Genomic DNA, 144,179 nt, shown 5'->3' on the forward strand with positions numbered 1-144,179 from the left:
AGTGGCAGCCTCTGTATGCTACACAGATGTCAGGTTATTCTGCATTTGTGTGAGGAAATGGTTTGTAACACACACATGTGCACACATATTGAGAATGTCAACAATGTGGGTGGAATTACAGTTCGTATTGTACATGTTGATATATGCACATATTATCCTGTACCAATGCTACTTTTGTGTCTGCTGACAGTACCTCTCCCCACAATTCCATAGTTACCTCTATTGTAGCCAGAGTCCATTATCCTGTAGCCAGTGAGTGTGGAACTGTATTGTCATGGCTTATCTATACCGTAGGCATGTTAAGGGCTGCCAGTTTGCAGTGGACACAACTGTTAAGCTTAGCCATATTGCAATATGTGTATGTCCAGTTGTGGATGGGTTCACTGCAATTCTTTACATTGTTAATCACAGTAGCATATTTGCAGCAGGTGTAACATATTTGTAAATAGTTTTATGAAGGTCTAGACAGTCTGCTATACAGGGGGGGCATTAGTATGGTGGAAAAGTGTGCACTGTGTTAAAGGTGAAGGTCCATCATATACACTGACATGTCACATATCTCACAGGTGTATAGTACTAGCAACATTAACCAGATGTAGCTGCACTGCATTTGTTAAGGGACTGTCTTTTCTGTGTCTGTTGTGGTCTGCTTGTGAGTTGTGCATGGGATCAGTAATAAGGTGTAGTATGTATAATGCAGTTGTGGCACCTCACCTGTATGTGTATGTGTGTGTAGAGCAGCAGACATAATAGTGCAGGGAGTAATGTAGTCTTGTTGTCTTCCTCCTCACAGGTGACCATGGGAGTTGGAGTGTCTCATTGGACTCTGGTAATAATGTTGGCCATAGTGAGGCACAAGTAGTGTTGTTAGGGGCTGAATCTGTCCCATGTGTTGACATCCCACTTCCTCTCCCAATGTCCTCACACACAGTCAGTATGCCCACAAATAACCAGTCCCCTGCACCCACAGATATTGGACAGTCTGAGGGCAGTGGCATCAAACAGGAGAGTGTGGTGACTATGGCATCTGTGACTGTGTACAGTACCCACTGCCAGGGTGCTGGTAGGGTCTCACAAAGACAGATTTACAGGAGTGCTCGAAGGAGGACTGCTGGCCATCCACCATCTGTCAGAGGTGTCACAGCACACATCAACTGACACATGTTTTGGTCCATCCTGGAGGCACGGGCACATTCTGAATGCAGCACCAGATGAATGCTCTGTATCATGGCAGCATCGCTGCCTAGCATCCATGATACCACCCATGGCATTGGTGATGCCCTACATCATTTCACCAATGTAGTGGATAGACAGTGGGGTGAGACATTGTCACTCCTAAACCATGCAATATCCATGCTGGAAATGCAGTGGGAGTAGTGCTTTGGACACATGAACATAGGTCAGCAGCAATATCAGTTGAGAGCCAACGTGGCCATGCACAGACTCGCTCATGTAGTGGCATTACCACCAGCACTACAGAAGGGGGGTGCTGTACACACCACAACGTGGCAGGCCATGGGCATGTGGTCCTTGGTGGTCCTGTGAGGAACGCTGACCCAGCAGATACCAGTCACCATCAGCAAGTAGTACTGCATCTGACCATGGGCATGGTGGTGCCAGTGCCACTCCTGGTGGGACCACTTCCCATGTTCATAGCTGGAGATGGTGAACTGTAGATTCTGCCATGTACGGGCCACAGCTGTCCAACATACCCTTGTATAGGGCTAGCACATGCCTTGACTGTATACATGCACACAGTCACATATCACTGTCACATGCAGGTCACCACCAAACACACACAGCTCCTCGCCATGACCCAGCTGACTAGCACACCTCCAGACACACACACACACACACACACACACACACACACACACACACACACACACACACACACACACATGATGTCTCTGGCAACCCCACTCCACACCCAGTGCATGTGATGATACCTGTACCACATCCCTGTCATCCATACTATTGATGCAGGGACATGCTAATATGTGTCTGATGCACAAGGTGACTATAGTACATATACTGACAGTTAGTAATGCAGTAGTGTTATGCCCTATAAGGTGGTGTCTGCTGGCATGTGTCATGAGTACACATCACAGTGTATGTACCTTTGTTCCATGATGGTGCTTTAGTGTTAGTATTGCTGACTGAGCGTTGTCTCCCAGACCTTTTCTCTTTCTGTTCCTGGTGTCTGTGACTCTACACTGTGGGGACCTGCTGCCAATACAGTGGCTCAGGATGGTATGGTGGCAATGCAGGAATGTGACATCACCAAGGTATGGCTGTACATGTACATGGTTAACTAGGATCATAAGTGTAGGACAGTGTGTCAGGGGCAATGGGGGCAGACAGCATAATCATGCATGCATACCCCTTGACACAGCATGCTACTCTTGATACATGTCACCTGGGAGTTCAGTAGGATCATAGGTTCATAGGATCATAGAAGGTAACTACAGTAATGGCCCTCGGTCCTTAACAAGCCTAGCCATTAGTTTATTTCCAACAGAATCACCTATCAGTAACTGTTGCCCTGTCATTGAAGGACACTTGTGGGACCCCTGTGACAGATTTGTGTTATCCCATCCACTCATCATGGTTGCACCTGATGAGGGTCTGCATGGTACTCTGACATGCATAGGAAGTGCATTTCTCAGACAGGGCAGCCTCTAGGAGACAAATCTGTCTGTCCAGCAGGTTTTGTTGATGTTGCATATCAGATTCAGGCCTGTTGTGCTGGTAATGCGTGAGGAAGTAGACTCAACATATATGGGGCAGCTGTTGAAGGGCAGGGTCCAACATTGGCTTGTAGACATGCCAGTACCCACCTCTGGGTAACCTGTCTGATACTGAGTGAGGCGCTACTGATTAGAGGCTGTCTGCATTGGACAGGTTTTGGAGGCCATGGATTACATTTGTGGGTATTACCACAGCCTTTTCAGTTGGTGCAGATGTCTGGATAGGTATATATCAAATGGGCCATTGTACTAAATTATTGTTCTACTGGCTGGGGACTATACAGATGTACTGTCCACCCTTTTTTCTGGATGCACTCTCTTTGCCTATGAGGTGCACCATGTACAAGGCCTTTCTGACCACTGCCACTACTTGATGGTTGAATGTGACATTGTTATCAAACTGAGTACCCAGGTCTCTCAACATAGGTTTTCTGTTTAAGGGGGTTGCCAATGATGTGGCAAACAGTGGGGCCATGTCCTTGCCATATGATATGATGGCGCTATTTTCTGCAATTAGCTTGAGGCCAGGACCTTAACACCAGTCTGTACCCGATGTAAGACCCTGTTGCATTGTATTAACATTATGTGATGGGTCAATGACAGACAGCACACAACTTACAATTGCCACAGCCTTAGTCAGTACCTATATATGTGGGTGGTGGCAGTTAGCAGTCATGCCTAGATACATGTGGGTTATTTAGGGACAACAGCTACCCACAGGGCCTCAACATGTATACATATTTCACATACATAGGCAACCTTAACGAATGTCCAATGAGGAACACTTCTTATAGTATCTTGAGAGTTGGCAGTACAAACAAAACCCATGGCTAGTGCAAAGTTTAGGACTACTCTTGGTCTGCTAATATGACATCTTATTTTTGTAGCATTTCCCTAGCTTATGCCATGTCTTAGAACATTCTGGTGTTTCTAATGTAAAATGACTGGTTTATGCAACTATAACACACATGTGGGAAATGTTTGTTGTTCTACACTCTTGGGACCTATGTACTGTTTTCACCGGACACAGCTAGCCAAACATGGAGTGCAACCTGCATGGTAGGATAGGTTTTGGCCCTAACACACACACACACACACACACACACACACACACACACACACACACACACACACACACACACACACACACACACACACACACATGAACTGCCCTTGTTGAGAGTAGAACTACTACCATTTTAGTTGTACATATTTTAGTGCTACATACATATTGCATGTGTCACAGAGCTCATATGTTTTTTCAGTGTTGGACACTACTATTCAGGTGGATGACATCCGCAGGTGCTGTAAAGGTTGCTACTGGGGCGGGGGAGGGGGTTAGCAGGTTTGTACATGCCCTTAAAATGGTATAACTATTGTGCACAAACTCAGGAATTACAGCCACACTGCTGCAAGGAGATATGCATACACACACACACACACACACACACACACACACACACACACACACACACACACACACACACACAGTTACCAGCTTTGAGATGAGAACTCCTACCTCTCTAGTTTTATGCACTACTGTGCTACATATGTATTGCATACGCCAGAGAGCTTATGTGTTTGGAGTGTGTCTAACTATGCATCTAAGGTGGATGACACTAGCAGGCCTTGTAAAGTAATCCAATGGGGGGATTAACAGGGTGGAACAGGCCCACAAAATGGTATAACTATCACAACACACACACACACACACACACACACACACACACACACACACACACACACACACACACACACAGTGGCTGGTGTGAGATGAGAATGCCTGCCTACCTACTATTACACACTAGAGCTCACTATACTATTTGCATGCACCATGGGTTACAATTGGTGTACAAGTGGCTGCAGCACTACATTACTCAATGCCTTTCTGGGTCTCTCTATCTCTCTCTCTCTCTCTCTCTCCCTGTCTTTCTGTCTCTCTCCCTCTGTCTCCCTCTGTATATATGATATATACACACACACACACACACACACACATATATATATATATATATATATATATATATATATATATATATGTAAAATCTCACTCCCTCTCTCTCTCTCTCTATATATATATATATATATATATATATATATATATATATATATATATATATATATATATATGTGTGTGTGTGTGTATGTTACCTATACATATGTATCTATATTAAACTCAACAGACCCAGATATATCGTATCTGTGCCATATAGGGATAGATAAGGGTAATCATGTCTGATTGGTATAGGGAGAGACAGTTACGATATACATAGCTGACTGTATGCACAGAGATATACGGGCTTCACAGTTCTATAGTCAGATGTGAGTTCAGACATGGGTTGAAATTAGCTAAGTGTAGGAGCATGCCTAGTATGATGTTCCAGGCCAGACCTACCTGTACTCCAGTCTAGGATTTTGTATGCTACAACCAATTGTCTGCTGAACCTGATTAAACAGTCCAACACCTCTCTGATATAATGTCTGAGGGATTTCCTGGCTGTGTGCTGTCCATAATATCTGACCCATATCTAGGGTGTGTACAGAGTATATACTAGGCTGAACAGAGTTTTGCATAATATGTCTGGTATATTTTACATAACACAGTGATGTCTTGGTACATCAGTGGCAGATCGTTATTGATTGATGTGAGGAACTGCTGACTGACATTTGGGTTACTGACTACATGCACTGCAGATAACTCATGCTACTGCACAAACTGTTCTATTCTGCACTTTCTACATTTGTCTGGCCAGTAGTTCCTCCTTCCCCTTATATGTGGGCCTTTTTCTGCCTTGCTCCAATTCCTGGCTTTGTCCACAGTTGCTGCTATAGGTAGTTGTAGGTATACTGTGACTGGGGTAAGAGACATAACACCACACACAGGGTTATGGACTTCACCCCTCTGACTGTCCTTGTTTGCAGGTTATCCAGCATTGTGTCCCATCCGCCTGCTCTGGTCCTCAGACAGTTTGTGTTGTACTGTTATTATAAGGCTACATGTTGCCCATACCTCTCAAACTCTTACAGCCAAAAATCTGGACAGGGCCATATGTAATGCTGGGACACAGGCCCAAACATGGGGACAAGATTTTAATATTGCTTTTACAAACATAGACAGTTGGTAGAATGGTTTTGTATTAGCATGCATTTTCTGATGGGTATGTAGTCTGCATCTGAACTGTCAGTCATTATTTTCTCACTGCAACCTTTATTGGTTTGCCAGTAGTTTGCCAGAAAACTGCAATGTTATGACAAACAGAACAGATAACTGAGGCATAAATGTGGATATTCTGTGAAACTCTGTACATTTGTGAGGTATGCATGGTGCCCACTGACTTGTTGTAAGCACTGCTACAGTTACATGACAGACTTTATATTCTGATTCTACACTGACTTGTTACAGCATGCTGTTCTACTAGCCACCATCTAGGTTACTCAGAGCTGTGTTCTATCCATATCTGTGGCCCACTGTCCCTCCATTTTCTCTGTCATTGACCAGCTTTCTTGCAATAACAAATACTGACATATGGACAATCTGTAGAACTCCTAACATAGGTGTAGCTCACATGCAAAACAGTAGGCACTTTCAGTCTCAAACCATGTACCCCATTAACCAGGGTAATGTACCAAACCTAAAGCATTAGCCACTCCCTCAAGTTGCCATACAGGTATGCAGCTCTGCCAGTGGGACTGTCCTCCATGTTGAGACTCCTGGTAGTGGAAATACTCAAGGTAGGGCAGTCTAAGAATCAGAAAGACTTATTACATGTAGGATAATGGCCATATTAAGGCATTCCACACATAGTAAGATTTTCTGAATCCTAGAGATTGTTCTCATAATCAAGTATTTATTATGCAGTATATTGGATAATTATCATGTTAAGAAAAAAACTCTGTTCCTACATATTGAACATTTTAAGTAAATAACATAAGCAAAAGAAACATATGTATGACAATAAGATGAAATTGGTAACTGTAGCCACATATTGTTGTGGACAGACGTGGATATAAATGCGAAATACATTATCTCTATAATTTTTTAGTTTAAGATATCAATAAAAATATAGAATAGTACTGAACAGTTATCTAAAAATATTTGGGTAATTGGACATATTGGGAACATACTTCCCAGGAAAGGGAGAGATAAGTAAGCAGAAAAGGGAATTGCTAAGCAGGATAACAAATGGAGAAAGGAAAAGGAAGATAGATGATTAGAGGGGCATGAGTATATTTTTGTAGGTCACATATATGCAGTCAGGACACCTACATCCAACCGAAGATATAAGTGTCAGATATACAGTACATGTCCAGGACAAGAGTGTTGCTATATCACTGTGACACAGCCTGGATAAGCCAACCAAATGTAGGACAACAGCATAGCAGTCAAATGTGCATGAGCAGTAATTGAGACAGGTAGTATGCAATGACATGCAATATCATGCATACACAGATTATACACACATGCTGAAGGACTACTGCAAATATCACAGTGAATACTTACAAAGGGCATGCAACAAAATATAAGGTATGGTGATGAACATCCTGATCTCATGGGTAGGTGAGTATGACACACCCATGTACCATGCAAAAATGTTACATACGTGTATGACAAGGAGTATACATGTGCCACCTTTTACTACATGATCCACACAACAATGTGAATTTCTAAATGATGACACACTGTAATCAGGGCATGCTGCACATGTCTAAGAAGCAGCCAATGCTAAACACTATGTTATCAAGGCATTCTGCACAAGTGTCTAAAACGGAGACATTGCAAAACACTACAGACATTGTGGGCACACATACATAGTCAGAGCTCTAAATGCAAATGAATCCAGAACTCACCAGTGAGGAGGACAGCAGTTAGAAAGTGAAGGGAATATATAACAGAATAATACAGTTGCACTGTCTGCACTGGAACAGTGAGTGAACCACAGCCATGAACACCACCTACATCAATGTGTATGCAAGTGTGACAATATAGATATGTCCATTTTGCTGCAAATGTCATGGGAGGCATAGACTAGCAAATGTAACACACATACATAAATGCTGGCGCTCTATGCCACATGAAAAAGATTGCACACAGTTGTTAAAAATTCAGATAAAATGCGTAACATGGCATAGACTTTAAAAGCAGTGACATACAACAGCACTTGTGCACCTATGAGTGTAGTAATGTCAAAGAAACATATGTGGTAGTATGGTATGTTCCTGAAAGAACATTACACAGGTAATGGTATGGATGAGGACAGCTACTCTGACAGGCATTACATGCACCCAAGAAAATGTGACCATAACTACCTGAGTCTACAGAGGTACAAATTGTCAGGGGAGTTTGGATGGCATATGTTCAGCCAAACAGCATAGCATAAGTATACACAAGTGTCTTATAAAGACAACAAAGGATAACCACATCATGTTGTGAATACCAGGTCAAATACACCAGTCAGGTGGCACACAATTGTGCATATTGAATGAGGTTGGTACAGTGAGCCATGTGTGCAAATCTTGGTACATATAGGGATGTAGAACACAGCATTCATGGAAGAGTGTCACATATTACAACTCTGCTACTTTATTGCATTAATACAAGCAGGCCAGAAGCATCTGCACAGCTGTACTACTGCACAGTGATGTAAGTCACTATTAGTACCTATGTCCAACATTACACAGGAATAGCAAAGCTTCTAAATTGGACAACACCTATATAAGAAAAACTAAAGAACTCTATAATGTCATGTCACTATACAGATATTATAGATCAACGGAGAGTACACACTCATACAAATGAAATGGTGGAATAGCTGTGTAATTAGACAGCTAAGGTTCATAGCTGCACAGGGTTGACAAGGGAATCAGTACAGCCAATGCAGTAAAATGAACCACTGAGAACATGTCCGTGTGATCTACAAATGCAATTACATCAGCATGACCACAAAACAACCAATTTGTATTAAAAGAGTTGTACTAGGCATGCAGACATATTCAGGGAGGGGGATATTGTCAACTCATTGAAAGCACTTTAATTGAGTGTTGTCCAATTAATGGAGAAAAGGCCAAAATTAGTTTTTGCCAGCAGTGGAGTGTTATTTTTTCTATTATTGTGTGACCTCAGGGTAGGTGTATTGATGTTTGGGAGGGTGTGCAGGGCGTCGCCCCACATGAGGTGTTGCAAGGAGGCTTGCCATACATCCGAAATTTGGTGTAACTCATTTTTCTCTTTTTCTGTTGATCAGACAGCACTCAGTTAAAGTGAGGGTGAGTACATAACAGGGGAATGCATAACATGATGCATCACTGTCACTTGCATTATGTATTCTACATAGGCAGCAGTATGCATACTCTTCTCATGTACAGGGCCAGTGATGATGATGTGCATACCTCTCAACTGTATAGATTTTTGCAGAATGTCCAGATTTTTGCCTCATATTTCTGGTCTGATTTTCATAAAATTCTGGTTTTCTGCCAAATTAGTGGCAAGTCATTAATGACTGAAGTAAGAAAATAATAACAGACATTTAAGTTTCATACTTCATACCCTTTAGAAAATTCTTGCAAATGCAAAACCTGTTATCCTGACAGCAGTCTAAGTTGTCTAAATAATATTTAAAAATGCTCTGTATTTTGGGCCTTTGTGCCAGTTTTATTTATTGCTTTGTCCAGATTTATTGCTGTAAAATGTTGAGAGGTGTGGTCATGTGAAATTTGACTGCAAGTGATTTTCCATTAGATACATAACCTAACTCCCTCCTCACTTGTAATATTTCTACTTTGACCCTCTGTTCCCACCTGCTGCGGCCCTCATGCATTTATGAGTAAATTAATTTACATTTGTTTTCTATTCTGTTAATAATACTTACATATTGTTTCAATTGTCTGTGGGATTTTTCTGTGATTTAACTGTATTTAAGAATTTGTTCTGTTTTGTTTTTCTGTGAATTTCTTCAGCCCAAGCTGTGCCTGCAAATGGTCTATTATAAGTGTACTAACCCAATAAACAAGCTAAATAGATAAAGGGTGGTGGAGATATGTAAATGTTCACACAGAACTGCATGAATATGATAACAGGAGTGTTATAATACATTCACTACATACATAATACACAATGACAAAACAACCCCTACCACATCTATTTCACCTTGAAGGAAATGTATACAACCATTACCTATTTTTGTTGTGGCAACAACCATCTGAGGGTAGAAAAAAACAGCCTAGCACCAAAAAATATACAGGACTACTGCTGCATAAATGTGTATCATAATTGTAATGACTAGTCCTTTAAGGACGTGCTAATTATTTACATGAAGACACGGCATTATGGGTAATCTATATACACAATAATAATAATAAATACAGAGTAGCAATAGGGTCATCTGATAACATTTAGGAATTTAGCATATTACATAGAAGCATCATACAGCTGTCAGTACCAGCTATAGATATATAGATATAGATAAACATAAACACACACAAACATATATATATATATATATATATATATATATATATATATATATATATATATATCAAGACCATGTGCCCTGTCGTTTGATATATATATATATATATATATATATATATATATATATATATACATATATATATATATAAAATATGTGTGTGTGTGTGTGTGTGCGTATATGTGTGATTACCTCTCTAAATATCAAACACTTAAATATATCCCAAAGATCAAAAACAATATCAATGAAAAAAAAAACCCAAAAAAGCAAAAACAAAAACAATAAATTAGGAGATAGTAACCCCCATGCTCTCCCATATTCCCATACTAATACAGAAAAATGAGATTGAGCAATATTGAAGAAAGGGCAAAGTGACATTACACACAGAGAACCCAGCAGTACCCAAAGCTAAGAGACTTAAAAGTAATGTTTGACATTTCAAACATTTGTCCAAATGAACCACAATCACATACACACAGGCGCGCACGCGCGTGTGTGTGCACGTGTGTGCATGTGTGTGTGTGTGTGTGTGTGTGTGTGTGTGTGTGTGTGTGTGTGTGTGTGTGTGTGTGTGTGTGTGTGTGTGTGTGTGTAGATGTTAGGTAATAGTGCAAAAGCCTGGAAAAATGAATAGCAGAACATAAAATAAACAAGCAAGCTGCAGTGTAAAATACTTAACAAAACTCCGAAGACCATATGGCCGAGATCATATCTCCAAAGTTTTGAAACTCCGAACACTTAGTATTGGGATCACTATATAGCATGGAACCCAGAATTTGCCATTTTCCTCACTGTACACATTCTTGACATAGTTAAATGCACACATCAACACATCATCTACGCAGACTATGTTGCTGTAGAATGGTATTTTCAACATGCATCCCTGTGAGATGGGTGGGGACAGCACCCAATGCATGCATGTATAGACACATCCTGACTCTCCTTATCTGTGAGGTAGACCAACATGTCATCATGTACCTTTTGTAAATGGACACTAGTGATATCCTGGCTGTGTGCAACAGACCTGTATGAGTTGTCAATGCTGCAGCATGTCTGTTACATCTGTTAGATATCCTCAAAGAGGTCATCGAGGGCATGCATGATGACACCAGTATCAGCCTTTTTAACTTGACAAGCCTAAGACACTTGACAGAAATCCAAGCTAAGTTTCATTCATCACTGTTGGTTGTGGCCATATACAACTATATCACCAAGTTGGTAGACCAGCGTGTCACATACCTGGAATCTAAATATGATGACATGTGTGAAGTGAACTATATCTCTGATCTAGTGATCAGGTCTGTACATCAGGACTGTTTCCTAGGCCCTTTACTGTCCATTATTTAAGTGATGGACATCACAGATGACATACATCCTGTGTCCAAACAGCTGCCTGAAGGACTACAGATTGTGGGCAATCATTGACTCCAACTGTGATATTAGTATAATACAGACAGTATCAACACACACCAAAGATTGCTACCACAGCCGTGAGAACACCTGCAATGACAAGAAAACATGGGTGGATTTGTTACGTCAGGAAAAAGAACATACAACCAAGTATAGTGTAGACATCACACCCTATAATCAGACCAGTAGGTATGTGATCTGTGTCCTGGCGCAGATAGTAAGTGGCATGTGGTCACAGTGCCGACTACGCCATTGTATGTAACACAGCTACTGAGTATGTGAAGGACATCTACATGAAGTTGTTATACCAGATGCATGTTTGCTACCTGTTCTGGTGATGCACATAATGCATACTTAAGTGCTTGAGAACAGTAACGGCATGGATAACTTTCATGACAGTGTGGATTGTGCCACATATATATATATATATATATATATATATATATATATATATATATATATATTCCATGCACACCAGTCAACCAACCTGTATTGATCACAAAGTCACATACAGGTATAGCAGTGTCCATCCTAACACCTCCAGCAGATGTTATACTGCCAGAGCAGTGAGAACGATTACCTTCATGGAGTGTGGATGTATCATAATAGTTATACAAGTGTGTTTGTGCAGAATCATCTCTGATCACTCTAAATCACATACATTATGTTCGAGGCATGGGATTACTGATGGGATTATTCTGATATTGGCCATAATTGTGCTTGCTTCTTTTAATGTTGTCCATGAGCCTTTACCTTTGTCCCACTTGCTGGAGACCTTTGCTGAGATTACACTCATATTCAGGCAAATCAGTTTGCACAGCTTCACAATATGCACCATACCCCTAATTGTACGTAACATCCCTGATAAATGTCCTCTGCATTGTTCATGTGAGGATGCTTATCTCACACAGACATCCTCCCCATTGTTATGTCACCTTGTGTGACACTCCCACAATGCACATTTTCAATGTGCAGTCCGTAATGTACCAGACTGATATGTGACTGGTGTTGCTGCTACAATCATCTTCCATTTTCATGCCCTTATTTGCTGTACATTAGGCTGTTTCACCTGTCCTCTTTCCTGATTTCATTCCTACAATTCATCTGTGTGTCAATATTCAATACACACACTTCTCCTGAGTGTTGATTTTACATGGCAGTCCATGTACCCTTATTACATAGCTTCAGTATAGAATGCCAGGAATGGGATTTCACAATAATCTGCACGGTAGATACACTGTTCTGTACTGTGTATGGACCAAATACTTAACAATCATACTTCTCAATTGCCCATATTTTCACAGAATGTCCAGATTTTTGCCTTTATATGTTTTGGTGTGTTCCTTATCAAATTTGTGGTTTTCTGCCATATCATTGGGATGACTTCAAGACTGATGTGACTCAATAATTGCATACATTTGAGTTTCAGACTTCAAACTCTTCAGAACATGTATCTTAACACAACCCCCTAGTTATTCTAGTACATTTCTATAAAGCAAATATGTCAAATATGTCCCTATGTCTGGGTCATTGTCCCCCCATTATGTTGGCCTTTGTCCAGATGTCTTGCACTAACAGTTTGAGAGCCATCCTGGTGATCATTGTGGCATTCTGTGCAAAATGGTGGACCATCAGTGCTCTGATTTAAACAGGATTGCTATCCATGTTCGCTTACACAGTTTCCTGGCTGGCAAAACTGCTGAAGTATACTGAAAGGCATAATAATGTGGGAAGACTGTTGCATTGGGGACTGTGAAAACATTATAATATTGGAGTAGCTAAAAAACATTGGAAACATGAGCCACAAAGCATTATAGAAACATTGGAAACATAAGCCACAAAGAATTATAGAAAATGATGGTTTATTTTACATGGGATCACCCATTACCAACAGTTCAAAAAATAGATGCAAGAAAACCAGATATAGTAGTCCATAAAAAGAAGACAAAAGTAACATTGATCATTGAAACTGATACACCCATTGATTATAATGTTTTATGTACAGTGAGACATAAAGTCATAACATATTTCGATTTGGAGGTAGAAATAAGGGCAAGAAAAGTGGAAGAAAATAAATGACTAGCCCAATATAAATTAAATAAAAAATATTTAATTTATATTGAGTCATTCATTTATTTTAAGTTTTGATTTTAGGGTTATTTTATATGGAATGGTCACTACTTTTATAAGGACACTGTTTTTTCTGTCCCACACTGGCCAGCACTAAGTCAATGTACTTTTCCTGGTTTAATTTGCTCATTAAATGTGTATATAAGGTTATATTCTTGTTTTAATTTTGATTTACTGTTTTTTTGCTATACATATTGGTAAGTTTTAGTAAGATTTTTTGTAGCTATATATTTGTAGGGTTCTTCTACACAGACCCGAAGAAGTCTAGAGGGACAAAAGCGATCTTTGTTTAACAATAATTTTATGGAAATAGATCATCCCCAGGATTCAATAAAATCTATGTAGGGTCCATGTAGAGCCTACACGAAATGTACCAGTGTACATGACAACGATTCACCCTATGCAGTCTCCCATGCATATTAATCATGGAGCATTGCCAAGCAAGATCACAGTAACATGGATATTGAATCCATGTAAGCAGTAATGTAGAGGTTATCTCATAGTTGTGCATTGTCCAGGAAATTTCTGGACAGATGTTATGCACAGGATAAGAATCCTTGTAATGTACCCTGCTAGTGTAGAAATAAGTGTGACTTTTAATTATTTTTTAATGCCCATTTGCACAGTGCAGCACATAGCACAGCAGTGCCGAGCTGTGCTTACACTTGCACAGCTGACACCTGCCAGACATCTAAAATAGAAAATGGATATAATTAATTATTTTTGTCTACTTTTTTTTAATTTAATTTAATTTTTTTTTGAATGGCAGTTTGCGAGGTGCAGCGAGGTGCTTAGCAATGCTAACAGGTAGCTTAGTAGTATACATGAAGGTATACTGGTTTTCTCACTATCCAAGTAGTTAAATAGGTAGAGTCACAGCCTAAAATGTAGTAGGTTTGAGTCTTCAGCAGCCATACCTTTTTACATTTATTGCTGTGAAAATGTGTGCGGTGACCTAAAGGGTGGTTTAATTTAAAAACAAAATTGTTCCATTTGGAAAGGTGCATGATGCTAAGCACTGCTTAAACATGGTCAATGGCTATTCTGGTTTGCATGTTGCTAAGTTAAGCTAAAAGACCGTTGTGCAAGTTTACACGATGCTCAGCTCCACTAAGATGGTTTGAGCGATGCTAAGCAATGCAGCGCTTTTTTTAATGTTATACTATGACATGTAAGGGTGGGAAAGCAGCTTATATTAAGGCCAATAGTTGGTAATTCACAGCATTCATTGGAGTCCATAGTAAACTGTCGATATTCCAGACAGTGTTCATGAGGGAGCAAGCTTTCAGGTGGAGAGGTAGGGTGTGCAGGAGTCCAGCATGTTTGTTGGACTCCTGATCTATAACTATAAAACCCAGCTGTTGCAGGGTGATTACCAGGGCTCAGAATGTAAAGCTGAACCCTGGGATCGGTTGGTGAAGGATCTTATCAGAGCTACTGGTATCCCCCACACTGGTGAGCAGTGTCATTACTATGATGACCTGAAGTGAAGAAAGATGGGTACCTTGGTCACCTGGGTCCAACAGGCTAGGGCTGGGCATGCTCCACAGATATGTAAGTATGTTTGCTACTACTTTACTAACATACAAGCTGAATCCATGAAAACTATTATGCATAATGGTGTGCTTCTCTTCCAACAGCTGCAGCTGAACAGACTCACAATGTCCAGTCTCATGCTGGTGCCTGGCCAGGATGCACCATGAGTGTGGTAAGTACGAATAATTTCTGATAACTGTAGTGCAATAAACAATAAACAATACCAATACCAATAAATAATAAGGTTTAAAGCAGGATTATGCTTTGATAACTATGCAAATAACTGCAGTAGGGCTGTATTAATTGTATATGTGTTCTAATGTGACTCCAGTCAACTGTACAAATGTAATTAATAAAGAATGCAGAAGTAATTGCCTGATAAATGTATTGCACAAACCACAGTATGGTTTAGGGCTGTCTTCAGGCCACTTTAAGTCAAATAATGTTTTGTATTCCTCCCACTCCAGGAACAAGGTATATGGGTAATGCAGCCAATGTTCTGGGCAGATATCATATATATAATTCACAGATTCTAAGGAGCAATAATAATAAAGTGTAAAGCAGGATTGTGCTTTGATCATTAATGTGTTCAAATAACTACAGTAGGGCTGTATTCATTGCATGTATGTTCTAATCTGACTGCAGTCAATTGTTACATTAAGTGCAGGTCCCCTAGAGCCACAGCTTTTGGGTTCTACTCCCATGCCAGCCAAATAAGACATGAGTGTCTGCCTAGTCTACTTAATATAAATGAACATACTTCTCAACTTTCTCGATTTTTTGTAATGTAATGACAACTGCCCAATCTGTCTGGTCCTTGATTAGCAAATAAATGACTTCCTAAATGCAATGCATTTGCAAATCTGTTTACACAATACCTTGGTAGTAATGTACAAGCACAGTATGTGAAACAGTTCCATGCAGTTGTGTACCTGCATGTGTTAGTGCTTGGCTGATACTGTTCCATGATAACAGCTTGAAAGGTATGTACATGCAACATCGTCTATAAAATAATTGGAGCCACTGTACTCAAAATTGACACTGCACACCTGTAAACATAAGTATTAGTAGTTTGTGTGGTAATAACATCTGCAAGTTCACTAATGGTATGTTTTTCTCTCTTTTTCCACTCTTTATCATCTTTAGTTGATTAATGTTATTTATTATTATGATTTAATATTAATATATTCTGTTAAACTAACTATTATGTTGGCCTTATGGGTTATTTCATACTGGTTTGCTGTTAACATACTTACTGTTATGCTATTTATTGTTGTCTTCTACATAATATACCTTAATATGTATTTGGATTGATCATTATTATGTTCCATGATGTTAATACTAACATTGGTTTGGTTATTACTAATCTTAACTTATGCTTATGTTTAATTTACTACAGCTCGACTAGGTAGGCTGGTTCCAGGTGATCCACCTACCTTGGCTCCTCTGGCCATGGCACTGAGGCCCAGCATGTCTGGGCCACAGCCTGGTGGTTCCCCTCTGCTGCCTCTGCACTACCTCCAGCATCAGGTAGTTCCAACCTATGGGCTGGGCCTGGCGTCCTTCTGGGAGTGGCAGTGGAGGGGATGATTTGTCACCCGTGGTGAAGTGCCAGGTATGATCCACAGGTTGCTCTTTCGAACTTTCAGATGTCACCTTCACCGGTTGGAGGGCATGCTTACCACCCTGGTGGGGCAGCCTAGTCCCTGACATCATCCTTCACCACTGCCACCACAGGGGCAGTGAAGGAGCAGTGACAACTGTCCCATGATTGGGGACTTGAGTCACACTGCTACTTGTGGATGCACCTGAGACTGAGATTCTACAACACTCTACCCATCCAAGGTGTTCACCCCCCTCTTGTGTCATGCACCAATCCTGTAAGCTGTCTTGTCTGTCTGCAAAAGCTTCCTCACCTTCCCAACTTACCTCCCCCACACATACATATGCACCTTCCTCAACATTCTACTCTCACCTTAAAAAAATTGGCACCTGTCCCTCAAAAAAAATATTGCCTCATACATACAGTGGATATAAAAAGTGTATGCACCCCTGTTAAAATGCCATGTTTTTATGATATAAAAAAATGAGACCACAATGAATCATTTCAAAAGTTTTCCCACCTTTAATTTGACCTATAACCTGTACAATTCAATTGAAAAACAAACAAATCTATTAGGGGAAAAATATAAAAAATAAAAAACATACAATATGCTGGTTGCATAAGTGTGCACACCCTTAAACTAATAGTTTGTAGTGTGTGCGCACCCTTAAACTAATATTTTGTTGAAGCACCTTTTTATTTAATTACAGCATTCAGTCTTCTTGGGTACCCACCTGCCATCAAGTAAAGAGACTCTGATTAACCCCAAATAAAGTTCAGCTGTCCTAGTAGGATTTTCCAGACATTTACTCAGTTGCCTGCTACAGCAAAAGCCATGGTTCACAGAGAGCTTACAAAGCATCAAATGGATCTCATTGTTGAAAGGTATCAGTCAGGAGAAGGGTACAAAAACATTTCCACAGTACTGGATATACCATGGAACACAGTGAAGACAGTCAGCAAAAAGTGGAGAAAATATGGGACAAAAGTGATGCTGCAAAGAACTGGACGTCCCTTCAAAATTGATGAAAAGACAAGCTGAAAACTGGTCACAGGCTGCCAAGAGACCTACAGCAACACTGAAAGAGCTGCAGGAATTTCTAGCAAGTACTGGTTTTGTACTACATGTGACAACAATCTCTTGTATTCTCCATATGTCGAGACTATGGGGTAGAGTTGCAAGACAGTAGCCTTTTCTTACACAGAAAAACATCCAGGCCTGGCTAAAATTTGCGAAACAATACATCAAGTCTCCCAAAAGCATGTGGGAAAATGTTTTTTGGCCACAATTCCAAAAGGTACATTTGGCGCAAAAACAACACATGGCATTACCAAGAGAACATCATCCCCACAGTGAAACTCATTGCAAACTGGGAGCAATAACTGACTCTCCAGCTGACATGGATATTCTCCAAAAGGGCCTTACTGAGATGAACACCTGGTGTCAAAGTCATGGTCTCAAGCTAAATGCCAAAAAATGCATAGTCATCCCGTTTGGGAAAAACAAAACACCCATGAATTACCACATAGGTAGCAGCCCCCTTAATACAGAAGAGGTAATAAGAGATCTGGGGACCCAGGTAGATAGTAATATCTCCTTTGACAATCATATTGCCAAAGTAGTTAAGAAATACTTCTATGCAGCCCATCTAATTACTAAAGGGTTCGCATCTAGAAATAAAGAGGTTATAGTGCCCCTATTCTCGTCACTCATCAGACCCATCATAGAGTACAATGCCCCATTTGGGATGTACCTCACAAGACACTTCCAACAGCTGAAAAGACCACAAAAGTACCTCACCAAGAGGATTACTGGCCTCAAACATATGTCCTATGCAGCCCGACTGAAAAAACTCCAGCTGTACTCAGTGGCATATCGCTTACTCAGAGGTGATCTCTGCCTGAGCCATGTCCAACACAGAATTGATGGACATGCTCCACCTAAAGAAATCCAAGCTGCGAGCCACTCAATCTAGTGAGCTAAACCTCGCCACAACAATAAATAGAACATGCTGGAGGGATAGATTCCTGTCAGAGAGACTCCCCATGCTTTGGAGCAAAATTCCTGACTACATTAGGCGGAGCCGCTCACTAACACTCTTCAATAGAAACCTTGACGAGTGGATGGGTAACAGAAAATACCCCCCTAGGATCACTTCATTGGGTCTTCTTGACAGAGGCTCAGTTAATTAATTAATGGGGCGGTGAAAGCTGACACACTCTGGCTAGGCTTATAAATACCCTTTGACAGATAGCCTAGTACCTACCTATGAACCTATGAAACATGGTGGTGGCAGTATCATGCTTTGGGGTTGCTTTTCTTCAGCTGAAACTGGGGCTTTAGCCAAGATGGAGGGAATTATGAACAGTTCCAAATATCAGTCACTTTTGGCCCAAAACCTTCAGGCATCTGCTAGAAAGCTGAAGAGGAATTTCACCTTTCCACATGACAGTGACTCATGCATACATCCAAATAAACAAAAGAATGGCTTCATCAGAAGAAAATTAATGTTTTGGAATGGCCCAGCCAGAACCCAGACCTAAATCCAATAGAAAATATGTAGAGTGACCTAAAGAGGGCTGTGCACAAGAGATGCCCTCACAATCTGACAGATTTGTAGTACTTCTGCAAGGAAGAGTGGGCAAATATTGCCAAGTCAAGATGTGTCATGCTGATAGACTCCTACCTAAGAAGACTGAATGCTGTAATTAAATTGAAAGGTGCTTCAACAAAGTATTAGTTTAAGGGTGGACACACACAACAAAGTATTAGTTTAAGGGTGTGCACAAACAACAAAGTAATAGTTTAAGGGTGTATATAGTTATGCAACCAGTGTATTGTACGTTTTTTATTTTTTATATTTTTTCCCCTAACAGATTTGTTTTTTAATTAAATTGTACGGGTTATAGGTCACATTAAAGGTGGGACAAGTTTTGAAATGATTTATTGTGGTCTCATTTTTTTTTTATATCACAAAAACCTGGCATTTTAACAGGGGTGTGCACACTTTTTATATCCACTGTAGCTCTCAATATCACACAGGTGTCCACTGGACACATATAATTTGGTCCAAATGGTTTGACAGTGGAGTTATGCTCTCCTTACACCGCTCTCTGGTATTGACAGTCCAAATTCGTTTACAAATTCTGTCAAAGTACACATTAGTTTCTGCTCAAGAAATGGATAGCTATGGTTCTTTCCTACACCCTTCCTTCACATACCTACCAGCCTTTCACTATGTGTTTCTGTCCTGTCTCCCCATTTTTCTTTTCTTTAAAGATTTTTTGCATAATGCTATGTGACGTGGCACATTGCACAGCATCACTGAGCTCAGCTAAATGGAGCCATAGTGAAATATGTGTTTGAAATGCTAATAAACATGTGCAAAATGTACACATGTGCCCTATATCGAACCCAAGACCATCATACCTGCAGTCTATGCATTAACCTGCCACACCACACAGCTGTTAATTAAAACAGGTGTATAAGCAAAACATAGTAATTGTAAGTTGCCATCATTAAGCATGTTTAAGCAGAGCTACTCATCTCATTGCATCATGCAAACTTGTTGAAAGAGTAATGGAATAGCTGGGAGTGTACCTTGGAGTCTGATACAGGACTATGCCACTAGAAAGCCAGACACAGAGTAGTGGATGTAAGTGAAGTCTCTAATAGCAGGTAAATGAGCACTTTTATCAGCAACATTTATAAATACACCTGCTAAAACATTAAAATACATGTTCATCTGGGACTCTGGTGGAGAAATACATCCATATAAAGCCATGCACATAATAAAGGATGAACTTGGGGTATGTCACAGACTATATGTGTGCACTTATATCTTGATAAATACACCTGCTTTCACACTGACTTAGTAGCTCAGTCTGTTAAATGCCGAAAGACACAACAACAACAAAAAATACATAAATAATAAATGATAAATGCTTTATTTATCAATGAATAACTGAGTCATCTACTATTTATCCACCCAATGCATTTCAAATGCAATATCTGGTGTTCAAATATGTCAGTCAAAGGTCTTCAGATAGGAACGCAGTTGACATATCCCTATAGCAATACTTTAAAGTGCATAGAGTGTCAGTTCATGCATTGATATGCATTCACAGATGATTTTAATGTAGGCAATGCAAAGCAGGCCCACTAATATCAGAGTGCAGCACAGAATCATTTCATGATATTACACATTACTACAGCTGCACAACTAACATACATATATGGAGGTCTTGCTACCAGCAAGGACTGCCATCACACGCATTACAAATGACTGTCGTAATGCAACACATGGCATGGCAGTTGCCCAAATGGTTGACATAATGCTATATTAACCCCTATGTTGTTCAAGGATACAACAAACTCGTTGCATTACTCTTTTAATGATAACTTTGGCTAACATACTTATCTTAAACACATACCTCAATATCCTGTGGGAGGGATTCCCCCATTAAGGGTCTGGCTGTACACCAGAGCTGCCAGTGGCCACACCTTTTCTCATAACTGCTGTTGTCCTACACATTCTGCAACCCTCCCTCACTTTGCTTATTGCCTGCAGCAGTAGCATCAGCTGCAGCCTGTAGCCCACACATAAAAGTACATCTTCCCTGTGCTGCCATAGCATTTCTACTCAGCATTTCTGCCCCATCTTATGAAAAAGGGTATGGAGTCTGCATTTTTGCCTTATATTCCCTTCAGTAGGCAGGGGATTGCCTGATTACAATGCAAATCAGCTGTGTATGCTTCATTTAGCATTACTCAACCCCAGATTGGTTCAGAGGCAATCACCTGCTAATGAGGTACACCTTAAAAAGGAAAACCCTAGCTTAGCAAGTGCAGGCACTGCGTATGAGAGTTACTTTGTATGAACTCATTGGTACAAGACACACACACACACACACACACACACACATATATATATATATATATATATATATATATATATATATATATATATATATATATATATATATATATATATATATATATATATATATATATATGTATATATATATATATATATATATATATATATATATATATATATATATATATATATATATATATATATATATATCAGCTTATTTCTAAAGAGGTGTATTTTACTCCAGCAGGTATGTAATCATTTTATCACCAACATGATGCATATGGTGAAATATAGTTATGGGGAATGGGATTACGTCAGTAACCTGTCATAGACCTTTACTGATAACATGTCATTGATCTCCATATGTGTTACAGTACATCTGCAGAGGAACTACAGTACAGCAAGTATAGAATGCTATGTGTTAAATAGGAACACAGGTCCCTGGATAACACCACTATTAGTTTGGCACTGTTGATTGTATAGAATTTAGGGGTGGGAGGGTTTACTGCTATGGAGCACACTACATTGATCTCCTGTCTTGGCTGTCTTATCATACATCTGTATCTGTCATGCCACAAACAGGGATATTTGACTATTGTGACTCCATCGCTTGTACTCACAATGTTGTATGTTGTGGACATACCTCTGAACTGTACACATGTTAGCAGATTGTCCATAATTTTGCCATATATATATTTGGTCCATGCTTCATAAAATTCTGTTTTTTTGGCAAAGTAGTTACAAATCATTAAAGACTACAGTCAGACAATAATTAAGGACATCTGATTTGCAGACTTCATACCCTGCAGATGCTTCATGGTCATGCACAACCTGTAATTCCATCAACCATGTAAGTTTGTAACACCAGTACATAGAAATTGTCCCTATTTTCTGGTGTTTGTCCCACTTTTATTTATGGAATTGTCCAGATGTCTTGCTTGAACTATGAACTAAGAGGTTGAGACATATGGCGGGGCACACATTTGAATTTTAATCCAAAAGAAAACACGAATGCAAAGCGAATCACACACTTTTATTGTAAAAATAAATAAGTGCTTTCGTCCCGATAATCATTTAACAGGAACTTCATCAGATACATCTAACTTCCTATGTTCACTATTTAAACATATTAAAATCATGACATCACTTCCTTTTCTTTTATTGATAGAAAGCGTACAGAAACACAGATATCTGATATAACTATATTTTAATGAAGCTTAAGAATTTAAGATAGTTATTGTTTATGGTGTTTTTTAAAACTGAAATGGCTTTATAGCTAAAGGTTGTAGGGTGTATTGACTTTGAATGGTGCAATTTGCTATGACTTATTTGCATAGACCTTTTGTGATCAACGTTTTAATATGGTCCTTTTAGAAAAGAAAAAGAAGTGATGTCATGATTTTAATATGTTTAAATAGTGAACATAGGAAGTTAGATGTATCTGATGAAGTTCCTGTTAAATGATTATCGGGCAGAAAGCGCTTATTTATTTTTACAATAAATTACATAGTTCTCAACCAATCAGGGACAAATCAGAACAGAGTCAGGGACAAATCCAGAAATAATCAGGGACAATCAGGGACACTGAAAATATTATCGCTTTTTTAACTTGAAACATTGACAGAATAAGAGAATGTGAATTAATATAAATTTTCTGAACTAAAAGAAGTCTATAACTGTAATTACTATCATTATTTGTTTAAGTTAAGTTCTCCACCTTTTCTCCAACAGTCATCAGTTTTAAAAGGCATTAAGAGGGTCAGACCTAAAACTTGAGTCAAAATCAGGGACATTTGAGAGGTATGCAATACAAGTGCGTGATTCGCTTTGCATTTTCTTTTAGATTGGAGTTTGTAGTTTGGTTTTGTTCTCATTTACATTTGGATTTTAGATGTGTAATCAAACAGTGAATACTGATAGCTGTCTTATATGGCTCTATCTCTACCATCTGCACTCCCATGTATCTAATCCTGACATGTTCTGTTTTTGTTGTAGAACAGCAATAATGTATAGGCATAGAAGAGCCCCTTTCACTTAGATTGAGAATTACGTAATTGTGGAGGCCCTGCGGCAGCATTATGAGATCCTACTGTCCAGGGAGAGGTCCAACAGACAGGAGTGGGCTGTATTGTGGGATAAACTGGTCCAGAATGTAAATGCAGTTGGTTATCAGATCAGGACATATGAGCAGGTGCGACATCATGTCACCAATATATTCCACTCCACACAGAGAAGAGTTGCAGACATGGCCAGGGATCGTGGTGTCACTGGTGGAGAACCTGCAGCACAATAACCATTGTCAGTCACTGAGAAATTCTTGGCAAACCTTGGTACAAAAAACAGCTCCCAGGTATCCATCACACAGTATTTCATGGATGTGGGTGCCACCATTTTAACAGCAGAGGAGTGTCCAGGTATGTTTAGTAGGATCATCATTGGACTACTGTAGCATTCAGTGTGTCAGCATATGTACATAGTTTTAAATGGGTGTCAGGTTTTATTTTGGGAGGAAAACAGGTTAGTTGCAGTTTGAGTCTCAGGCCGGATTGTGACCAACATACCAGTTTACATAGTAGCTACTGTAATTGTCAGATATTTTGACATATACCCTGTAATAATGTAACATGCGGAGCAGTTTCCATTTTCCTCTCCTTCAAATCTTTTCAGTACCATCAGGAACTGGATGAGGCTGTGGTCCTGCTCCTGGTAAGCACAACACTGTTTTTTTACACATCTATATTTAGTGAAATGTATATGCTAAACTGTGTTTCCAGCCCTGATGGCTGGATTAATGTACCCTCTGCCTGATTTCCAACTGTAGAGATAGATTTTGACTGTACACAGTTTGCACTCACACGCATACCCTGTAGTTTTACCCACAGACATAGATTTGGAAGTATTGTCAGGACAGTACAGATTGCCAGATGTGTCAGCTGTGCAAGGGTTTTTCAAAATGTCCATGTTGGACATCATTTAGGTATTACTCATGAGATTATTCTGTAAAAAGTTTTTTATATGCTGGTAAATACAGATTTTAGGTTAGACTATAATGTCTTCATGTCCTACTATTAGAGCTTGGAGGTTAAACAAGTCTGTGATACTGACAACAGTGTATACAGCATAGCATATATTGCAACGCAGTAAAGCATAGCATAGTAGTTAGAGAATTAATGTAATGATGTTCTGTTTTTTTTCCACAGGTGACCATGAGGGCTGGTTTCTGCCCCCTTCACAACCTGATATCGGATTCACTTCAGACTCTGATAATGGCAGCCAAAGTGAGGCGCAGCTGGTGGTTGCAGTGGCTGAATCTGACATAGAGTTTGACAGCCCTCATCTGCCATAATTGTTACTGTACACAGCCAGTATGCCTACACGAATGCATACCCAGTCCCCTGTGGCCACAGCTATTGGACAGTCAGTGGGTGGGAACATTGAACAGGACAGTATGGCTACTGAGGCTGTAGGGAGTGTTGACACTGGCCATAGTCAAACAGTTGGGGAGGTTACACCAAGCTGTATTGACAGAGGTGTTCATAGGAGGCCTGTTGTCCCTTCACTACCTGTTACAAGTTTCTCATCATGTGTCATTCGGCAAATGTTTAGGGCCATCATGGAGACACAGCCACATTCTGAAAGGTACTCCCACAGAATGCTCAGGGTTATGGATTCAGCACAGTCTGACATCTGTGGCTGCCTCTACCATACTACTGATACCCTGGAATAGTTGACTGACTCAGTGGAAAGACATTGGTCCCAGACAGATTACACAGAACCCGTCATGGAATGCATGATGTCTGTGATGGAATGTCTTGGAGTCTAGCACTGGTCTTGTGGATGTAGGTCAGCAACTACATCTGCTGAGAGTCAACATGGCTGTGCACAATCATGCTGCCATAGTGGCACTATATCCAGAGCTCCAGAGGGGAGTGCGCTGTCCAAACCAAGGTGTGGCAAACCATGGGCTTGTGGTCCTGGGTGTTCCCATGGAGGACACATTCTCAGCAGACAGCAGTCACCCTCAGGTAGTAGCACAGCATGTGATCTTAGGCATGGAGGTACCAGTGCAACTCCTGGCAGAGCCATTTCACATGTTTGGGGGCAGAAATGATGAGCTGTCAGCCCTACCATGCACAGCTTACAGCTGTCTAGCATATAGACACATAGGGCTAGCACTGAGCATGGTTGTGTTCACACATACACACTCACACTTGACTGTCAAAATCAGGTCACCTACAGTCACATACACCACATCTCCATTTCCATCTTGCCTACTTCCGTTCCTGACTCACACACAAGCATGTCAACCTATTAGGTTAGGCTAAGCCTCTTGCATCCCCACACAACACCTTGTGCAAGTGATGATACCTGTGCCACATCCTTGTCATCTTTCTCATGGATGCAATGAAATAAAGATATGTGTCTGATGCACAGGGTGATTATCTACATCACTATGACCTATCATCCATTGTGTCTTTTTGCATGCTGCTTGTACTGCTCAATTACATATATTGCACAATGCCATTTATAATGAGCTTAGATTCATATAATGTGATCACATTACCACTGATGCTGTGGAAATGGCTTTGTGGTCTGAAAATTAAAGGTGTCTCATACAAATGTCTATGATTCTCTTTCAGGATTCTGTAGGATACAGCTATGCCTACACATGAACAATCAAACCATCAATATCAGAGCACAGGATTGAATGTCAGCACAGAAGAAAATGTCAGCAAAAAGGTACGTAACTATAGGGCAATTGGAACATGGGTTTGTATAAGTTTAATACGCGAATGAATGCAAGGGTTTTTTGAAGCCTGGCCATGCATCCCTAAACTGTGACAAGAGTTGATACCTTGGAAGAGTGTTAGCAGGGTTTTAGGTGCTGAAACATGCACAGGCCAGGGTGTGGAAGATGAACAATCTCCACTTTATCTGTGTCCATTCCAGACATTGGTACTAAGCCATGTGTGATTGTCCTGTTCCCCATCCAAATGTGTAACTTGCACTTGATTTGCATTAGGACAGAACTCTACTTCATATGGATGGGGTGCCTATAGAGTGTAGTCTCTGGGTTATATACCTGTCTCTCCAGCAAGTCCCATTTATACCACAGGCAATGTGCAGGTCTACAAAACAGGTAATTCTGATGCTAGTTGTTTTGTGGCTATGCAGGAGGTCCACGGTGAGGTCTGAAACTGCCCTGTGTGGCAGCCATACACCTCCCCTCAGAAGTATGTTGGAGACAGAATACACAGATAGGGCCTTAATGCAGTTTCCATATGACATGTTGCGTACACCATGTAGTAGTTTACTGGGAACCTCTGTTGCTGTTACAGTTGATGGATATGCCTGGTTGGTTACATGGCAAAGGTGGCACTGAACTCAATGATAGGTCTGATGAATACTGAATACAGTGGATCAATGACTATCTTGGATTTATCTTTCCTACCTTGATTTACAGGTTACACTACATGGTATGCTTTATCCAATATTACTGACACATTTCAGTCAAAGGCTAGATTACTATCAATCTGTTCATAAGTCCCTGATTACAGGGTCAACTGTAGGTGGTGTGCTGTCAATACAATAGTTACAATGGCTAGATCACTCCCCAAAGGATAGTATTGTGCAATTATTGGCATTTACTGTTGGTCCATAGCTCTAACAGCAACTGTATGTCTGTGTCAACCCCTCCTGAATAGCATTTGTGTCCGTATGGGATGCAATGATAGCTCCTCATTTGCAATCATCAGTATATTTAGTCAACCAAAGACCACTGACAGTGGTCACACCTGCATAGACATTATTGCCTAAAAGGAGCAGTGTGAGGAACGGTTTGTGATGGAGACCACTGGTGACTGGCCTCATTGTAGTGGGGGACTCGTCATTGCTAATGTCATGGATCCCATCAGTCAGTCACTTGGCTATCCCCTGGCTGACATACTAGTTTATACCTAACCACGTGGGTTTGTCAACAATGAAATGCCTTGTCAGGCCATGGTAGGTGGTGTGACTCATATTTCCCTCATCCATTGATTTGGTAAGCTTACCAAATAGGTCCACCAAGAAGGGTATCCAGGATATTCCCATGATTAAACCAAACTGTGTCTAGCCCAGTGTTTGTGGGTGTACTACATCTTTAGTGATCATCTACCAGTATGGGTGTACTACATCTCTAGTGATCATCTACCAGTGTGGGTGTACTACATCTCTAGTGATCATCTACCAGCGTGGGTGTACTACATCTCTAGTGATCATCTACCAGTGAGCACATGGGCTGTTTTTGTGCAGAGGAATGACTGTTTCTGTTCTCCATTCCCAAAGCACAATGCCTGTTTGGTGGCTACGGTGAAATACTAAATCCAGAGGTCCTGAAAGGTCATGTATGCAACTCCTTATGGGAGTTATTTCCATCATGGTTTCCAAGATAAATGTAATCCAAGGTGTCTGAGTTTGTACAGAGCACTGCCAAACACTGTAGGGGAAATTAATATGTACACCTTGTAAACCTAAGGAAGGAGTATTTAGGCAGGTATTCTGAAGTTAGACACTAATCAAGCAGTGCCTATTGAAAACAAAGAATTACCTTGTGATAGCTGCTGAAAAGAGGGCACTAGCTTGAATTTCTGCTGCCTGACTACTGATACTGCTGGTCTCACCATGGCATTACCTTGTTGGGATACAAAGCTCCTATTATCTGTCTCTCACCAGAAGCAAAACATTACCACCAAGCTCAAAATATGAAGCAAGCCACAGCCTGTTTGTTGATCCACACACATGTCCCAGATTATGCAAGCATCTGTAGGCTTGTTTTAGTCTTTTCTGGGTAGATGCCTTGATTAGCAACCAGACCAGTCATTTGAGTTTTTGTTGTATTATGACTCAGGTTGTGAGCCCTGTAAGATTTGACTGGGTACTGACCTGATGTTGATTAAGAGCACAGCTGTAGCATCACAATATAGTGTTTTATGTCAGATGACATAGATGTCCAAGGTTGATGTGGCAAACTCTACAGCCGCAGTTGTCCATGTTAGGTGGTGGTATCACAGCAAGTCATGCAGCCTTCCCTTCAACATCATCATGGTGGTGATCTGCATGACATAGCTGTGAGGACTACTGCAGAGGAGTGGCCACCTTTGGGCAATGTAGCTGTTCCTACCACATGTCCTACTTATGTGATACTGTAAATTTATGTTCCCAGAACACAACACTGTGTCCACATCTTTGGACAACTCATCCCTTTGCTGTATGGTTGTTTGACAGGCATTGTAGATGTGCAAGCCAAAGTAATGACTGAAATGATGAACAAGTGTCCTGTGCAAGCAAGGACAGCCACATCTTCACTGCAAACATATAATACATACGACAATGAGTAAGTTGCCAACATGAATACCTCACCTCCAGTTCCACACAAACCCATATCACACAAACCTACATATGCAAAGCTCCATAACAGAAACAGACATGCACACTAGACACCTCACAAACACAGACACAAGCATGCTACATATAATACTACCTCAGCAGAACAGTGCACATAATAGTTCATGCACCACTGTATCACCATACAAACCCTTAAGGCAAGATAGTAAATCAAACATATTACTCATAAGCGATTACATAATTTATTTATTTATTTATTTATTTTAATTTGTTGACCGGGAGTGTCCGACTGGACTTAGGTCCATTTTCAGCGGAGGCCCGAGGAGAAAACCTCCACAGTTAAAATTAACAGACAGTAGTTACATTGGATTACATAGTGATTAACAATTTAACATAGCAATTACTTACAACACATTTACAGATGAAGAACATAGTACATCAGTAGACAACTAGAATTTTTATCTGTGAAGTACATAACAGACATTAACAAATGTTAAAATGAGAAGTTCCTGCTGTATAATAAGTACTAGGCTTATGAGCATCTGAGCTTGCTATAATCAAGGTAGTTAGTGGAGTGGAAAGAAAGGTAGTGGTTGGATGGGGTGGATGATATTAGAGTGGGAGTTGCAAGGGCATACCCAGCATGTTTTTAGGGCACTTTTAGTAAAGTTTTGAAGTGGGTGCATGATGGTACAGAGGTAATTGTGGGTGGGAGTGAGTTCCATAATTTGGCTATGGCCCAAGAGAATAGTGCTTCACCAGCAGAGTTATTGGCTTTAGTGATCTGCAAGTGATTTTTGTTGCTGGATCTTAGTGGTCTGGTGATGCGATAGGGTTGGAGTATATTCTGGAGGGATGGGACATTTAGTGGATGGTTTACTAGTTTGTAGGCGAGTGAGAGTTGATACCACTGAAGGTGGTGAGGGAGTTCACGCCAGCCCAGTTCAGCAAGTGAGAGACAGTGGTGACTACGGTAGGATGCCCCTGTGGCAAATTTGGCAATTTTGTTGTAGCTGGTCTCTAGCTTGTTTAGATCGCATTGCCTTAGGTTGGTATATATTGGAGAGGCATAAAATAGGGTGGAGATAAAGTGGGAATTTGCTATTGAAATCTTTGCTGCTTTGGTGAGAAATTGTTTATTTCTATATAACGCTCCTAGTTTCTTGTGGACTTTTTTTATGGTCATGGATATGTGAATGTCATATAGTGAGACACTTTGATGTCATCATGAGACACTTTGATGTCCCACTCACCAGGCTACATAAGGGGAAGGTCATGGCCAGCTGTATATGAGGTGCCCTGTTATGCCATATCACACATGCACTCCAGTATGTCAACAGCAGGTACTATTATGACTATGTCATAGTTCCTGTTTGTGTGTATGATTTGAGATGTACCTCTCAGGAGTCTATGAAGAGAAAAATGACTGAGTTGTTGGACTGCGTGTCTCAGGCCGGTATGCCCTTGGACATCAGCTTCATTTTAACCTCACCTGGGATATGCCTACATGCAAAAAGAACATGATTGACATCAATAATTGGCTTAGCGTCTGCTGTCATTTGAAGGGGATCCATTATCTGTCACCCTGGTATGACATGATCAACAGACCTTGATGCTTTGTCAGAGATGGTCTTTATCTGTTACCTGTGCAATTTTGGCTACTGGCCAAGGCTCTCACCACCCCCATAATGCCCTTTTTAGGTGGTGTCCCAGGAACAAAATTCTAGTGTAAAAAGTCCATCTACAAACAACCTCAAGGTTATGCTGCTACATGCTAGAAGTGTGAACATGAGACCCCACTCACTGGAAGCAGACATCATCTTGGTAGACACACACATTTGTGCAGTCACAGACACCTGGGTCAGGGCTGTGGAGAGCAACACAGCAATAGCAATCTACAACTCCTTCCACACATGCAGACCTCAAGTTCATGGCATACAAAGTAATGGTGTCAGTGTATCAATATTCATTATGGATGCATACACATCCAGACTGGTTACACAGTATGATTCCCTGGAGAAATCTCAGGTGGTATGACCTTTTGTAGGCACCAATTCAAGTAATTGCCAAATGCAGGAGCCCCTCCCTGAATCAGGACACCCACTCTGCTTATTTGCACCTACTTGTGTCTACCAAGATACATCCAGGCACAATTATTTTGGGAGATGTTAAGTACCCCAGACTGGGTATATTAGTCATAACTCAGACTCAGTTGCACAAATATTCCTGAAATCATTAACCACAATGTCCTGGACCAGCTGGTTGACACCCCTAGTCCCCCACAAGGGGAGCCTACATACTGGATGGTGTGCTTACTGATATGGGGGACCACTGTAGCACCCCCACAGTGTGCCCCTTCCTGGTGAGATATGACAAATAATTGGTCTCATTCAAAGTACATATCACATCTGACATCCCCACCCCTTGTGGAAGATAGAGTAATTCATTTCAATAAAGCAGATTATAACCTTTTACAGGATGGTATCAATAGCTTTAATGCACCCCCCAAAAGGAACTAGCGACTATGCTGAGCTGTACACCAATGCTTTATACAAACACCTCTATAACTGCATTGAATTGGCTGTACCTGATAAGTGCAACACAGAGCCATCATGGAAAACAAACCTGCCTGGTGGACGACTGCCATTAACAGGTTTTACAATAAGAGGGAGGCATTGCTTTTAAGAGTAGGAGAGAGGGAGCTCCCTGAAATGGAAACACTACCTCATCTGCATGAACAAGCAAATACGAGTTATTGTGAATTCCAACAATGCAAAGTATTAATCCAAATTACTCTCCCCTCAGAGTACAACCACAAAGCATTCTATTCTTACATATGTAACCTAAAAGGAAAGGCCAAGTTTAGTGCCAGACTTGTACTTCATGATACCACATATACTGGTGCTGTAGACATATCTCATCTTGTGGCTGACTGGGTCTGCAAAATAATCACTCTCCTGTTCACACCACACTTACACCATGACATACCTACCACCCATCCACTACCTTGTATCTATGAAGGGCATGTCATAATTGGCCTCTGTAAGGACAGAAACAGAGCATGTATGGGACCTGATAACATCCCAGGCTGTGCCCTACATGGGCTCTAACATGGAATTGTAACACCCTTGGGCACTCTTCTCACTCGTTGTGTAACCAACGGCTTTATCACAGCTGAATGGAAGGCAGGCATGGTTATTCCATTGCACAGATGTGGTGCATCCACTGACCCTGTAAAGTAGGGTCTATATTAGAAGCACAAAACTGCTTTTGAGCAAACATGTAAAGAGTGACACATATTCATCGAACCGCATTTAAGCGATTTGATGAATATGTCACAGGGCAAGGAGGTAGCTGGCCAATTACATGGACTTGCCCTTTCCTTCGCTATAGTACAATCTCAGACTTGGTATATTTAGTTAGGGGGGTGTAGGGGGCACAGCCCATCATGCTGGGTGATGTTGGGGGGTGAAGCCCCCCACGTGATAATGGGTTTTAATTTTTATTATTTCTGAACAGTCACATGCATTTTTTCACTAGGAAAAAATTTGATTATGTGGCCATTCGCTGTTTACTGGTTTTGCGTATTGTGTCGACTTTTATGTAGTTACAATATGAGCTTTCATTGTTCTGATATAGACCCATAAACTGTATGCCTATCAGCCTCATTATCCATATCTGCAAAGCCATGGGGCAGATCATCATGGACATTATCAACTAAAATATAGGTAACGTTCAATTACTTGCCCCTACTCAGTTTGGATTTGTCAAAGTGACATCATGCCTGCTTATCCTGGTGAATTATTTAAAACAGTCACCAAGGACCTGACTGATGGGAAATCTGTGCCTACCTGCACTAAGAGAAGGCATTTGACACTATCCCCATGCAGGCATCATTGAAAAGCACACCCAGCTAGGCTTGAACCCTTATATCATTATAGGGGTTGTTAACTGCCTCACTGATACAAGTCATATAGTCCAATAAGGGAAGACACCTGCAATAGCTGTGCTGTAACCAGTGGTGTTCCAGAGGCTTCTGTCCTGGGTCACCTACTATTTGGAATCCATTTCACTGAAGTACAAGCATAATGTAAATGACTATGGCTGACAATGTATGATGATGCCTGCTAACTGTGAGTGGTCATGCAACATACATAATATGGCAACATCCTACATTACAGTGTTACATAGACAGATGATTGTTGCCAAACACATGGCCTTCAACTCAATGCAAATATATGTATTATCATTCATTTTGGTTGCAGCGATGTTCCTACTAAGTACCAGATAAATAGCTACACCTTAAGACATACACAGCGGTGAGAGACCTGGTGAGATGTGTTGATAGCTACCATAATTTAGATCATCATGTCTACACGGTGGTGAGTAGGTCATTATATCTTGCTCATGTCATACATGAGGGCATTATCTCCAGTACAAGTAGTTAGCACCTGCATGTACCCTTCCCTCATCAGGACAATATTTGACTGCAATGGCCTTTTGGTATGTTACTCACCAAACAGCTGTGGTGATTGGAGGAACCCACAAAGGTTCTTCACAAGAGATGTAATTCTTCAGCATCTGTCCTATGGGAATTGTCTGAAATCACCCTAGTGTGTGTCAAACAGAGAACTCAGAGGTGATCTCTGCTTTCATACTAGTCAATCTGTGACCCTGCTTTATTGGACATGCTGCACATTAGTAAGTGACATAGATAACCAGTTTACTCCCAGAAGATCTTAACTAGGTATGTAACTTTTATAAAACCTGCTGGAGGGCAAGAATTGTCTACTAGAGGTTAACACATCTTTGGAAAATGCTTCCACTTCATGTCAACATGAGCCCTTTACAGATGCAATCTGTACAATTGGATGGGTAACTATAATTACACCCCATTTGTTCCACCTGTGTACATCCTGTACAGAGGCAGGAGGTGTTGAACATGTTATTAAGGGTAAAAAGTGGCTAGGTGTGTGAGGACTTTAGGACCATTAGCCTACTACATTCCAATGATGCTATGATACCATAGGCTGATGTAAAACACTGACTAACATCCACACACACCAAAATTGATGCAGTTAGACCATTACCATTACATATTTATGTATACAGAACACTGAACAGCACACAAGCACAGCAAGTGGGCTTGAATTAGACCCCCCATAACTATCTAGTCTTACACACTACAGATCACAGTAGTGATTGCAAGTGCCACAGCTTATGTCTCACTTTGATATGGCTTTATGTACTCTTATGGCATCACTGGGCCTTGTGGTGGAGAAGAGTTCAAAGGCCTGCACCACCTTCTAGGTATAAAACAGTGTAAAATCCTGCTTCTGTTTAAGGCATTGTGGAATACACACACTTGTTCTGCGTGGAGCTGCACATACACGCAGCAAGTGATCTTTAGTGAGATTAAAACACCTACCTGTCTAGTCTTACACACTACACTCTACAATTCACATTACTTGCCACACATGCCATGGCTTACATCTGTTTTTAACATGGCTGTAAGTACTCTTATCATAGATGACATCAGCAGGCCTTGTGGATGGAGAAGATGTTGGGGGTCTGCATCAAGTGCAAAGGCCAAAAAAGTGCAGACCCATTGCAGTTTTAAATTTAGATTTTTTTGGAAGGGAGATGCACATACACACAACAAGTGGGCTGGCATGAGATTAGAGTCCCTACCTATCTAGTCTTAGACACTACAGATTGCATTACTACACGCTCCATGGCTTAAGCATGTTACAAATGACTGCAGGTGTTGTTATCATAGAGAACATTAAGAAGCCCTGTGTTTAATGGGTTTGTAGGCCTGCATAATTACACAGCTTCCTACTGTCAATTGCAGCCAGTAGCCTAACAGTGAGCCAACTGTTTTGTAGCCTAGCTAGGTGTCAACAGCCTGTGTTGGGCATATGAGTCTGCATGTGGATGGACAGGCCTGTGGCAAAAGAAAATTTACCCAGGCAGTGAGTGGCACACATAATACATTACAGCAGCTGCACAGTTAATGATGTGTATTTGTTGAAATGAAGCAGACACAGAGGGTTGCAGTGAATGTGAATGTTCTTGCTGGTGTAGCTATATATCTATTACTTCACAATATATGTATGGGTTCCTATGCCATGCCATATATTTCAAGGGTTACATATGGTCTATTAGGGAGACAAGGTATGACTCACCACCATTCAGCTATTTGCAAGTACACAGGTGTGACTCGTGGTTATATGTGTTTCAAAATACATTGTCTTCTACTGTCACTTGTGGTATCATTTACACATGATTGATGAAGATGGTTAGAACTGTGGATTTCAGATATCCAAACAGTCCGAAGATTGCAACACATGTTCTATGGAGTTGCACATGTCTGAAAGTTCATTATGTAATGCTGAGCCTTTCCTTGTGTCCCTTCCACCAATGTTTTACATGTCATAGTGCAGCTTTGTTCTGCATGATCTGTGTATGCAAGGCAGTAGAGACATACATACATACTTACATATCTACATAGATATACATGTTTATAAATATAGAGCTCTCTCTCTCTCTCTATCTATCTATCTATATATATATATATATATATATTTTTTTTTTTTTTTTTACTAAACAAAATAATGCATGGACCAACAGATTTGCACTCAGCTTAACTAAGTGTGTAAACATGCTCAGTTGGAATTTGGCTCATTTGCACATTGCTTAGCAACTCACAAATGGGAGGCTCACTGTTGACACCTGAGAATTCCTGTTGCATAAACTAACTCCATCCCACACCTGGGTGTACTCCAGGCCAAGAGTCTGAAATGAATTGGAAAACTCCAATCTGGATCTATCTACATACCCAGTTCCTTGCTTAATCCACAGTTTCAATCACTGTGTGCTGCATTTACTTGCCACCTTTCTCTTTCTGTCTTCCAAATGTCATATGCTTACTTTTTGATGTATTTAACAGCATCTGATGGTCCTGTGGTCCAGTTCTTGTGCAGACATGCCCTATCTTTAACACATTTAAACAGTATACCCAATTTCAAGCCATCTGTATACAGACTGTAGAACAACTGTGATGTGAAGATAGGTCTTCAGATAACTGAAATGAAAGTTGGGCCTAGTATAGAGCCCTGTGCAACACCCTGACTGTAGCCATAAATACAACTTGTGCAATTGCTGTATGATACTTGCCATGTCTTATATGTAGGCCATGCAGCTCTCCATCTTCTCTAGAGTGCATCAGTAACTAATTGTTCTGATATAGTGAGCAGTGTGTTGTGTATGGGTCTGTCAATTCCACATGAATCACATCACAGCCAAATCCTTCATTCACAACTGTTATTATACTGTTAGACTACATCATGTTACAGGAGGTACTGGACATGTTTTCTACATATGCATGCTGATATATGTTTTTATATCTCAGCCTTTACAATTCTGTTACTAAGTTATCCGTTAATAATGATGTACTTCTTACATTGGTATTATAACTATGGCACAAATGCACATGTATAATTACTGTGTGAAATAGAATAATAGTAATATACCAAACACCAAGACAGTCTGTAAAACGATATAAGTATCGCTACTTCATATGTAGAATAATCAGATACATCAGGATAAGAACCCTGGACATCATCACACACCTTACCTGCTTTATTCCTTTGAGCCACAGAGGCTGATAGATGAGCAAGGAATAATTCATCACATCATCATCTCATAAGTATGTACTGTTCTATTCTCAATTAAGTTACACATGAAATGTACATTCAGGTTGTGCATTACTGTACTGATGCTGTGTGGTATATTACCTGTGTGAAAGGTTATGCAGCATAACTATAGTGTTATGGCAGTTACATGGGGAGAGTGCTGTTTTGTGGGGTAAGGAAATAACACACATGTTCTACCAGGACACACAGTGATCTATCAGTCAACCTCCCTTCCAGCATGTTCCTTGAATGATGTGCCAGTAATCTGTTGCAGTAGGATTGCATGAATATTCCATGCATAAGGGCTTCCGACTACAACTGGTGACACATTAGTGGAATCGTTGCCGATAGTTCTATGTGAATGGACTGTCTGTCCAAATATGCCAGTATAGTAGTCTGCATATTGTACCTGGTCCATAGCTACAATGACCTAATATAACAATCCACTATAATACTGTGTATGCTATGGACTTACCTTGCAAGTGCAGCAGTTGACAAGACTGTATTTCAGGGATGAATCTGTGCAAGCAGTATGCAGCCAATACATGGATAGATACAGGATGTGTGAGTTGGCTGGCATCACTGTTACTATCTGTATGTGAGTAGGAGTGAGGTGTTAGTCCCTAGGTCCCTAGGTTGTCAGTGAATGTGCTATGTGTTGTCTCTTAGCCAAAGCCAGGGCATACTGGGTATACCTACATCTACCTACAGGGATATCAGCAGGAGATTCCTCCTCTGAGTCCTCCTGTGAGTGTCGCTGTAGTGACCTAGGCACTGGTGGGGGCTGTGTATCCCTTCCCCTTTGCTGATCCTGCTGCAGCTGTTTCTGCAAGATCAGACTGTGTAGCATAGCACATACTGTGAATATATGTGCACACATGGCTGGGGTATACTGAAAGGCTCCACCAGATATATCAAGGCATTAGAACTGTGTCTTCAGAAGCCCAAACACATGCTCTATGATGTTCCTAGTTTGTACATTGTTCATTATGGCTTTCTTCTGTGGGTGTGTGTACATTTCTGATGGGTGTCATCATTCACGGTTCCAGGACGTAGCTGGCATCCTGCAGTAAATAGCCCTGTGGAATATCACCTCTGGCAAACATCCGGTACAGCTGTGATGTGTGCCAGATATGGGAGTCATGATAACTGCCAGGATTGCAAGCACACACACTCATGATAATCACCTGGGCATTGCACATGAACTGGCAGTTAATGGAGTGGTATTCCTAGCAATTAACATAGATTCTACAATGCTCACCAGATGGTGCCTTGATGTGTACATGAGTACAATCTGTGGCACCGAGTACTTCAGGGAAGTGTGCTACATTGTAGAAATGTTGCATAGTGGTGGCCCTCACCTCAGGGTCAAGGGGAAAAGATTTGTGCTCACTGGCATGTGAGAACATAGCATCCAGAAATTGGTGGAGTATCCTGGATGCAGATGCCTGTGAGAATCCCATCATGTCACCAGTTGCTCTTTGAAAAGTACCTGTAGCTAGTATCCTAAGGGCTGCACATACCTTAGTCTCCACTGGGATGGGTTTCCCTCTGTTAGCTCTGGCTCTGAGTAGAGGGAGGCAGAGCATAATAAACTGTTGAAGTATGTCCCTGTCCACCCTGTAGTGCTCTACAATCTTCAGCTCATGTAGCTTCTGGTAGATTACCCTGAGCCTGAACACTCTTCTCCTCCTCAGCCTAGGCCTATAGTTATCAGCATCAGCAGCATTGGCTTCAGCCTCTAACACATGCAGATATAGAATAGCTACAGCAGCTCCTGGCATTATTCAGTTTAAAATTCCCAAATCTATACTCCACTGATTCAGAGTATTGAAAAAAATACAGAATGTATGGTGTATGCATACTTTGTACAGTTGTGGTGTAGGCCCACCATGTGAAATTGGCTAATTTGGATGAATGTCAGCTGCTTAGAATATAATTAACATAATTTAAAGGCCCACATTATCTGCATGTCGTGGTGCTGCACACCATGTAGCTTAGCATTCAAAAGTAAATATTCTCAATTGAAATTGCCAGTTTTAATTGATAGCCTCTAAAACACCACCACTGTGCCTTGTGGAGGTTAGTCACATGAACATGCTTAGCTATGTAGGGTGCCATGCAAACATGAGCATCTAGCACAAAATCTGCTAAAAGTAAATATGACAACTCCCCCACGATGTTATCCATATTCCCTGGGAATGTCAACACTGTGTATGAGCCTACATGAAAGGGATCTGCGGACACGGTTACTCATTTTAGCAATTCAGCAAATTCACCTAATTTGCATACATATTCATGTTAACAGCCTGGAAACTACAATGATCATACCCATGTGTGCCAGGCAACAGCACAAATGCACCATTATACAGACCTGATGCAAGGTCCTACATTACATTTTTGTGACATAATGTCACACTGCCAGCCCAGCTATCTGGAATTTAGTAAATAAGTCTATGTCATTTGTCAATATTGATATGATTCATACAGAAGTGTGTGTAAAGGTGTAAATTATTAAGCTAAAATTTAACCACAGCATGCCCTGCTGGCTTAGAATACAAATGTATATAAACTATTGTAATTGTATAAATGTATATATTTTCTAACAATGGCAACTGGGACATAAAAGGTTAACTTGCAAACCTTCAAGAAAATAAGTTGAAATTAAATTGCTTTATGATTGTGCTATAAAAGTTATCTTTCAGTCACATGAGACAGGATGCCTACACTAGGGGACTCTCTTAGTTGTTTTGTAAGTGTTTTATTGTTTCATGCCCTCTAACAGGTACAAACATCTGAAGGCTATGTATTTTCACAGAGAGCTGCTAAATTCTCTTAGTTTCTGACAAAAGGGGTTTAGCTTGGAAACTGAAGTCAGGTGACAAAAAGTGATGTCTTCTAAGCTAACCCAGCAGTAATATTTAATATTAAGAACTCTCTCAGATAGAAACTGCGTTTTGCATTTTGTCTTTGACCTGGGAAACATCCACTTATCATCACTACATCTGCACTTGCCTTGCTGTAAGTAAGTTTTAGGGCATAGTAACTATTTCAGATTCAGATAGGAATATAGTAACATATAGCTCAGATGTTTCTTTATTTATTTGAGACTGTCCTGCAGTGTTGTTTTAAATATTTCCTGTGATTTTGAACTCTGATGTAACTGATTACTTATTTAGTATTGTCTTGTTCTTTTATTATTATTATTATTATTATTATTATTATTATTATTATTATTATTATTATTAAATATATTTAAGCCTTTTAATTGTGACTGGTTTGTTTAGAGATATTTAAACTCTTAGAGTATTTGCGTTTGTATTTGGTGACACTGTACAGGTCACTCCTAAATAGCCTTGCTCTTGGTCAGACTACCAATTGGATAATAGTAACATTACACAGTAGGATCTGACACCCTTGTTAAGGGCCTGAAGTAGCTGATAAAGAGTTGGATGGTGGCAGCTGGAACTACCTTATAGTCTGGGCAGAAGGGGGCATAGCTAGTAAACTTTCCCAGGTGTGTGTGTGTGTGTGTGTGTGTGTGTGTGTGTGTGTGTGTGTGTGTGTGTGTGTGTGTGTGTGTGTGTGTGTGTGTGTGTGTGTGTGTGTGTGTGTAAATCAAACCTCAAAGTGTGTGTATGTCAGCTACTTGGGCAGAGACACAAAGCACTGGTTGGACAGAGAGGGTGCTGGAAGTTTTGGCTTGACCACTCAACTGAGGTCTTATAACTGTGCCAGTGGGGATTCTTATTGGGGTTCTGGAGAAAGAGGGAGAAACCAGCCCCAGACTGACTGTGATCTCTGTGTACTCTTAAGGGACATTGCACTTTACTGTGTGTGTACTTGCCATCCTCCCAGTGTATACATTTCCCACTGTTACCAGTGGTGAGGATTGAGGCTCCTTGATTACTGGGCCATTGCAGGGGTGTCACACATATATTTATCATTTTTTTTAATCAATATTTTTTAATTGAAGGCATTTGTGCATTTCAGCACATAGTACAAACAACTGGAGATTTATAAAAAAAAATATTATTGACTATACATTTTCCCGTGCATTTTTCCACATCCACAGTGTATTTCTCCTCTGTACTCCTGGTGATATACCCTTTTCAGGGGACTTATGTCCATATTTTTGGACATTTTCATCTGCTACTATCTGTGTAGACTTCTGCATGGGAAAAATTTCCATGTACACTACAAATACGGACACATAGTCTACAAAGATGACTTTATGGTTGTTGGATTGCTTCCACTGCCTAATTTCCATATAATTCACCTGCTTATCCAGAAAGTTGTATTACATAAATCTTTCTATTTTCCTGTGCGTTTACATTCCACTGAAGGAGGTTTACTGAATATAAAATTGTTTCCATTCATGTATGTATAGTGCCGCAATTCATACATGAAGACAAAGGCATCCATATAAGGAAAATTTTGCATAGCAAAAATAGGAAAACAAAGGAGGAAAGTAGAAAGAAGATTGGTAATGTATAAGTTAAAGAAATAGAAACTGAAGTTTTTTTTTATTTTTTTATTTATTTTATTTATTTTTATTAAATAAAAAAAAAATCAGTAAGAAACCATTACAAAAACTCAGTTGGAGTTGCACAGCAAGGGAAGGAACAGGAAACTGCGGCAACTCTGACACAGTCAATGTTGTAGAGTGATAGGCCAGTGAAAGAGCAACAGATGACACAGGATGAAACTAAAGAGAATATGCCACAGGAAGACTTTCTAGAGCTTTCTGTAGAATACCCATGGGAAACAGAAAACAAAGAATGTGCCCTTAGCTTAGAAGAATAGTATCTAAGGGAAGAATTGCTTGATTTAATAAAGATGGATAGATGTATTAAGATCAATGAAAGAAATAGACTACAGAAATCAGTAAAACCCAAAATGTTAGAAGTTTGATAAAACAAATGAACACAGTAATCAAGACTGTCCATAGAAATTCATGTGATATAACAAAGTAAATAGGATATATTACTATGCAGCTAAATTAATAGCAGATAAATTCTTACCACAGAAAAAACACAGGACAGTAAGGGGACAGAAGGGGAGAAATCAAATGCCATCATGGAAGTACTGAATGGAGAAAACTATAAAGCAAATAAGGCAGAAGTGTTGATGTTAAATGAGTACAGAAGAGGGCACATACCAATAAAAATACATAGAAAGATAGATGTGATAAAAGCAGCAGGCATTATCAGAACAGAACAGAAATCATACACTATTGCAAATAATAAACTAAACATACCAACACAGACAGAAAAACTTAGAATATATGCAGATAAATATAAAGGAATAGAAAATAAGCTATGTATTGATGACCCAAAAAAGTTTTTTAGACAACTGGAAAACAAGGTAAAATAACATAAAATCATCAAAAAAACAAAAAAACAAAGAAGTAATAGGTACATTTTGGAGAAATATCTATGAAGATCCCATGGAACATAACAATGATGCTGAATGGATTAAAGAAGTAGAAGAAAGAATAACAAGTTCAAATGTGCCTGATATGAAATGGGATGAAGTAATGGCCAAAGAAATTGAAACAAAATTAAGAAAATCTCCTAGTCTGAAAAACCCAGGCCCAAATGTAGTCCTGACTTCTGGCTTAAACTATTAACATCTTTACATGAAGCTTTAGCCATGAGTAAGAACTATTTATATGCATACCTCAAATAAATGCCAACCTGGTTGACAAGAGGAACAGCAATACTACTCCTTAAGAGTGACCCTACAAGCTATCCTAAAAGTTATAGACCAATAACTTGCCTTTCAGTGATGTATAAACTATACATTGTAATTGATGCCTGCAGAGATTATAGTCATTTGGAAGAAAACTCAATCATGGCAATAGAATGAAAGGGTAACAAAAGAAAGTCATATGAAACAAAGAATCATTTGTTGTTATAGGGTCATAACAGCGAATTGTAAAAAGGGGGGGGAATCTAAGTATGCCATGGATTGACTCCAAAAAAAGGTATTTGACAGCATCCCACAATCACAGGTAAAACAGTGCTTACAAATCTATAAAATGCGCCTTACATTGATCGATTGCATTACAGTTACCAAGAAACAATGTCAAACCACTTTGCAGCTAAGCTGTGATAAAGGCCAAATTGTTTTTCCAGGGATACAAATTGAAATGGTGATATTCCAGTGCAATTATTTGTCACCACTGCTTTTTTGTCTTGCCTTTGCCTCAGTAAGCTGTCTACTTAACAGATGAGGTCATGGCTACAGTTTGGCTCCCAGAAAACAACAAAGTATAAAGTCTTTTTGCCTTTTTTTTATGGATGATTTAACAGTGTCTAGTTCAACAGATGAGGAATTGAAAGCACAACTTCAAGTGATCAAAACTTTCTCAGATGATATAAGAATGTAATTTGGTTTTGATAAATGTGCAAAAGCAACCTTTAAAGCAGGAAAACTGCAGCATCAGGAAAATACCAGTTTGGGACAGGAATGTGATATAAAAGAACTTGAGCAGCAGGGAGTGTATAAGTATTTGGGAAGTAATGAAGGATCAACAACAAAACATGAACAAATGCAAATAAAACATAGTAAGGAATATGTTAGAACACTAAAATTAATGCTGAAAACGGCTCTGACATACAGGAACAAAGTCCAAGCTATAAAACAAGTTGCTCTTCCTGTTTTAACTTACAGTTTTGGAGTGATTGACTGACCCCAAAAAGTATTGGATCAGTTGGAGAGGAAAACAAGAAAAATGCTTATCACATTATATATAAAAATCAGTGTCTACCAAGACTACATATTCCCTGTTCTGAAGGAGGTATGGGGTCTCCTCAAAACTGATTAGGTGTATACATCTGTAATCGTAGAACTGCATACATATCTGCTGAACTCAAGATCCAAACATAGAAAAGGTTTTAAATCATGAGGAGAACAAGTCTAAGATGATTTCTCTCCTTAATTTAGCAGAATCATATTGGTGTCAAACAGGAAAGGAATCAAACCAGATGTAGATAAAACTCAGACAGCAACTGAATGTGCCAAAAAAACAAAAGAATGCATGTAAGGTGTGGGATCAGATGAGAAGGTAAGAAATGTGGAAAATGCATAAATATAGTTGCAAGTACAGAGAAGTCCTGGTACAACCTCATGTTGATCAGATCTTATTCAGGAGTGGTTACGGAAAGGTGAATTTATACCAAAAGATGAAAGGCTAATATTAATGGCTTAGGATAGCTGACTACAAACACGTTGGTTTATGAAATCAATTGAGCATGTCAGAGAAACAGATAAATGCAGGTTTTGTAGAACAGAATTAGAAACAGTTGTACATCTTGTTGTTGGTTATGATACACTAATTGCAGAAGGCCTATATACTGAAAGGCATAATAATGTGGCAAGACTGTTGCACTGGGGATTGTGCAAACATTATAATATTGAAGTAGCTGAGAAGCATTGGAAATATGAGCCACAAAGCATTATAGAAAATGATGAAGTTTATATTACATCAGTTAAAAAAAAAAAAGATGTGAGAAAACCATATATAGTACTCCATGAAAAGAAGACAAAAGTAGCATTGATCATTGAAATTGCTACACCCAATGATTACTGTGTCTTATGTACAGAGAGACACAAAGTCATAAAATACCAGAATTTGCAGACAGAAGCAAGAGCAATGTAGAAGAAGGATGCTGAGATGGTTCCAATAGTAGTAGGAGCATCGGGTCATATAAAAAGGAATTTACAGTCCTAGAAACTCCATATGTATTGCAGAAGGTGTCAGTTCTGGGCATGTTGTGGGTGCTGCAATGAGCACTTCTAGCTAACATCAAGATTGAAACAATACTAATTTTATGAACTTTAATCATACTTTGACTTATGGATGGGATCCATTCTCATCATGGTGTTAGAATCCCCAAAGTCTTGGAGAAATTAAAAAGAGATAGACCTTTTAATGTTTTTTTGTTAGTTTGGGAACAAAAGTCACTCAAAAAGGAGTTGTATTTTTGGTAGGCTGTTTAATGGTAACTGTAACAGAACAGGGATCGCTAATATAGTGTGAAGATAGTGATTTTGTTTTTTATAAAGTGGGTTCATTGGTGAGTACCTTTATGAGGTGGTCCCTGTTTTTCACAAAATCTCACCAAGATGACACTGATATACAGACTATATTTATATAGCATATATCATGGACAGATGTAGGTAAAAATTAAAAAAGAGAACTGGGTGCACCAGACCCATGATAAAAAAGTGCCTATTCCTGGTAGGCACACTGGTGCCTGAACTGGAAATACTCAGTCAATGTTGAGGAGTGATAGGCCAGTGAGTTCCTATATGACAGAGCAATGGATAGCACACAATGAAATTGAAGAGAATGTACCACAGAAAGATGCTATACAACTTTCTATAAAATGCCTGCAGGAAATTTAAAACAAGGGATGTGCCCTCAGTTTTGAAAAAAAATGATCTAGGAGAAGAGTTGCTCGATTTATTAGACATAGGTATATTAAGATCAATGAAAGAAATAGAATGAAGAAGGTCAATAAAACCCAAAAAGTCAGAAGTTTGATAAAACAAATGAACACAGTAATTAGGACTGTCCATAGAGATCCATGCAATATAAGAGAAGTAAACAGGATATATTACTGTGCAGCTAAATTAATAACTGAAAAAGTTCTTCCACAAGAACACATGGTAGTGAGGGAAAGGAAGGGGAGAAATTGAATACCATCATGGAAGTATTGAATAGAGAAAACTATAAAGCAATTAAGACAAGAAGAGTCACTGTTAGAAGAATATAGAAGAGGGAATAGATCAACAAAAATACTAAGAAAGATAGATGGGGAAAAAAGCAATGTGCAGTATTAGAACAGACCAGGATCTATCATGCATTATTGCAAATAACAAACTAAAAATTTCAGCACATGCAGAAAAATTTAGAAGACACATAGATAAATATAAAGGAAAAGTACAAAATAAGCAATTTATTGATCACTCAAAAAGGTATTATAGAAAATTGGGAAACAAGGTAAAAGGAATTAAAAGACCACCAAAAAAGAAGAAATAGATACATTTTGGAGAAGCATCTATGAAGATCCTGTGGAACATAACAAAGATGCTAAATGGGATAGAAGAAGTAAAGGAAAGAATAAGAAGTTTAAACATACAGGATATGAAATGGGATGAAGTAACAGCCAGAGAGAATGAAACAAAGTTAAGAAAAGCCTCTAACTGGAAAATACCAGGTCTAGATGCAGTACCTAACTTTTGGTTAAAAGTATTAACATCTTTGCAAGAAAATTTAGCCATGAGTAATGACTATTTATATACACACTCTGAACAGACACCAACCTGGCTAACAACAGGAAAAACAATTCTCCTACTTGAGTGAACTTGCAAGCTACCCTAAAAATGATAAACCAATAACCTGCCTTCCGACGGCGTATAAACTATACATGGGAATTGATGCTGACAAAGTTTATAGTCATTTAGAAGAAAACTCAACTATGGCAGTAGAACAAAAGGATAATGAAAGAAAGTCATATGAAACAAAGGATCATTTGTTGTTAAGTCATAGTGGAGAACTGTAAAAGGGGGAATAATCTAAGTATGGAATGGATTGACTACAAAAAAAGCATTTGATAGTATCCCACATTCATAGATAAAAGAGTGCTTAAAAATTTATAAGATACACCCTACACTGATCGAATACATTACAGTGACCATGAAACAGTGGCAGACTGCTTTGCAATTAAGCCATGCTGAAGGACAAATTATTATCCCAGGGATACAAATTCAAAGGAGGATATTCTAAGGTGACTCTGTCACTTTTGCTATTCTGCCTTACCCTTGACCCATTAAACTGTTAATTAAACAGCTTAGGCCATGGCTATAACTTGGCTCCTAGAAAACAACTATGTGCAAAGACTTTTCGTCTTCTCTGTGTCAATGATTTAAAACTGTATAGCTCATCAGATTAGGAAATGAAAGCACAACTGCAGCTTGTCAAAACTTTTGCAGATGATATAAGAATATCATTTGGTCTTGATAAATGTGCAAAAGCAACATGTAAAGCAGGAAAACTGCAGCACCAAGAAAACATCAGTTTGGGAGAAGAATGTGATATAAAAGAACTTCAGCAAGATACAGTATATAAATATTTGGGAACTGTTGAAGGATCAACAATAAAACATGAACAAATGTGAATAAAATGTAGTAAGGAACACTTTAGAAGACTTAAACTAATCCTGAAAACAGCACTGACATCTAGGAACAAAATTCAAGCTATAAACCAATTTGCTCTTCTGGTCCTAACTTACAATTTTGGAGTGAATGACTGGCCCCCAAATGTGTTGGATAGATTATATAGGAAAACAAGAAGGATGCCTCATGCTCACCAAATAGCTTATAAAAATCAGTGTATACCAAGATTATATAGTCCCTGTTACAAAGAAGGGATGGGCCTACTTGAAATTGTTAGATGTATAAATCTGCAATCATGGGACTCCACACATATCTGCTGACCTCACAAGACCCAAACATAGTGAACGTTTTGAAACATGAGGAGAATAAAAATAAAATTGCTTCTCCGCTTAATCTAGTAGAATCATATTGGCATCAAGCAGGAATGGAAATCAAACCAGAAGTACACAAAAATCAGGCAGCAACTGAATGTGCCAAAAAACAAAAAAAAAAAATATAAGGTGAAGAACCAGATGAGAAGGCAAGAAATGTGTAAACTGCATAAATACAGTTGCAAGTAGAGAAAACTTCTGGAAGAACCTCATGTTACTCAGGAATGAATGCAGGAATGGTTAAGGAGAGGCAAATTCAAACCAAGAGGTGAACGGTTAATACTGGCAGCCCAAGATAGTGGGCTATGTACATGCTGGTTTACAAAGTTCATTAAACATGTGGGAGAAACAGACAAATGTACGTTTTGTAAAACCAAAATGGAAACAGTTACACACCTTGTTGCTGGTTGTGACATACTAATGACAAAAGGACTGTATACTGAAAGGCATAATAATGTGAATGTTTAAGTCTTCTTAAGAGATCCTTACTAAGTTTTATTCACATTTGTTCATGTTTTATTGTTGATCCTTCATAGGTTCATAGGTTCATAGGTTGGTACTAGGCTATCGGCCCTACGGCCTATACAAGCCTAGCCTTAACAATTCCCTGGATATTTCTTCCCACAATATTTACTTCCCTGGTCACCTGTCTAGCAGGGTGACTGACATGATCCCCGGGTTGAATTTCCTATCTCCCATCCAATTGTCAAGAGTACCTTTTGAAGAGGGTCAAGGAGGTGTTCTGCTTGACATGTATGGGCAGTCTATTCCAGAGTATGGGGAGTCTCATCAATTCACAAATATTTATATACTCCCTCAAGATCACACAGGAAGCCTTTTCATCTATAGAAACTGACTTTCTAATGCCCAGCTATTACTCAAACTGAGCAAGACTAAACTCCTTATCTTCTAACCCACTAAATCTAACCCAGTTATCCTCCACTTTAATATTCTAGCCAAAGACAATACTGCCATCTCCCCAACAGAAAACACCACACTACTTGGTTTTGAGATTGACAACAATCTCAGATTTGGCACTCACAATTCTGGTACCATAAAAAAGGTTCACAAAAAACTAGGAGCATTGTACAGAAACAAACAATTCCTCACCGAGACAGACAGAATTTTTGCTGCCAATTCCTGCCTAATCTCCACTTTACTCTACGCCTCTACTGTACTTACCTACCTTGGACAAACAGTCCTAAACAAGCTCAAGGCTTGCTACAATAAAATTGCTAAGTTTGTCACTGGTGTATCTTATTGAAGCCACCACTGTATCTTACTTAGAGAACTTAACTAGCTTGATCTCCCTTAACTTCTTCACCTGAATCATCTCTCCCTTGCCCACAAGTGAGTAACCATCCTCTTAAAGTCCCATCCCTTCAAATCCTTCTCCAGCCCTACTGCTCCACTAGACCTCTATGCTCCAGCAGCAAAAATCTACTTCTAGTGACCAAACCCAAGAACTCAGTGGGAAGCACTATTCTCCTGCATCATATCCAGATTATGAAACAACCCCCCCCCCATAACCACACTACCTTCTTGCAATCACTTTAAGACTGCACTAAAAACTGACTTAAAAGTCTCTGGTTATGCCCATGCACCAATCCCAACTAGAAACCTTCCTCTTACCTCCCGTTTCTCTCCCCTCCCCTAGCCACCATGCCTCACACCATCTGACCATTGCATTCCTTCCTCTCCAGGCTCTGGTTCACCCTTTACTCTCCCCTTCCTTCCTCACTCAATCTCTCAGACCTCTTATAACATCCTTAACTACTTCACTTCATCTCAACTCCAAATACATATCCAACTGACTTACACCTAGCTTCCTCTCACTACCACATATACTACTCACTCAGTCTCCTCTCTTACTTCTCTATCTTCCCCTTACATCCCATTAGCCCTTCTAGCTTGTTCCACCTTTGTGTGGAGTATCTGCTTATGTCTGCTTGAGTTTAGTGCAATATTTGTATAAAAGATTTTTGTATACTAGAAAAACCTCCTCAGCTGGTCTACCCACCATCTCCCCCAATAAAATGTCATTTTAGGTGATTTCAATATTGACTGGCAATCCTGTTCTGGCAACCATCCAACCCATTATGTAAACCTTCATGGCTTCACCCAACTAGTCCAGTCACCAACCAGGATAAATAAAAACTCCAGCAAGCACACTACCCTGGATTGGATACTTGTCAGTAAGAGCCCCCAGTCATGTATAACAGGCTGCTTATCAGATAGCCTCAGTGATAGGTTCATAGGTTCATACTAGGCTATCTGCCCTAGGGCATTTATAAGCCTAGCCAGAGTGTGTTTGGCTTTCACCACCCATTTTAAATTAATTTTGCTATGCCCTTTTTCGAGGTTAGTATACTGTGCCTCTGTCTAACAGTGACAAAGAAGTGATACCCGGGGCAAACCTACGATCTCCCATCCACTCATCAAGATTCCTCTTGAAGAGAGTCAATGAGGGAATCTCCCTAACCTGGACTGGGATTTTATTCCAGAGTGAAGGGAGCCTCTGGGTTATGAATCTGTCCCTCCAGCATGTCCTATTTATTTCAGTGCTGAGGTTCAAGTCTCTTAAGCACATAGCTCGATGGGATTTGGATTTTCTGAGGTGCAGCATGTCCATTAATTCCAGGTTGGACATAGCATTATGCGTCAAGCACAGATCACCTCTGAGCAGGCTGTATGCCACTGAGTAGAGCTGGAGTTTCTTTAACCGGGCAGCATATGGCATCTGTTTGAGCCCTTTGATCCTCTTGGTGAGGTACTTTTGGGGTCTTTCCAGTTGCTGCAGGTGTCTGGTAAGGGACATCCCAAAAGGGGCATTGTACTCAATTATGGGCCTGATGAAGGATGAGTAAAGAGGCACGATGACCTCCCCTGATCTAGATGTGAATCCCTTCATTATTAGGTGGGCTATATAAAATGTTTTTCTAACCACTTTGGCCACGTGGTTGTCAAATGAGAGATTGCTATCAACTTGGGTCCCCAGGTCCCTAATGACTTCTTCTGTACTTAGTGGATTGCCACCTATGTGGTAACTTGTGGGCACTTTGTTTTTGCCAAAGGGGATGACTATACATGTTTTGGTATTTAGCTTGAGGCCATGGCTCAGTTGTCTGTTTCTATGAGACCCTTTTGGAGGATGCTTGTGTCAGCTGGAGAGTCGATTATGGCACCCAGTTTGCAGTCATCTGTGAACTTTGTCAGCCACAGTCCTTCCGTGTTGGCCTTTACCTCCGAGAAATATATACCGAACAAGAGAGGTCCCAGGACTGTGCCTTGTGGGACACCACTTGCAACTGGTTTCTGACATGGCTCCAACAATTCTAACCATGTGGGTTCTGTCCTTGAGCCAGTTTGCAACCCATCTAGTGATATAGGGGTTTATATTTAAGCTGGTGAGCTTATCTATAATGCCCGGGTGGGGTATTGTATAGAAGGCTTTTGTGAGATCCAGGTAGGCTGTGTGGACCACCTTCCCCTCGGCAATGGCCTTGGTGACTGTTTCAAAGAAATTGACCAGGTGTAAGAGGCAGGATCTGCCCTTAACAAAGCCAAACTGGGTAGGATCCAGTGTCTGTAGGTCCCCACTATCTTTATTTATGAGGCCCATGATGATCCTTTCCATAGCATTGCAGACCAAGCTAGTCAGGCTTATAGGGCGATAGTTTCCAGGATCCGTTGAGGCACCACCTTTGTGGAGAGGGACCACTGTTGCTGTACGCCACTTTTTGGGTACATATCCTGTAGTAAGGCTGAGACTGAACAGTAGTTTTATGTTTGGGTTTAGCTCTTCTTGGAGTTCATGTAGGATGCAGCCCGGGACACTGTCTGGTCCCATTGATGCTGTGTTTTTAGCTTTGGAGAGGTCGGCTCTTACCTGAGCATCCGAGATGTCAAGTGGGCAGCACTGTGCTGGGATAGATATTTGCCATTTTGGTGGGGAGGGGGGAGGGAGTTTGCGCTGAACCTGTCAGCTAGGATGTTGGCAGTGTCTGTGGGTTCGGTGTATTTTTTGTTATTTTGGACTAATTCTGAGCATATCTGGGAATTCCCACCCAGGTTCCTAACATAACTAAAGAAAGCCTTGTGATTATCCTTAGTGTCCTGTGCAATTTTTCTCTCGAAGCTGGCCTTAGACAATTTTATGAGTGCCCGTAGTTTTTTGCTAATACTGTTCAGAGATACCTTCCCTTTTTGGGATTTTGCTCTATCATGTAGTAGCTTCCTCCTTCTATTGTATAGTTTGTTTATGGCTGGGGTCCACCAGACAGGACATCTGCCTTTGGAGGATTGGGTCTTGGTTTTATTTGGGATTGCATGATCCATGCATTCCTGAAGGTGTTCATAGAATGCGTTTATAAAGGATTCTGCGGTCTGGGCCATATTTTCTACAGGCCCGGAGGCTTTGAAGGATTCCACCTCAGTTTTGAGGAGTGTGAAATTTGCTTTAGAGAAGTTTTTCACTGTGGTTTTCTGGGCAGGGGGTGGGGTCGGGATGTGAATATCCAGTGAGATTAGTTTATGGTCTGATCTTACCAGTGAGGGATACACTTCTGGTCTGGAGCATAGAGTCCCCATGTTGGTGATGATCAGGTCCAGTATGTTTTCCCCTCTTGTGGGAGTGGTAACAAGTTGTTCCATAGTATTTGAGTTTATAAATTCTAGGAACCTTTGGGCTAGGGTGTTGGAGTTAGAGTAATGCTCCCAGTCTATGTTTGGGTAGTTGAAGTCACCCAATATAATGGTGTTTGGAGAGACCTTCATATTTTCCAGTGTTCTCAGGAAGGCCAAGTGGGGTTCCTGGGTTTGGGAGGGTGGTCTGTAGCAGGCTGTAAACTGGAAGGCAGTTTTACCCACTGTTAGTTGCACATGGATAGTCTCTGATGCTTTGTGCTGTGCCACCAACCTGGAGGTGTGGGTATCTTTGACGAATATTGATACTCCCCCTCCTTTTGTGGTTCGGTCCAGGTTTTGGGCCGAAAAGCATGGTATGAGGTATAACCTGGTAGTGCTGGGGTGCTCTCGGGAGCCTTGAGCCAGGTTTCTGTTACTGCACAGATATCGATGTTCTCCATGCTAAGGAGAGTTTTGAGTGCGTGCATCTTGAGGTTTAGACTTCTGGCATTGAGTAGCATTACTCTTAGTTTCTTATCCCCTGTGATACCTATGGAGGTGGGTTTGTCTTTTGAGCCTTGCCTAAAAAAGGCACTATGGGGGTAGCAAGAGCCTTTGCCAATATCCAAAAGCCCAGAGGTGACAGGTGCAAGCCGTCCCTAGCAAAGCATCGTGGCTTGTCGAGCATGTCATCCCAGGATGACACCAATACTTAAGCCAATTGTTGAAATTGATCATCTTGTCTTCATATTGTGGCATCATTCTTGGTGAGGGTAAGATGCTACTCAAGGTCAGGGTCATACTGGCCTGGGCTACATGCTCAGAGAGCTCCTCTATGTCTCTTTTCATGTAGTCCAGGGAGGTACGTCTCAGGTCATTCACACCAGCATGGACAATGACTGAGTCATATTTGTACTTGCCTTAGAGTGACATGAGTGCTTGTGTTATGTGGCGGATCCTAGCACCCGACAGGCAGCTCACAGTGACCTTCTCCTTGTTCAGCCTGGTGAGTAGGATGTCAGTGTGCCTGACATTAGAGTCACCTATTACAAGTGTATCAGGTGTGTTATTTAGCCTTAAGGGCTGTGACTGTTCAGCACACTGGCTTTGTGAGCTATGTGTTGCACGTGTTTTGTTTTGGGGTAGTGGTTGCTTGGGTGTCTGCTTTGGAGGTCTCTGCTGCTTAGGCAGATTTTTATTTAGAGACTCCGAGTATGTTTTTGTGTGTTTATGTGTTTGGTTTGCTGTCATGGTAGGTCTGTGTGAGACTGGAATTGTAGTGAGTGTGGTTTCCTTCTCCTCCTGACTGGTTATGCCAGTACTGAGTTGAGAGAGCTTAGCCTCCAGTTTGGATATATGGTTGCATCTCTCACATGTTGGAATTTGTTGGGAGGAGGAGAGGGTTGTCTGTGTACATGAGGCAGTTGTAACATTGCCTCAAGATTCCCAGATTCACCAGCTGGACCAGAGAGGAGATTGACAACTGACCTTTAGACATGCTAGAATAGTATTGGGAATTCCTTTATAATTGAAAAAAAGGGCCATCGGGGAACAAGGTACTCAAGGGGAGTTTGTGAGGGTGTAGTGCTTTTAATTTTTTAGTGCTGACTTATATAATTGCTTTAGTGAACAAGTGCCAGGTAACTTAAATGCAATGTGTTACAAGTAAATTAAATGTAAAAATGACAAACAGTAACTTTCTTTCAAGTGAAACAAGGAAATAAGTACAGTAAGCAATGTAGATATCACTAGGGATCCACAGAAGCACTGAAAAGCCACGTTTTAGGTGGAATTAGCATTTCAGGGAAATAACAAGCAAACAAACAACAAGCATACAAACAAAGCTAGATTCAGCAGGCCTGGATCTAGTCTATGCTACAGCAAACAAGGTGTACCAATTTCAGTAATAAACAGTTCAAATATGCAGGCACTATAAGCCTTTAACCAGAAATTGCCAGCTCAGAAGGGCAGAGTCCAGCCTCTCCTCCCACAAGAGTGCAGACCACGAACCTTCTTAATGTAAAATAACTGGCCTGAAGCCCAAGTGCTTAAACCAGAACTAGTACACTTTTTGAATAACAGACACTGAGCCTTCAATCAGCAGTTCCCAACTTAGAAGGATTTAAGCTACCTGTCCTGCCACCACAGTGCAGGCCACAAATCTTCCTAATGTAAAACAACTGGTTTGAAGCCCAAGTGCTTAAACTAAAAGGCTTAGAATGAGTTACACCAAGCAGTAATAAATACAATTGAGTACTTTTAAGATGACGCAAAAGCAAAATAAAGTAGGAAGAAACACAAATACAGTAAAAGCAGATACGTTTTTTTTTTCACAACTGAACTTCTTAGGTAACAGAAGGTTGAAACCTGAGACAGCTTTTAAGAAAGAAATCTCAAAAGAACCAATGAGGTGCTTAGTCTAAGCTGTAGTCTAGGTGACGTCAGTCAGCCAATGACCTCAAACAATTCTCTCTCACTGAAATGCCTGATGGCTTTGGCTAAACCAAGATGTCCCTGAATATGTGCGCAGACACACAGCCTCCACAAACACTAGGCCAAAATACAAGCCTGAATATGGAAATGCTACAAATATCCCCACTACTTAGAACAAACTGCAGAAATGTTTTTCACAGCTGAAAAGCAGCAGTGAGCTTTTAAATGAAAGTTTTAAACAGCTAAAGGAGCCTCTAGAAAAAAGAGTTTAACTGCAACAAGTTATCAGAAACAAACAACCCAACAGATGCTTAATAAAAGTGGACAATTTCCAGTTAATACCTCACACACAGTGAAACTAGCTAGAAAAATACACAGTACACAAAGTGCTATAAATAACAAAGAAATAAAGAACAAAATAAACAAAAAAACAGGATACTTAATGTTATATATTATAGCTCCGAGTTTCCAAATTTGTCCTTCCTTCAATTAGCTCAGTGTGAAATGATCACTCCTACTCAAAAAAATACCTATACCAAGCTAAACCTGTCATCTACCATCAAATACGTAAAAAACTAAACTTTAACCTACTCACATTCATCTCATCCCTCAAAGAATGTAACTGGCACCCTCTAAAGTACCTCAGTCTTGATGACGCAGTTGAATTTTTTAATACTACCTTCCTGAGCATCCTTAATTACCATGCCCCCATAAGACTTTCCAGAATCAAGGCACAACCCTACCCATGGCTACAGAAAACCACTAAATCAGAAATGAAAAACAGGGATAAAGCCTGGGAGCACTGGTGCAAAACCAAAACCCCCTCAACTAGACAGAAATTCCTAGAACTACGCAATAGAATCAAAAAGCTAATAAAACAGGACAAATTCCAATACTACCAGTCTGCCCTAGACTCCTCCCAACACAGCCCCAAACAATTCTGGTCCTCCGTAACCTCCATCCTCCACCCAGGTAAAGTCAGTACCCCTCTTCCTCACTTCCCTCACTCCTCAGAAAATAATGCTACTTCATTCAACACACACTTCACACAAACCATACTATCACTAGCTAAACAACACAACCCCCCTCCCCACCAACCCACACCTTTAACTAGTAATCTCCCTACTGCCTTCTCTTTTTCTCCTGTACCTACCTCCAACATAAAAAAAACTCTTAACTAAACTTAAGCCCACAAAATTAGCAGCAGACAACCTCCCAAGTGAATACCTACAAATCGCAGCTGATGATCTGGACTACCCAGTATCCATCTTGATTAACCGATCTCTGTCAGAAAGTTATGTTTTCACACTGTGGAAAGTATCACACATAATTCCCCTCCACAAAGACGGACCCTCCACAGAGCTAACCAATTACCGCCCCATGGCTATTCTCTCTCCACTCCAAAATACTAGAGAGATGCATACACTCTCAGGTCTCAGACTACCTCCTTACTAACAACCTCCATTCCAATACTCAGAATGGTTTCCGACCAAACCACAGCACCACCACTGCCTTACTCTCCTTTACTAACACTATCCTTCAGCATAAAAACAATGGCTATCTCTCCTCTGCTACTTTCCTAGATCTAGCTAAAGCATTTAACATGGTCCCACACAAACAACTTATCTCTGTCCTCAATAACCTTTCCTTCTCACAATCAGTCACCAACTGGTTTCAGAGTTACCTGTCTGACCGCCAACAATCCGTTGTATGGCAGAATGACATATCTCCCCAACTACCTGTCCCCATAGGGGTTCCCCAAGGATCCATCCTTGGACCCCTACTCTTCTCTGTTTTCACCAATAATCTAGCCTCTGCCACCAAACATGGCACACTCATACAATATGCAGATGACTCAACCATCATCTGCTCAGCCCAGTCCCTACCCAAACTGCAAAAAGTCACACATCACACAGGAAGCCTTTTCCTCTGTTGAAACTTGGTTATCCGATGCCCAAATAATACTCAACCCAAACAAAACTAAACTACTCATGTTCCAACCCACCAAACATACCCAAAACATCTCTCTCTTTAACATCACAGCAAAAGACAACACCACTATATACCCAACTGAACACACCAAATTGCTAGGAGTGGAAATAGACAATAAACTAAAATTTGACATTCACATATCCATGACCATAAAAAAGTCCACAAAATACTAGGAGTGTTATACAGAAATAAGCAACTTCTCACCAAAGCAGCAAAGATTTCAATAGCAAATTCCCACCTTATCTCCACCCTACTTTTTGCCTCTTCAGTATATACCAACCTAAGGCAATGCGATCTAAACAAGCTAGAGACCTGCTACAACAAAATCCTCAAATTCGCCACAGGGGCATCCTACCATAGTCACCACTGTCTCTCACTTGCTGAACTGGGCTGGCTTGAACTATGTCACCTCCTTCAATGGTATCAACTCTCACTCGCTCACAAACTAGTAAACCTTCCACTAAATGTCCCATCCCTCCAGAATCTACTCCAACCCTATCGCACTACCAGACCACTAAGATCCAGCAACTAAAATCACTCGCAGATCACTAAAGCCAATAACTCTGCTGGTGAAGCCCTATTCTCTTGCACCATAGCCAAATTATGGAACTCCCTCCCACCCACAATTACCTCCATACCATCATGCACCCACTTCAAAACTTTACTAAAAGCACACCTAAAAACATGCTGGCTATGCCCTTGCAACTCCACTCTAATATCACCCACCCCATACAACCACTACCTTTCTTTTCACTCCACTAACTACCTTGATTATAGTAAGCTCAGATGCTCATAAGCCTAGTACTTATTATACAGCAGGAACTTCTTATTGTAACATTTGTTAATGTCTATTATGTACTTCATAGATAAAGATTCTAGTTGTCTACAGTTGTACTATGTTCTTCATCTGTAAATATGTTGTAAGTAATTGCTATGTAAAGTGTTAATTGCTATGTAATCCAATGTAACTATTGTCTGTTTATTTTAATTGTGGAGCTTTTCTCCCCGGGCCTCTGCTGAAAATGGACCTACGTCCAGCCGGACACTCCCGGTCAACAAATATAAATAAATAAATAAAATATGAGTTTAGAACAGTACCTGTTTGAGTTTAGTACTATCTATAAATACATCCTACCTTTATTCCTAGCCTCTAGCTAGATATTGGTATATCTGTTCATTACTATGTTTCATATTGTATGCATAGCTAATGTTTGCTGTAGTATGTATTATTTGCTATTGTATTTTTATTCAATTGTTCTTCATGTACTCTGCTCATTTATTGTTCTGTGGAGCTCTGCTCCCTGGGCCTCCACTGAAAAAGGACCTGTGTATAGGTGGAATTTCCTGGTAAACAAATGTAAATAAATAAAAATAATAAATAAATGTGGCAAGACTGTTGCACTGGGGATTGTGCAAACATTATGGTACTGAATTGGCTGAAAAACACTGGAAACATGAGCCACAAAGCATCACATAAAATGATGAAGTTTATATAACATGGGATCACCCATTACCAACAGTTCAAAAGACAGATGTTAGAAAACCAGATATAGCGGTCCATGAAAAGAAGACAAAGGTAGCATTTATCATTAAAATCTCCACACCCAGTGACTACAGTGTGTTGCATCCAGAGAGACACAATGTCATAAAATATCAGTATCTGCAGACAGAAATGAGAACAATGTGGAAGAAAGATACCTGACAGTTCCAATAGAAGTAGGAGCAATGGGTCTTATAAAAGAATCTACAGTCGTATTTAGATATGTTGCCAATCCATGTAACCCCATACGAACTGCAAAAGGAGTCATTACTGTGCACATTGTGGGTGCTGCGAAGAGCACTTTTGGTTTACATCAAAGATTAAAACAATACTAATTTCATGAACTTTAATAGTACTCTGACTTAGGAATGGGGTCCATTCTCATCATAGTACTGGAAACCCAAAAGATTTGAAGAAATTAAAAAGTGATAATAAAGTCTAACAGGGAGTGTCTTCTGGAGGCAAGATTTAGTCTAAGGAAGCCTTTTACTTTTTGTGTAAGACTAAAGTTTGCTAGGAGGTCTTCAGTATCTGTGTTTTTCGAGTTTAGAAAGTTGATTTTGAAGCTACGTAGATACGTTAACTTTTTTGGTGATTTATGTCAGTCCAACATGTCCAACAGAAGTAATATAAATATTAAGATGTTGGTGTGAGGGGTGGGGCTATGTGACTAGCAGGTATTGAATGTAATGATTGTTGAAAGAAAAAGGGATGACCAGTTGGGGTCATGATCATTTGTTAATGAGTTATCTTTTAACATTTTCTTTAATGAGTAAGAGGATATCTCTGCCTATTCCTTACATTGGTCTAACATTAAATAAACAAGTGAAGTTTCGAAAGTGTAAGGTAAGGTAAGGTTAGAGGTGTATCACCTGAATCCTTATTCAATAATCGCTGGGATGTCTGTGTTATGAGAGCTAGTAAAGGATTGTAATTTTTCTGATTTGTTCAACATATTCTCTGTATTAACCATAGCAACTTTCTGGTATTTGATTGAAAGTTCTACTTTTGGGCCAGAGTTCAACACAGCTATGAAGAAGAGGAATTTTGATAAGGGTGATTGCATTGTTGGTTAGTGTAGGAACTTTTCAATGGTTGGACATTTAAAATAAATATGGAGGTGGGAGCTTTGAGTGGTAGAAACAGCATGTGGCGTGTGTGTGTGTCTGTGTGTGTGTGTGTGTGTGTGTGTGTGTGTGTGTGTGTGTGTGTGTGTGTGTGTGTGTGTGTGTGTGTGTGTGTGTGTGTGTGTGTGTCTGTGTGTGTGTGTGTGTGTGTGTGTGTGTGTGTGTGTGTGTGTGTGTATGTATATATATATATATATATATATATATATATATATATATATATATATATATATAAATATATATATGTATATATAGTTTACTATCAAAATCAAGAAAAACCTATTGACAAATGTTTACATCACTGAACCACAACATTGGAAACTGCCACACCTACTACTCTACCTTTTGAAACATTCAAAGGCAGGAAATGACATTCAGCATTATTTTTGCCAGTCACCATTTGGCAAAAAAAGTATTCACATGGCACAAAAAGTTATGCTATTTTGCAGGGGAGCAAGGTCCCTGCACCCCCCCCCATGTGTGGGGGCTGCACCCCTGACACCCCTTGATCATTAAATATTCTAAGTCTAAGATAACACTATAGTGAGGAAAAGGGTACTTTTCCCAATCCCCACTGTAGTATGATCCACTTGAAAACAGTGACATTCAAAAACGTGAACACGAGCTACATGTTGATGTGTAGGAGTCGACAGGAATTTTGATCACAGTTTTGCCCTTTTGCACCTTTACCCTCAACCTACTGACTGACAGTAAAGTGACATTCAGAATTTTGATTGTAAATCTATGCACACACACACACACACATATATATATATATATATATATATATATATATATATATATATATATATATATATATATATATATATATATATATATATATATATATATATATATATGGGTCGACCTGATAAGACCGAAATATTGAATCCCGCAAGACAGAGACGAAATTGCCAAAACCTCACATAAACAACACCAAGAACACCGACAAAAAACTCCAGCTAAGTAACCACTTGTCCATTATGGTGAACTTTGCTCTTTCCCCACTGAAGTGCAATGTTGGAGTTGGTACGTTTAGTTAGGAGGGTGTGGGGGGGGCAAATACACCTACTTGGATGGGTTTATTTTGCTTTGATTTCCAATTTTTTGTTGTTTTGGACATGTGGTTACTTAGCCAGAGTTTTTTGTTGGTGTTCCGGGTGTTTGTTCATGTGTGGTTTCAGCAATTCCGTCTCAGTCTTCTGGGATTTGACTGTCATGGTTGTCATTTAGTATGAAATTTTCTATGGATGAATATTGTTGTTTTCAAATATTGAGAACATATGATATGCATAATTTGCTTTAATTGGGCAATATCACAAAACAGAAGTATGCTACAACTCTTGTCATTTCTCATTGGAAAGCTCATAATCAAGCAATCACTTCATTCAGTGATATATTATGTATGTCTTACATGGTTACAAAAATATGACCCTGCGTTTTATTGTAATGCTAATACATTTAGCATGTAAAATGTAATTTGCCTTTTATACATTTGAAATATAAATTCAATGTCACCAGAGAGGCTTTTGATACTAAGATTAGTGAGTAGCCCATTGTCTACTGAACAACTTTCACTTTTTGGACTCTTTTGGTAACTTACATTTTTATGAGAAATTCCAAACCATTATCTGATATGCTCTCAACTCAGGATTTGGGAGAAAGCCTCTCAGAAAGCAAGTGTTTCTTATCTTAAGAAACTTCAGGAAATCATCATCATCTTCTTTCGGCTGTTCCTGTTAGGGGTTGCCACAGTGGATCATCCGTTTCCATTTCTTCCTGTCCTCTGCATCTTGCTCTTTCACACCAACTGCCTGCATGTCCTCTCTCACCACATCCATAAACCTTATCCTAGGCCTTCCTCTTTCCCTCTTACCTGGCAGCTCCATCCTTAGCATCTTTTTCCCAATATATCCAGCATCCCTCCTCAGCACATGTCCAAACCAACGCAATCTCATCTCTCTTGCTTTGTCTCCAAACTGTCCAACCTAAGCTGACCCTCTAATATACTGATTCCTAATCCTGTCCATCCTAGTCACACCCAGTACAAATCTTAACATCTTTAACTCTGCCACATCCAGCTCTGACTCCTGCCTTTTTGTCAATGCCACTGTCTCCAACCCATATAACATAGCTGGTCTCACTACCCTCTTGTAGACCTTCCCTTTCACTCTTACTGGTACTTGTCTGTCACAAATCACTCTTGACACTCTTCTCCACCCATTCCACCCTGCCTGTACTCTATTCTTCACCTCTCTTCCACACTCACCATTACTCTGAACTTTTGATCCCAAGTACTTAAACTCTTCCACCTTTACCAACTCTACTCCCTGCATCCTCACCATTCCTCTACCCTCCCTCTCATTTACACACATACATTCTGTTTTAGCCCTGCAGACCTTCATTCATCTCCTCTCTAAAGCATATCTCCAACTATCCAGGGTCTCCTCAACCTGTTCCCTGCTCTCACTACAGATCACAATGTCATCTGCAAACATCATAGTCCATGGGGCCTCCTGTCTGATCTCATCTGTCAACCTGTCCATCTCCACTGCAAATAAGAAAGGGCTCAGAGCTGATCCTTGATGTAATCACATCTCTACCTTAAACGTGTCTGTCACTCCCACTGCAGTCCTCACCAATGTCACACTACCCTCGTACATATCCTGTACCACTCTTACATACTTCTCTGCCACTCACAACTTCCTCATACAATACCACACCTCTTCTCTAGGCACCCTGTCATATGCTTTCTCTAAGTCCAAAAAGACAACTCCTGATCTTCTCTGTATTTCTCCAACAACACTCTCAGAGCAAACATTGCATTTGTAGTGCTCTTTCCTGGCATGAAACCATACCGCTGATCTCTAATCATCATCTCCCTTCTTAACCTAGCTTCCACTACTCTTTCCCCCCAAATTTTTTTTAAAAAGCAGTGAGAGCTGCCAGCCATTTCAGCCAGCACCTTTCGAACCACAGTAAGGCCAACAAGACAATACCCCAAATAAGCTCTGGGGAATTACCTACACTGACATATGCTGGGCCAGCTCACAGTCTACTCGGAGCCTTGAGGTATTACAGGAAATTTTCCAGTCTGCCCCTACAAAAATATACTGCTGATAGACCACCAGCAACTGTAGCAGCATGCACAGTCAGATAGAAAAGTATCTATGACACTCATATCTGCTACTCTTCCCTACTCAGCCCAACAAACATTTACACACAACACTGCTACACAGTCTTAGCAGTCTGTTAATAATGGCCAGACATACACAGCTCTCAAATGTACAGATTTTTGCAAAATGTCCAGGATGTGAGACCATATTTCTGGCCACTGCTGCATACTACTTCCATGAGTCTGCTAAGTCACTGGGATGATACCAAGAGTGCAGTCACTAAATAATGATACATCATACTGCTGAACTTCTTACTGCAAAACATCTGGACTACATGGGGGACATGGGGCCGGAAAGAGGGACATAATGGTGTTACAAACTGAAACTGTTGTTACTGTTACAGGGTTTGTTGTAACAGAACATCCCTGAAGGATGTGATGTCTGAAACACTAATGGATCTCAATATTTACTGACTACAATCCTTACATTATCCTACTGATGTCACAAAAACAGAAGTTGTCTGAGGAACAGACCAAACATCACAGGCAAACCTCTGGGCAGTCTGTGGACATCTGGACAGTTGAGAGGTATGTCAGAGATATCACTGTCAGACATCAGGTCATGCAGAAAATGCATGTCCAGACAAACCCTGGTAATCTAGCTATCTTCTAAGTGTATAACAGCAATACTTACTTACAATCTGTACCCAATTCTGAAGCTTTGACTCCCATGTTGTTGCGCTGTCTCCACATGTCTTGTCCTGAGAGGTAATTCTACCTACTGTCTATTAAGCTGTAGCCCCACACCTCCATAATGTCCTCCATGCAGACAAGGAAAAGGGGCAAGGCCCACATAAAGGACTTAATTATAGCCCTGTGTTGCTATGACACTGGATAATGGATAGAAAATGCAGCTGCTCTGGATGCAAGTACCAAGTGGGAGACACCGATTGGTGCACAGGCTATCAACTACTCATAAGCATTACCTACAAAAGGCAAGCTGTTGCCTATACAACACAGGTATGAACCCATCTACACAAAGACAGACTGCAACTACACAAACCTAACCATTTGCATTATTCTGAGGAAACTGTTCAGCAGTATTACAGGTATTTCAATCAGATATGCTTGTAATGGAATGCAGAAAGAGGGAAGCAATAATGTCAAATAGGACATTAAACACTAGGTCGCAACAAGACCTGCTGGACTCAGATGCTGCTGTCCAGCAGCTATGGCCATTCCTGCTTGCCCTGTCTGCATTGATATGGATCACATCTCTGGCCCCTGAGTCACCCCAGCAAAGGTCAGGTCATGTATGACTAATACTGGAGTGTCTGTTGTCCAATACTGAGTGTGAGACTGCTAGGCCAACTACTTGGGGATGTTGTAAATATTATTATATCACCTGTGAATGCTACTCTGATGCATATTCTTGTCTTAAAAATGTAAGAGACTTATATAGGGTATGTGTTTAGTACACAACAGATGCAGAAGTGTGTGTTGAACTATATGTGATATACTGAGGCCATACTTGACAACTGTCCAGAGTTTTATAGACTGACCACATGTCTGCCACATATCTGTAGTCAATGCCTCATACACTTGTGTATTGTCTGGCACATCACTGGCAACACATTAAAGACTAAAGTCATATCATAGTAGCATACATTTGATTGTCAGATATCATATCCTGTGGAGTAGACCAATGAATGTGACACCGTCTTTGCTGGCAACTAAGTGTGTTTCAAATAATTTCATAAAGTGATACTATTTTCCAGCCTTTGCCTACCAGTGATGTGTGTCTTTGTGCAGATGTCTTGCTCTAACAGGAACTAGGTGTCTTAGCAGGAAACCCATGACAATGCAAGTGTACCTTGTCCTGTCGGATACCGGTATTTGTGCAGTCACTGACACCTGCTTTGTAGCTGTAGAGAGCACACTAACCTCACCAGGTTACTCATCCCATCATACGTTTAGACCCCAAATGGAGAGCTGCAAAGCCACAGGAGGTGGAGTGTTGAACATTATCATACACATACACACCTCCAGACTGGCCAAACAGTATGATGCACGGGAGGCATGCAAAGTGCAGTTAACAGTTGACAAAACACCTACTCAAATCATAGCTAGCTTCAGGCCTCCAACCATGACTATGATGCACACCTATTGGGACTTGCTGGAATCAGTCAGGATTCAATCATCCACCCTGCTCCTGGGTGACTTCAACTACCCAACCATAGTGTGCATGACCTATTCCACTTGAACATGAATGCACAGAGATTGCTCAGCTTTGTCAATGGCAATGCAGTGGATCAGCCTATCAACACTCCTATGACAGGTGGAAATATCCTGTACCTGGTTCTAGCCAACATGAATAGCCAGTGTAGCACTCCTACAGTGTCACCCTCCTTGGTAAGATCTGACCACAGAGTCATCACTGTTTAGGTCACCATCTCCCCTGCCCCCCTTGTCAAGGTCAAACAAAATTGACTTTACACAAATGTCTATAAATCTCCTCAGAGCAGGTAAAAGTAGCTTTACAGCCAATGTCCCATCAGGTGGAACTAGCAGTAGTTTCCAGGCCCACACCACAACACTATGTGGGCTCCTACATAGCTGTATGGACTCAACAATGCTGTCAGTCTGGCATACAAGGTGATCTCAGACCCTGCCTTGATGGGAACGCTGCATATCCACAAGTCAAGCTCCACTCGAGTAATCCACACATGCAGCCTCAACTTGGTCTGTGACATCAATAGGACTTGCTGGCTTTGCAGATTTGTGTCCCAGAGACTGCCCCCATCTATGCAGTAGACTCCCTTTCCATGTCAAGCAGAGTATCTCTTTACCTCTTTTTAAGTGCAACCTGGACAACTTGATGGGAAACAGAAAATACATCCCTGGGATTCCACCCGTGTCCTGCTGGACATGGGCATTGGGTGTTGATTTTTCTATGCATAAGCTAAACTCTTGGCTAGGCTTATATGGGCTTCAGGACCAATAGCCTAGTAACTTCCTATGATCCTATTATCATGTGATACAATACCTGACAGGACAACATCATCTCCCTCAAGGTAGGGTAAATGCCCATTGTAGACAGCAGCAATACACAAATACCATAATAGGTGGAAATAAATGCTGGACAGGGGCAAGAAGGAACAGGTGTCTTATTGGATGCAATATCACCTTGGTCTGCACAAGCAAATAAGGTCACAGGTGAATTTACCCTAAGGCTATCCTTGAGTGCCAATTGGGCACATCCACCAAGGCCAATCACTAGGCCTTCCACACATGTGTCTGCACTCCCAGAGGCAACATACAAATCTGCTCTGTAGTGGTGGCCAATAACACCACATACACATAAGGCATAGATATAGCCTGCTTTGCAAGGGCATGGAAGGCAATATCAAGGACATTATGAACAGGGACATCAGCAACATCAAAATGCCTGAGCCCACACAGCATGGTATTGTCAATGAGAGATCAGGCCTGTTAAACCTGTTTGATCTCTCCGAAGTGGTCAACAAACACAAGGATGAGGGGAAAATGGTGAACAATGCCTACCTTCACCTAGCCCATTTCTCTCACAATAATCCCCAGGTGTCCAGGATACATACGCCTACACAGCTAGGCATCAACCTGCATGTTACCAGATGAGTAGCTAACTGGCCCAATGATAGTACTGACTCGGTCAAAATAGTGGAACCTACCTCTAGTAGTAGAGTCTTGCAAAGAGGTGTACCCCAAGGATTGGGCTGTGGGCCTCTACTGTTTGAGATATACATATCTGAGGTACAGAACAAAAGCAGTGGTCTGTGGCTGACCAGGTGTACAGATGCTTGCAAGCTAGCCACTGTCTTATATTCCCCTACTGATGTGAGCATCCTCCAAGAGGCCCTCACCCAATTAATGACTGGTGCAAGAAGCATTTCTGCAAACTGAATGCCAGGAGAGGCATCATTCTCCCTGCTGTGGCAGATGTCATCCACACTAATTATGACAGTAATAATGTACTGAGCATGTAATCAGGTGTGAGGCGACTTGTGTACCAAGGTTGGGCAGTTTCCCACTGTGTGGGCACCATTGTATGGAAGGCTGTCTACATGGCCCACCTCACAAATATGTGTAGGTCATCCAGGAATAAGGAGGCCACAACATCCCTGTACTCCATCCTTATCAGATGCATTATCAAGTACAATGGCTCCTTTGGCATGTACCTTGCCAAGCAAATGCAGCATTTGCTGAGATGACAGAAGTTCCTGACCAGGCAAATCCAGGGTCTGTAACTCCTATCCAATACAGGTAGGCTGAAAGCCCTCTCCTGTACTCAGTCTCATACAGACTGATCATAGGTGACCTGTGTCTGGCATACAAGGCCATTTCAAAACTAGTATTGATGGATTTTCTGCATATCTGTAAGACAAACCCCCACTCATGAATCATGCATGCAAGGCCCTCACCTGGTCTGTGACATGTATAGCCCTTGTTGGCAGGATACTGTAGTGTCCCACACAATACACTATCTGTAAAATACACTCCCTGCCCATGTTTAGCAGAGTACATGTATAGCCCTCTTGAAGAAGAAGCTGGACAACTGCATCGGAAATGGATAGGACACCCCTGGTATCCCGCGGGTGTACAAGATGAACAGGGGAAACAAGTGTTGGCTTAAAAGGAACATGGGCGAACTTCTGAGTCAGGCTTATGAGGGCATCACGCCAATAGCCTGGTATCATCTTATGAGGCTATGCGCCTAGTACTTTACATGTTTCCTGTATGTATTGCAGACTGTCCTGCAATGTTGTATAAAATGAATCCCTGTGTCTGGACTGTGTAGGTACTGCAGTGGTCTGTATATTAGTAAGTCAGCTCTTACAGTACATTCATATGCACTTGGTGACACTGTATAGCTCACTCCAATAGCCTTGGTCTTGGACACAATTACCATTCCACTACTAGGCCCATCACACAGTAGGATTTGTCACCCTTTGTTGTGGGCCATACAGTAGCACTGAAAGAGATGGCTTGTGGCAGGCAGAACTACCATAAGGTATGGCCTGAAGGGCCCATAGGTATCACAGCTGTGCCAGACTGCACCAGAAGTGCATGTGTGTGTGTGTGTGTGTCTGTGTGTGTGTGTGTGTGTGTGTGTGTGTGTGTGTGTGTGTGTGTGTGTGTGTGTGTGTGTGTGTGTGTATCAGCAAACATAATACTGTAGAGTATTATTTCACATATGTTGTCTTTCCCTCACAGGTGAAAACAGGTGTTGGAGTCTGTCCCCCATCACAACCTGATGTCAGTGTCTTAGCAGACTCCCATGATGATGGTGGTCATAGTGAGACACTGGGGGGTTGTTAGTACCTGAATCCATGCCATTGTTTGGTATCCCACTTTCAACCACCATGTCTCTGCATACAGTCAGTATGCCCACACATACCCAGTCCCCAGCAGCCATGGATAATGGACAAGTTAAGGGTGATGGCAAGGAATAGGCTAGTGTGTTGACTATGGTAAGTGTGAGTGTAGACACCAGCCATAGGCAGAGATCAGGTGAGGTCACACACAGGAAGATGGACAGGAGTGCTCAACAGAGGACTGCTGCCCATCAAGCCCCTGTCACAAGAGCCACAGCAGGTGTCACCAGATGTATGTTATGGTCTGTCATGGCGGCACATGCGTGTGCTGACTGCAACACCAGACAGATGCTCAGGGTCATGAATGCAGTGCTCCTGGCATTTGTGATGCCATATGTCATCTTTCCAATGTCATAGATAGACAGTGAGGTGAGACATTGTCACTGCTCAATGGTGCAATGTCTGTGCTTTAGCATGTCATGGGAGTAGGGCATCAGCCAGGTGGAAGTAGAAGTAGGTCAACAACATGATCAGCTGTGAGCCCACATGGCTGTGCACATTTACAGGCCCGAAGTGGCAGTATCAACAGCACTATCAAAGGGAGGGTGCTGTCCACACAACACCCGAGTGGGTCATAGGCATGTTGTCCTGGCCAGTCCCATCAGGGACGTGGATCCAGCAGACAGCAGTCACCATCAGGGAGTAGTATTGTATCTGTCCTTTGGCCTGGTGGTGCCAGTGATACTCCTAGCAGAACCAGTTACTACGTCCCTGCCTGGAGATGGTGAATCATACATCCTGACATGTACGGTCGATGGCTGTCCAACATAGCCCTGTGTTGGGCATCCACATCACTTTATGATGTGCCGACAAACACTCACACATTCCTATCTCAGGCCAGTCACCACCAGACATGCACAGCTCCTTTGGCCCATTTGAACATCACACCTCTAGACAAACACACACTTGATATCAGCCATATAGCCCATCTTAAGCCTCTGGAAATCCACCACCACACCCTGTGCATGTGATGATACTTGTGCCACAACCCTGTTATCCATACCATTGATACACAGACCAGCTCATATACATCTGATGCACAAGGTAACTATAGTACAGTGTAGCAATGTCATTCTGTGTAAGGTGCTGTCTGCTGGCAGTAGTTATGGGTACACATCAAGGTGTACATATCTTGTTAGCCATGATGCACTATGGCTATTAGTACTGCTAATTGACTGTCGTGCGACATACTGTATTCTGGTTGTGTTCCAGGTGCATGTGTCTGCAGGCTGTGGGCCTGCTGACAGTAGCAATGATTAGTAAGGCAGAGTGGAAATACAGTGACCTTTTCATAGCCAAGGTACAACTGTATATGTACATATTTACCAGGTGTGTTTACATGCATCAGTGTGTGAAGGGCAATTGTGGCAGACAGTGTAACCTTGCATATATACCTTTGACACAGCCACCTAGCTTTCATACATGTCACCTGGGTGTTCTGTAGGACCGCAGGCTCACACATTTAGAGGAGGCTACTTGAGTACTGGCACTAGGTCCCTCACAAGCTTAGCCATTACTTTAACTGCAACAGATTCAGCCATCAGCACCTGTTTCCCCTACCATTTCTGTCACATCCACTTGTGCAGTTGATGACGGTATGCCTGGTACTGTCTATGACAGGTCTGAGGTATGTATTCCTGACACAGGTCCGCCTGTGTTAGTCTAACCTGACAATCACCAGCATTTGTGTCTGCTATCCATATGCATGTTTGGCCTCTCATGCTGGTAGTCCACACAGAGTCATAGTCCTATACATGAGGCAGCTGACAATGGGCTGAGCACAGCCCCTACCTGCACAGTCTTACAAAATGATAGTGCTAGATACATAACACAGATAGCACAGCAGTACTGTAGTGTGGCAGAGTCTGCCACTACTATTGAAGTGGGTGCCAATTACAGGGGCTGTTAGGATTGCCAATGGTGGGTTCAGAGGCACTTAATATGTTAGCACTATCTGACACAAAGAGACACGCACACTGCTGCATGGGGACATGCACTGAGACACACATGCACATGGAGGTGACACTTAGACTAGATGACCTACCCATCTATTAATGTAAAATACACAGTGATATGACCATTGCACCACAGTGGCTTGGTGTTAGAAACTATGTAACTGTGCTTGTACCATGGATGACATCTGTATCAGCTGACACTAGTTTGGCAATGGGGGAGTTCACAGGGTGGAAGAGGCACATGAAATGGTATAGCCATCACATACACACACAGAAGACAGCCACAGGGGCTGTGCATACAGCAACACATACACAGTTACCAATAGACATATTAGTAACCCTATGTACCCACTTGCATGTACTATAGTGCTGCATACACATGACATGCTGCACATAGATTATATGCCTGGGACATAATGCACAACCTCTTACAATAGATAATCTTGCGAATCCCTTCATGGATAGTGGAATAACCCATCATACATAGCGATTGGTCTTGTCTACTGCTCCTACAAACCTGCACAAGTGATAGAGTGACTGAGTTTGTATCAGCATGATGTGCCAGTCAGGTACGATGTCTGATGGTGACATGTGTGCCAGTATGGTAACTTTGACATACCTGGCAATGATACCAAAGGATTGCTCATTGTCAGGGGATACAGACCACATATAGGTTGCAAACATGTGGCTAGTCCATGTACAGCTGTACAGATGACTGGTATGGGGTGTATAGTGTTACATGGTACATGTGAGGCAGATGCCATTAACAGGGTCTTTAATGTAATGTCATGGGTAGGGGGTTAACAGGCCTTAAATGGTATAACCTACACATGCAACAGCCACAGGGGATATGCTTCACACACACTATAGTTGTTAGTATGGAGATTATAGCACCTACCTATCTAAGTATTTCCACTATAGTATTACAAAGTTGTTGCACATGCCACAGAGCTTAGAGGGCTGACAAGTGTATACAGGTACATCTAAGGTGAATGACATCAGCAGGCCTTGTGCAGTAGGGCAATGGGACGTGTACTGTGAGGTGCATGCCTCAAAATGTTATAACCCAAAATTCCAGAGGATATGATTCACACACACACACACACACACACACACACACACACACACACACACACACACACACACACACACACACACACACACACACACACACACACACACACACACAGTATCATAGTTGCCAGTATTGAGTTTAGAACCCCTACCTATCTAGTTATGTGTACTACAGTTTTATGCAGATATCACACATGCCACGGAGCTTAAAGGATTTAACAGTGTCCCAAGGTATGTCTAAGGAGATTACATCAAGAGCCCTTGCAAAGTATGGCAATGGGAAATGTACTGGGTGGGAAGGGCATCAAAATACATTACCCTACAAACATATACACACTTTCACACACACACACACACACACACACACACACACACACACACACACACACACACACACACACACACACACACACACACAGACACGCACACACGCACACACGCACAAATGCACACACACACACACACACACATGCACACACACACACACACACACACACACACACACACACACACACACACACACACACACAAAAAACACACTTGGCACAAAAGAGTATAGAATCTCTGCCTATCTGGCTATCTGTACTATACTGTTACTTAGGTATTACATGCAGCATGGAGCTTATAGGGCTGACTGCTGTCCAAAGGTACTCCTAAGGACAATGACATCAGCAGGACTGCTAAAGTTGGGCACTGAGATGTGTACTGGGTGGGAAAGTCCTTAAAATACTTCAGCCTACAAACATACACATCTACAGACTCTTGCACACACACACACACACACACACACACACACACACACACACACACACACACACACACACACACACACACACACACACACACACACACACACACACACACACACACACACACACACACACACACACACACACACACATTTGCCAGATCTGAGACTAGAAGCCATGCCTATCTAGTTATTTGTATTGTAATGTTATGCAGTTATCGGATGTGCTACAGAACATAGAGGGCTTGCAAATGTACAAATGTACTTCTAAGGTGAATGCCATCAGCAGGACTGCTAAAGTTGGGCACTGGGATGTGTATTGGGTGGAAAAGTCCTCAAAATACCTTAGCCTACAAACATACACACTTACAAACTATTGCACATAGACATATTCACATACACACACATTTGCCAGACCTGAGAATAGAATCCCTGCCTATCTATTTATTTGTACTATAGTGTTATGCAGTTATCACATGTGCTATGGAACTGTCAAGTGTACAAATGTGGTTCTAAGGTGAATGATATCAGCAGGACTGGTAAAGTAGGGCACTGGGTGAGAAAGTCTTCAAAATACTTCATCCTAAAAGCATACAGACTTACACATAGTTATACAAACACACTTGCCAGACCTTAGAATAGAACCCCTGCCTGTCTAGTTATTTATACTATAGTGTTATGCAGTTATCACACATGCTACAGAGCTTATAGGGCTGACAAATGCCCAAAGATGCTTCTAAGGTGAATTACATCAGCAGGACTGCTAAAATTGGCCACTGGGATGTGTACTGGGTGGGAAAGTCCTCAAAACACTTCAGTCTACACTTACACACACACACACACACACACACACACACACACACACACACACACACACAAACACACATACACACACACATTTGCCAGAACTAGGAATAGAATCCCTGCCTATCTAGTTATATGTACTATACTATTATACAGTTATTGCATGCACCACAGAGCTTATAGAGCTGGGGCTGCTCAAAGGTACTTCTAAGGGGAATGACATCAGCAGGGCTGCTAAAGTGGGGCACTGGGAAATGTACTGTGTGAGAATGGCCTAAATTTGATTCACCTACAAACAAACAAACACTCACACATTTGCCAGGACTGGGATTAGAACCCATACCTATCTAATTATCTGTACTATAGTGTTACACAGTTATTGCATGTACTACAGAGCTTAGAGGGCTGACAGGTGTCCAATGATACTTCTAAGGTGAATGACAGCAGCAGATCTTGTGAAGTAGGGCAATGGGAAGTGTACTGAGTGGGAACAGCCTCCTAATACCTAGACCTACAGACATACACAAACACACACACACACACACACACACACACACACACACACACACACACACACACACACACACACACACACACACACACACACACACAGGCAAGTGATGTGATATTAACCCCCCCACCTCAGTATTATTACACAATGGAGCTTGCCTTCATGCTGGCAAGTGTGACTGCTTACGACCAGTATGCAACAGGACATCACTTTATGCCATTCAGGGTATCCGTGTGTGTGACTCACTCTAGGTGTGTTTCCCTGTGTGTCTGTCTCTATCATTGTCTGTCTCTGTCTTCCCCAAATATATGTGTGCGTGTATGCTTGACATATTGTTATCCATTGCCCATATATATGTCTGTGTATCACACGCAACAGATGCAGATATCTCACCACCTACAGCTAGCTGAGGGTAATCCTGTCTGATGGGTGTGTGTAGGGACAGTTAAGGTGTACATAGCTGTCTGTATGCAAAGACATATATACATAATACAGATATATAGTCTTCTGTCTTTTTAATTTCTCCAAGTCTTTTGGGTTTCTAATACCATGATGGGAATGGACCACATTCCCTTAGTCAAAGTACAGTTAAAATTCATAAAATTAGTATTGTGTCACTTTTTGATGTCAGCCAAAAGTGCTCTTTGCAGCCCTCACAATGTGCCCAGTAATGAGTCCTTCTGTAATGTGTACAGGGTTACACAAGTTGGTTACATGAGTTGGTAATATCTAAATATGATTGTAAATTCTTTCTTTTTATGAGACCCATTGCTCTTACTACTATTGGAACTGTCTGGGTATCTTTCTTTAACATGGCTCTCATTTCTACCTGCAGATCCTGGTATTTTATGACTTTGTGTCTTTCTGTATGCAAGACACTGTAGTCACTGGGTGTGGTGATTTCAATGATCAATGCTACTTTTGTCTTCTTTTTCTGGACCACTATATTTGGTTTTCTAGCATCTGTCTTTTGAACTGTTAGTAATGTGTGATCCCATGTGATATAAACCTCATAATTTTCTACGATGCTTTGTGGCTCATGTTTCCAGTGTTTTTCAGCCACTTCAATACCATAATGTCTGCACAATCTCCAGTGCAACAGTCTCACCACATTATTATGCCTTTTAGTATACAGCCATTCTGCCATTAGTGTGTCACAACCAGCAATAAGGTGTGTGACTGTTTCCAATTCGGTTCCACAAAACCTACATTTGTCTGTTTCTCCCACATGTTCAATGGACTTTGTAAACTAACACGTACGTAGCCCACTATCTTGGGCTGCCAATATTAACCTTTCATTTCTTGGTTTGAACTCGCCTCTCCTTAACCATTCTTGCATTCATTCTAGATCAACATGAGGGTCTTCCAGAAGTATTCTATACTTGCAACTATATTTATGTTTTTTCCACATTTCTCATCTTCTCATCTGGTCCTTCACCTTATATTCTTTCTTTTGTTTTTTGGCACATTCAGTTGCAGCCTGGTTTTTGTCCACTTCTGGTTTGATTTCCATTCCTGCTTGACATCAATATGCTTCTACTAAATTAAGCACAGATGTCATCTTAGATTTATTCTCCTCATGTTTCAAAACTTTCACTACTTTGGATCTTGTGAGGTCAGTAGATATGTGTGGAGTCTCATGATTGCAGATCTATACATGTAATCAGTTTCAAGGAGGCCCATCCCTCCTTCGGAATGGGGAATATATAATCTTGGTGTACACTGATTTTTATAAATTATTTGGTGAGCATGAAGCATCCTTCTTGTTTTAATATCCGATCTATCCAACACTTTTTGGGGCCAGTCAATCACTCCAAAACTGTAAGCTAGGACAGGAAGGGCAAATTGATTTATAGATTGGATCTTGTTCCTAGATGTCTATGCTGTTCTCAGGATTAATTTAAATGTGGGTTCCCACATAGCCTGTGATTCTCTAAGTGTAGGAGCATGCCTAGTGTGACCTTCTATAGTGAGAGTGGGACTCCATTCCAGAGATAGGTATACTCCAGTCTGGGATTTGTGTGCTACAGCCAGGCCTCTCAAAAGTAAACAGGACTTTTCTAGGGGTACTGTGTTTATTTTAGCAGACATTGTGTCATTACCTAGTGACAGACATCCTCAGATCATCACAGTGCTTTACCAGAGGAATATAAGATGTATGATGCACAGACCAATATTATGAGCCCAACTATAGACATTCTTGCCTAAAAAGGCCAGTTGAGAGGTGGGGCTACAGCCGGTTGACAGATAAAGCTGTGTAAACAGTCCAGCAACTTGGTGATATACTGGGTGGGGATTTCCTGCTTTTGTGGTATTCTTCTTACCTGAAAGTCATATCCTTGAGTGGCCATACCTCTCAACTGTACATTTTGTGGCATATTGTCCAGGTGTTTGTCTAGAAGTTCCATCCAGTCTACATAAATGTATGTTTTTATGGCACGTTAGTTGCATATAACTGAAGACTGACATTACAAAATAATGACAGACATTAGTGTTTCAGACTTCATAACCATCAGACACTTCCTGCTAATGCAAAACCCTTTATCCTACCAACTTTCTCAGTATGTAAGGGCAATATGTACAATACGTGCCTTTCTTTGTACATTTGTCACACTTTTATGTTTGGCCTTGTCCAGATGTCTTGCTGTCAGAGGTTGGGAAAAATGGGTGTGGGCACAGAGTGCATTCTACTGTGCAGAAATGTCTATGATATGTGTAGTACATTCCACATAGCACTGTGACTTCCAGGTATGTCAGTGGCAGAGCAGTATAGAGTAATGTGGTGAACCACTGACAGACAGCTGTGTATAGGTTGGTAGTTTGCTATGACATTAGGTTATTGGCTCTGAAGCCCTTATAACCAATGCAGATGAAAGTATAGCCCATGTTAAGACATGTCAGCACACAGAGCTCCTGTCCAGCAGGGACACAGGTGGGCTCACACGACTGTGTTTTGTGTTTCCATGCACTTACACAGGGAGAACATCACTAGGGGTATTGAAGTATTTGGCTTGCTGTTGACAGGGAGTGTAGTTCACAGATGAGGGAGTATGAGGTACATGTATCTGTCACACCAACAAGCCATACTGATATCACAGCCCAGGTTGATGCTGCACCTACAGGTTGATGGAGTGGGCCTTGAGTTCTAGATATGTAACAGTCCCATCAAGGCAGGATCTGGATTGCTTTGTATGCCAGACAGGGGTCACATCAGTAAAGTCTGTATGGAATGAGGTAGAGGGACGGTGCTGTTAGCCTATCTGTGCAGGGCAGGTGTTTGTGGTTTGGGGTTAGGCCTTAGTGTTTGCAAGACCCTGGTATGTGGAGTCTACATAGTCTGTGGTGTGTAGGTTTGTGGAGTTCTCATGTGATTTTGCCTCTGAGGTGTCCATTGTTTGGGTTTTGCTTTGTTGCAGACCTCCACATACATGGGTGTGTGTTGTGTATTTGCAGGTGATGTTTACTGACTCCTTACACTGCATGGCACCTATGTTACTGCACAATCTGTTCTGGTGTGCACATTCTCCATTTGTCTGGCCAGTGGTTCCCCTTCCCCTTGTGTGTGTCTCTTTGTCCTTATGTAGTCCAGTCACAGGCTTTCTCCACAGTAGCTGCTGTTATGTATTTGTAATTCTGATGTGGGTGAGGTACACGCCGTTACATTGCACATAGGATTGTGGACTTCACACTTCTGAGTGTATCTATTTAGCAGGTTGTCCATCATTGCACAACTCCATTTGCTGTGGCCCTTAAATGGTTTGTGTTGCTATATGTTATTATGAGGCTACATGTGGTTCTAGCTGTCATACCATCCAGGGGTGGCTCATGCTATAGGACTACAGGACTGCAGCCCCCCACCTGTAAAAAGAAAAAAAATAAAGCCCCCACCCACTGTTGAAAATAAAAAATAAAACAAAAAAATTCACGAGTGCCAGAACACCACGCATACGTGCTTAGTTCCTGAACTCCAGACTGCTTTGTTAGGAAGTCTGGATTGGGAAGGAAGGGAACTCCACCCTGTCAGCCCAGAAGTCTGTGTGATGATGACCACAAGAACACTGGTTGCATCGCCCACAGGCTGGAAGTTCCAGCCTACTCACGTCTCATGGGGAAACCCAGAACAGTCTGTGTGGGCTGCTATGGAGGACAGACAGGTGATTGGGCTGCTGCAGAGGACAGATTCAGGCTGCTATAGAGGACTTAGCTGCTATAAAGGTTCAGATCTGCTGCAGGTAGGGTGTGTGTGTGTGTGTGTGTGTGTGTGTGTGTGTGTGTGTGTGTGTGTGTGTGTGTGTGTGTGTGTGTAATGCCCTTGTTGCTACATGGTGGTGTGTAGAGAATAAGACTTGAACCCTGTACCCAAATGGCAAGAGCCTGAATTCCCTACCCACCACCATTTGTAAAACATTTGCAGATTTGTGCCTCATATTTGTTCTGTTCTGTTCCTCATAAAATCTGTGGTTTCTGTATGTTACTTAACACAGCCAGTAGTGCAGTGGTGCAGTGGTAGCATTGTTGCCTGACAGCGACAGGTTGTCTGATTTGATTCTTGGCTGGAGTGCTTTCTGTGTGGAGTCTGCATGTCCTCTGTAGGTTTACTTTGGTGTCCTCAGTGGATATTTGTCCCTATTTTTTGGACTGTATTCCCCCATTATTGGCTTCGTCCAGTTTTTTGTGCCAAGGTTGAGAGCTATGGTGATAACTGAACTCACTGAATATTTTGGGGGGCTGTAATCCCCCATTATTGGCTTTGTTCAGGTGCTTTGTGCTAAGATGTTGACAGCTATGGTGAGAACTGTACTCACTAAATGGTAGCCATTTAAGTTTCAGTCTTCCTTTCTTTCATAAAACAGATGATTTGACATAGTGGTAGGCTGCTCTGACTGTTTTGCACAGGGTCCAGGGTTCAATACTTGGCAGGGAAATGTATGGTGGTAATACAGCATTTTATTCTAACAACTTTCCAACATTATACAAGCAATGTTTAAAATGTGTCCCTGTTTTTTGGTCTTTTGCCCCCCTCCCCCAAATTTTGTATTTTTCCAGATTTCTTGTGCTGCAAGGTTCAGAGATGCAGCTGAATGTTAAGTAGATTTTAAAAGAAGCTGAGAGCTGCAGAGGAACAAAAGTTTAGTGCTGCTTATGCCAAGTCTGTTTGCATTGTTAATAGCACAATAGGTAGTGTCCTTGCTTTTGATACAGAAGGCTGTGTGTTCTATGCCCACAGTAGGTAGATGCATTGCTGATATTGTACTGTATTGTAAATGGGGTGGATGCTGCAGTCCTTTTTGGTGAAGATACCTAGTAAATATGAACCTGTTATGAGTTTGCCATCCATTCCCTATTGCAATATTACTAGCTTATCATTTTTTTAATGCAACTTAGGCAATTTATTCCTCAAGGGCAACCGACCCTTTATTTGTAGATGAAACAATGAAATATAAAGTTGTTTGCTAGCAGCAACGTCTTCATTAGTTACAGATTTCATTAATGTGGAATTATTTAGATGACTTTTACTTCAGAGATTGTGCATATTTACTGATACTGGTGGACTGTAGAAGTTTGAGTAGACTTATGATAGAAATGTTCTGAACTGGGCAGTTTTGTCATTATTGGTGCATGCATTTTGTTTCATTGTTTACTGGAAAAATGTTCAAAATAAATTTAAAATGCCCTATAACAACTGTACTATATTGTACAAGGAATATAATTTAATACAACCAGGAAGGTGTATCAAATACCACGTGTATGTTTTGTGTGCAAGGAGCCTATGATCTGAAAACAGCCCAAAGTTAATCTTTATCTGTCACTGGCAAAATGTATTTTCTTTGAATGTGGGTTTCATTGCTGTTTTAATGAATGTGAATTTCAAGGACAGAGAAGTTTTAATGCTAAGCCTGTTTTCATTGTGAGATTGCATTGCTTTATTTAGCAATTGTCTTAGTGTTTGTGCTGTAAAATGCAAAATAAAATTTTCAAATGAAGTCCAGATCATCATAGAAGTAAAACAGTATGCACATTAGTGTTTATGGTAAATGGGGTGAAATAGCCAAGTAATGGTTCATTGGAATGGCTGCAGGGGGGAGGCCCCATTTGACCATGATTTGTGAGGGGGAAGGGAGGCAAACTCAAAGACAGCCCCGGCTGAACTATACCTCTCAACTGTCCAGATTTTCACAGAATGAATAGATTTTTGCTTCTTATTTTTAGTTTGTTTCTCATAAAATGTGTGGTTTTCTGGCAAATAATTTAGGAGTAAAACACAAGTAATGAACCACAAAATAAAACAAACCAAAAACAACTAACTTCAATTAAATAACTTTAGTTTAATAGTTTTATCAATGCATAATTTACGATTCCTTAAAAAACATTTGATGTTAATGGCATCGTTTAAGCCTGGAAATTTATCGGTTTTTTTTTTTTATTAATGTTTCTTGTTTCTTTTGCTCAACATAATTCCTGAAGTCAAATACTGAAAATAGCATTGGTTTCATCGCTGCTATTGATACTGTAAATTTTAAACTTCTGGTGGTCATTCCAACATAAAAAGCTCGACATGTACTACAGACACTAATGTAAATAACACCCTTGGTACAACAATCAACATATCTGGGTACTTCTAAAGTTCTCTTTAGGGTATCAACAGAAATGTATGGCCCTTCTGAAATGTACCTAAACATATTACAGTGGTGACAAGAAAACGTACCCCTTTTCTTGATACAACCTTGCTCGGGAAAACTCCGGTTTGTTTCCAAGGCTTTTTTTATATTGAAATTATTTCTAAAAACAAAATTTGGTCTAGTCCCTAGAATTTTGGAAATATCAGCATTTCCCTGTATAATTTTCCAGTTCCTTTCAAGCAAACGTTTTATTATTGTACTATCAACACTCATATCCAAAGAGCAAATTAAATTGCCTTCGGTACTGGTGTGTATTTTGCCCACTTTCGTGATGGTATCATTATTAAATGTAGCTAAGTTTAATATTGCAATATTCTATCACTGAAGGGATATCACTGGTCATTGATGCCACCTTAGGGCCCCTTATGTGTGAACAGCAATCATTTATTAGGGACTCTTGGCACTTTTTAAACAAGTTAAGAGACTATGCTGATAAAGGGGTATTTGATCCCAACAACCACATTATTTTTACTATGGACGTTGTGTCATTATATACCTGTATTCCCCATGATGAAGGGGTGGAAGCAATAAGAAGTTTGCTAACTAAAAGTACCAGGTACAGTGTTGGTAGTGTTTCTATCATTTTAGACTTTTAGATATTGTACTATATCACAATTATTTTTTGTTTGACCAAACCTTTTATAGACAAAAAAGAGGGGTGGCTATGGGTTCTCCAGCTGCACCCTCCTATGCCAACCTTGTCATGACTTGGTGGTAACAAGAGCATCTTGATCGACTGAAGAGTAAATTTCACATTTCCTCTTACCACAGGTTTGTGGACGACTTAGTCTTTATTATTGAAGGAAATCATGACACTGTTAACAGTTTAATTTCTGAGGTTAATTCCTCAGTCAGTTTTTTGAAATTCACCGTGGGGGAAATTGGATTATCGGTTAGCTTCTTAGATATATTGTTTTGGTGGGACCAAATTGAACACCGGTTCCAAAAGACCTTCACCAATAGTTATCTCCACTATCGTAGTGGGCACCCTAGACATGTTGTTAGAAACATACCAAAGGGTCAGTTTATTAGAGCTTTCCTTTTATTAAAGAGAACTTTAGAAGTACCCGGATATGTTGATTGTTGTATCAAGGGTGTTATTTACATTAGTGTCTGTAGTACATGTCCAGCTTTTTATGTTGGAATGACCACCAGAAGTTTAAAAACATGCATCCGTGAACACATTTACAGTATCAATAGCCGCGATGAAACCAATGCTTTGTTCAAACACTCCATAGTCTGTCACAATTTTAAAAAGTTTTTATTTTCAGTATTGGAAGTATGTAAGTCAGACTTTAGGGGGGGTGACTTCAGGAATTATGTTGAGCAAAGAGAAACATTGTGGCAAATAAAGTTAAAATCCGATAAATTTCCAGGCTTAAACGATGCCATTAACATCAAATGTTTTTTAAGGAATCGTAAATTATGTATTGATAAAACTATTGAACTAAAGTTATTTAATTGAAGTTAGCTTTCAGGTTACAACGTATTAGTTTTTAATTATTTTTGCCTTTGCTGTTTTTTTCTTTCCTCGACCAAGGTTGTTTTTGGTTTGTTCAAATAATTTAGGAATTAAGTCACTAAATAATGACAGACACTGAGTTTCAGACTTGATAACCTTCAGAAAAATGCATGCTAAAGCAAGACCTGTTATTCTATCAATTGTCTCAGTTTAAACAACAATTTACAATACTGTTTATATGTTTCCTCAGTATATTTGGCCTTGTCCAGATTTCCTGCATTAACAGGTTGAGAGGTACGTGCACATAAATTGATTTATAGAATTAGGCATATCCAAACCTCTCAACTGTCCCTGATTTTGGCTTAAAATGTTGCTCTTCCCTTAATAATCCCACCGCAAAATTACAATTTTGGAAGAAAACGTGGAGGGCTTACAATTAAAAAATAACTGTAATAATCAGAGTTATAGATTACTTTTATTTCAGAAATGCATGTAGATTATTTTATTTTGTCAGCTGCTCAAGTTAGCAGTACTAATATTAAAAAGTGTCCCTCCTTTGACAGGTTCCCAGCTGTATTGTGTGGCTATTTTATATTTTTTGCATCACATTTTTGGTCCATTTTTCATAAGATTGTGTTTTTTGGCAAATTAGTGGCAAATCATTAAAGACTGAAGTTAGAAAATAATGACAGACATTTGAGTTTCAGATTTTGTACCTTTCAGAAAATTCATACTAATGCAAGACCTACTATTCTATTATCTTTCTAAGTTTATAAGAGCAATATTTAAAAATTGTGCTTATTTTTGGGCCTTTGTCCCACTTCTCTGTATGTCTCTGTCCATATTTCTTGTTCTAAGGTTGAGAGGTATGACAAATGTGTCGGGGCCATCACAGTCAGCCAGAGACATTTCAAATTGTGTTATACTTGTTGCACCCCACTCACCCATGTAGTGACTCTGGATGTGTCCAAGCAAGGCAAGAAGCAGTTATGCAGTATAAATGTATAGAGTATCCCCCCATCCAAGGTAGACACAAGTGCTACTTTTATTCTGTCCTTGATTTTGCAGAATGTTCTGGTTTCTGTCATATTTTTATACTGTTGATTTATCCTTATTATTACTCAGAAAGTGCCTGTTGCTCTGTGCTTAAGTAGCAATGCTTTAATGACCATCAGGTAAGCTAGTCTGAGATTGTAAGATGCAGGTAAGCTTTAATAAGCATACTGTTAAAGAATTGCCAACATTGAAAACCTTTCTGTTGTTGAAATGCAGAGAATACATACATAACTAGATAATGTATAAGCCTTGGGTATTGAAATGCATATGACAGTATTTGTAATAAAGGACAGGATTGCATTATTTTCAGAAGTTCATTATATTTGTTGGAGACTTGCAGTCATCTTTGCAGGCTTTACCTGTAAACCAAACAGAATGCCAATCTATCATGTGTGGTCCATTGCCTGTACAATAATCCTGTAAGCAATGTATCTTGAGCTTGTTTCTTGTTTGCTTTTCATTTTTTACTTTGATCATGTTTTCCCCATGAAACAAGTAGATAGTTGTCAGGCAGCAGGTCTTTTTTGGATAAGAAACATTTTTACAAGTGGGGGTATCACAGAGATTGCTACTTTCAGCATGTTACTTGGTACTTTAATAAAGCTGAATATAAATTATAATTAGAACTGCAGTGCAAGGAGAAGTGGTTTGAGTTGAGTGCTGTTTGTTTTTCTTATACTTGATTTTGACTGGCATTCCAGTACTATATATAAAAAGTAATTTATTTTTTCATGCCTCACAACCTTTCTGTTTCCATCTAGATATTAAGTAAGCTGTCATGCAGCCAATGCATTGAAATATTTTTTTTCTTCTACACTTCATTTTGTCTTGATTGGACTGTCATAATGACGGTTTGGCACCCAGGGCAGTGTATTTAATTAAAGTTACAGTTTTTGTGGTTTTGAGCATAGCTCCTCCCCTTTCTAGTTGGCTGCACCCCTTCCCATTGACCCCACATATTCACCTGTCTCCTGCAGCCACCCTTTAATTTGAAGTCACTAGCTGCCACTGATACCATCACAGACTGACATTTGCACAGGCCCAAATGTGACAGTCAGACAGGGTGTTAATAATGTTCTGCTAAACATAGACAGCTGGGAGACTGGTTTGGTGATTGCTTGTTTGCTCTTATGGGTTTGATGTCTGTTTCCACAATGTCTGCCATTACTGTTTTGACATGACCCTTTCTTATTTTGCAAATAGTTGGCAGACAAATGCAATGTTAGGACAAGCAGAACAGATATACAAGGCATACTTGTGCTCCTTCTGTGACTACCTGTGTCATTCCAAGGGTATGGCTGTTTTTCAGTGACATGTTGCCAGTGCTGACACAGACAGGTGGCAGCCTTTTATACACTGGGAGTACACTGACCTTCAGGTACCTGCTGTCCTGATAGGCACCATTCCTCTCAACTTCTGAGAGCCAGACATCTGGACAAAGCCATAAGTGATTTGGGGACAGAGGCCTACATATAGGGACCATTTTTAAGTACTGGCCTTACAAACCTAGAAAGGTGATTCAATAACAGGTTTTGCATTAGCATGCATGTTTCTATAGGGTTTGAAGTCTGACACTACAATATGTCATTATTTTATGACCTTAGTCTTTGAGATTTGTCAATGAATTGCCAGACAACCACTATTTCATGTTATACAGACCACAATTATAATGCAAACCTCTGGAAATTCTGCAATAGGTCTGTACAGTTGAGAGGTGCAGTAGGCACTGTGTAGGTTACTCCAAGCTGTGTACTGTCCATATGTGTGGCCCCCTGTTCATGACCTATACTCTGGGAGGGTGGCGTAATTATTAAGGTGTTAGCCTTAGAAGCACAAGGTGCAGGGTTTGATTCTCACAAGGGGTAATTGGCTAGGCTGAAAAATTGTCCATGAGGGCAGTTAGCCTAGTAATAATCTATGAATTTATGAATCTAATTAACAGATATTGACATCTGGACAGTGTGTACAACTCCTACTGTAGGTGTAGCTGACATGCAAAAACTTGCCACTGCAACTGTCAAAGACAGCACTGTACCTAGGCCATTACAACACAACAGCCAGGAATGTGTGCTGGCCACATCCTGACAGTATTAACCACACATATACATAGCTCATTGATCCCTGCATATTGTGCACATGCAACAAATTACCATGTTGATTGGGAGAGCCCTGGCAATGTGTGCTCTGCTGCTATTTCACTGCAAACATACATGTTATTGGATTTCTATGGGAATATTGGTGTGGGGGGCACACCTTTCAACTGTATACATTTGCACAAACTGTACTGATATTTGCTTTACATTTTGTTTTCATTTAGCATAGTATTGTGCCCTGTGTTGAAGACTAGAGGCATATCATTAAAGACCACAGGTCAGATTGTAACGGCATATATTTGGGTTTCAGGCTTCTTACCCTTTAGAGATTTACTGCAACTGTAAGACCTGCTATGCTATCACTGTGTAAGTCTCTAGGGGGGTATTTCATCATTGTCACCATTTGTGAGCATTTGCCAGACATTTCTTTATGGTTTTCTATGGCTGACTTGCTGGGTGAGGCTGAGGGGTGGGTATGGGAGACCCACACTGATATCCATGCCTGTGACCAATGACACACCAGTTAGTTGCCCCCCCCCACACACATATACTGCAGTGAAATTTGTCACCTTGGGTATTACTGCATAGGGTGGGGAGGCCAGTATTGGGCAAACATTTCCTGGTGTCCCACATAGCTGTCAGTTGTCTTCTGCTATCCCAGTAGGACCCCCATTCCCTTGCATGCATGCAGCAATACTGTAAATATGCTACCAGAATATACTAATCTATTCATTTATTGTTAAGAAGACTGACTTACCTTGTGCCTGCAGCAGTTGTGAGGATGATGCTTGAGGTCTGCCTATATCGGATGCACAAAGTACAGTGCCTATACATGGTAAGTTACAGGTAGTGGGATGTATGTGTCATCCATTTTACTGTGTGTGTGCGAGTTAGAGAGAGGTGTCAGTCCCTGGGTCCCTACAGTGCCAGTATGCGTGCTATGCATTGCCTCTTTGCCAAGGCCAGGCCATACTGGGCACTTCTCCATCTGCCTACAGGAGCTAGCTCAGGGGGTTGCTCCACAGAGTCCCTCTGTGCCTGTAGGGACCTTGGCAATAGTGTGGTGCTGTGTGGCCCTTCCCCATGCTGTTCCTGCTGCAGCTGTTTCCGCAGGATCATATTGTGTAGCATGGCACATACTATAAACATGTGTGCAGATGAGGCTGGAGAGTACTGAAAGGTTCTACCAGATATGTCAAGGCAGCAGAACCGTGATTTGAGCATCTCAAACACATGCTCTATAATTATCCTGGTTTGTGCGTGTACCTCATTATGACATTCTTGAATGGGTGTGTGTGCATTTCTGATGGGAGTCATCATCCACTGTTCCAGTGCATAACCAGCATCCCCCACCAAATGGCCATACAGGATGTCTCTCCTGGCAAATTCCTGGTACAGCTGTGAGGAATGCCAGATGTGAGAGTCGTGATAGCTTCCAGGGCTGCCAACACACACATTAATGATAATGCCCTGGGCATTACATATGACCTGGCAGTTGATGGAGTGAAACCCTTGCAGCTTAAGTAGACCCTACCCTGTTCACCGGGTGGTGCTTTGATGTGGATATGCATGCAGTCCATGGCATCCAGTACCTCTGATTAGTCTGCTACATGGTGGAAGAGGTGCATATTGCTGGTCCTCTCCTCATGGGTGCTCGGGAAGTAAATATGCTCACTGAGCATGTGGTAGCATGGCATCCAAGAACTGGTAGAGCACCCTGGATACAGATGTCTGTGAGACCCCCATGATGTCCCCAGTAGGTCTTTGGAAAGTACCTGTACCTAGTATTCTTAAGGCTACATATACCTTGGTATCCACTGGGATGAGTTCCCCTCTGTTGGCTCTGGGTCTAAGGTGAGGCCGTCACAGCTTGATGAGTTGCTGAAGTATGTCCCTGTCCACCCTGTAGTGTTCTACTATTTCCAGATCATGTAGCCCCTGGTAGGTTACCCTGGGTCTGAACACTCTGCTCCTCCTCCTCAGTCTGGGGTCATTGCCAGCATTATCCACCTCACCACCCTCAGCCTCTAGCACATACTGAATTAGCAAAGTGACAGCAGCCCCTAACATTTTGTTGGTTAAAATTCCCCTGAGTGTGAACATCAATGGTGCAGAGTTTGCGGGAAAAAACAGACTGAAAGGTGTTTTCATAGTTTATACTGTTGTGCTGCAGATGCTGCCTGCATGATTGGCTGACTATGATGCATTCCACCTGCCAGCTATATTATTTGTACTTGATTGCTTTTATTCTTCTAGTTCCCTTTTTTCTTTTTTTCCCCTTCCCATTTCCACCCCCTTTTAAGCCCCAAGGCATGCCATGCAAACCCGGTTCCCAAATATAAACAAAACAGCTATTTCCGTTTTTTTTTTTTATTTTTTTTTAGGCCAGGCACAAACCCATTTAGCTAAAATAAACACTTTGATGCATAAATGGCCCTCCATGGATGCGAACACACTCTTCATTTAATGGAATAAGTCAATATAGCCTCAGACATACCCCCTTGCTTAGCTGTGCTTTGCTAAGCTCAAATAGGAGCTGTAGAGCTCCAATGTGCTTACACCAAGCATGACACACTCCCTTTTCATGTCAGCTGCTTCTCCTGCTTAAACCATTGCCTTATAGTTCCTACATGGTTAGGTGCAACCAGGGAATGGAGTCAGTAAAATTTGCTCATTTGCATACCCCACTGCCTTAGTCCCTTGTTACACCACTACACCAGAGCCTTCCTCCTTAGCAACCAGTGTTACCTGTTATTGTTTTGATTCTGCATGCCATACACTATAATGGCAAAATACACATTTCACTTAAAATTGTCTTTTCACATTTTCTTTATTTTCGACACAATCCCATTTGCGTGCCACTGTGCTATGCATAAATGGCTGAAATTGGCCAAAACAAAAACTTTGATTTTTATAAATTTGCAATACTTTTCCATGCCAGTGGCCATGTGTTTGGCCATTGGCATGCCTAATGATTATAATACGTCTTTACTTTGAGCTGTCATGTCTCAGTTTTGATTTTTGCAGAAATGTACTCGATTAGTAACCTAATACATTTCTGTACCTCACACTGTTCTTGCACGATGCCTGCCTGCTTACTGAATTGCTAATTTACCTCATCTGCATGGTTTTCACCAGCAAATGAGGTAATTAGCATAATTTAGTGGTGTCCGTGCAAGAATAGCACTAGCAGGCTCGTGCATGCTCCCAATCTTGTTTACTGGATCACTCGGTGGCTATATTCCATGCAGGAGCTGCTGCACTATTCCTGCATGGAAAAATTGGCTTATTGAATCCTAAGGAAACTGTCAATTATTTTTCATATAAACATTTTTCTTACTGGAGAAATGTTGCCTCCATTATCCGTTAAGTGCTTTCAAGTCCAATAAAATCCTAAAGCCACTTAGTTTAGTTGTCTTCCTGCATCTTCTACAAATGCATATCGCTGCCTTTAGATATGAATTCTGAACCATCTTACTTGTTTTAGAGGACTTTTAACTTACAATGTCTCTGGGAATTGTCTCATTTATAGCTCCTGTGAATCAGACTTTAATTTCTTTTGGCATTTTCAATATTATTACTTTTACATCAACTGCACAAGTGTAAAAATTATTCTTATTAAAAAAAAATGATAGTTCACCCCCAACGAGTTTCATTGGATTCCTTTGGGGCTTATTAATGATCACTTTTTGAGATAATTTATTGCACTGTCTAGGTGCTGCTCTGGTAATGTGTTTCTTTCTCTCTCCTTTTTTTTCCTTCATTTGAATCTGTTCACAGGCAGGTAAACTGCAGTTAATTAAAGTTCACATTTGTAGAAAACTAAAACAGTCAGTGGCAGTGGCTATATTTAATTCTGTGTTTCTAAAGTGTGATAATAATGCTTTGCTGGTCTTTCTAAGTCTTAGAAACAGGAATAAGTACACAGCAGGCTATTTAACATTTTAAGACTGTCTGTCTCCTTTACTGAAGAGTGATACACTAAATAAAATAAGTATGATAAAAGCAAATTGAATACAGCTATAGAGAGCTTAGGATAATTGTGTTTTACCTTATCTAATCTCATTGCTTTGTGTATTTATTTACATTTGTTAATTGTACATGTCCTGCCAACACAAAGCGAATTTCAAGGAAGACATGGGAGGAAAAACTCCAAACATGTAGCTAAAACACAGCTTACTGTTACTACCAAGTATAACAAAAATATATAAAAAACCTTATATGACAAGGCCAGTACAAATGTATGTAGCTACAAGTTTGAATGATAGATTTACAGGTATAAAGAGTATATAGAAAAGATACACAGCATATTGTGAGCATGAAGCACAAGACAAAAAAATGTAAGATTAATAGCAAGAGATAATTAAGGGTTGATTATGAAAGAACAAATAAAGAGCTGCATTAGCAATTTAGTAGAGGACAACTGTAAGCAGAGTTTATGAAGCAAGGTAAGTCTACAGAATGTTTTAAAATAAATGAGTTAGCTATCTAAGGTAAGACATTATGAAAAGAGTATAAGTAAAATATATAACTCAGGTTATGAATACAGTTCAGATTGTGTCAAGGCATACAGATATGTAGTGATTGAAGGTTCATGAATTACCAGAGACAATAAAAGTAATGGTAGAATGGAGAGGTTGGAACACAGAGTGAAACTATGGATGATCTGCAAACCCAGAAAGCTACCTAAGCTGAAAAAAGTGAGTAAGACTGGAGATGGACTATATACCAGAGATTATAAACATAGAGTGAGACCATGTCAAAGCAAGGAAATATGAAATAAGTGAGGGTTCATAGATTACAGTGAGACAGGCCAAGAGTTTGTAGAAGTGAAGATCAGCAGTGGGACACATGAAAGCATAAAAGATGTTCTTGGGGATTCATTAACATCATGCACACGTCATGCTGGAGCTAAAATGAACAGCCTTATGTGCAGGATAAGCAGCAATGCTAATCAAATATGCAGGAATACAAGGTACTTTACATAATGAGCAGCTCCAGCTCAGCCCACAACAGAGGTACCCGGTCACAATGAGGTAAGGCATGGCTTGTGTACACAATGTAAACAAAGGAGTGTACACAAATCTGTGGTCTGTGAGTGAGTGCAGGGGTGTGGCACAACAACAGATAAGGGAATTATGGATATATAAAAGGAAGAAGAAGCCTAAAAGCAAGTGAACAAGGGAGGTTGATACTGTTGTACATTGCACTGCATGCAGTAATGGACATGTAGGAACTTTACTGGAATTGTCATGTACATTAAGAAAGACATGACAGTCAGTAAATGCGCAGAAGGAAAAAAATGTGTTGTTTGAAAAGACATGCAAATAACAAAAAACAACTACCCATGGCCGTATGTATCAAACTACCAATACAGGAATAATGGAAAATGACATAGATAAATGTGTGGAGAAATTAAGAAAATTAAGGAATTCCTGTACATATTGCACATTCAAGAAATGACAATGGATACGATAAGAGTTGCATCAGTAATATCCATGTTGTGAAGAGTAGGAAATAAGACAGCAGAACACATCTAAATAATTTTATATAGTGTAATCCATAAGGTTATGCCACAGAAACAAATCTGTCACATTGAACAGGAAGTTAATATTAAATTATACTGCACTAAAACTTCTTTCAGGTTTGCAAAATGCAATAGATGAGATGTATGTATACAGAGATGTCTTATATGTCAGGAAAACTTTACTAAAATGGGAATCTTGCCAGACAGAAGTCATATGGAAACAGTTCATTGACAACTGCCACGTGTGTTTGTTTGTGTCTTTCGGCTTTTCCCGGTTAGGGGTCGCCACAGCAGAACTCCGGTCCACTAATGATTGGTAGTTGATTTTTACATGCCGAGTTACCAGCCCTGATGCACAACCTTCAATGAAGGTACGCCCATTCACTCATGTCTCCACGCAGATGACGTTCTAGCTGAGAATCGAACTGGACAGCATCTTACTGTGAGGCGACAACGCTACCGCAGCACCACCACCGCGGATGTATGTCAATGTATGGAACTGAGGATCTACCTGACAACACTGACACACCACAACATCGACAACGAAATCACCGACACCACATAACCGACAGTTCACAAACACGAAACCTCACATGCCCGACACACCATAATCCCGACAATCAACAAACAAAACAAATCCCCTGTCCAAAAAGCACACACACAACTCAAGCACACTAAAATCCTTAGAAACCCACACTAAACCTCACATACACAACTATCTACAACCTTAACCCAAACCCTAACCCTAAGGTCCGTCACTATCGCACACTCACCTAACCCGCGCCCTAACCCTAACTCACTTAACCCACCCCTAACCCAAAGACTATCACTATCGCACACTTACCTAACCTGCGCCCTAACCCTAACTCACTTAACCCACCCATAACCCAAAGACTGTCACTATCGCACACTCACCTATCCCGCGCCCTAACCCTAACTCACTTAACCTGCCCCTAACCCAAAGACTATCACTATCGCACACTTACCTAACCCGCACCCTAACCCTAACTCACTTAACCCACCCCTATCCCTAGAGACCGTCAATATCGCACATTTACCTTACTCGCACCCTACCGTCCGTCACTACCGCATACTTACACAGCCTTTTCCCATGTCAGTGTTCTCAGCGTCGGGGTTTCATCCTTCAGTCTTCTCAGTTTTCGATCTTCTGACATCGGTGTTCTCATTCTCGGTGTTCTAAGCTTTTGACATTGTCAGGTAGACCCGGAACTGAACATGATTAAAAGTGTGACAGCAAGACCACTCAGAAAAGTTACCTCCAAGAGCAGTGATCACAGTACAAGTGTGCATAATGTCATTATCATGTAAGGGAAATAGCTGCAAGCACTGTTTCAAATTATTATGTGACTGTGGTGGACAGCATTTATACCTTTGCAAGAATTGCACTATGAGCACATTACCTTCTGCTGCCCCACATCTGCAGTTAACACACTATGAGAAAGTACACTTCTGAAGAATTTGTAATATTGCATTTGAAAATGTCTAATGAATTGATCATTGTGCACAACTCCTAATATCTGCATCAATGCATGCAACATACATCACAGACAGTTGCGACATCACCATCAGGTTGTTAGAGAACTGTGGAAACTGCCAGGATTTACGTACAGCAGTAGTACAGTGGTTGATAACTCTGTTGTCCTCCATGCATCATCACCAACCTTCACTGAGAAACAGTTAGCACAGCCATGATGTTGGAAGCAAATTTGAAGCTACATTTACTACAAAACAACACATGGCAATAACTATTCCCCATCATTGATTACTTATGGTGCTTTTTGCTAACAGTCATGTCAGAGAAATGCAATAGATACATCATTCACTGGTCATGCTTATAAGGAAGTACAGCAATTACTGGATGAACATCACCCAACCATCTTTAGTTCACACAAAATATAATTACACAGATCCTATTACACTTTGTAGCCATTATGTAGCATGTATCACATCAAGATCTATTAAATAAACCATTCTTGCCTGTTACCACTATGCTGTGAAAAAAAGGATAAAAGGCACACATTACTGTACTCAGGCATATGTAATGTACATGAAGATCCACTTGATGTGCACTAACTGATAATGCCATACAAGAAATCATAACTCAGCTCTTAGAAATCACACACTTGTAAGGATATTCAGCATTGTGTTTGGATGCATATGGCTTCTATAAAGCGGAGTACAAAAATTCCACTTTCCATCTTTGATTGTAAACGTTTCCACTAAGTGAAACTGCAGACTTCATATTCTCTTGGTGAACCCAATTCCGCCTGTTAGCATTCTATTACACATTCAGTAGTTACACCTTGCCAGACACAAACACCTGCTTGAGTTTATAGTTTATGGAACTGTGCAATTACTGCTGATACCACAGGTGAAATCATGTCAGAAGTGTCACTCGAACAGACTACATCAACAGTAAGTTTGAAAGGTTTTGCTTCCCCTAAAATGTGTTTTTACAGCCTGAAATCCTTTAGCCATGTCAGGGTTCACACAAATGTAAATTATCTATATAATCTGTTGATTAAGGCAGCCCTGTCTCTCAATATTGCTTTGCATACATACAGTATTTATACATGGCCAGATTAGAAGCCCTGTCTCTCTAGGGCCACACTCTATAAGACTGTGTATTAACCACTGATGCCATGGAAGAGATGATGAGTAGAGATGTCAGTAAGCACACAGCTGAAGGGATGATTTCAGTGTTGTATTTGAATGTATATGGCTCACTTAAAAGGTGGTTGGAGGCATCAAAATCCTTTAGGCATGTAAGTGTTACCCCCAGATTGGATTATTTATGTCACGTCTGTTGATTAAGCCATTCCTGTTTTAAAGATATGTTATACAACCACAGTAGCTGGACATTGTTGGATGTCAACACTTGACTAGAGTGCTGTGTATTAATTGCTCATGCCTCAAGGAAAGTCATAGTGGTGTCAGAAAGCACAAACCTGAAATGATAACTTCATTGTTGTACTTGAATCCATGTGGCTCACCTAAAAGAGAGTTTGAAGAATTAAAGCCCTACAACCGTAAATGCTACTCCTTGATTGAATTATTCATATCACATCTGTTTATCAAGCCGTCCCTATCACTCTCTTGTTACACAACCACAGTAGTTACACATTGCTGTATTGGAAAAATACATCAAAGTACACATGCTGTAGATGCACATTATTAGCTGTTCTTGCCACAGAAATCTTATCACAAATGTCAGACAGCATACATTTGAAAAAACGTCAACACTGTGTTGTAAGGCGTATGCTTGTCCTAACATGGAGTGAAAGTTGGGGGAACCCTCTCCCCTTCGAAATGTTTCCAGTAAGTACAAATGTACACATCACATCTGTTGGATAAGTCAGTCCTAACTGTCACTACATTCAGACTCACTCATACACGATAGACATTACTTGATTCAAATATCTGCTTATCTAAGTTCACACTCTACAGAAATGTGTAATAGCTGCTCACACAACAGAAGTCTTATGACAAAAGTTGGACAGCACACATTTGAAGGGATGACTTTGTTATTGTTCTGCAAGACATATATTTTACCTAAAATAGACTTAAAGAGATGGGGAGCCCTCTCCTTGTGTAAATGGTACCTCTGTGCAGACGTATACATATCACATCTGCTGGATAAGCCCATTCTACCTATTAGCATTTGCTGACACACTCATACAAGTTACAACTGCCAGCTTTGAACATCTGCCTAAATCTACATTATATAGAAATGTATTAACTGCTAATGCCACATAAAATATAACAGGTATCAGATAGCACATACTTGTAGTTTACATGACATGTTGGGGGAATAGGCATTGTGCTCTGACAGACAACATTAATGTTTTGATCGCAACTTACTGTGTCATATATCACATGCTTCCTATTAATTGTGTTAGGAAATTATATATATATATATATATATATATATATATATATATATATATATATATATATATATATATATATATATATATATATATATATATATATATATATATATATATATATATATATATATGTGTGACACATTAAGGTGCATTGAACAGTTTTGAACATTTATGTGATGGGTGATAGTCACATATGTCAACCAGTGGAGTATCACCTATGCATTCCTGACTGTTCATCTCCAGATCACTGCATATAAGTATTGTGTTTATGTGTGCATTATTGACAAGGGTCTGTGATGTCAATACAGTGTGCAATGAAATTACAAGTCATACATGTAAATCATCTAAACTGCTCTCGTTAAAGTATCTGTGTAATTATGTTTGTAGTTCTACCAGTTCACTGGGACTCATTTGAAAGGGTAAAGTGAGATAGTGGCACATTCAATTACATGTGGAAGTACATAAGACTGCATTACAATGGAGTCCTCATATCTGGAGTACAATAAGGCAATAAACCATATACAAGTGATAGAGGTCACTGGCATTACTTTCATTTTCTCTCCATTGCTTACTGAAGCATGCTGCTAAAAAGTTAATTTGTGTGATTAATGGCCAAGTATTAGTGCATGCATAAATATTTGTTGTGTTTTTAAATTTAGGAAGAAAACTAGCAGTTGTCTTTGCTGCTTGATGCCATGCACCACAGAGGTGATGAGTACAGACACAGATAGCCATTTCTGGCCATGTATGTGGTATGTGAATCTTATGTTTGACATAAAAAAACTCTGTAATGCTGTTTACAGTAGTGTGTTGAAAAGAGTGAACAAACAGAGGGTAAAATACTGGTAAAGTAATTAAGAAATATGCAGGTTAGTGGTGATGGTGGGACTAGCATATATATCCACTACTTCACCAGGTAAAATGTTATGATAAAGAAAATTTAACTAATGTTGTACACAATGCTGGAATAACAAACTTGCCAATGCTGCTCAACATTCAAAAACCTGAGCATTATCTGAGAGGACTACAGTGGAAGTCATAGACCAATTAGCATAAACCACACAGTTGAACACTTCATAAAGAATATATGAAGCAAGGGACTAATTGTACATAGGACTTTACAAAAGTAATGATAACTGAACACACCCCACATATGGTGTACATTAAATTCTGGAGCCTGTTATACATATAAAATGACTGTCTCATCACACAGCTGTCAGGATTGCTTGCTGTTATGCAGTGGGCTAAGCATAGTAGCATCAGAAGCATCATGTGAATGTGACTGAAGGTAAAAATTCATCAGTTTTTTCCATAGGATAGGCAGCAGCAGTTGCTGTTACTGAAGTATGGAAACCACTGCTGCTTGATGCTAAGTGTTGTGCAAATGCTGAGAACAGAAACAGACATTTTCATATATGAGCTATTTCTGGACATGTGTGTGGTATGTGGATCTATTTTCTGACCAGATTAAAGATGTGAAACAGGATTGATAGGACAGTGATGAAAATGAGGAACAAGCAGAGGGAAGGACACTGGGGGAGTTATTAAGGAATGTGTTGGGACAGCACCATAGCTATCTACTTCTTCACAACCTAATATTGGACTTCTACAAATGTTATGACAAATTGGTCACATCATAAAGAATGTGTCAGCAACTTAATAATGCATTATAGCCAATTGGACCAAATCAGGTGTGTCACACATGCACATATGTGAAGTATACAGCTATGTAATTTTGTTTATTGTGGGACATTTGCCCATTTTTTAAAGACAGTGGAATGATGAAAAAATATGAACAGGTGGGTATGTAGGGTAAGTATGTTAGAAGGCACAGGCATACAGGACACAAAAGACAAGCAAATATGGTGATGGAAACAAGAGGTTGGAGGGGCAACATTATTGGGGATAGGTAAGACACTTGAGAGGACCATCAGCATTCACTGTGAATACAGAATACAGTGGGATTCTAATACCTAACCTCAGAACTTTCATCATTCTCTCCAGACACAGAGACCTGGAGTGCTGTTGGATAAGGGAGTGATTTTACAGTTCACTGAAGGAGCCTCTCCATATAGCTGATACCTGCTCAAGGCCCCTCTCCATAATGTTCTCACCAGCCTTGTTAGTTGCCATTTCATGACATAATCACCACTTTAACTAGCACTTTTCCCCAAGGGTATCACTCTACCAGTCCAGGGAAGAGCAATCTTACTCAGGTTGTACAGGTGGTGCAGAGGTTATGGAGGCAACGCTGACAGGTTATGAGCTAGAAGTGCTCCATACCCGTGCAGCTTGTGGCAGCAGTGTCACAGCCACTTGTGGACAGATGGTGGTCTGAGGTGCAGCTACCCATGCTAGTGGTCATATTGCAGCAGGAATGATAGTCTAAATAGCATAAATGCAAAAAAAAAAAAAAAAGATAAAGGGTGTTGTGAGAGACAACATAGAAAAATATCACAAATATCGTGTAATTGTCATATATCCTAGTCAATGCATATTCCCACATACATATTTAGATTCGTCACATCCACTGTTATGATAAAGCTTAACTTCATCAATATTATACATATAATGCAAATAGTGCTACAACAGCAAACCTGGCTTAAGCATAAGTCATGAAATGTCTTTTATTTCAATTATGCTTAAATATTTAAGTTTCAGAGTGTGGTGATAGTTCTCTGTCCTGTAGCTTAATTTGCAGTTGTGGGAAGATTGTGTTTCTACATTATGCTGCACTTTAATCTCCACAAATAGAATTACTAGTAAAAGCTTGCAGTTTGTATTTTAAACCATGGTGGGCCTTGGTGTTTTAATTTCATTCACTATCATGGCAGAACTGTGGACTTCTGCCAGGTTTCAGCCTTATTTAGTCCTCCATCATTTTATTATAAAAAATGACACTGGTGAATTTCTGAATTTCTGCAATTAAACTCTAGCAACAATTGGCAGTGAAAGTGTTTTTTTCTGCTCTAGGATTTGTGCATCAGTGCTTTTCAGTTTTGATCCTGTGATGCCCCTGCACTGGCCCAGTAATCAAGGAGCCTCAATCCTCACCACTAGCATCAGTGGAGAATGGACACTTGGGAGGATGACAAGTACACACACAAAATAAAGTGCAATTTCCCTTAAGAGCACACAGAGATCATTGTCAGTCTGCGGCTGGTTTCTCCCTCTTTCTCTAGATCCCCAATAAGACTCCCCACTGGCACAGCTATAGAGTTGAGATCTTAGCTGAGTGACCAAGCTAAGACCTCCAGTACTCTCTCTGTCCAACCAGTGCTTCATGTCCCTGCCCAAGCAGCTGACACAAAGCACACTTTGAGATTTGATTTACAAGCACACACACACACACACACACACACACACACACACACACACACACACACACACACACACACACACACACACCTGGGGAAGGTTGGCACAAGTTTACTAGCTATGCCCCCTTCTGCCCAGACTATAAGGTAGTTCCATCTGCCACCAGCCACTACTTATCAGCTACATAAGGTCCTTAACAAAGGGTGTCCAATCCTACTGTGTAATGTTACTATTAATCCAAATAGTAGTCTGACCAAGACAAGGCTATTTAGGAGTGAGTGGCCTGTACAGTTTCACCAATTACATATGCAAGTACTCTCAGAGGTCAGATATGTCTCACAAATATCAGCCACAAAGATAGGTTTTAAATATATTTAATAATTAATAATAACAGAACAAGACAATACTCAATAAATCAACACAGTAACTTCAGAGATCAAAATCACAGGAAATATTTAAAACAACATTCAAGGACAGTCTCAAATAAATACATAAAACATCTAAACTAATCTTTACTATATTCCTAACTATATCTAAAAGAAATTACTGTACCCTAGTTAACTTATTTACAGCAAGGCAACTGCATGGATGGTGATGAGTAGATGTTTCCAGGTCAAAGACAAAATACAAAATGCCCAGTCTTCTGCTGAGAGAGTTCTTAAATTATATCAGATATTACTGCTGGGTTAGCTTGGATGACATCACTTTTTGTCCCGACTTTAGTTCCCAGGCTACCCCCAATGTTAGAAAGTACAAGCATTTTTAGCATCTCTTTGTGAAAAATACATATCTCTCAGATGTTTGCAAATCCTGGAAGTCATAAAACAATAAAACACTTCTGCATCTCAACCCTAGTAATTTCTTCTTTTCCAAGACAATACCAAAAACTTTTAGCTCTAGACATTGTGTACACTAAAACTGAGAGACAACTTTTAAAGCAGAATCATAAAATAATTTGGTTTCAGCTTATTTTCTGGAAGTTTTGCATGTTATCCGTTTATATCACAGAGTCTACTGTTAAAACATATATGGTTACACAATTAGAATAGTTTATATACATTTCTATTCTAAGCCAGCAGGGCATGCTGTGACTACATTTAACTCAGTACATAACATACATTTCTGTATAAATCATATGAATATTCACAAATGACAGAATTATTTACAAAATTCCAGATAGCTGGGCTGGCAATATTTCCTTTTGTGACATTTATTCACCCTCCCTGAAAACTCAAGCTAGTTTTTCAAGTGACCCTTGAGAAATGTTGCTTCAGAGGGTTGAGCCTAAGGGTTGAGCCTATCTGGGAATACCTTACCCCATTCCCTGTCTTGACAGCTCATTTGCATTGGCATTGCTAACCCCACCGTGGTCATATCATATGCTTGCAACCCTAGGCCCCACCTCAGTAACTTGACATTTCGCTGGCTGGCTCAATGTAGCCATGTTAAGGGATTGTGGTCTGTAACTACAGTTAATTTCCTTCCATACAGATAAGGCTGAAGTTTCTAAAGTGCCCACACTATAGCTAGACATTCCTTTTCTACAACTGCATAGCATTCCTCCTTGGGCTGGAGCCTACAACTGAGATATTCCACTGGGTGCTCTTCTCTCTCTGAGGAAACTTGGTTGAGTACAGAAACCACCCCACGGTTTGAAGCAAACACTTGCACAACAAATTCTTTGCTGTAATCTGGACTGGCTAACACAGGAGGTCCTCCTAAAGCTCCTTTAAGCTTCTGGAATGCCTGCTCACATGCTAGGCTCCACACTACCTTATCTGACTTGTTTTTACTTGTCAGGTCTGTGAGGGGAGCAGCTATGGTACTATAATTGTAGACAAACTTTCTGTAGTACCCTGCTGTCCCCAAGAATGCCCTCACATGCTTTTTGGTAACAGGGGCTGAGTGGTTTCCACTTTGGCAGGCTCTGGCCTGATCTACCCACTCTCCATTCTATGTCCCAGGTAGGAGGCCTCTGCCATGCCCACTTGAAATTTGCTATGCATAATGGTCAACTCTGCCCTCTGTATTCTGCCCAGCACCCCCCTGACATGCTGAAGGTGCTCTTGCCAGGAATGGCTGTAGATGGCAATATCATCCAGGTAAGCAAGCGCAAAATCTTCTGCTTCTGCAAGGACACGATCTACCAGCCTCTGGAAAGTTGCTTGGGTAGTTTTTATCCCAAAGGACATCTTCATGAACTCATACAAGCCAAAAGCACTGGGAATCAAGGACACCAGCCAGTAACCCTTGGTAAGATCAAGAGTAGTAAGATACTTAGCCCCACCCAGCTGATTTGGGCTTCATCTGTCCTAGGCATGGGGTAAGCATCTGAATCTGTTTGACTATTTAATTTCCTATAGCCCACACAGAACCTGGTGCTGCCATCCTTCTTTGGTACCAGTACCACGGGGGAGGCCCAGGGACTGCTGGACTCCTGAATTACTCCTAGTTCTAACATTTACTGTATCTCCTCCATCAAAGTCTGTTTGACTCTCTCAGGCATCCTATAAGAGGCCTGCTTAATAGGCCTTTATGATCCTGTATCCACATGGTGCTGCACCAGATGGGTGAACCTTGGTTTCCCAGTGAACATGTCCCCAAACTCCTGTAACACTGCTCAGATTTCTCAAACCTGGGTAGGGGATAGCTGGCGGGACATTGCTACCCCTTCCACTGAGGTGTCAGTCCGAGCCTCAGTGAGGAGATCAGTCATCAGTTCCCCCTCAGACTCCTCCTGCCATCTATTGCAAATACTCAGCACAAGGGCCTCCCTATCATGGTAAGGTTTCATCATGTTAACATGGTACAATTTGTGCCCCTGCCTCCTGCCTAGCAGTTCTACCATGTAGTTAACATCACTGACCTTCCATTCCACCTTGTATGGTCCCTCCCAAGCTGACTGCAGCTTGTTGTGTCTGACAGGAATGAGAACCATTACCTGCTGCCCCACAACATACTCTCTAGTTTAAGCATTCCTGTCATACCAGACCTTTTTGTGCTGTTTGGCTTGTGCCAGTTTCTCCTGGGCCAAGCCAATGAGTTCCTTGAGCCTTGTCCTGTGGTTTAGGACATATGCCACAACAGACACCTTTTGGGATTCACACTCACCCTCCCACTCATCCTTAATCAGGTTTAGAGGTCCCCTTGCCCTATACCCCATGTAGCAACTCAAAGGGTGAAAAACCTGTGGATTCCTGGATCACCTCTCTGTAAGCAAACAACAGATGGGGCAAATATGTGTCCGACTCCCTCTCAAACTGATCTGAAAATGCCTGTAGCATCGTCTTGAGTGTGGAGTTTAACCTCTCAGCAAGACCATTAGTCTGGGAATGGTAGGGGTGGTCTTTAAGTATTTCACCCCAGAGTACTTCCACAGACAAACCAGCAGGTCTGACATGAAATTGGCACCTTTGTCGGTCTGTATTTTTTTTGGAAATCCTACCTTGCTGAAAATCTCTAACAAAGCATTTGCCACCTTTTCTGCCTCAGTGGAGGACAGAGCCCCACCTCAGGGTATCTTGTAGCATAATCTACTACCACAAGGATATACTTTTTCCTCTGTGGAATGTATGGTACTCAGAGGCCCCATAATATCCATAGCTACCCTCTGAAATGGCTTCTCAATCACAGGCAAAGGCATCAAAGGAGCTTTCACCTTGTCTCCTGCCTTGTCTACCTTTTGGCACTGCTTAGAGGTCCTGCAGTACCCTGTTACATCTCTAGAAATCCCAGGCCAATAAAAGTTCTGCATAATACATCTCTTTGTAGATTTTATACCCATATGACCAGAAAAGGGAATATTATGGGCTATGGCTAGAAGTGCCAGATGGTAGGCTCTGGGCACTACCAACTGCGGTATCCTCTCACCCTCTAGCCCTCCCTCAATGGTCCATGCTCTATACAGTAACCCTTTGTCCCAGTATACAGATTCCCCCTTCCCTTGACACTCAGGTGCCTCACTAAATACCTCTCTCAGGCCTTGTAATGTAGGGTCTGAGAGCTGAGCCTGTCTCAACTCTCTTGGTAACCCTTCCCAGTTCCCCTTCCACAGGAAGTCTGGTATCTTCTAACACCGGAGCCTCACTGTTAGCCTGGGTACTACTACTCACCTCTGCCCTTGCAGTCACTCTGTTCAAGGGAACATCAGTACCCACAAGCAGCTGTGGCTCACTTTCAGTCTCACAGCTACAGGGTAGCTCCCTCCTTGAAGTAATCACCCCACCAATACTGGCTGCAAGTGTGCGGTATGTCTGGGTCACACCTAGGCTACCAGACCCACGTCCTTGTCTTCAAGCCCAACTGGGTGTAACTACATGCACACAAGGTACTGCATTATCAGAATCATTCCCTATCAAGACATCTGCAGGGATATCTTCAAACACACCCACTTTCCAACTTCCTTTTCCACCCTCCCAGTCAAGGTGAACCCTTGCCAAAGGTATTTAGAATGGGGTCCCTCCTAAAGCTCTGACTGGAGTAGAATGCCCAAGCATGTACTGCTCCTCTTTAACCATTGCAGGCTTCACAATGGTTAGGTCAGATGCTGTGTCTCTATTAGCAAAGGCATAAAATAGGATATAACCTCTTGTGGTAGTTTGGTACCCTTGTTGTCTCGAAATAACTTACTGCTGGCATTCTGTCATTCCCACTTATTGGCTCTCCCACCTTTTGTTTCCCACCTTGCCTCCATGGACATCTATATGCTACATGACACCACTGGTTGCATTTAAAACATTTAACCCTTGGTCCTGGATGTGTACCTGGACTAGTGGCTTCTCCTGCTACTGGTGGACACTGTTGAGGAAGTCTGGGCTGCCCAGCATGGGTTCCCTTAGACCCATGAGCAGCACTGTGTGTCCCTTTCCTGTGCAGTGATGCCCTGCTTGCTAGATATAGGTCTCCCTTCTTCCCCAACTCATCTGCAGTATTGCAAAATCTATCAGCTAACCAGATTCTCATGTCCTCAGGCAAAGTGCTAAGGGCTTGTTCCCTCACCAAAAGGTCTGCCAGCCCTTCAAAAGTGGTGACCTGACTTCCACTCACCCACCTATGAAAATAAGTGCTTATTTCAGCAATATATTCACACACACTTTCATCTGCCTTGCATCTATGCTTACAAAACCTTTTTCTATAAGCTTCAGGTGTTAACTTAAAACATTCTAAAATACAATTCTTCACAATATTATAATTTAAGCAAACAGTATCAAACAATTTAGAAATAGCATTTACAGCTTTACCATGGAGTAAGGGGGTCAGGAACTGTACCTAGAGCCCTTGGTCAACATTATACTGTTTACATACCCTTTTAAACATAAGAATGAAGCTATCAAGATTATCCCCCTCTGTAAATTGTGGAAAAAAATTACTGACCTTTGTTGCATCTGGGTTTCAGTTACTCCCTTCCCCATTACCTCCATGACACTGGCAAAGAGTCAGCATCTCCTTTTCATGTTTCCTCTGCCTCTAATTCTCCTTAGCTTCCAGACATCACAGTTTCTCATTTACCTCATCCTCCAGATATCGCAGTTTCTCGTTTTCCTCAGCCTGCAGATGTCTCAGTCTCTCTGCTGCTTCTATTTCCAAATGCTTGGCCTCCTGGTCAAGTCTCTTTAACTCCAAATGGATGTCTAAATCCTCTGTGGAAAGGTTGAACTGTCCATTTTCTGAGAGTTGTACATTTCCAAGGGTATCCTGGTTGTCCTCCTGATTGCTGGTCTGTGATCCAGCTGCTCCCAAGACTACAATCATTCTGCCTTAGTCAGGTTGTCATGCACCAGTCCTTTAGCCTGGGACATTTCAGCCAACTGGCTCCTTATCAGCTTGCCATACCCCACTCCTGACATGCTTGGCTCCTCTTCCTGAATAATTAACCTAACAAAAATAAATAAATAAATAATTGTGATATAAACTCTGAATGTTCACAGTGTGGCTGATTGAGAGTACAAACACCTTCTTTAGTGACCACTGTTTACAGACTACAGGAATTCAAAATTCACACCACAACAAGCCAATTAATATGTGATGTGACTATCCTACCACTGCAAACCAATTAATATGTGATAACCCTACACTGGGCCAGTAATCAAGGAGCCTCAATTCTCACCACTAGCACCAGTGGGGGACATACACTTGGTAGGGTCACAAGTAAATCGGTGACCTGATCAAGTGCACATACCTCTTTTCCCTCTTCGACTGCCTGGCTTACTTGGCCCACCCAAGACCTGCAGATTATAGCCTCCATGAGCTCCTGTCCAGTGCTGCTTCTAAATTTACAAAAAAAAAAGTTTTTCCCTCTTCAACTGCTTGGATTACTTGGCCCCCATCCACCCAAGACCTGTGGACTACCACCTCCACGAGCTCCTGTCCAGTGTTACTTCTAAATCTACAAAAAAAAAAAAAAAAACGAAGTCTATGTTTAACATCTTCTGCTTATTCAAATAAGAAAGTGCACACTTGATCGGGCCAGCACTGAGTTTATTTATTTATTTTATTTATTTTACATTTGTTTATTTTACATTTATTGACCGGGAAAGTCCAACTGGATATATGTCCATTTTCAGTGGAGGCCCGGGGAGAAAAGCTCCAGAAAGCAGAGTACAAATACATTAGGAACAACACAAACATTATTTAGAGATAAGTATAATATGCAGTTTTCAGTAGGGTTAAAAACTTAGATAAAACATAGTAGACAACATCAAAATCATGCGGCTTCAGTTTCAGACAGTAATACATGCAGTTATGGGCTAAGTACCATCAAACATTCATACACTTATTAGAGTATATGATTGAAATACTTAATGAGGTTTTAAGCAGGGACATTGCCAATACTGTTGGAAGTGTAGTTTGACGCTTTTTTTGAACTGGGTTAAGGAGGATTGGTGAGTAAGTTCAGCAGGTAGCATGTTCCAAGTTTTGCCTACTGAGTTGGTGAATAGAGAGTCCCCAGTCACATTTATGTTTTTAGTTTTTTTGTACCAGCAGCTTGTCAGCAGACCATAGTGACTTCAAGTTGCTGTATGATTTGATGATCTTATTTAGTGCTGGTGTTTTTTCGAGTTGATATAGTATTTTGTGGGTTATTACAAGTTGGTTGTATTGGAGAAGACTGAGCTACTCCAGCCATCTTAGTTGAGTTAGATTGATACAATGGTGGGTCCTAGAGGTAGCACCTGTAGCAAATCTAGGAATATAGTTGTAACATCTAGTAAGTTTGGTAAGGGTGGCTTGGTTCAGGTTAGTGAAGAGGGGGAGGCATAGAGGAGGGTAGAAAGTAGGTGGGACTGAGCGATAGTGATTCTTGCAACAGGAGTGAGGAAGGGTTTGATCCTGTACAGGGAGCCCAGTTTTTTGTTGACAGATTTGATGGTTTGATTGACATGGATATCATATTTTAGGGCATTATCGACTGTGACGCCCAGGAGTTTTGTGTGAGTATCTGGGGATATAATTGTGCCAATGTTGGAACTTATAGTAAAGAATAGTGAGGAGGATTTACAGGTGGGGGAAAAGATGAGCAGTTTAGTTTTGTTGGGATTTAATAGAAGCTGACGGTTTGCGAACCATTTTTCTACATCATTGAAAGTATTCTGGGTTAGGGTCATTAGCTCAGTTGAGGAAGAGGCAGTACATATTAAAGTAGAGTCATCTACGTATTGGATGCAGGTAGCCTTGGGAGTGATGGTGGGTAGGTCATTGATAAAGACTGAGAAGAGTAGTGGTCCTAGTATGGAGCCTTAGGGGACTCCTAGAGTAATGGGTAGATGTGTGGATATGGTATTCTGCCATAAAACTGCTTGTTGTCTATTAGACAGGTAAGATTGGAACCATTTAATAGAGCTACTATTCAGTGACAGTTCCTTCAGGGTACGGAGAAGCAGTTGGTGATTGACCTTAGCAAAGGCCTTAGAGAGATCTAGGAAGAGAGCAGAGGTAAGTTTGTTATTGTTTCAGTTGATGTTGATAGAGTTAGAGAAGGATAGGAGGGCTGATGTGGTGCTATGGTGTGGCCTAAAACCATGCTGAGAGTTGGCCAGTAGTTTATTTTGGGTGAGATAGTGCATTAATTGGTTGAGGATGCACTTTTTCATAATTTTGGCCAATGGTGATAGTATGGCTATTGGTCAGAAGTTTGAGAGGTCTAAAGAATTCCCTCCTTTATGAAGGGGAATGACATGCGAAACCTTCCAGAGAGAGGGGATAGTGGCTTCAGTCAAGGTGTGGCTTATTATGATCGAGACAGGGTATGCAATGGCATCTGCCCCTTTTTGTAAATATTCTGGTCGGAAGAGAGCAGCTGCCAGGGTAGTGGGCTTTAGTTTGCTAATTAGAGATCAGATGGTGGATGTAGATACAGGTTGGAAGGTGAAAGGGAGTGGGGTAGTGGTTGTGGAAGAGTTTTGAAAGGAGCTAGTGGGGGTAGTTGGTTAGGTAGTAATTGGATGGTTTTGGTAAAAAAAAAAAAGTTAATGATGTTAGCAGTTTCCTCTGGAGTTTTAAGGTGGCAAGTTGAGGGGGTGGAGGTTTGGCCAGGGTGGAGCAGTTTGTTTATGTCTGCCCAAAATTTTTGATGTCTGTTCTGGTGGTTTTGCTGAAGGTGTTGATAGAAGTTTTTTTTGTCTAACAGTGTTGCTTTCTTGGTATCATTCCTTAGTTGTTGGAATTTAATATGGTCAAGTGGGTTTTTGGAGGTGCTCTGTTTGTCCCATGCTTTATTTCTTGCAATGATTTTGGTTTTGGCTACTTTAGAGAGCCAGGGGATGGTCTTAGTTTTGGCTCTGAGGGTGCGGAAAGGAGCATGGGAATCTAGAATGGAGAGGAATTTAAAATTAAATTAGGCTACAGCATCATCTAGTGGAAGTTCTTTAAGTATGGCCCAATTGCATGCTCTGAGTTCCTTCTGAAAGTCAGTGGAGTTAAAGTTCTTGTTGATTTTGATAGATTTATATAGAACTTGGTGGTGGTTATCTACTTTATGCTTAATAATGTAAGTGAGTAGGTGGTCACTTATATCATCTGGGAGGGTACCCGTGTTATACAGGTCTGGATGATTGTTGATACGAATCTAGTCCAGGATACTGCCTTTGTAGTTGGATTTATTTATTCTAGTGGGTGAGGATATACGTTGGGTATAACCGTGAAGATTTATATGGGTGGTGGGAGATTCAGAGGAACAATTGTTCCAGTCAATATTAACGTGCCCTAACACCATAGTTTCATGGGGGTATGAGTTGAAAAACCATTGGAGGAAGTCTTCTACGGTATTTGCATTGTTGCCTGAGGGGATATAAATGCAGGCAATGAATATAAATTTACTTTTTTTAAGCTGTAGTTTGTTAACTAGGGCTTCTACATTATTGAACAAGGGGGGTTGTTGTGGGGCAGTTGTGACATCTATTTTGTTTTTAAACAGAACTGCTACTCCTCCACCTTTCCTGGTGTTATGGTCTAGTCTTAGTATGTTGTACCCTGTTGGGATAACCTCATTGTTTTTAGTTCCTGGTTTTAGTCAGGTTTCCGTAAGACATAGCACTTCAGGTGAGTAGGTAGCTAGAAGGTGGTAGTGGGCTGGGAGCTTGTGGGAAGGGTGGGTCCAGGGTTAGGGTGGATGTCCCCATCCCTCATCAGAGTAAATTGCACAGTGATTATTAGTTTCAGCTCTTTACTTATTATTTTATGAGAATATCTAGTTTTGGGGGAGATGGACCATGGTCTAGTAAGTTGGTGGTTGTTAAAAGTGGACAGGATAGGTGTGTAGTGAGCTAGGGGTTGGTCTGATTCACTCAAGGTGGGAGCAGATATGGTATGAGATATGGGGTGGTGAAAGCCAAGATATGGCTGGTTTTCATAGATGGTGAGGAGATATAGTCCAGGCAATATAACTGAGAGAAACATAATTGGTCTCATCTTGATAGTAGTGGCACTTGGTAAGGAATGTGGGTGAAGAATTCAGAGGGTTTTTGGCAGGAAGGGGTGGTGTATGGGGGTGGTGTATGGAGGTGTGGGTTATCTGTGATAGGTTGTAGGAGGGAGACTGGTTTATTGGGCTTAAATTTAGCAGTAATGGGGGCAGGTGGAATTTGGGAGCAAGGTGGGGCATGGAGTGAGCCCAAGCGAAGCGAGGGTGAGTGGAGCGGGGCTATACCAAGCTACAAGGATTTCCAGGGTCTGTGAGTATGCAGGCATAAAGAATACAACTTTACAGTTTTTTTACTCAGTTCTTTTTAAAGTGAGCTGCAATTTACCAAATTTTACTCAATTCTTTTGAAAGTGAGCTGTGATTTACTCAATATTGTATTAAACAAAGTTTGTAGTTTAGTCAGACAATTTTACTGACTGTTGGGACTAAGCAAGCTTTTAACCTGAATTTTGTACAGATATTTGTTATTTTTTAAGCAACTGTGAGTTGAAGTAAGCAGGGGAATGTGTTATACAAGTGGTGTGTGCTGTAGAATGCTTTTTTTATTACTTATTACAGCAGCCTGACTAGGGAATCTAAGACTGTTAAGCTATCTTTTACTATGGACCCTAGGCTAGCCATAAACCCAGTTCAGCCAAGCAATCTATTAGCACAACAGTTACACTTAAGCTATAGATGTTGCAGTCCTTTTCCTTAGTGAGGGACAGTGCAGGAATGCTTTTCTTTTAGTTTTCAGGATGATAGTTTCTTTTCAGCACAGATTGAGCCATTCAAGGTAAGGACAGGTGGGGTGGAAAAAAATGTTTGTGTAGAACAACAGCCAACTGTTTATTTAGGCATTAGGGGTAGTGCTCCTATATCTCCCTCTACAAAAATCCCCATTCTTCCACTCTTTCTGCTCTTCCATACCAGAATTCCTTGCTAAAATCTAAACCATAACAAGACTGACAACACTGTTTAGTGAAATGCTTATCTTGTAATCCTTTACGTGGGGTCCAAGATACTTGAGAAATGCATTAACTCTCAAATCCTAATCTACCTGCTAGCTAATCCTATCTCCAAAGCCCAACATGGCTTCAGGCCATATCACAGTACTACTAACACCTTCCTCTCTTTCACCAACACTATCCTTCATCATAGAAACAATGGCTTTTTCTTCATTGCTATATTTCTGGATCTATCAAATGCTTTTGATATGGTATCTCACAAAATGCAACTCTCTGTTCTCACTAAACTTTCCCTTTCCTATACAGTCACCAACTGGTTACAGCTATCTGACTGGCTGCCAGCAATCAGTTGTTTGGAAGGATAACCTATATTCTCATCTTCCTGTTACTGGCGGTGTTCCCCAAGGCTCCATCATTGGACTCCTACTATTCTCCCTTTTCACCAACAACCTACATACCTCCACCAAACATGCTACTCTCATACAGTATGCAGATGACTCCACCCTCACCTGCTCTCCCCACACTTTACCAGAACTCAAAAAGATCACACAACAGTCATTCTCATCAGTAGAAAGCTGGTTAACCAATGCCCAGCTTCTACTCAATCCTAGCAAAACCAAGCTCCTTATCTTCCAACCCTCCAAATCTATTCAAACTTCTCCCTCACTTCAATATTCTTGCCAAATACAACACCATCATCTCTCCATCAGATCACACCAAACATCTTGGTGTGGAGATCAAATTTGACATCCACATATCTCTTACGATAAAAAAGTACACAAAAACTTGGTGCTTTGTAAAGAAACAAACAATACCTAACCAAGACAGACAGAACTTCCATTGCCAATTCCCAACTAATCTCCACCTTACTCTGCATTTCTCCAATACTTACTGACCTTAAACAGTCTGACCTAAGCAGAGGCTTGCTACAATAAAATTGCACAATTTATTATAGGCGGATCCTACCAGAGCCAGCATTGTATCTCACTTAGGGAACTAGACTGGCTTAAACTCCAACAACTTCTTCACCTGAAACAACTCTCATTTGCCCACAAACTAGTAAATCATCCTCACAAAATCCCATCACTTCAAACCCTTCTCCATCCCTACTGCCCCTCTAGATTCCTATGCTCCAACAGCAAAAATCAACTTCTCATCACCAAAGCCAAAAACTCAGCAGAAGCTCTATTCTCCTGTGCCATATCCAAACTATGGAACAACCTTCCCCTCTATATCCATACTACCTTCCAGCAGTCTCTTCAAAACTGCACTTAAGTCTCACCTAAAAATGCACTGGCTCTGTCCTTGTTCTTTTCCTGACTTTTAAAAAAAAGTATATCTGTCTGAGGTTTTATTACCTGCTACTGAGCATATTAAACCTTAGGTACTATTTGCACATTTAGTCAGATATTGCTAAATCTACATCTACTAATTACTCAAGTGTTCTTTATTATTGTTTCTTGTTATTTTTACATACACTTATTGCTCTGTTTTTATTGTATGCAATGTTCTTTACTGCAAACTCAAGTTACTCATGTATGTTGCTCATTTATTATTTGTGGAGCATTTCTGCCCAGGCCTACACTGAAAAAGGACCTATGTCCAGTCAGAATTTCCTGGTAAACAAATGTAAAATAAAAATAAATAAATAAATAAAAAGTACACACACAGTTAAGAGCAATTTCCCTTAAGAGCACACAGAGATCACAGTCAGTCTGGGGCTGTTTTCTCCCTTTTTCTCCAGATCCCAAATACGACTCCCCACTGGCACAGATACAGAGTTGAGATCTCAGCTGAGTGGCCAAGCTAAGACCTTCATCACCCTCTCTGTCCAACCAGTGCTTCATGTCCCTGCCCAAGTAACTGACACACACACACACACACACACACACACACACACACACACACACACACACACACACACACACACACACACATTTTGAGATTTGATTTATATACAAACGCACACACTCACCTGGGGAAGGCTGGCACAGGTTTACTAGCTAGGCCCCTTCTGCCCTGACTATAAGGTAGTTCCAGTTGCCACCAGCCACTACTTATCAGCTACTTAAGGCCCTTAACAAAGGGTGTCCAATCCTGATGTGTAATGTTACTGTTAATCCAAATGATAGTCTGACCAATAGCAAGGCTATTTAGGAGTGGCCTGTACAATGTCACCAAATACATATGCAAGTACTCTCAGAGCTTAAATATGTCTCACAAGTATAAGCCACAAAGATAGGTTTTAAATATATTTAATAATAAATAAAAGAACAACAAAATACTCAATAAGTCAACACAGTAACTTCAGAGTACAAAATCACAGGAAATATTTAAAACAACATTGTAAGGCAATGTCAAATAAATACAGAAAACATCTAAAATAATCTCTACTATATTCTTAACTATATATCAACGAAATGACTGTACCCTAGTTAACTTACTTACAGCAAGGCAAGTACAGAGGTGGTGATGAGTAGATGTTTTCAGGTCAAAGACAAAATACAAAATGCCCAGTCTCTCTCTGAGAGTTCTTAAATTAATATCAGATATTACTGCTGGGTTAGCTTGGATGACATCACTTTTTGACACCTGACTTTAGTTCCCAAGCTACCCCCCCCCCCCTTGTCAGAAAGTACAAGCATTTTTAGCATCTCTCTGTGAAAAATGCATATCTCTCGGATGTTTGCAGATCCTGAAAGTCGTAAACCAAAAAAACACTTCTGCATCTTAAACCTAGTAATTGTGTCTCTTCCAAGACGATACTAAAAAATCCTAGCTCTAGGCATTGTGTCTGCTGCACTGAAACTGAGAGATAACTTTTAAAGCACAATCGTAAAATAATTTCGTTTCAACTTATTTTCTGGATGTTTTGCAAGTTAACCTTTTATTTCCTAGTTTCTACTGTTAAAATATACAGTTACACAATTACAATAGTTTATAGACATTTCTATTCCAAGCCAGCAGGGCATGCTGTGGTTATATTTAACTTGGTACATAACATACAGATCTGTATAAATCATATCAATTTTCACAAATGACATAGAATTATTTACAAAATGCCAGATATGTGGGCTGGCAATATTTCTTTTTGTGACAGATCCTACAGTTTTACATATTGCTTCTAATTTACCTGCATCCTAGTACCTTTCTTACCCTTGTTCTTTATGTATGCAACACTTCCCACTGAGTCATCAAGGTAAAGTGTCTAAAAGAGTCCCAGTATTGGCTTTATTTAATATATGATTGGACCCTCTCTAATTAATCTGCTTATTTCTTGAATTTTTTTTCCAACACTCCCACCCTTTTCCTTCTGTAGTTTTATAAGGCTTCCCTCTTTCATTGCTATTTTCTGTTGTATGAGCTATTTAAGTACTCTTGTCATCCATTGTTTTCAATAGATTCATCACAGAAAGCAAATTTTCTTGATAGACCAGTTCATAAAATTGTATTTTGTAAAGCAATAAATATGGTGCAAATAGCTTGAATGCTGACAAGCTTAGAGCTGCTAGCTGGGCATCGAGTGACAATACCTACAGATTTAGTAAAATTAAGTACTTTGTAAACATTAAAGTTAGCAGAATTTAGAACAGTTTAACATAATCTACCCAAAAAAGACATACTTAGTATTGTGTAAACATTAAAGATAGTAGAGTACTGTTTTGCATAATCTGCCTCAATAAAGCATCCTTATTTGTCTGCACCAGCAAAGCACCCTTAATAGCTTTCTAATTCCAATACACCACCCCTTTCTAGCTCACCATTTGAAGGACTGATCAGCATGGTTATGCAATTTCCTACATTTTCTGTAGCCAACTTGGAGGATTTGGACATTTTGAGTTAATGAAGCAATTGTCTTACATTTACCAACAACCACTTAATCCTTAAAGAAACAGACACAGAATGTGAGGGGAGTACTTACACAATGACACTGGAGGCTAAACTGTTGCATACAAGTGCACATGAAGCTGTTGAAAGAAAACACACACTGCACACCTCAGATAGCACACAGCACACACACAGACTAAAGTATGCTGAGGCATTTAAAAGCAATTTCCTAAACAACAAATATTGTCTATAACATATGTTGTCATAGCCATGCCTCAGCAAGACCAAAGGTACTCAGAAAAAGGAACAAGTAAAAGCACACATAGAGTCACACTCAATGTAACCCCCAAAACTAAGCCCCTAAGGTACAAGAATACACTTCCTAGGACTCTCATCATAGGGGATTCCTTTGTAAGACATTCTGATGCCCCTCTAACTAGGCTGAACAATGAGAAGATAATTGTTAGTTGCTTATTTGGAGCCAGGATTCACCAAATCAGATACACACTCAAGAAATTACACCACAGGTACTAGTATGATCCCATCATAGCCCATGTTGATCTGAGAAGTATCTCCCTAGACTATATGAAGAGTGCCATTATGGAGTTTTCAGACTGTATGTATCAGGCTGGTATGAGCCTAGCATTGAGCAGCATATTACCATCACTGAGGATGATGCTGCAATACGAGCAAAAAATGATTGCTTGAAGTATTAGGTTCACTGTTATTGTAAGCTGTTTCATACCTAGTGAGTTTTACCAAAGGTGAGAATCAAACCCTGGACTTTTTGTTTGCTAAGTAAACACCTTAACTATTATGCCAACCCCCATGATAGGCAAGCATGTGAAAGTGCAAACAATTGTCTCCATGACAAGATTGTATTTCCTTTTGTGTGCATTATTCCATTGTGATCCCTTTGTACCATGAATGCATTACATTTTGTAATGAGTTAAATTTTTGTTTCTTTTTGCCTGCATTGTAAATATTTGATATGACTTAGCCACTTTATCATCATCACAGGAACATTATCTCCTTACAATGTTCTACTAAAGAGTGCCTCAAGGTTCTTTCCTAAGTCTCTAAATGCACATGAATCCTTCTCAGTAAGACTTTTCTCACTGAGACACTCTTTGTAAATGCACTTCTCATTAGCAGGACTGAAAAACAAGTAATTAAACATGCACAACTGCTAATCCCTCACACTTGCCTGACTTGTGAGAGTAACCATATATAACAAATGAAGAATATAGAAACACCACACAAAACAGACAGAGATATAAAAACATAAAGCAGATACTGTGATAGAGAGCAACCTCATAAAGGATGTGATAAAAAGGTTAATTTTGTGATAACCGCTTTAAAGTCTGAGACTCAAAAGTGCTTGTCTCATAACAGGAAAGCTGAATCTACAAAAATGTGGACTTACATTTACTAAAATTGAGATGGTTTTGTCTCAATGTATTCCATTCTCTCTGAAGTTTGCAAATCTCTGAATTAGTATATATAAGTAGCATTGGTAGGGTACAGACTCAAGCATCAGGGATGTAGAGACACTTGCCCTGCAAATAGACAAATAAACAAATAAGTAAATAACTTTAAAGGAGAGCAGTGGTATTTTTTCAGTTCTAAGACCCATTATTATAGTCACAGAATAAAAACAGGGAGACCAATGTTGCCCATTTATGCAGATGAAGAAACCAAAATTGCAAGCCACCACAAAGAGAGACAGTGAGAAAATATAAAGACATATGCAACGAATATGCTGCATAAAATTAATATAAGAACAGATATGGAATCTAGCAGCAGTGGACAAAATACAAAAGAACGAATAGTACAAAAACAACCAGAAATCAAAGAAAGAATACTGTAAGACAAAACATGAAAATGTGAAAAGATGCAAGAGCCTCAATGAATGTATTATGTGAAGAAGATTACAGAAGCTTAATATCAAACCTTTAAAGAAGTCTGATATTAGAATATATGCAAAGAACTGTACAATACCGGTTGGGTTAGCAGCTCATTGTGGAGGTGTGAGTAAAGCAAAAAAATGAGAAAAGTCATTTCAGTGCTTTTCAATGTGACTGTATAAGCTTGCTAAGATATTGCAAAAATAGCAGACATAGTGCAAATATTGACCAGTAGAAAAGAAAATGAATTGCATCAACACAGATCAAGTAAATTATTCAGCAATGTGTTTAATGACATAGGACATCTTAATAATTACTAGATTAAACTGTGTGTGTGTGTGTGTGTGTGTGTGTGTGTGTGTGTGTGTGTGTGTGTGTGTGTGTGTGTATATATATATATATATATTTACACACACACACACACACACACACACACACAAACACAGTCTGTCAAGGAACTGTATGTGGTTGAATTTGCTTTTAGTTGACGTGTGTAGTCACCAAAATTTGGTTGACAAAGCAGGTGTTCAACAGGTGTGTGCTACTGCACAATTCCTAGTGTTAAGGAATATGTATTTTCCCTGTTATGGTGTGATCTCAGAGTTAATGCATATAATTAGCAGGAGGTTGTCCTCTACAAAAAAAATGTTTTTTTTTTTTTCTTTTAGTTTTGCATGAGGCAAGGTTATTGTTCAGTGCATGCAAAGTGACATGTCAACATTTGTATTGTCAATGTTAGCAACACTGACATTTGGGTCTGTTGAGCTAATTTAATAAAGCCATCTATCTATTTATCTATCTATCTATCTATCTATCTATCTATCTATCTATCTATCTATCTATCTATCTATCTATCTATCTATCTATCTATCTATCTATCTATCTATCTATCTATCTATCTATCTATCTATCTATCTATCTATCTATGTATAGATGCGCACTGCTACCTTTGTAGAAAGATACTTTGGTCAACATCTGTTTAGTAGACACAATTTGGTTGATTAAACAGATGGTCGACAGGTATGTGAGATGACAAACCCCAAATGGGAGAATATTCACTTTCCCTGGGATTGTGCAATTTTGGAGTTAGAATATTTAATTAGCATGGGTTTGGGGGATACAGCTACCCATGTAGGGGGTTAGGGGGGCTTCCCCTGCAGGAAACAATGTTATCTTTATGTGTTTTCTTTAAATGTTTGCATGCACTGAGATTAATGTTTAAAACATACATAGTAGCGTGTTCATATGTATAATTTTCAGTCTGTGTTACCATTATGCACATCGACATAAATGCTATTAGACCAAGTATTCCCCTTTCTCCAAGGTATAGTAGTCTCACAGTTGGCATATATAAGTTCAGGGAGGGGGGTGTGCATGGGTACTTTGTTGCTGTAAAAAACAAGTTCAACGGAGAAGAGTGATGTTCAGTATTTGCTCTTCTCCTGCATTTCTCCTGTATTTTCTGTCTTTTTTTGTGATATCATGGGATTTGCTAATGCAAGTGTCAAGATTTCAACAGAGAGACACTCCGGCATTGTGCAATAAGCCATATGGGCAATAAGCAATACAACATTATGCTGAAACTCCATATTCAGTAGCAACAGTATGACTAGATGTGTCTAAATCTGCCTGATGCTTTTGTAAGTACCCATGCCAATCCTGTTAGCAAAGGGATCTTTTAAATCACAGTTGTATAATTAACTTTTTAACTTGATTGTAGCTATTCTTACAAATGCTGAGATCTTCTGATTAATGGATAAATATATAAGTAACATTTATTGTTGTTATATCAATGAGCGGATAGCTGAGTTGTGAATGTTTTTCGTTTTCTGAACTACAAAACTGCGTGTGTGACGAAAAGGAATTTTTTGATAATATGCTTTTGACTGTGTGGTCTTTTGGTGGTTTTACTGTGTCAATGTAGGCTAAAATCTTTAGACAACTCCTAACTGAGGAAGAAAATGTATTCTTCTAATATTTTATCTTTCAGAATTTTAAATTGCAAAGCTCATATGTGCACATTTTTACGCTTATTTTGTGAGAACATAATGGTTAGCCTTCCTTCACCTGAGGCAAAGAATTCAGTAAACATTTCTGTAATAGCTGTTTTTAAGGTGGCAAGGCAATATTTTAAAGTCTGCTCACAATACTAACTACTTCCTCCAAAGCTGTACTGTTTCTGGATCATACCTCTCAACTATCAATATTTTTACAGAATGTCCAAATTTATAGTTTTGGCCTGTTCCTCCTAAAATTTGTTTTCTGGCTAATCACTGAGGATTGAGCTCAGTAAATAATGACATTCTGAGTTTCAGACTTCATATCATTCAGAAAACACATGCAAACACAAATCTTTTTCTTCTAGCAACATTCTATAAGAGCAATATTTAAAATCCATCCCTATTTTTGGGCCGGACCCCATTATTTTTGGCTTTGGCTAAGAAGTTGACAGTTATATTCTGGATTAGTCTAAGTTGAGGCAACTTGTTTGGCTTCATTTTCAAAATCTGTCTGATGATGTTTAATCAGAGATTTAAAAATTTCTTTCAGATAAAGTGGTTTTGTTTGGTCCTTCTGCAGATATTTTGGAGGCTCTAAATAGAAAGGGAAAGGCCATTCCTTCCAGTCACCCCATCCTGCAATACTTTGAGACCTATTTTTCCATTCTAGCGTGAGGTTATTTCAGACAGTTGGGTTTTGAATGTAATCCAGCATAGGTGCACTTGGCAGTGGGACTCCCTTCCTCCTTTCCAAGGGATTCCCTTTGGGAAACCCAGACATCTCCATTTCTTCCCATTCTTCACCACATGTGGTGTCAGGGAGTCATGGAACATATGCCTCTCATTCTCCTGTTCAAAGAGTTCTATTCAGGGTTTTACCTAGTTCCCAAGACAGAAGAACCCTGAAGACCTGTGCTGGAACTTTCTTTTCTGAACCTGGTGGTCAAGATTGCAAAGTTTAATTGGTTTTCTCTTCAGTCTCTTGCACCTCTAATCCTACTTCTAGCTTTCATTGTAAAGCTGGATTTAACAGATGCCTATCATCACATTATTATTGCAGGGCATTCAGGTATTTCTTAAGATTTGTTGTGTTGATTTCATATTTTGTCATATACTGATGACTGTATTATCTTTGCTGACCTTTGTCCAGCTATCAAGAGTCTTTATCAACTGTTTAGATTACTGTCCTTAGTCTACTGTTCCAAATCAACCCTTTGTCCTTTCATATCCCAGTTGTGGGCTTTATAATGAGGGAGACTGGATACTGGGTAGGTCTGATAGCTTGGAATCTTGGTATTCTGTTCTTCCTCCCACCTCACCCCCCCAGTAAGTCACCACAGACACTTCTCACCTGCTGTAGGGTGCAGTTTCAAAAGGGATAAAAGTATAAACTCTGTGGGATCTCTTAAAAAGACATAAGTACAGAAATGCCAGAGAGAGAGAGAGAGATCCTAGCAGTGAGCAATGCTTTGAAGGCCTTAAATCATCTTGGACTCCCAGGACATTTGCATGTGTGCACAAATAACACCACAGTGAAATGTTACATAAACAAACAGAGGAATTCCAGATCTTACAATCAGTACAGACTTGCTATGACAGCCTGGACAAATGGAAACTTTATTCTGTGGTCTCTAGTTACTGATATTACTAAAATGAACCCTTCAACTAGATCTGTTTGCCTCCTTTCAGAACAGACAACTAAAGAAATGTTGCTCTAGGTCTTCTTGCAGACAAGCCTAGAATACAAATGCTTTCTGATTTTGTAGGATGGGAATGTTCCTGTGTGTTTTTCCATTCTTTCCACTCATTTCTAGGGTTTGTCTAAAAAGACTGTCGTAAACTTGTGGTGGTGACCCTTCTGGCCAAGGCAACATTGGTTTTCCCTTAAATCTCGCCAAGCTCAGTTACCACAAGCTACCACACAGACTGGATTTACACACACAAAACAGAGGAAATGTAATACCCCCTAATCATGAAACTAACACTCTGGAACAAAATCCCAATCCATGTCAGGCAGAGCCCCTCACTGACGCTCTTCAAGAGAAATCTTGACGAATGGATGGGAGATTGTAAGTTTACCCCTGGGATCTCTTCTGTGTCGATGCTTGACAGAGGTGCAGTAAACAAACCTTAAAAGGGCTACCTTCTGTGACCTACTATACAGAGGCACAGTCAACTAATCTAAAAGGGTGGCAAAAGCCAAACATACTCTGGCTAGGCTTATAAATGCCCTAGGGCAGATAGCTTAGTATAAACCTATGAACCTATGGATGATAAACATTTGATACCTTGTAGCTACATTTTTTTTTTCTGAGGATTAGCTGCAGGTACTAAAAGAGGCAATAAAACCTGATACTAGAAACTGATATATGTACAAGTGGATTCTAGTTGGTGCCATTGAATGAACTAGGGTCATCTGTGTATGTCAATCTGCCTCTGGTTCTTGATTATTTGTGTACATTTCTCTCCAATGGGCTTTTGTGCTATTCTGCCAAGGTAAATTTGTTAGGCATTTCTGTCTACCTTTAGATCCTGATTTCCAATAATGTTGCAGTTAAGCCTTTTGGAAAGAGGTGTTACACATGTGACCACCTGAAAGACAGGTGGCCCCTCTTTGGGATCGTACCTTTGTACTTGAAAAACCTACTTTATTTTCAGGTGAGCCAGCTCATCTGATAGATTTGAGGTTCTTAATATGTGAAACTGTTTTGCTTTTTGTACTGACATCTGTTATGAAGCTATCTGATTTACAAGCTCTTATGTTGAGTCAACCCTACCTCATTTTTCACAATGATAGGGTTTATTTAAGAACAAACCCTAACTTTATGCCTAAAGTCATCTAAAAGGTCACTTTAAGCTAGCTATTCATCTTCCATTCTTTTTTCCCCGAGACAAAAAATAAGGGAGAAAAGATTCTTCAATCTCAGTATGTGGAAAGGTACCACAGATACAATCTAGACAAAACCTGACCTTTCAGACAAGCAGTCTAGCTGTTTGTCTCTTATCAAGGTAAGAGCAAAGGATACCTCATGTCAAAGTAAGCCATTTCAAGAAGTTGTCTAGTGCAGTTGTTTTTTTTTTTTTATTCTCAGCATATTAAAACACTTTCAGATCATTCAAGAAGAGCATTGGCTTTTTTGTTGGCTTTCTGGAAATGGGTGGACTTTAAAAGTATTCTAGAGGCAACAACTTGGCTCTCTGCACATAATGTTACAAATCACCACAAAATGGATTTCTTTGCAAGGTCCAGAACAGTCTTTCCTAGGACCATTATCCAGTAGCTCCTCAAGTCTTAGTTTATTGGTTTTCTCCTTTTTTCTTTTCTCTTCCATGCTATGATTACCTACTCTTATAGATAAAGCTACTGCAACAGAGATCTATTCTCGAACATGGTACACTTGTATAAATGAAACTTATCATAATAGTAGATGTCCCCCCCAACCCCCTTTTTGTTTTGCTTGCATTTATGTTTGTTTCGTGTTGCCAGGGTGTGAATTTGTCCACCATGTTTTGTATATAGCTAAGGTTTGGTGTGTTTTCCAGTATTGTTCTTCAGGGTTTTTGCCTCATTCCTGGCCAGAAAATTCTCTGAACCTTTTTTTGCATGCTGTCTGATGTCTGTATGGATTTCTTCTCCAGCTCCTGGGAGCGGGAGTGCATGGAAAGCACACAAGGATTTGTGAAGTAGGGTAGTTACAGATGGGTAGGACCCATATAGATTAGGCTACTGCATTGTTGATCTATTATAGAACCTACTATTATGGTAAGTTTCACTTACAGAACTGTACTTTACTGATGCATGTTGAGGATTCATAGTGAAAGAAGCAATATTCTCCAAATCCTCATATATGATTAAAATGTTTGCTGCTTTAGCAATATTAGAGCCTGGGAGACAGTAAGGATTGATAATCTTCCACTTTTTAACAGACATCAAGTCAAACAATTTTGTGAGTGCATTGAAAGTACACATAGAGAGGTGACTCTTCTTTCAGTAAAAGCCAAGAAATTTTTGAATGCTTCATGAAAATCAAAATAGTATGTATTTTTGTATTTCTTCCCAGTTCACCTCTGCAAATATCCTCCACCTAGCAGTATAAACCAGACTGACAAAGTATGATAACTCAATATATAAATAAATAATTACATAAATAAATATACATTGGGTGTCATGTAAATTACTAATTATATATAAGGGGAGGATACCCATCTATGACAATATATCATATTTACATTATATATCAGGGGTCTGGCTGTGCTGAGTAGTGTATAATATTCATTAGCACAATAAGTCTATTACATCAATATGCAATCTGATAAGAGAGCTGATAAGACTTGATAGTGGAAGATTTTTTATGCCACTAATAAATAAGCATAAAATGTTAATTTCTTAGTGAGCTAGTTCTGTATTATTCAGATGTGGAGAACCCAGATTACTCAGAGTGAGTTTGCAGTGCAATGATTACTGTTTTCTATAAATCCGACTCAACGTTTTCAAATAATTTTTTCCAGAATTGTTTAGGTTTAGTATCTGCTTATTTTAAATACTACATTAGGAAGACAGGAAGACTGCAAATACTCATTTATTCTTTTAAGTATTTCTTAAACAGAGAACGCATCCACAGAGGTTCTTCACTAAAAGAATACAGGGCATACGTAACATGTCCTATGCAGAAGGCCTCAAGCCCTATCCCTGTATCCTGTCTCCTACAGGCTCTTGAGGGGAGATCTATGCTTGGCGTAGAAGACATTGTCAGACCTCACGCTGATAGATATCCTGCATATCTGCAAAACAAACAGCACCAGAATTACCCATTCTAAGACGTAAACCTTGCCTGTGATATAAATAGGACCTGCTGGAGAGACAGTATGTATTGCAGAGACTGCCCCCTTCTCTGGAAAAGGCTCCCCATCCATATGAAGCAGAGTTCCTTCTTAATCCAATTCAAGTGTAACTTGGACAATGGGATGTGGAACCTGAAATTCATTCCTGGTTTGGCATCTGTGTCTCTAATGGACACAGGTAAATGGTCCATCTCCCAAGCCCCTGCTTACAGTTCTCAAGAGTATCAGAAGGGTATCAAAACTTACCAGAGATTTGGAACGCATGGCTTGGTTTACAAAGGCCCTAGTGGTCATTAGCCTAGTAAACACCTATGAACCTATGAATGCTCACTAAACATAAGTGCCTAATTACAAGAAACGAAGAAGCCTTGAAATTATTAAATGTCAACTTAATGTGACTGTGGAAGCAGTGGAGGTCCAGCAGATTCACAAGCTTATAGCCAGTTTGCAAGGCATTAACAGTATTTTATATCATACCAGTTTAGGAATGTAAGTTGACTTTCACTAAAACAGGGCTCCACTACTAATGTAATACCAAGTGAGGCCTGGATTACACTCTAAATTATTGGAAAGGACAACTTGTTTAAGTACTTTTCAAATCTATAATGTTTTAGTCTTTCACTACAGCATTAACAGTAGCCATTGCAGAACAGCATCTGAAGCACTTTCACTGCTTTAAAAGCTGTAATAAACTTCTCTGTTGCAAACAGTATGCACACACGCACACACATGCATGCACATACATACACACACACACACACACACACACACACACACACACACACACACACACATACACACGCACACACACACACACACACACACACACACACACACACACACACACACACACACACACACACACACACACACACAAAAACACACACACACACACATACACACAAACATAGTAGAGTGAAATGTCTCACAACTTTTGAAATCATTCATTCTTCTGAGGGGCTCTGTTTCTGGCAGCTCTCTGTGTGACAGTGCTAAGTATGTTCTTGCTTTCAAATCTGTATGATGCTTTGAGCTCCTAAACTTTACCTAGCTGTACATTAGAGCAGTAAATGTGCCAATGTACTGCAAAGAATTATGTTTGGGTTTTCTTATCATAGCTTACGGATTATGTCCTCTTCACATGATGTGAAGATTCCCCTCTGAAGTATCCTTTTGCTCTACTTTACCGAATTTCTTGATCCCCACGTTATGAACATGAAAATTGTGTATAATTGTGGACCTGATCAAAATCCTGTAAATTTATTATTTTTTTTTTTCCATAAGTGTCACTCTCCACCTTAAAGGTGCTGTTGTGATCTCATTCAAAACTGCATGTTACTGACAATGAATTCTGTTATGGACTCAACATTTTTCTTAATTCTCATAAAATGCATTACTATTCAATGAAATATAGAAATGTTCATTGTTTCCTTCATTTTGTGTGAATTTGTTTTATAGCTAAGTTTCTTTTGTACTTATTAATCAAAATTCTGTATACATCATAAAACAATGCAGTAATAAATTATTTTCTGTAGCGAATATGAGATAAAACCTGTAAGGGAGGTTTAACAAAGCATAGTCACACTTTTGAAAGTATCATTTACTTTACATTTCCATATTTATCCTCTGGTCTGTGCTGTCGGCCCATTTAGTACAATGCTAAAATTTAGCCATTAACACATAGAAAATGCGCTTTTCAAGTATCTTGAATTTGATCCTTAAACATGTGAAACTGACAAAATGCAGCTATACTTAGAAATGACATTGTATACAATATACTCTACTTCCTAATGCTTTGCTTGTGTAAACAGAAATAATACTAACAGATTACTGATTAATATGGATTACCACAGTGGCTTTAATTAGTTTAACAGACTACCATTTAGGTGATTGTGTAACAGCTTCATAACATTTAAACAGCTGTTCCATCTGTGCAGCATGCAGTCTCATTAGGATTCCTGGCTTCTGTGTTTTAAAGATGACAGACTGAGTACTTCAAAACTGAGCTGCTATGAGGCTTCATTTTTTTATTGTTTTTTTTCACATTTTAATGATAAGCCTAGACTAAAACTTGTACATTTATTCTTCTTACTGTACAGGGAATGTAATACTGACTTGGTAATTATATTATTGATTGTCCTGAAAAGACTGAAGTCATACAAAAAAGTACAAAACTTGGAAACAGGTACCAGATCTAGCAGCTATATCCTTAGCATTACATGCAAAGAAAATATATATTTGTAAGTGTACATGAAGTGAGAATGCAGCTATGGATTTATTACCTAATATTGACATGGAGGGTGGCAACAGCAATGGTTTCTTTATAAATGAGTAGGAAGCATGTACACTATTACATTTGGTCAATAGTTAATAAAATAATACAGATGACTGCATGGGGAGTTAGGAGACTATGTCCTATATAAAGAGTGTACCCAAGATTTAATAAACTCTGTGCAGAAATAGTGCAAGCCCTACACAGAGTGTACAGTGGCCATGTCCGCAACTCCCCCTCAGCAGCATGCCTTGCATATTAATGAAGGTGCGCTACTGAGGAAGAGCCATGTACATGGTTACTGAATCAGTGTATGGGGTGTGTTACAGTGATCAGAGATGTGTTACACACCTCCTGCACTGTCAAAGTGCAGGGCAGCACTAAAATATTAAATAAATCTCTGCACTCGACCAGTTGCACAATTTATATATAGGGGGTGTGTTACAGTATCTGTAACACACTACCTGCACTGTTGAAGTGCCGGATGGCACTTATCATCTTCTTTCAGCTGTTCCCGTTAGGGGTCGCAACAGCGGATCATCTGTTTCCATTTCTTCATGTCCTCTGCATCTTGCTCTGTCACACCAACCACCTGCATGTCCTCTCTCACCACATCCATAAACTTTATCTTAGGCCTTCCTCTTTTCCTGTTACCTGGAAGCTTCATCCTTAGCATCTTTTTCCCAATATACTCAGCATCCCTTTTCAGCACATGTCCAAACCAAGATAATCTTGCCTCTCTGGCTTTGTCTCCAAACCTTCCAACCTGGGCTGACCCTTTAATAAACGTATTCCTAATCCTGTCTACCCTTGTCACACCCAGTGCAAATCTTAACATCTTTAACTCTGCCACATCCAGCTCTAACACCTGCCTTTTTGTCAATGCCACTGTCTCCAACCCATATAGCATAGCTGGTCTCACTACCCTCTTGTAGACCTTCCCTTTCACTCTTACTGGTACTTGTCTGTCACAAATTACTCCTGACACTCTTCTCCACCCACTCCATCCTGCCTGTACTCTCTTCTTCACCTCTCTTCCATACTCACCATTACTCTGAACTATTGATCCCAAGTATTTAAACTCACCCACCTTCATCACCTCTACTCCTTGCATCCTCACTATTCCTCTATCCTCCCTCTCATTCACACACATATATTCTGTCTTAGCCCTGCTGACCTTCATTCCTCTTCTCTCTAGAGCATATCTCCATCTCTCCATGGTCTCCTTCACCTGTTCCCTACTCTCACTACAGATCACAGTGTCATCTGCAAACATGATAGTCCACAGGGACTCCTGTCTGATCTCGTTTGTCAACCTGTCCATCACCACTGCAGATAAGAAAGGGCTCAGAACTGATCCTTGATGTAATCCCACCTCCACCTTAAATGCATCCATCACTCCCACCGCAGACCTCACTGCCCTCACACTACCCTCGTACATATCCTGTACCACTCTTACATACTTCTCTGACACTCCCGACTTCCTCATACAATACCACAACTCCTCTCTAGGCACCCTGTCATATGCCTTCTCTAAGTCGACAAAAACACAATGCAACTCCTTCTGACCTTCTCTGTACTTCTCCATCAACACTCTCAGAGCAAACATCGCATCTGTAGTGCTCTTTCCCGGCATGAAACCATACTGCTGATCACTAATCATCACCACCTCCCTTCTTAACCTAGCTTCCACTACTCTTTCCCATAACTTCATGCTGTGACTGATCAATTTAATCCCTCTGTAGTTACTACAGCTTTGCAAATCACCCTTATTCTTAAAAATCAGTACCAAAACACTTTTCCTCCATTCCTCAGGCATTCTCTCACTTTCCAAGATTTCATTAAACAATCTGGTTAAAAACTCCACTGCCATTTCACCTAAACACCTTCATGCTTCCACAGGCATGTCATCTGGACCAACAGTCTTTCCATTCTTCATCCTCTTCATAGCTATCCTTACTTCCTCCTTGCTAATCCATTGCACTTCATGATTTACTATCCCCACATCATCCAACCTTCTCTCTCTCTCATTCTCTTCATTCATCAACCCCACAAAGTACTCTTTCCATCTGCTTCACACACTGTTTCCCTCATTATCCTTTATCACCTTTACCTGCTGCACATCTTTCCTTGCTCGGTCCCTCTGTCTAGCCAATCAGTACAGGTTCTTTTATCCCTCCTTAGTGTCCAACCTTTCATACAATTCTAAAATATTAAATAAATGTCTGTCTCAGCCAGTTGTCCAATTTATATGTAGGGGTTGTGTTACAGTGTCCATAACACACTCCCTGTACTGTCAAAGTGCTGGATGGCACTGAAATTAAATGTGAAAATGTCATTGTTGCTTTTTTTCTTTCTTTTTGTGTGTGTTTGTGATTGTGTGTGTGTGTGTGTGTGTGTGTGTGTGTGTGTGTGTGTGTGTGTGTGTGTGTGTGTGTGTGTGTGTATCTGTTTGCATGGCACGCTGTGGCACTTAACAATGAAAACATGTCAGACATCAAAAATAGAAACCGGATGCTTTTAATTTTAATGGAAAAGGTCAGGTTTAAGCATAGCTGAGCAGGTCTGCCCACCACTGCATGTCACTCAGCAGTGCTTAAATGTCACCAAAAGCTATATAGAAATGTATAGCTAAAATCTACACACCTAAATTAGCTGAATGGTCAGAATCACAGCCTGTGTGCAGTAGATACACGGTTCAAATACACACAGGCCATTCATCTTTTACATGGGATAGCATTAATATATACAATTTTATTTATTTATTTATTTATTTATTTATTACAGTTTGATGACCGGGATGCACACAAATGTCCAATATATTACAGTCACACCCCAAGGTGACATTATTAAAATACAGAGGTTAGGTCATGTAAAGTAACATATATACACATAATAATAAAGTATCATTAATGAGAAATCAATGTCAATATAATGTTCATTTTAATTTTTTAAATATCTAGTTATCCCTTAGCTAAGCTCTGCTAAGCACTGCTAAGCCAAGTAAGCAACACTTACACATGAGCTGTTTTAGCAGTACTTAGCAACATGCAGCTCTGCTTAGCTGGTTTGAGCACTGATAAGCAATCCCAGTTTAAGCAGTTCTCAGCGCAGCTAAGCAGGTTTGTGCACCGCTAATCATTGCTAAGCACTGCTAGTTTAAGCAACTAAGCTTAGGGGGTTTGCATGCTGCTAAGCTTCACTTAGCATTTTTAGAAATGGTTCAATGGTGGAAAAGGGCAGGAAAACTGCCTTATTTAAGCTGAACAGGTGGGAATACAGCCAGAACCTGATAGAGTTTAATCACTGCAGAAGCTATGGCTAGAGTTTGAGAGGGAGCGAGCTTCCAGGCGCAGAGCTGTGGCATTTTGGAGTTTAGGGTCATGGCTGGGCTCCTTGTTAAAGACCATGGTGACAGACTGCTGCAGGACCAGTACCAGGGCTCTGAATACAAGTCAGAGACCTGGGACCATCTGGCACGTGACCTCACCACTGCAACAAGAATCTCCTGCACTGCTGAGTAGGTGTGTCATCATTATGATTACCTGAAGCAAAGGAAGGGGAAGCTCTTGGCCCGATGGATCCAAGATGCTCGAGACCGCAATGCCCCATAAGTTTGTAAGTATAGTAACTATTGATTTACAAAATTCTAGTATGAATATCTGATAGACAGGTATGCATAACGGTGTGTTTTCCTCCCACAGCTGCAGAGGAGAGGGCTTGCAACTTGGAGGCCCATGCAGGGTGCTGGGCCAGGATGCGCCGAGAGTGTAATGTGTACATATATAGTAAGAAGAGTACAGTACTAAGTGCCTGTAGGTATAGTCTGTTGTGAGTGTACTGCAATAAATGTGTACATAGACCTGGACTGATATAAGTGAGCTTTGCCAGGTAGAGTTCAATATATATGAAAGCATGAAACATGCTAATGTTACATAAAGAAAGTTAATACAGCATTAATAATGTGTGGGAATAACATGTGTATACTGTATTAATAATACATGTTCTGGTAATAAAGTATACCGGCACTGAAAATGTGAAAGGAATAAATTAACTGCAACTCTAACCTGCAGGAAATACAGTACATCTACAGTCACAACTGTGAAGAAATAAAGGTAGTACTGCATTGATTGTGTGATAACAGATGTGTTCCAATGCCTGCATTATGTAAAGTTTAGAACAATAAAGATTCTCAGCTGTATACCAATATCTGTGTCATCTTACCCTCAATAAATCTGTCTTCTGCCAATTGTGTGTATTCTGGGCTGTTGTTTAGAAATCAAATATTACAGGTTTTGTGAAGTAAACATGGGTATAACACCATAAAGTGAATGAAGGTTGGCCATAAATAACTGTCACAATAAAGTGTAGATGTGGAGCTGTACTACAAGATATAATGCGATATTATATTTGTTCTGAACTAGGATCTGAACCTAGAGTAGTACTGTCAAAGGTATTACAGTGTGTTTCTCCCAGGATTGTCTTGTGTTAACCTTTGCATTTCAGCTATATGCCTCACTGAACGTATGTACGCTGATGTAGGCAGGTATGAAAGTGTAATAGCTGTAGACTGCAAATATACCATCTGCAAATGTATATGGGTCAGGTAGGCAAACCAGCACCCCAATATGGTCTGTACAGATCACACATATTCCCATCCATGATGTGTTAATTGTGTACACCTGCATTCCAAGTATTAATACACAGTTCACCTACTATCTCTGTCATGCATGAATCTCATGAGTGTATGTTCAACTATCACTTTAGTCTTGTGTGACACTCTACCTATATTACCAGGTCACACTTTGTCACCAGGTGAGCTTTAGGTACATATCACTCAAGCAACACACAGCAGTGGCCCAGTAGCTCAGTGTGATAAGCAGTATATGTGTTGTGCATTTTGCCACACACAGACTGGGGTTTGATTCCAGGGACAGGTACAAAAATATATTTATAGTAACAGACAAGTAGTACTGACTATTTGTAAAAACAGTTATGTGTTATTAATAGATTTTCTCCCCCAGGACTTACAGGTAAATAAATGTCTGTAGTAGCTGTAAGGAAGGTATACTAATGTCTGTGTCCAGATGTAGTAATGTGTAAACAGCATTTCTCAGCAAGGTGATAACACTCCAGTAAATAAAATGACATGAAGTTTAGTACTATTCCAAGTTAGTAAGACAAATTAAATTGTTTGTTGTTGGTATGGCTGTATGCCTGGTGTGTCTATAAATTTCTGCTGGTAGTCTAACCCCATGCCTGCCAATGATGGCAGAATAAGTGTAAACTCACTGTACTGTGCATGATACATGTCTCTCAAGTGTCATGCTGTCATGGATAGTGGTCACTGCTGCCAAACACCTTGGACACAGATATAAACTCAGTTAAAGTATGCCAGTGCAGAGTTCACCTTGGTAGTCATACATGTTCCCCTGACAAGTAATAGTCTCCTGTAGTTATGTACCTGTAGATGTTACAGCTTGACCAATACCATCCCATCTTGATAGCTTGAGTGGTATGTACATGCTATAGAATCTATGGGGCACTTGTAGACATAAAGTAAGGGCAGACCTGTAGAGTATTAAGCAGCACTGTTGTGAAAAATATAGCCTATACAGTTGGCAATGGAATGTCTTTCTCTCCTCCCACCCCTTATCTGCATCACAAATTATTATTGTTATACTACAGGTATGGTTCCATTTTCACATATGTTGTCCTCAATACCTAATGTTGGGCCTTGTGTTGGATTATTAGCTATATATTATAGTGGTTGCATAACATACCTTGTATAAATACCAATGTTGCTGGCCTTTTGCCATAACTGTTACTAGCATGCTGTTAAAATAATGATTGTTACTCCATTTATACCTGTGTTCTGTATGCTATGCAATTCTGTTGTTCTGGGTTAAATGGAACACCCATGTATGCTGTTATAACCAACACTGAAATGTTCTGTTCATGACTAACCAATACATTGTGACAAACCTCAACACCATTAACATGCTTGGGTCGGCCAGTTCCGGTGGATCCACCTATCCCACATCATCTGGCCATGGCACCAGGTTTCAGCATGTCTGGGACCCAACCTGGAGCCACCTTCTGCACTGGTCCTGCACCAGCATCAGGTGGAACTGCCCCATGGAGAGGATGTCATCACCGGAACTCAGTTCCCAGTCATGGTGCGCAAGGTTATCCAGTCTAATCCAGTGTTATCCAGACCGACTGAGCCAGATCAAGGGCAGACTGGTGCACTTGGAGGGGTAGGCCAGTCCTAGCACCTAGATCCCAGCACAGCCACCTTTGGGGCCATGAAGGTACAGTGGTGCCTCCCCATGGATGGAGAGCTCAGTCCCACTGTTTCCATCTGAGGGCACTTGGTCCTCTGATTCCAAACACCCTCCCCGTCCAAGGTGTTTAACCCCCTCATGTGCCATACAGCACTGCTGTCTGCTGTCTTGTCTGTCTGCAAATGCAACCTCTCCTACTCCCCAAACATACCTACAACCCTTACCCAACATTCCACTCTCTCCTTGAAAGAAAAAGGCCATCTGTCCTGCAAAAATAAAATTGTCCCATACATAACTCTCCATTTTGCCCCCAAGTACACTGCCATCAGTCAATCATCCCAGCAATTAATCAACAAAGTTATGACACGCACACCCCTCCCTGCGAGATGTAAGGCTTCAAATTCCAAATTGTCCACAACATGCACAGCTGTTGTTGAAGAAGAAATAAAGAGCTATGGTCCTTTCCTGCACCCATCCTGCACATCCCTACCTGCCTTTCATATTGTTTTTTCCCCCTGGTTACCCCCATTTCACCAATTTCCTATCACCCTTTTTTTCTTTTCTTTTTTTGTAAATAGTGCGGGTTTAAGCAGGGCTAAGTGCCACTTAGCATCTCGGAGGGCAAACCTGCTTCAAACTGCTTTAATTGCCTTATCTGATTCTATCACTGTTCTGCACATCAATAAAAGAATCATACCTGAGAAGTCTCGAACCCAGGACCCTCTAAACTACAGCATAGTGCATTAGACCGCTAAGACAACTGAGCTCTGGAGAATTGTTGGTGTTTCTGTAAATATATCATGCAGTACAGTGATGTAACATCAGGAAAGATATCCACCCCTGCCAATAGTGAACCCAGGACCCTGCATTAGACCACTAGGCCAGCTCCGTTCTGGAGTGCTACTGCTCTTTCTGTAAATATTTCATGCAGTACAGTGATGTAACATCAGAAAAATATTAAGCCCTGACAAGTATTGAACCCATGACCCTCTGGTATTGTAAAATGGCTGGTGTTTTTACAAAGATATCCTGATTAGCAGTGACACTCTACTTCTACATATAATGTGATAAATGACAGTATACTTGGGCCTGTGATGCAGACACCAAACCAGTACACAGCCAAACACATGTTGATGGATGTATGGGAGGCCTACAATATGAGGTAGAGCTGACAATTGCACAGACTATTGCAGAATGTTCGCAGTTGTGCCACCTATTTATGGCATGGTTGTCATCAAACCTATTTTGTGTGCTGAAGTACTATCAAGTCAGTGCAGACTGAGGGTACAAAAGCATGAAAGACAGGTCAGCGTCACAAGTCATACCCACCCAAACACACATGTTTATGCCAATCCTGTGTAACGCACTGTATGCATGCACATATGTCTTGCAACTACACCTCCCATAATAATGACTCATAGCTCTGTTACATTCCTAGCATGTCTGACATCTGGACACCCACAGTTCTGGCCCACAGTCCAGTCTGTTGCATGACAACTACATGCTTATCAATACAATATAGAAATAACTGAGTCCTGCAATCTCCAGCAGAACTGGTTGCTGCTACTACAGTCACTGTCACCCACAGTAGCACATCAAAGGCCTGGAAGGTGGGACACATCACAAATATGAATATGTATCCTAAATGTGCCCTGCCACTCTCTGGATGGCACTACTAGTTCACATATGTACCAGAGGCACATGCCTAATCTGGACTGTTATGGGTACCCTCACCCTGTGACACAAGACCTGATACTGCTCTGTCACTGAGATATACAGCTTGCTGTCCTCAATATCTTCACAATCCCCAGTATGACTCCTGACCAGAATGCATCATCTGTGGCCTGCTACACATGCAGCACTATGTTCAGCTACCTGATACAGACCTACCATACCTCCCAAACACCTAGGACAGGGCATCCACACAACACCCATACATAAGGGGTTGGATGGGAAATGTTCAGGTGACAGGAACATGTGTCACAGTCTCCCCCTACAAACATACACAGCTGATAGACCAACATCAACTGCAGCAGCATGCACATTAGGATAAAACTGATGTATGATACTCACATATGCCTGTCTCCTTACTGACCCCAACATACATTGTTAAACAGTAACCTGCCACAGAATCAGAAAGTCTGTTAACAATGGCCAAACATAGTAGGTAAAACTGTGGACATACCACATAAATCCAAACAGTGAACAATATTTCTACCTACCTTCTGTAATGCTGTAGCTCCCAGACCTCAATCATGTCCTCTCACAGGCCAGGAAAAGGGCCAAGGCCTACATGAAGGCCTTAATTATGGCACTGTGTTGCCATGCCATTGGTTAATGAAAATGCAACCCAGCTGTTCTGGATGCTGTTAGCAAATATAATTCACATATTAGTGTACAGACATCACCTGTTCATGAGCATTACCTACAAAAGGCAAGTTGCTGCCTATAGTAAACAGATCTATGACTTTCTTCATGAAAACAGACTGTGATTTCCAAGGAAAACTACCACTGGATTTTTTATCACAAAGGAGTACAGCACTATACTAGGTATGTCTTAGAGTTAACCATGTAATGGAATGCAGATGGGGGGATGCAATCATGGGAAATAGGAATTTCAACAGTAGGTCTCAACAACATATCTTGGAATGACATGTTGCTGTTACTCTGCTGTCCAGCACCTATAGTCTTTTCTTTTGGCTCTGTCTGCAGTGACATGGATCACAGCTCTGGCCCCTGAGTCCCCCCAGCAATGGGCAGCTCACGTAAAAATGCTACTGGATTGTCTGTTGTACAATAGTGACAGCAACTACTGGTGGATGCAGCTGAGATATCACATCATGTACTGTCAGTGAGCCCCTCTCAGACTGTGAATGTCGTACAGGGTTACTTCAAACATTGTCCAGGTGCCCCTGACTGTTTTTGACATACTACCTGTATGTCATTGCCTGACAGCTATGGCAAGCATACCTGGTGACCCCCTGCAGCAGGACAGCAGATTATAGGTAGTAGTAGTGGGAGGACACAGGCTCTGTCTCAGCAACAGTGTGTGCATATTGAGCATACAATGTAAGCAAACAAATACAGTACCAGATATGAATGTACCATTACTGTGTTCTGAGGGGTCTGACATGTCACAGACAAAGTCCCTATACCCTGGGGACAACCATTACATATTGTCCAACTGGCTTCCAGACATTAACATATGTCAGGCAGGGATGCAAACAAATGTCAAATACATTACAGTCACACCCCATATCTTTACAATCCCCAGTTTGACTCCTGGCCAGAATGCATCATCTGTGGCCTGCTACACATGCAGCACTATGTTCAGCTACCTGCTACAGACCTACCATACCTCCTAAACACCTAGGACAGGGCATTCACACAATACCCATACTTAAGGAGTGGGATGGGAAATGTTCAGGTGACAGGAACATGTGTCACAGTCTCCCCCTACAAACATATATCAGGCACATGTACACATTCTGCAAGCATCGGGGTACTGCAGATGTCGGATACCTATGAGGTGAAACTCTACACCACATATGCATTGCTCTCAGTTATTGTGTAGCACAGATGTTGCCAGAATGTCCACATGCACTTGTAGTACCACACACCTATTTGCCAGATGTTGGCTGTATGACATGGTACTGTAACATTGTCCATAAGGGATACACCACAGTCTATGGCAGTGATGGGTTTGGACACATAACAACACAGTCTGTCACAGCACACAGGCCATAACTGGTATACCTAGGACCATATGAGGTTACTAGGCTATGGGCCCTGAGGCCCCATATGCCTAGGCCAGATGTTAGCCCATGTGTATGCAAGACAGCACCTGATGCCCTGGTCCAACAGGGACACAGGTGGTATCCCAAGGGTGTATGTGCAGTTAACCATCCAGTTATCAAGGTTCCACCTGCAAAGGTGTAATTAGCTGCCCTGCTTGATGTGGATAGGGTGACCATTCCACAGCAGGGCGAGTGTTTGGGACACACATCTGAGGTGCCAACAAGCTAAGTTGATGTCACACACCAGGTTAAGGGTGTGTGTGTGTGTGTGTGTGTGTGTGTGTGTGTGTGTGTGTGTGTGTGTGTGTGTGTGTGTGTGTGTGTTAATAGAGTAGAGCTTGAGTTGCACTTGTGCAACACTCCCAGCAATATGGAGTCTGTGAATGCCTTGCATGCCAGACAGAGGTCACCTCTGGAGAGTATGTATGAAACTGGGTAGAGGGTTGGGCTCATAGCTTACTGTGTATGGTAGATGTTTGAGGCCCTGGTATTCCCTGGTGGGGAGCCTCTGTGATATCCACAACTCCTGTATGTGTTGTGTGAGGTGAATGATGAATGGTGCATTTTACACAATAATGAGCCTTACTGGGGGGAGTACAGGGATGTTAAGATCCCATGCCCCTGGAAGACATATCCTTATGTATGAGGTGGGCTATGTAGAAGGTTTACAATGGAAGCAACATGGTGGCGAAATGTCATGTTGCCATCAACCTGTGTTCACAGATCCCTCATGACTGATTGCATGCCTAGGATGTTAGTACCGTGATAATATGTGGTTACGTCACTCTCCCCAAAGTGGTTGACACTGCATTTCCTGGTATGCGTCCTAAGGCCATGTGTCTGGCACCAGTCATATATCTGCATGACACCCTCCTAGGCAGATGTCCACATCACTAGGGAATCTGGTGACAGCACACAGCATGCAGTCATCTGCAGACATGGTCGGCCACAGGCCAATGGCTGTGGCCTGCACCTCAGATGTGTACATCACACATAACAGCGGCCCAAACACAGAACAACAGGTTATGCTGCTAGTTATGGGTCAACTGCTTCATGTGGATTCCCTAATGTGGATTAGCTGGGTCATGTCAACACGCCAGGGTGTTACCCTTATGGTAACATATGGTGTGATGCATACTTGGGAGCATATATCTGTTATCGCCAAGTGTGTTTTACTGCCAAAGACTTGTTCCAGGTCAAGGTAGGCAGTGTGTACTGTCACCCCCTCATCCATGGCTTTGGTGACTGTGTCAAAGAGGTCAACCAAGTGTAACAGGCATGATCCCTTCCTTGACAAAGCCTAACTGTGTGTGATGGAGTGTGTGGAGGTCACCAATGTCCTTGTTAATGAGGTTCACTATAAACTGTGCTATGGCCTTGCAGAACAGTGCCTTATGGTTTTGCAAGGTTATGCTTGGGGTCATGTAGAATGCATCCTGTGATGTGATAGGCTCCCATGCTGGATGTATACCATCTTTCACATGGCACTGGTGACCTATTCCCTACATATAGGAGAAGGGGGCGCAGGTACTGTGGACATCCTGTACTGATTAGGCAGGGCAGGGGATGATGCCTACACTGACTCTGTCAAGCATCAAATATGCTGTACCTACAGCACTGGTATATCTGGTGTCCTTAACCACCACAAGTGAACAGAAATAAGTGCTTCCTGTGATGTTGCAGACATATGTGCAGAATGGGAGATGATTGTCTGTAGTGGATGTCGACAGTGTGTGCTCTGGGTTTGCTGTACAGGTTTCCAGGAGTGACCCCATTCACTTGTTCATGCTAAGGAGACAATGCTGCAAAATGGGCACCTGCTCCTATGTATGTATTGCAGATGTCCACCAGACAGGTGTACGTATCCTTGTAAAGGATGATATAGTCCTGTCGGGTATACCTGACACCATGCATCTGTAGAAATGCACATATAGCACTTGTGTGTATGTGTGGTTATTGTTGCCAGTCCCTACAGAGGGGTTGGGGGCTGTGAACTGTGTATACCACCCCCAGGAGGCTGTATTCCATGTTGGAGGTATATGTATGTCTGATCATAGTAGGACATGGTGACTGTAAATGTGACCGCATGATGGTTGCTTTACCATGGAGGATGACACTGTAGGGGTGCTGCAGTGGTAACCTGTGTTGTGTAATATCAACTCCAACACAGCCTCACCTCATGTGGGGGTAGCCCCTAGCTGCACCGAGGTGTTTGTAATACCACTGTTGATGGCTCTCTGGCCATTTGTGTGCTGGCATGGGTGCATCTTCCAGTGCATGTTTGGGTCATTCAAGTGACCCAGGATGGTACAGTCCCAAATCATATTAAAGTTGATGAGGTCCATATAGGCAGAATGGGCTTTCTGGCAAGTGGTGGCTGGTAGCTGTCTATTATTTGCATAGGTGGTTGCCAATGGTGAACTCCGCTACAGTGTCCCCTGTGCATCTTACTGCCTGTACAGTGTGGAGGTGTGTATGTGTGTCAAATATACTGAAATCAGATGTCCCATGGCATTTCCGTTCACACTTTGGGGTATTACTGTATGATAGGATGGTTGACCAAGTAAGGCTGGGTGCTCTCTGCAGCTTTGAGCCATGTGGTCTGTCACTGCACAGATGTCAGCATTTCTCAGAGTTAACAATGCTTACATTGAGGGCAGAGTCATGTGTAGACTCCTAGCATTTAGCAGCATGGCCTTCAAAGTGTGCTGTGCTGACATTTGTATGTTGGTAGTAATAACCTCACCACTTGTCCTACTGATGGCACTATGGGGGTGGTGAGAACCATGCCAGACACCTGAAGGCCAGTTGAGACAGATGGAGGCCATCTCTGGCAAAGCGTTTTGGTCTGTTGACCATATCATCCCACGCTCACAGGTACTGGAACCCCCTGGAATATCACAGGATAAAACTCCACATGTTAAGGTCAATCATTTCCTGAATGTATAGCTGTATCAGTCTGGGTGACAGTAGAATAAGGCTAGGGACATACCTGTGTGGGACACATAACCAGTGTGCTCACTCATGTCTCACTGCGTATAGTTCAGGGACGTACATCTCAGGTCAGGCATCCCAACATGGACTGTGACAGACTCATGACAGTACCTGTTGGTGAGAGACAGCAGTGCATATGCAATATGGTGGATTCTGTCACTGACCCATAAGTAATTCTGACCATCCAAATATACAGCCAGGTGAGAGGCACATCAGTGTGTCTCACTATGGAGTCTTCTATGTGTAATGTGTTTGACATGTGTTGATGCCCTGGTGGCTGTGGGACACAGGTGTGTGGCCATGTGTGGTATGTGCTGTGTAAGGCTGTGGTGTTCACTTGTGGCTTTGCTTCGATGGTTTCCTTTGTTTGTGGATGTGTATGTTGAGGGCCTCTGCATATGTGTGTGTGTGTGTGTGTGTGTGTGTGTGTGTGTGTGTGTGTGTGTGTGTGTGTGTGTGTGTGTGTGTGTGTTTTATGTAGGTGTGCTTTAGGCCTGTGATTCTTTTAGTGAGGTATTTCTGCAGCCTTTGCAGCTGTTGCAGATGTCTTGTGAGGTACATACCAAACAGGGCGCTATACTCTGTAATGGGTCTAATGAGGGATGAGTACAGTGGGACAATGACCTCCTTTTTTCTGGATGAAAAGCCCTTAGTGATGAGATGTGCCACATAGAAGGATTTCCTGACTGTTGAGGCGATGTGGTTATCGAAGGTGAGACCACTTCCACCTATGTGCCTAAGTCTCTCATCACACTTTCAGTGTTTAGTGTACTGCCACCTATGTGGTAATTCATGGGTACATGTTTTTCCCAAAGGGGGTAATTATACATTTCTTGGCATTAAGCTAGAGCCCATGGCTCTGGCACCAAGCATCTGTTTCTGTAAGGCCCTTTTGTAGAATATCCACATCATTTGGGGATTCAATAATGGCTCCCAGTTTGCAGTCATCTGTGAACTTTGTTAGCCAGAGTCCCTTAGTGTTGGCCTGTACTTCAGAGAAATAGATGCCAAACAAGAGCGGTCCCAGGACTGAACCCTGAGGAACTCCACTTGTCACTTGTCTGGAGCTGGATTTGGAGTCGGCTACTTTTACAATCTTTGTTCTGTCAGTAAGTCAGTTGGCAACCCATTGAGTGATGTAGGGATTTATGCCCAGCTTAGTAAGTTTATCTATGATTCCAGAGTGTGGGATGGTGTTGAAGGCCTTGGCAAGGTCCAGATAGGCTGTGTGGACCGCCTTACCCTCGTCCACAGCTCTGGAGACTGATTTGAAGAAGTCAATCAGGTTCAGGAGACAAGATCAGCCCTTCAGGAACCCAAACTGGGTGGGTTCCAGTGATTGAAGGTGCCAATATCTTTGTTTATAAGTTCCTTGCAGATCAGACTCATCAGACTGATGGTACGGTAGTTCCTGGGATCCAAGGTGGATCCCCCCTTGTGGAGTGGGATAACTGTAGCTGTGCGCCACTCAGTGGGCACAAAGCCTGAGGTGAGGCTATGATTAAACATGACACTTAGGTGAGGTGCCAGTTCATTTTGTAGTTCATGTAGTACACAGCCCGGGATGTCATCATGTCCCATGGATGCTGTATTCTTAGCTTTAGAGAGTGCAGTTTCCATCTGTGTGGCCATTATTACCAGAATTTGGCAATGTTTTGGTATTGAGATGGGCCCTTTTGGGGGTGAGAGGGGGGTGAAGTTGGCACTAAATCGATCTGCCAGGATATTAGCAATATCCTTGGGATCAGTATATTTAATGCCATTCTTTTGTACCTCAGAGCAGATCTGAGCACTGCCATTTAGATTCTTGACATAACTATAGAATGCCTTGTGGTTGTCTTTGGAATCTTTGGCAATTTTATTTTTGTAACTAGCTCTGGAGGGTTTTATGAGGGATCCCAGCTTCTAACTGAGGCTGGTAAGGGAGTTTTTTGTATCCTGGGATTTTTCTCTTTTCTGCAACAGTTTCTTCCTTCTCTTGTGTAGTTTGTTTATGGCAGGGGACCACCAGATTGGCTTCCTTTTTTTTGGAGGAGAGCATCTTGGTTCTATTTGGGATGGCACGATTCATGCACTAGTGGATGTGCTCATACAGTGTCTTAGTGTAGTACTCAGCAGTCAAACGTTCAGTTCCCGTCTGCATGGGTATCATGAAGTTTGTAACTTCTGACTTGAGTAGCATGAAGTTGGCTTTGAAGAAGTTTTTTACAGAGGTTTTCTTACTGGGGGTAGGGGTGGGATGTGGATGTCAAGGGTGATTAGCTTATGGTCAGACCTAACCAATGAGGGAGTGACCACTGGTGTGGAGCATCTATCTCCCATGTTGGTAATGACCAGGTCTAGGATATTGGAGCCCCTGGTGGGTGGTGGGACAAAGGATTAGTTGATCCAGGGCATTGGAATTTATGAATTTCAAGAACCGTTGTAGTTTTCACAGTTAATGGCAGGGTAGTTGAAATCACCCAGTATTTGGGTGTTTGGTTGTATCTTAATATTTTCAGTGGAGGATCTGTAGCAAGCTACAATTTGGATTGCAGTCTTACCTAGTGTTAGTTGCACCTGGAGAATTTCAGTTGCATAGTGTTGGGCAACTAGCCTGGAGGTGTAAATATCCTTGTTGAATATGGACACTCCTCCAACTTTAGTGTTTCGGTCTTGGTTTGGTGGCTGAAAAGTGTGGTAAGAGTTGTAGCCTGGTATTGCAGGGGTGCTCTCTGGACCCTTGAACCAGGTCTCAGTTACTGCACAGATATAGATGTTCTCCATTTTTAGGAGTGCCTCAAAAGAGTGCATTTTGAGGTTTAGACTTTTAGCATTAAGTAGCATTACCTTCAGATTTTGCATGCTTGTATCTATTACAGTGGTGGTTTTGTCTTTTGAACCTTCCCTAAAAAAGGCACTATAGGGGTGGCAAGAGCTTTAGCCAGTAACCTGAATCCCAGGGGTGACAGGTGCAGACCATCTCTGGTAAAGCATCATGGTTTGTCGATCATGTCATCCCAGGCAGACAGATACTGAATCCCCTTTGAATGACACCAGAAGCTTAGCCAATTGTTGAAGTCAATCATTTTGTCCTTATACTGTGGTATCATTCTGGGCGAAGGCAGGATGCTATTCAGAGCTAGGGGCATACCTGCCTGGGCCACATGATCTGAAAGCTCTTCCATATCTCTTTTCATGTAGTCCAGGGCAGTATGTCTCAACTGATTCACTCCAACATGGACAATGATAGAGTCGTATTTGTACTTGTGGAGTGACTTGAGTGCATGCATTATGTGGCAGATCCTGGCACTTGACAGGCAGCTGACTGTAATTTTCTCCTTGTTCAGCCTGGTGAGTGGGACATCAGTGTGCCTGACTATAGAGTCATATATGACTAAAGTGTTGGGTACATTGTCTTGCCTTAGTGGCTGTTGTTAGCTGGCACACTGGTGTTGTGAGCTATGTGTCACTTTGGTTGTGACTGGTGTTTGTTTGCGTTTCAGCTTCAGAGGTCTTGTTGCATGTGCAGGTTAATGTTAAGGGACTCTGCATATGTAGGTCTAGTGTTGCTATGTGTGGGTGTTGATGGTGTGGGTTTTGAAGGGCTATGTGTTGCTTGAGGTGTAGTGCAGGTGTTAACCTTCTCCTCTTGATTGTGTAGCATAATCTTGGCTGGAGAGAGCTTTGCTTCCAGTTTGGCTATGTAAGTGCATCTCTTGCAGGCTGTAGTGTTGGGTGGTAGGAGGAGAGGGTTGTCTGTGTACATGAGGCTGCATTGCCCCAGTATGGCCAGATTCACCAGGGTGGACAGGAGAAATCACCGGAAGCTGACCCTTGGACATGCCTGTTTAGGTGCTTTTTTTGTAAAGTACAAGAGCTGTTTTCCCTTACCTTTGCAAGGTACTTTGTAATTATAGGCTGTTTAGTGCCTTATGATTAATTTCTCCTTATTAACAAGGAGAGTTGAGTGCTTGTTTCAGTTTAAGGCTTCCTAGTGCTTTCCAGCAGGTTCCAGAGCAAGTGCTAGTCACAGGGGTTCAGATTTTAGTGCTACTACTGAGAAATCAGCTAGTTCTAAGGGAAAATTTGAAGAGCAAACTTTATGGCACCTGGAATAGTTTAACCGTAGCCCTGCGGTGCTGCATAATGTGAAAAATGTGCACACATACTCGTTTTTAAGCCAGAAAGTTGAAATGGATAGAAATCAGCCCAAAATGGCTAATACAATTACAATTTCAGAGCTGCAAACCACTCCTCTAGTGTTAGATAGGCAGTACAATGCTCACCACTCCCGCTGGTAAGCAGTAGGACTTCCCTCTACCACAGCAAGGTCTGGATAGCTCTGAACACAGAAAATAAAGTCCTGAAACCAGTAAAGCCTGGGATCTGGACTATACTAGCTAGGAAATGTGGAAAATGAGCAAACAAGATAGTATTTTTTTTTGTTAAAACAGGCTAAACAATGCAATAATACAGTAAATAAACACAGAAAAGGCTATATGCACTTGAGTGTGTAGCCTTAAACAGTAAATGCAATTAAAACTCTACAAAATTAGCAATTTAAAACTTTTTAAATGAAGCAAGGCAAGTGCACAACTGAAAAACAATTAGACAGTATTACAGTAGAATAAGTAGCTAGTCTACATATACAGAAAAGTCTATATATACAGAAAAGCAGCTAAAACAACACTAAAACAATTCAGATGCAGGGCACCTTTGAGCACTTGAGTTGTAGCAGTATTAAGGCAAATATAGTTTTAGTAAATGCACTAAAATAAACTCTATATTTCCAAAATGTTTGAGAAGCACAGTCAGAACACAAGGAGATTCAGGCAATTTTTTATTTATTTATTTATTTATTTTTAAGAAAGGGAGAAAGGAGGAACAGAAGGAAAGAGGTATACTGATTGTCTTCACAACCTGTTTGGGGACAGATATGTGTGCTTGACAGGGAGAGAGCTTGGAATGTAGGTTTCTAATGTCATTGCATCTCTCACACAGTGTGTTACTTGCTGGTGTTTGTAGATGGTTGTCCATCCGTGTACACGAGGTAGGTGAAATGAGGGTTATCCAGCCAAGTACTGTTCATACGAGTACTGTTTTTCCTTGTTTGAAGCACTGGCTTAACCAGGCTATTGTTTTAACTGATGGCAACACTCATATTACTAACAATTCGGCTGTTGATAGTAATTATAATATTGTTGAAAACCTGAAGATTTTGGATGCAAAATCTTTTAAGGTAAAAAACTTCAACTCGAGATAGCCTACTTCAGGGAATGTTTGCAACGGTGCCAAGTACCGAAAGGATTAAGATCTTGGCACTTTCCAACTGGCTTAGTGAGTGATCCACCATTCCATCATGATCTTCTGTGTCTATTTGACAAACAAGGGCTCGAGTTGATCGAAATGTTTACCAAGCATTATTCCATTATTATTGAAAAACGAAACAAAGAAATTGATACTTTAGATGAGTGTATCAAAAATGACATTGACTTCAACTGTTTAAATACAAGTATGAACATATTTTCACTAGTATCAATGGACAGATTATCAAACTGAAAGCTACTAAAAATAAAAAATTAGAGCGGGACAGCTCTGATTACAGTAAAGGGGCTGCTTATCCTAACCCCCCACCTACATAAGAATGGCTTAATCCTCCAAGCCATTCCCATAGCAATGAGAATAATCAGCCTTCTGATAGGTGGTTTACTGATTCTCCAGGGCACAGTTATGCTGAGGCAACTGCCAATGTAAGAGGACAGAACCCTGAGGGCTCTAATTGGAATGGACACTTGGGGAACAGTAATAGAAATAAAAAATACCATCAATAATAAGGGTAACCAGAGTTTTAACAGCCCGACAAACCAGAATAGTGCTTTAGGTAACCGTGAACTCATTAATGGCAGAAGTTCTCAAAATTTTTCCACGAGGAGCTGACAGCCAATGGAATCAACGATCAATACAAGACCTTTCAAAGGGAAGAACCCGGGTGCGAATTGGTCAATGCAGAGGTAACTGTTGACCCGGCTAGCAACAACCTAGCTGGTTTTTGTTACATGAATGGTGATGTTTCTACTAAAAACTTTAGAATTGTTTTAATAGTGATCACGATTTCAAAATTTTCAATTATTCCAGCATGGAAGTGGATACTGATTTGGCCGATTTATTAGCAAAGGGCTTAACATTTGTCTCTGATCAAAGGGTGAATATAGCAAGAACTATTATTGACCTTAGACTATTTATTCGTAAACTAAACCTAGAATTTATGTTTAAGGATCAACCTATTGTGAAAAATTACTGTAGGGTGTTGAGTGCTTTCAACCCACCTTTACCCCCTGGATTATTATCATTTGAACATGTTTGTGAATTGGACTTTCATGATAATTTAGATAATAGCAAACACAGGTTCTTGAACAAAGCATGTAACTTTACCAAACAGGATTGGGAGAGATTGAACTGTTTAAACTTTCAGAATGTCAGGGTTGTAAAGCCCGATAAAGTGGGTGGTCTTGTGTTCTTTGATAATCAAGATTGCAGTGAACGCATGTTGAAACTACTCAGCACTGATAATTATAACTTAGCTTCTCTGAATGAAATGAATAGAGCACAGCAAAAGGTCAAAGTGTTTCTTAACGATTTATTTCTAGAATCTAGAATTTCTTTAGAATTGTATAATTACTTGTTGATTCTGGCCCCTCTTACACCAGTGATTGTTGGAATCCAGAAGGTCCATAAAGACCTTGAGGACCCACCCCTTCGGTCTATATTTAATGGGAGAAATTCCATTATTTACCCATTGGCAAAGTATGTTGATACAGTGTTAATCAGATTTGTTGACCAAATTGACCACATTTGTAAAGATTCTTGGTCTTTTTTGAGCAGCATCAATGGTCTTGAGTACAAGGATCACATTGTAGTCCTGACCATTGATGTAAAAGATCTTTACACTGTAACACCTGCAGATACAGGTATTGAATGGGTAACTACTTTGATGAGGGCAAAGGGTAGAGTAGATAGGGAAATTGAACTTCTGGAGGAATTATTGGATTTGATTTTGGCTAATAAGTATTTTATGTTTGAGGGACATTATTATTTACAGAAGGCGGGTGTTGCAATGGGCTCTCCTTGTGGGGCAAGTTTTGCCAAACTTGTGATGGCCCATTGGGAGCAACACTTCATTTTCAATAACAACTTGTACATGAATAGCATTTATTTTTACACTAGATACTTGGACGATGTATTTATTAAGTTTGATGGTGAAATTGATGACATTCCAAATGTTGTGACTTATTTAAATGAATCCACGCAATTTTTGACTTTTACGTATAATTTAGGGGTAGAGAGCATCGCATAATTGGATGTGAAATTATATAAAGATAGGAATGCTAAATTATTTAAAGCTAAGATCCACAGGAAACTGACTTATTCCAACTCATTCCTTCACTTCACCAGCAGTCACCCTTACCAACAAAAGAGATCTGTTGTGAAAGGGCAGCTGGTGAGAGCGACCCGTATGGTGTCTGATGAAAAGGAATTTTGGGTTGAATGTCAAGTATTGTATGATATGTTTTTAAAACAAGGTTATCCATCACAATTACTTGATGAATTACTGTTTGAAGTACAACACAAAAGAGTTAATGGTGACTTTATTCCTATCTTAGCACCTAGACCTGACTCAAACAACCTACCGACATTTAGTGCAGAACATTCACATTTAACAAAGTCAGATTCACTTAATGTCACTTTTATTACATCATTTAGTCTTGATGCCCCCACTATATGGCAGATTATTTTTAAAAATTGGAATTTATTACTATCAGATGAGGATCTGGCTCCTATAGTTCAGTCAGGCCCTAGGATTACATATAGAAGAGGACCCAAACTTAAAAATCTGTTGGAGAGGGTTAGGACCCCCATTGTGAGAGCTTCTGGCATGTGTAAATGTGAAAGTTGTTCATACTGTAAATTCATGGAAGTTGGTAACACGTTTACTGTTAGAGGTAATTGTGCATCCAAGAGCGTGGTCTATTTAGCCTCTTGTAAACTCTGCCCTTGATTGTAAGTCAGTAAGACAGATCGTAATTTCAAGGACAGGGTTTACGAGCACATATATAGTATGAGGAAACTGAAGGTGGAGAACGCTTTGGCTAAGTATGTCCAGGAATACCCACAACATAGTTTCTATTTTAGAATTATAGATCAGATAGAGTACAACCCTAGGGGAGGACCATTCAGTTTAATGTTAGAAATTCATGAACTACTATGGCAAATAAAACTGAACGCTTATAGTTCACCAGGTTTGAATGATATGAGTTCATTAGCCTGTATTTTAAAGTTTAGGAGCCTACAAATATAATTGGCTCTATTTTAACAAATAATAGTAGTGAAGTAATTTATTTCACCCACACTATGTTAGTTAATTTCGTCCAGTATAATCAATTCATGTTGCATTTTTGGTACCTTAAAACATTGCCTTTTTAGAAATTTTACATATTTTGTAATAATATTTTAAAACTTGCTCATCATTGCTTTAATGTACGTGCTTTATTATATGTGTTTTGTGCTATTTATTTGGTGTACGTCTTTTTAAAACTTAATTAA

This window comes from Protopterus annectens, chromosome 5.part0, assembly GCF_019279795.1.
Source record: "Protopterus annectens isolate FY-2018-M chromosome 5.part0, PAN1.0, whole genome shotgun sequence".
NCBI classification, from domain to species: domain Eukaryota; kingdom Metazoa; phylum Chordata; order Ceratodontiformes; family Protopteridae; genus Protopterus; species Protopterus annectens.